Source organism: Chaetodon auriga, chromosome 7 (genome assembly GCF_051107435.1).
Source record: "Chaetodon auriga isolate fChaAug3 chromosome 7, fChaAug3.hap1, whole genome shotgun sequence".
Classification (NCBI taxonomy): Eukaryota; Metazoa; Chordata; class Actinopteri; order Chaetodontiformes; family Chaetodontidae; genus Chaetodon; species Chaetodon auriga.
Window position 1 is genome coordinate 18,660,652 of NC_135080.1, and position 143,469 is coordinate 18,804,120.

Below are 143,469 nucleotides of genomic sequence, written 5' to 3' on the forward strand. Positions count from 1 at the left end.
GACCTCACATGGGTTTTGGTTATTATTCCTGCTTTGTCTCTTGCTTATTTGTGTAATCTGGGTCTCAATAAAGCATTATGAAATACAATCTGTACAAATAGACATCTCAAAAGCTATTTTCATCCATATGGGTAACATTCAGCCACTGTAAACAATAACATTACATTCTAAGATGATATTCCACTTTGGCATTTCCCATAAGGCCAGTGTACAGCCAGTGTTCCCACTGTTGGGAGGAAACTGCTGCCGATCTGCTCAAACGTAACCAGTGAACCTTGCGTGTCTTCTGAGCAAACGGCACAAATATGGGTGGAATCACACACGAGTTACTTACTATGGACTGAATATTATTTTGCTCATAGACGAGTAACACACACAGCTGAAAATGAAATACAAAATGCCTGCCAGTATTAAGTACACAACCCATGTAATGCAAACCTCCGAGCAGTGCCAGCTTGCATCATTTCTCTCAGACCTCACAAGTGATCATCACCTGCAGGATCCACGTATTCCTTTCAGTCACCTTCATCTATCCCATACAACTTCCAATATGCTCTAATCAACAATTTTCTATTGCCTGTCCCTTTTTCCTCCACTGTACCTTCACTCCATGCTGCATCCGCTTCCTTATACCCAAAATGCACTGCCTAACAAAAGAAAGGAAATCTGACATTCTTAGGATTTTGTAAAATCACCCCCTCAACTATTTCACTTGTGATTTTATTGTATAGACATACAGACAGACGGACGGACGGACGGACAAGACTATTCAAACACTTCTAAAGCAACACGAACATGGACAGTGAACTGACAAATGATGCATCTAATCTGCACATTAAACAACTCTTTTTACCAAAGACTCCTGAATTTCCCCACATAAGATTGTCTACAGTTTGCTAATACTGGTGGTATATGCAAAAATGCATAAGTTTCAGTCACAATATGTGTCTCTAACAAGGTGGCAAACATGTACGTAAAGGTGAAAGCGTCAGTTTCAAAAGCAACGGCTACTTTCAGTTGTCTGTCTATCAGACACTCTTGGTATGAGTAATCTCACCAGGTCCTCACGCCGTCCGACGCACAGGGCCGGCGTCTATAGTGTTGTCTGATAACGAATCGGCAAATTTCAGTTAAAGGCTCCTGGAGAACAGTATGGTTCAACTTGGCAGCTAACGTTTGGTTCCACTATGATACCTTCATTGACGACGACATAAAAAAAAATAGTATTTCCAATATATGCCTGGTGGGTTTTACATCGGGTGTTCTGAACATCGACAATACGCATAATACTGGCACAAGCATACGCTTCTCAAAAAAAATCAGAAACAACACTTTTTGGTCCGAGCTGAAAACTCTCTCTTTGCCAAAGAGAAATAATGAGCGTGTATGTAAATATGACATTATACCTTCCTTAGTTCAGCTTCTACATTTTGGCAACCGTTTTTTTTTTTTTCTCAGTGGGAACTTTCCACCCGCTATCTGTTTACCCCATCAACGAAATGAATCAGTTATAGTTTGCTCCTTTTCTCGGTTCTCTCAGACTGTCTGTCTTGGTCCTCTTGTCTCCCCGCTGTGCTACTTAGGCAGAACGGAAGCTGAACTCTATAGCGCTCCATCTGCCTTGAGCTGCTAAGTAACGCTCTCTCTCTCTCTTACACACACACACACACACACACACACACACACACACACACACCTCAAATGCAACAGGGTAAGAATACAGGCTTTTGGCTTGTGCCTTCATTTTAAAACGTGTTCTGAGAGACAGGAGCTCGAAGTTGACAAAGACCATAATTAGTCATCAAAAACATTTTGGTCCCCAAAAAAAAACGGTTTACTGACTCTATCAAACAGTTAAGACCACTTTATGAGCCACAGTGCATGCGGCTCCTTAACTTTTGTCTTCACTTCCTTCTTCTTCTATGCTTTCACTCGTCTGTATCGGGCTTTACGTCCAACATGGCGTGGAGCTCCTCCGGAGTGTACCCCAGCAGGCTTTTTAAGTCACAGACAAAGCGGTAGACGTAGCGTTTCCCTGATGTCTTGTGGATGATATTCTTGTCATAGTAGTAGCGTAGGCCACGGCTCAACTTCTCATAGTTCATCTTCGGCTTGTTTTTCCTCTTGCCCCACCTCCGAGCCACCTAAAACAGCACAGGGAATGAGTCTGTCAAGATGATTCATAGACACTTAGAAATATGTCTTGGATGTTTCGACATGGGCTCAGGAACACTTTGTGAAACTGTTGTCGGTGAATGCAGATGTCTGCATTCTGTATTTATTAAACTTTACACTGCGTCCCAACTTCTTGGGGACTGGGGTTGTACATAACAAATGAACTCAATTTCAAATCAAAGCCACCTTTTTTTTTAATCTTGTCATATCATCTGAGAATGCAATCATGCACATTTTGAAATAAAACACTACTCATGCAAAACCAGCAAAGCTGACCCTTCCCACAAGATTGATGGAGTCAAACAAGGCATGCAAATGTTTTTAACAAAGTCAGAAGACATCTTGTTCATCTGGCTAACTACTTAGGACCTCCCAGCACGCGTCCCAGCGACCAGCGGGGTCAAGACCTCTCACCTCATCTGGGTCAGACAGCTTGAACTCCCAGCCGTCGCCTGTCCAGCTGATGAAGGACTGGCAAGACTTGTCGGTCAGCAGCTCCAGAAGAAACTGCCACAGCTGGATGGGGCCGCTGCCTGCAGAACAGATGGGAGAGAAGGTGTGCATTTAAAAAAAAAATATTTACACTGAGAAGACACATTGTTGTTGATGTAACACTGCGTGGATTTAATTTAATAAGGGTGAGCTCACAGACACAAATTCTGTGGTCCTGTTATTATTACTATTATTAGTTCAATGTTCCTAAGTGCTGTATGTATATAGTAATACATTTCATCTATGGTATGCTGATGCTAAATGAAACCCAACAGTGCTGAAACACATATTTGGGAAGAGGAAGATTTCCTGTGTATGAGTAACACATAGCATAAAACTAAACAAAATCAATATATTGTCAATGCACTGCAATGATAAGAGATTGAAAATCCTTGAAAAGTGAAGGAAATACAATCCAGGTCAAAAGGAGGAACATTCAGGGTCTCTAGAGTATAGACTTCTGCTATGTATGGAAGTGTTAAATATGCATGCCAATTATTCACTTATGTCTGAAAAGGGACAAAGTAAACCTTCTAATCTGGGTCAGACTGAAGTACAGCAGTGGAACCAAATGTCCTCATACGTACAACAGTCCCATTCATCATGTATTCCCTTGTCTGCCAGTTGCCCTGTGCAATATGTGAATCCAGAGCCTGTGTCTCCATGAGTTCCATACTGATGAAATCACTAGTTTAAAATAAGAGGGGCTGCCTTCAGGCTTCAGCAACACATCTTAGGGACTTCAGTCCAGACTGTGTGTGTGTGTGTGTGTGGGGCAGAGTGGTTGCTAAGTCATCTGTAATGTTATAATGGATTGCATTTTTTCACAAATGAAGAGTAACACAATAACCTGTTAAAACTTTTTATATCTCGTGGAAAAAAAGGAGGGAAAGCAGAACAAAGACAACCCAAAAAGAAAAGGCAGGCCTTGTCTCTGAACTAGATTCACTGCAGTACACTTTGATCTTGTGGTTTTTTCGGCTCATACACTAACCCACCCACTTTTGAGGTTCGCATGTAGAAATCACACCTGCCTATGCAGCACACCGCCTCAGCAAAACTGAAGCTGAGCAAAAGTCACCCCTCTCGAGTGCCTCAGAAAACCAAATGTGCCCTTATACAACACAAACAAAAGCGTTCAAGGAAACAGACATGTGGGCTGAACACTGAAAATGCTGCTTGCAAGCCCTCTTTGCTCCTGCGAGGATTGGAGAAGGTGCATGACAACAGCCGCCACGACTTTGGAAAATAGGCAGCAGCACGACACTGGGTCTCTTTCAGACAGAAAGCTTTGACTCGCATTCCAAAGGTCTGCTACTGTAACTGCAAGCCCACATAAGGGTGATACAGTGCCCGTTTACCAGCCCCCTGTGCTTTCACACCAGAATGTAGGCGTCCCTTTGACAAAAAAAAAAAGAAAAAAAAAAGAAGTTTCCAAAAATACGTTACAAGTCTGCATGCACAATGGGCCTCATTGAAAAAGCATACAGTGTGGCTAGAGGGAGGGTGAGGTGGGGGCTCACATTCACAGCAGCCTTAAGTATCTGACCCATGGCACGTCAAATGAGTCTTCAGCATATGCATCTATAGCAAGACAGCTGGGGGGTGTCTGTGGCTGCAGCTGAGGGTTCATTTCTAGATTTTTAAAAAAGGTATTTGAATCATGATTCTCACGTTTGAAAAGGTAGAACCAGACAATATAATAATGTTTTAACTTGATAAATGACCGAAGCAGCGAGACACAGGAGAGAGAAAGCAAAGCATTATAATACAGGTTAAGAGTTCAGCGTGTTATAAGCCTGCCTGATGTTACTGGAGACAGAGGTGTGAATGGCAAATTGTCACAGGAAACGAGAGAGATGACAACTGGAGCTTCACTTATCTCTCTGCAGCCTTATCAGGCTCCCTGTCCTCGCTGCAAGTGTCACCTGTCACCACGTGACTGGGACAGGAAAGCCAAGCAGAGCAAGCTGTCATAAACATCGATCTGGAGTTTAACAAAAACCTGTGTCTTTATTTTGAGGTTTGATTTTATTTTTTGGGTTGAGGTTTCTCTCTCTCTCTCTCTCACTCGCTCGCTCTCCCTTTTTTCCTCTATTTCTTCATCCACCCACGCACATATGCACATGGGCACGCACACACACGCACACTCAGAGAAAGCTTCCCTCTCTGAAGGACTGCACTCAACCTTTACGCTGTGCCTAATAACAGCTAGGACCAGAGCAGGCTGCTTGCCACTTTTGCCTTTCAGGAAAATTGGGGTACTTCAGCATGATTTCTTTCTCCATCTTGCTGTTTTCCCATTGTGTAAAAGCTCAGAGGAAGTACATTCTCCTCACTGAGAATACATTACTATGCATTAGGCAGTAAACACTCACCAGGCTTTCACACACGAGCTGTTTGGAGTCTGTAACAACTATCCTGCCATAACAACTGAGACATGTCAGGCGACAAGATTGAAAAGACTGAGGCAGAATGCTGTGAGGGTATTTCCACAAGCTTAGGGCAAAGCAAATTTCATAAAAAAAAAGGTAGATGTTGTCATAGCTTGTTTAGAAAATCCTGCATTAAACTCAAATTTACGTTAATCTCAGAAGATTTCATCCAGAAAGTTAATCCTACCTAAATCTGACTGTATCGGTTTATGCATCGTATTTATTTTTATCCATTTATTTTTAGTTTCTCAAATGGGGTGCGGGCAGCAATACAGCCTCTAATGGGTACTAGAGGGGCTTTCAGACTGCCTTGACTCCTCGTCATTTGATTATATGTACATTACGACATCTTTCCAGTGTCATTACGAATGAATGACTCATTGTTGTACAAGCGGCTTTTGAACTAATAATCATACATGAGGCCAATTAAGATGTGCATACCAACTGCGGGGCAGTCTGCTGATATCTGATGTATGCATTGTGAATGATGTTGCGAATTTGCTTGGATTTCCCCTTTTCCAATGCTGCCAAACTTGCAGCCTTGTGACTCTATTTAAACACTGATGAAAAAGTCCCAAACATTTAAGCGTTAAGAGGCGATTCAGTGTCCACACTAGAGCTGTTCATCGCTTCTTACAATGCAGATTTTAAACAGCACTGTGTGTCATACAGACTCAACAGGAACTAAAACCCTCTTCTCATGACTGCAAAGGTTTAATATGTATTTTCTTCGGCAGCACATGATTTGGAAAGTATCATTTTCAGTGTGTTAATACAACATGTAACATTAAGAGGCAGTTTGTAGAATACAAGAATAGTTTCATTTGTTGTCGCAAGGTTCACATAATTATAGCTGCTGCCTTTATGGCTTCATGTTAACATGCATATTCTGGTGAGCTCTTAAAAGTAGTAACAGTGGGAGTTTTTTCATGCACCTTTTCGAGACCAAAAACCATAACAGGTGATAAAACAGTGCGTTTGCTTTAGAAGAGTATTCAGATATCTCCACATCTTACTTAACCTGGAGAACATATATAAACCAGCTCTTTAAGCATGCACGAGTACGAAGATGCCTCGTGAGATGAAGAGATAATTCTACTCTTGTGTTATGTGCAGGGGCAGGCATAAAGTCTATATTTCACCAGCGTTGCTAGGACGACCTGGAAAAATAGGTTGAGATGCGGGCTGCAGATAACAAGAAGTGAAGAGAAGTGAAGACACAACAAAAGAGTGCAAGAGAGAGAGAGAGAGAGAGAGAGAGAGAGAGAGAGAGAGAGAGAGAGAGAAAGAAGAAGAAGGTACGAGTGAAATCTATTCTGTTTCCTGTAATGTGCATGACTCGGGCTGTTGGGGTAAAAGGTGTTGATTTTTTTTTTTGTTTTTTTTCTTTTGGTCTAAAAGCAGTACATTAAGGCACCCCCACATCTGGGGCTTTTGCAGAGCATCAACAAGTTTGTTTACAGCTGCACTGAATTTTATTCCCTGTAGAACTGGTGGCAGGAACTACATTCTGCAGCTTTTGAGAATATTTAATCCAAAATACAAAAAAAAAAAAAAAAGAGCATGCAAATGCTAGTTTGCTTCTGGTTTTATATGCACAGTTGCATTCTGTGAAAAGGACTTGTTAAACTTTCAACTGAGCTTTTTCTTTTTTTTTTTGCTTATTGGTAAATCAATTCTGTAGTCACAAAAGTTTTTTCGTGATGTACAACAGCGAATGCCAACAAACAGGATCTTAAAGACTGATAGCATGCAGGCGTGAAAATGGTGTTTATATCAGGAATATCATAAACACCATTATCATTATTATCATTAGTATTAACTGTGTCTCTTACCATGTTTGAGCTCACTTGCATATATGTGGTTATTTATAATAATAATAGAATATATAAATAAACCACATAGTTCCACAGCATTCTTTAACTATTAAAGTTAATAATGCATGGATCCCTTTAAGCTGTACCAGCATCAAGGCCCTGGGACTGTGCATGCCGGCTAGCTTGCTGACACACCTAAATGGAACAGAGCTATGACGCAGGCATTGGTTACCCTGTGCTTTGCCTGCCATGACATTTTAAAAATGTCTGCCGTGAAAAAGGTCTATAAACTACGACCTCTAGACATCTTACCTGTGTATCCAGCCAGTGCCGCTGCTGGGATGACGGGTTTATCCTTGCTGAGGTCTGAGCGCTCCCTCACATAGTCTTTGAAAGTGCCCTTGGGCTTGTGGCCATGCAAGGCAGTGGGGTAATCTTCCGAGTCGAAGCTGTCGTATGAAGGTACCCGCTGAAGGCTGCTGAATGAAGACTGGCTGCTCCATGACTGGGTCAATCGGTCACAGCTCTCGAAGCTCTCAATGCTCTCAAAGGAGTCCTGGCCACCTAGCTTACCTGTGAGGGACGATCCAAGGGAAATGGCAAGAGAGAGAGAAATAAAGTTGTTACAAAAGGAGCAAATTTTAGCATATGACATTTTAAAAACTCTTAAATAAAGCCTGGATTTATTATATATACACTTATATACACTCATATTATGCATGACTGTCTGACTGATGGATGTGTAGCTACTTTTCACTGTGACGCTTCAATGCATGAATGTTAATTGCTATTGTAAGTTCTCTGTAGCATTTGATGGAGGAGCAATATTTCTATGAGTGACATACACAACACCTCAGTGGTAATTTATGTTCCTTTTCAATGAGCTATATTGTTTTGTACGGTGCTACGTCTCACTCCATTTCACACCTCATTTCCCTTTTCACAACCACCATTTGGATTTGATTTTAAATGGAAGACAATCACACAAATTGCCTTGCTATTTTTGACCTTGGGAAAGATAAGAGGAGTCTTTCAATGGTGAGTCATTATCAAGTGACAGATAATGCGGCACCTCGATTGATGCAGAAATCTTCAAGCGCTGAAATTGAAGCCACATGTGGATCTCAGTGGTGCTAGAAAATTCTTTCCCACGTTGGGAGAGCACAACGCTCAGAAGCTTGGTATGTGTCATGCATGGGGATTGGACCTCATACCTTACAGGCAAATGCTTAAAGCACTGGGAGGGAGGCTTGTATAGTGTACATGGCACATGCTATTCATTTATACAGCTGGGGATTTGTGAGAAGAAAATCCTGGCTTTATAGCTATAAATGTAAACCATGCTGCTAATTCCTCTGTAAACTATCACCGGGAGAGAAAACACGCTGGTGCATTCAGAAAAGCAAACAGTTTCTTGAGAAAGCCCCACGCTTGATAACTGAGGATGACACCTCTATCTCCTTACCCAGAAAGTTGAGCAGAGGAAAGGAAAAAAAAAATTCTTGAAGGTTACACCACTAGAGCTATTTTACATAAAGGACAGGCGGCGAGAGAACACGTTGTGGCTTTGGTTCGTGTATCACTCTGACAAAAACAATAGAGTTTTCTTTTTTTCCCCAACCCAGTCTAGAGTGTACGAGACGGGTATGCTTGAACCACAAACCAACCAGCGGGGCCTGCTTTTCTTCTAATACATGCACGCTGATGTGGCATGACAAGATTTTAGTAGCTTCAGCACAAACACACGCACACAAGACACCCACACAAACACTTCACATTCACATGCACTCACACACGCATGCACACACGGACACATTTATCAAACAAACTGTTGATTACAATAGAAATGCAGCACATTGTTCGCTGCAGTAATAAAGCTAGGCTCTGCTTACATCTCTACTATATGCCTCATATCTAGCGTGTGACCCCTCACCTCTGCTGAGGCGTCCCACGCACATGTTGTCAGGGGATACCACCTCCTGCTTGACAGAGAAGTAGTCCCCCTGTAGCGGGTTGAGGGGCGTGTCCCGGAGGATGACAGCAGGGTATTCACTCTCATACTTAAGCGTCAGCAATTCCTCTGAGCTGATGGGATGAAGTGTCTGGTAGGACTCTGTGATGAAGCCGGGCTCTGAGTATTCAGAAGGAGGGACACACTGAGCATGCTCAACACCGTAGCCTGGAGACACAAAAGGGAACCGAGTGTAGATAGAAAGCAGGCAAGGAAAGCGAGGGGCAAAGCAGAAGAGGAAGATCAATCTTTGGAGAGTGGAGTCATTATCTGTCTTGTGCTGAACTGCTTCCCATAGTGTGGGAATAGTTCATAACAAAACAGACCCCTGAATGCATAAGATGAATCTTGTAGATTTGAAGCAGAAATATTGATTGGACCTATAGCTCCAGGTTTTTTGCTGGGATCTATATCAGGTTTTTCTTAATCTTGTACAATGGGGAAAGGTCACTTAATCTTTTATTCACAACACTAAACGACTCCTTTAGCATTTCCATTCATATTTTAGGCACGTATCTTGTGCTATTACACAGAGCAACTGGCAACGAGAGGGACGAGTACTTACTGACAAAGTAGTCTGAGGTATAACGTGATTCCTGGAAGTTGGAGGTCAGTCCATTGATGGGGTAATGCTTTGTATCCTCTTCATGAAAAATAGATAGGGAATGAGTGTCAGTGACCTCGTCATTGATTTCATGTATCATGTTACTGCATCCAGCATTATCAAAAATTAATGACCTGAGCTAAATTGTGTCTTCCTGTTTGGCTCCTGTTACTAAAGCAAATGCCGACATTGTCTTAAATTGGTGCAAGCAGAGATATTACCCTCTGCGGTACATGTTTTTCTCACATACACACAGGAGATAAAAAGTTTCTAAGTCTCTGTCTTATAACCATCTTATAACTCACAAAAACGCCATGAACAAACAGAAAATCAGTATAATAACTTGTCTCCAGAACAATGTGGCCTTACCTTTCTGAAGCATCTCTAGATGTTCCCAAAGGATGTCACCCACAAAGTCAGGCGCTAAGTCCAGGAAGCGATCCTTCCCCATCGCACACAGGGTGGCTCCGTTCATACAGAACTTGTCAAAGTCAACATTCTTCAGACTGAACTCATTCACAGTCCACGTTAGCCACTCAGCCACATGGTTTTCTGTCCACTGTCTGGGATCTGAAAAGGATCATGATTGTTATTTTCACTGATTTACAAGGAGTATTTATGCAGTTTGTTTAAGTAACTTGACATGTATTCAGACAGAGGTGCACATACGTCACATACATTCATCTCAACCTTTGACTGCTGTGACAATTCAGATTAAAGTTATAGCACTACAACACTGCACCACACTCTGCATTATGCAGCCTTATCACTGTGCGAAAACTAATATCTTTTGTTATGCCGCCAACTATCAAACCGCCTCTGTGGTAAATATATCTACCCATAACAAGTCAATCAACAACAAATGAGGAGGCAGCGGTGGATGTAAACAGCAGCGGTAATGACAAGCCAAAACCATGGTTTGCAGATATAGTATGATTACATAGACACACACTGAGAGTCCTGCTGTTTCCACACAGCATGAAGAGGCTCTGTGGTCGGCCTCCATTTAGGAGGCTAAGTCATTATTTTACTGTCTGTCTCTGCGTCTACATTCTCTGGATGCTGCAGTCAGTCAGTCTGCCTGGAGTGAAATGTACAGTATGTAATGTGAGGGCACTGCTGGAATAACTGGGTGTCTCCTGGTTTTCAGGGAATCCTTCAAAGAGATGCCTTCACTGAGTGATCTAAAGCCGGCTATGATGTGAAGTGATCTAACGACTGTGCGTGCCTGGCATGTGACAAATCCAGGTGGTTTTGAGGGCTCATGCTTTACTGATAAGATTTCGTTTCCCGAATGAAAATGTTTAAGGTGTTATAAGAAGAGAAGCAGCTTACCTTTGGGAATACCCAGCCGCTGCTGTTCCTTTGTGAAGCCACTGAATGTGGCCTTCAGAGCCTGGGACATCATCTCTTTACTTCCTGGAGTTAGCAGGGGGACATCTCCACACTCCGGATCTGCCAAACACAAAATGCAAAGACCATTGATTATGATATTATTTTGAGTAATGTCAATATCTAATCCGATTGGGATTGCAATTAGTAATAGGCTAATATTATATTTTGCTTTAATTATTATTAACAATCCAAGCCACGACAATGCATTGTGTATTGTATTTCATGCTGATAACGCTTACTGAAAGAAAAATTGAACTGAGACAGGGAGAGGGCAGGAAAGACAGACTTGTAAATGTGGTTCAGTTAGATACCCACACAGGCACACACACATACACCCACATACCCACACACACAAACAAAATCAACACAGTTGTATTTGACCGTGATCAACAGCATGGCTCAACAATTACATCTTGTCTAGACAGACACCGTCTCCGTATCAGAGCCAATCCATCTAAACAAGAGCTGTCACACTGTCTAATCTAAAGTGCTTAAAAACTGAACGTGTGGACTACTTTTGCACAAAGATACACATGTTTCAGTAGGCTGAATAACAGAAAGTGGAAATTATTTTATGTCGTTTATAAACAGAATTTAGCGCATGCTGAGTTCAGGAAATGTCCTACAACTACTTTTTAACAATTGCCTCCAGTTTCTGGTATTTCAGACATTGTCTTGAGGTAAATCCCACTCATCTGGCACTCTGTATGAAAATGAACACAAGTTTATTTGTAAATACTACAAACACTAACCTCTCTCCTACCCGCACATTCTGGGTGGAAGAGCTGCGCCTGGTGCCCATCAGTGACACCATGACCCCTGCTAGCCCTCCTACCATGTTGCCCCGACACAGTGGGTCTACTGTCACCAGACCAAGCAAGGGGTCAAACATTCTGAGAGGTCAAGGGTCGAGAGATGAGGTGATGATGTCACCGTGGCTGCTGGCGGGTGGCTTGCAGAGTTGGGGGTGGGCTGTCTTGAGGGTCTCAGTCACACACTAGGGTTACTGTTCTCTGCTCACAGCCAGTGGGCACCCTGCTTGGAACAGAGCTCCCTTTGATGGCTTTAAACAGTGCCTGATGACTCGCACTCATCTAATTAGATTGACCAAGCTGCAGAAGTATGGCATGAGGGGGGAAAGCAAGGGCGATGACAAGGGGAGAAAGGGAAAGACCCCCGGGCCACTAACATTAGAACAGACTGCTAAAGACTAATCTGGCCAAAACTGAACAAATGACTTGTAAATAGCCACAAAACAGCTCTGTAGAGTTCTGATTAACTGACATGCCTTTATCACCCAATCTACAAAGCACCCATACTCATTTACACAACAAAGACAGACATGATCTGTTAGCGACTGCAGTATGGTCGAACGGTCTTGTCTAATCAACCTGGGTGGGGTAAAGTGCAAAGCTTCAACAGACCACAACAGGGCATCTAGGGGCTTCAGCAGGTTACCAAGGGTTCAATCGGGCCCTTTTTTTGGCAGCGTTTCTCATCCCTGTTGTCCGTCTCCATTGTTAATCGTTAAAAAAACAGATCACCAAAGGCTTGAAGGCAAAGTGGTGATGAAGATAAGTTGTGTCACTCCTCTCGCAGCAGCAACATTCGTCGAACCCAGATGTCCTGGCATCTCCTCCCGCTGGTGGTTTCATCTGCCAGCAGTGCACTGGGGCAACATACAGTTCATGCTTGTTTTTGCCACTCGCTGACGTCTCGACCTCGTCTGGAATGCACAGCAGCTGTCCCTACTTCGCCCATGTAACCAATGTCTGTCTGGCTGTTTGTAAAATTAGGTCTCCCGCTTTCTTTTTTCTGTCTTTGGCTCTTTTTTTTCCCTCTCTTTTCTCCCTCTAAAGAAAGAAACCCCACAACGGGCCCAAGACAGAGGACAGACAAGAGCTCTTCACTTCTTCATGTGATTCAATTAGGCCTGTAATAATATATTGCTCTCTGTTACACTGTGAACAAACAGAAACTTATTCATTCAAGTCAAGACAGAAGAGCTGAGAATAAACACTGTTTTACAGTCTCACATAAGACCTCAGTTAAACTATTGTCAGGCACAGCTCACACACCAAAATAAACTGTGCAGTTTCACAGTGAAAATAAGACCTGAGCGAGCTGTCTTTGTGTACAAGTTAACCCTGACAGCAAGATTGTGTGAGCCTCTGCTGAGCTCATTTTTCTTTTAAGCACCGTTGGTAGTACAAAAACGTGCATGTTGCAAACGGCTGCAAACTGAGATGAGACTGGGGCTCAGACAGTCTGTGCTTTGATGTGAAGGCGAGGGGCGAACTGCGGCAGTTTATTTAAGCTGGATCGAGTGGAGTTTGTCTGCACTTTCGAACCGTTTACGCCCCTCCCTCTCCATCGCTTTTATCAACCCAGCCCCAGCCTGTATTTGCCTACACAGACTTGAACCCACTTAAGCACTAAATCCTCCATCAAAGACACTCAACACCATCGTGCATGAGAACTACCATTAGACTCTCTGAAGAGAGAAATATGCGCACCATGATTATAGAGCAAATTAAAATGTGAACTGCAATTTGTGTGATTTCTTTTGTTTTTATTTTCAATGACTTGTTCCCCCCCTTTAAAATGAGCTTGAAGTGGCATTTTTGTTTGTTGTGTTGCAGCAATTTTGGACTGTTCAGTGACAAAGACAAATTGCACTTTCAACAAAGCATTTTGCTTTTTTATGTGTATCTTACACAATTAAATGTACGCAAATTGCTTTGTGGCATTTTTGTGAACTGATTTGAAATCTGAAAAATGTGAAGCAGAAGACACAGCAACCCTAAAAGGCAAATAAAAGACCTAAAAGTGCAATGATAATAGAGCAGTCTCCATGGTGAATGATCCATACGAAAGTTATCTGCAGCAGAGCTAATGTACAGTGCGCATCCATTAGTGAGAGAGACGAGCTTGGATCTAGACAATCTCTAGTAAATGATGAAGTCCTGATAGGATTTCAATGCCTGCGAGTCCCATTAGATACAGAATGGTCAGTATGTACTGAGAGTTAGAGCATCCACAAGTCATCACTTTCCACATTAGACGGTGTGGGTCTGTCCGCAAAATGAGTCCCATCCACTTAGCTCACGAAATGTGGGAGTGGGTGTAAATCACAGGCAACATTATGGTATTCGCATTTCACTAACAAGACTGAGAGTAAAAAGAGCGTCTGGGGTGAAAAGTAAGAAATGAAACCAATTTCTTCTAATGATGTAGAATGAATCATAAGTCAATCTATTCTGAGAATGACTGATAAAATGAGACTGACTGTCTGGATGTACAGTAAAAAGGTATTGATTAGCCACTCCCCTCTTACCATGAGATGAGTAATGGACAGGCTGCTGAGTGTGACAATGGTATTTTCCTCCAGGGATTCTCACTGACTGACTGTACACCCTCACTACCCTGCCCTTGTGACCAAGCCCCAGCCCAACCTTAGACGGCGGGTCTGTTAAACTGACACACATACAAGCGCATATCTATACACACACATGAACTAAATTAGCAGTCCTCTCCGCCTGTGCGCCAGAGCGTGGGCGTGAAATTGGGATTTTTGTGACTGGGGCCAAAGTCCATGGGGCTGGAACAGGCAGGGCTGGGCAGGGCAGGACAGGGCTGGGGAAGATAGCAAGGGAGCATCTCGGGTGGGTGAGCGGGTGGGGGGATGAGTCACCAGCCTGTAATATGAACCCATCACAGGACAAGAGAAGCGGGGAGTGGGCACAGCGGAGAAAACAAGACAGAAAGACGGAAGAATGAATGGGAGGTCTCATAAAGCTCCCTCTCTTCTCATTGTCTCTGGAGTGACATCACAGTGGGATCAGTGCCATCTCCCAGCCTCTGGCGGAGACTCAGTTCATTCACAAAAGCCTGGACTGCTGCCTCCACACAGAATGATGCAACGATACAAGCAGAGCAGGCAACCAGACCCAACAAATAAGGGACAATATGCTTTCTATCATGTCACAGAGCTAAAAATAGCCCTATAGAGTTTATCCAATGAGTGGGTGTGCGTTGCTGTGAGGAAAAAAGAGTCGACTGTGGTATAAGAAATGAGAAGACCATCTAAAAGGCTATTCAAAGCTGAGCTTTTGAGTGGTGAAATACGTTACGGTCAGATAGTCATTTATTTATATCGGTGTCAGAGTATGTTTTAATTCATGTCTCCCTCTCTATGGTGTTCTGTAGCTGAGTGTATGGTGGGCTTTTTTTTTTTTTCATCAGCACAAGAGTCAATTTCCTGTGGTTAAGTTGCCATTTCCTGTGGGAAGTGAGGTGACCTGTGGGTTCAGGTGAGGGTCAAACATTTTAGAACCACCACTAAGGCTTTGCACCTTTCCTGAATATCCCTGCATGCATACAGGTACATGTCAGCGGGGTCACGACATCCTGCAGGGAAAAAGAGAAGCGGTCTTGGCTAATTGCCAAGGGCTGATAATCGTGTCTTTAAGGCAGACCGGTCTACCCACAGCAGCCCAGTGGTGACAGTGGTATCTGAGAGAGCCTTTGATGGAGATCCATATCTGGACCCTTGGTCTCACGCGGGGTCATAAACCAGACTAACATGAAGGGGGTCCATTCAGTGCTACAGGGTGATAAAGTGGTAGCTGAGGGCTGTAGTGGAGCAAGAGGAGGAGGACGGGGTGGCAGTCTGGTTTTGAGAGGGCTGCTTGTTCAGACAGCCACTACGCTGTTTAGATTTCCATCTCAATGCCAAGGACCAAGAATAGATGTGTAGGCCTGGCTCAAGCTGATGTGAAGAAGCCAGACCAGGCCTAAACCCAAGCCTGCTGCAACAAAGGACAGTGCAAACCTAAAGAGATCCAATTCACAGTCCAGGACTGTCCCACTATCATGTGCTGAAACACTAGTTTTATTCTTAGGTCTTCACCACTGGATTCTGGCTGCCCTCTGGAAGCACAAGCCTGTGGTGGTGAACAGCAGCTGTGCGGGACGAGGCCACTACTGCTGACATCTGTCTTTGGCCATGTAACTAGAGTTGTCCAGGATCATCACCACCACAGACATACCGGCTACTGAAGCAGACTGTAAGTGAGACTAATACCCCATAGTTGCCTTGCTGTCTTTCTTTCTTCCACTCCCCCATCTCTGAAATCATATTAGCTTCTGATGTGAAAGTGCATTAACTCTACTGTTTATGCCTAAGTCTCAGCGCTTGATATGACATTACCTCTGAGCTTGAAATGATATGCGCCATCGCCAACAGACGCTAAACATATTTTTGCTAAAAGCTTGATGGAAAGTCTTTCCTTTCCAAAAGAACGAGGGAAACTGAGACAAGGCACTTTCAGCAGGATTTGGCTCTGTGTTGCTTACTTAACTGCCTACGAGCTTTGTTGCCCTGTGATCTTTAACAGTGTGAAATGTTCTGTTTTTCAGGCATGCCTCAGCTATTAGGAGGTTGAGCAACAGTACTGTACTTCTCACAACAGTCCATGGCACAAGCTTTACTTTGAGAAGGCAGACAAATCATTTTGGAAAAAGCTAAAGCCTGATGCGCACTCACGCACACAACTTGAAGGTTTTCTGTGACCTCCATATATGTTAAATATTTAGAATGAAAGCACCAGTTAGTCCAAAAGGATTTGACTGTCATGTTTTATCCATCAGTGGGAGACATAGTGGCAAGAAAAGGGAACTGACAAGCGAGCACTGCACTGGAGAGTGCAGGTGGTGCTAGCCAAGCTGCATCCACGCTCGCTGCCCTCCCAGGCTCCATCCCTGTTGTAAACAGACAGGGGATGCTCTGGGGGAACTGTTTAGGCGTTAAACCAAACACACGACATATCTGACAAACAGTTTACTCTCTGTGTTGCATTTTTTCCACAAAACACGGTGCCTGCCCCATTTTTAGTCCAAACTGATACATTCCACAACCAGGTCCCTGATAAAAGTGTGAATTTTGTGGGACAGCACGCAGCCACACACTCGCACACAGAGATGGGATAGGTCGCAGCTTCTTTTGTGCAATGTATACGACTGTAAGTGTTGTAGTGGCTGGGTCTAATTATACATCACTCATATATAAGAGCTTGTTGCTTGTTTGAAGGCAAGCTATGGGCGACAGATGGATACTTGATAAATAAATTCCCTCCAGACCGCAGTGTTTTCATGTTGCGTGCCTCACATTCCACCTCTGTTTTACAATCACTAATGTGCTTCTCACAGCTTTCTTGTTTTCCTCTAATGTGACCAAAAATGACTTGTGGTCCAAGTGGCAAAATGGTTTCAGCTCAAGATGATGAATTACCCTTCTATTTTAAGCTCAGAGTAGGCTCCACGGCTAATAGGAGCATAAAACATCAAACATCTGGCCACATCTCTCTTCCTTTATCTTATTTAAGATATGCGCATTATTTTTCATGATGATATAAAAGCTTGAAGCTTTGGCTGACTCGGCTGATTAGAAGATGTAAACCGTGATTTGATAACTGGAAAGTTACAACTCGGCGTTTTGCAATAAGAGATGGAGGTGATTTCCTAAACATGCGCATATTATTGCAGATGTGTAAACTCATGCTCACCACTTCTATCTATCTCCCTCTCTCTGTTTCTATTTCTCTCTCTTAGACACACACACTCACACACACACACGCAGATAGGCTGTGACTCATTCCATCAAAGAATGACTGGACTTCAGGGGATATCGTGCTGCTTCAATTGACAGTGTGACTGGTTATGATGAAAGCAATGACCATATCTTGTAAAATTCCTGCTCAATGACTCAGACTTTGTCATGGTTAGTTGTAACTATGCATAAAACAAACACATTTCAGGCAGCAAACAGAGCATCTCTAATGAGGATTTATCTGAAAATCACTTCATCAAAAGGTCATTTTTCACCAACATGATGGCACTCCTGAAAGTCAAGTTCTCATCATGTTCTGGACGTGTGGACAGCAGACGAGGTCAGCAAAGGCAACTCATGTCTGAGAAAAATAGATACAAGGCAGGTCAGAATAGGCAGACAAAGGAACCCCGCTGCTTTTACTCGTCTAGCTAAACTCCAGCGGCGGCCTAAAAACTTCCACTGAGTCCCATTCCCCAACCTCCTCCATGGCTGCCAGAACACACATGTGCCTCCCATTTCACTGCGCCGCTGAGGCCAAACTCATCATGAGCGCCACAGAGTCGCACCTACACAGCACAGCCAGCCACCCACGCAAGCACACCCATCTTTATCATTCTTTGCCTTGGCAGGCCGGTCAATCAATACAATTGTAACTGCTGTAGGTCTGATACACATGAAGTCTGTGGCTGTGCCCCATTTGTTCACCTGATTACAAAAGCAGCATGCAATGCGTGTTGACTCCACAAACAGGTGGTGTGCAGCAAACGCAGACAAAAGAGAAAACAAGCGAAGAAAATCTGGAACATACAGTGAACAAAAGGAGTGACATGGCCCTTTTGAGGACAGAACATCTGTGGTGGAAAAGACCCGCTGCCTTTCAGGATAGTGGACTGATTCTCAGAGCAGGCACGTTTCTAAACTAGCCCAGTTTCCATTCCATTATAAGAAACTCAGCTACTAAATGTGGAACCATAAAACCGAAACAGCAATGGAGCAAGCTGACAAAAAAAGTTACAAAGCGCTCAGGACGATGTTGAGATGAGTGGGCGGCTGTGGAGCCATTTTGGGGCAGTGTCAGGCCGGTTAGGGTTCACGGTCAGACTGGTAATGCATGGAGGGGAGAGGCCTGTGGTAGCAGAAGCCAGTAAGTGAGCCAAACAGACGCACAGTCGGATAGCCAGTGGCGTGTGGTGCAGCAGGCGTCTAGTGCCATGACTCAGGGATTACAAGCAAGGAATGACTGGGGATGGGACAAAGTGCACTCACCAGGAACTCACTATACACCACATCAAGGCGTCATGAGAGAAACTCATGTGGCCAACAGAAAGACACTGGAAACAGAGGAAGAAAGGGAAAGGAGGGGGAGGAACACAAGAGGAGGAATTATGTGTGTGGGTGGTGAATGATTGAAAAGAGTTGTATGTTATAAAAAAAGCTTGTCAATGCTTTATTTCCACTGCCAAGAACATGTTTTAATTTGTTTTGGTTGTTGGCTTTTTGTGGAATTTGAGTAAAGCAAGGCGCTGTTGAGGACTGAATGTATTTTGATCTCTCATCAGTTTTTCTAGCATAGCGAAGACTATTCACTACCAACATATCGACCACACCTTGGAAGGCCCCCCCCTCTCCCCACCATATGCTTACTATTTAGCAGACTGCTGTATCTGGTGCTAACACGCCTTACTTCATGACTAATCTTTATAAGCAAAGATTAAGGCGTGTAGTCACCAGGGAAGTGCCGTGATAGGACCATGCAGTATAATGGTTTTATGTTTATATGGGCAGCACAGCAGTTGACTGGCTGACGGAGCAATGAATGAAATGCTGACTGAATGGGGGATAACCCATTTGATGTAACACAGTGGCATCACTGAGCAGCTCGGGGAAGAAAAAAAAAAAAAGACAAGGTCATTGTGGAAACTCACAGACAGCTACTTCAAGAGTATATACCCAGTCTGTTGACAAGTCTGACCAACACAGAGAGGCCCATTGAGGAGGCTGGTATCTGTTGCCCTCTAGGCACAGACATGGCCTGGTCAGACATCTACTCAATGACATATGGGTGATGCCCTGAACACTGGACTGACTAATCAAATTTTTGGCCCATATCATCCCCAGTTTGACACATCAGATGGAAAATGGACTGGTTTGCTCAGTTTGGCCCGATTCATTGACAGACCACATCAAGAGGAGCCTGGATCACCCAAACAGTGTTTGCACAGCTGCCAGGCAGCCACGCACACTCAAACATTGGCATATATTACACTGTGCTACTGAAGGAGTGCTGACACAAACACACCGAAGCAAAAACCTGAAGCTTATGTAACACCTTCTATTCTAACACAAGCTACCCCTCTCTACACCACACCAACATGGGAGGCACCTCGGAAAAGAAAGTCAGCGAAGCCGTTCTAAGAGTCATTTGTGTGGCATGGCCTGTGTGTGCTTGTGTGTGCATACTGTATGTGGTCGGGCGTGGAGCGGGATGCCTTATAAGGGTTCTCAGCAGAAGCATCAGGCATGCCAGTTATAACAAACAAGAGCGTTTTGATCAGATAAAAGTGGGCCTCCCACTCACGCTCCTTCTATGCCTCCATGCATGCCACCCAGCAGGGCATGCTCACAAGCATTCCTGTCAGTCACTGAACCCTGACCCTAACGAACGGAGAAGGAAAGTAAAAGAGGGACGACTCACTCGGGTCTACAACAGACAACTCCATGTGCTGGAAATGACTGGCAACTCTGTTTACTTGGATAACCACAGAACAATGTCACTGGAGTACACTTTAAGACTTCACAAGGAACTTCAGCAACATCAGGCGCTTGTGCTTTCATGTCTGTAATTTCACAATCCAACACCTTCACCCTGAAGTCATGCCCTCCCCATCTTTAAAACCTGCCTCTGCAGGGCTGACAGTTTTGTTATGGTTACATGATGCTTTCGATAATAAGCTAGCATGATCTGTGTTGCACTGAAGTAACTGTGCTCCGTCAAGAATTGACTGCTATAGCTGAGCAGAGGAATGAAAGCTTTGCGGAACTTTAGATGCCTTGTTTGGGTGCACCTCTGACCCTGGCAGTGTGTGAGCACTTTAAAAGGAATTACCTCCGCTGGAGACAGGGAGGATAGGCCTTGGGTAAACTGACACTAGCTGCACTTCTGTCACAAGGAAAAACAAACAATATAGTAAGGTGGGTCGGAAGCCACTTGAGCCTGCTAGTGGGGGGATATATGTATGTACAGTATGTGGTTGCAGGTGTTGGGAGAAGGAAAGAAAAAAAAAAAAGACAGTATCTGCAGTTCTCACAATGCCGTGGCTCTTGCTTGTGAAAAGGCAAGCAGCCTTCTCCAGTGGGACGGCTGCAAATCAACAAATGCATTCTGGCTTTGTGTGCAGCACTTATCTCTTTCAGCAAGTTGTAAGCAAAGAGCCTGCCATGCTCCTTGACATGCCTGCAACACAGAACATCACTGTTTTGTCTCTTTAGGATCAGGAACAGCCTTGGACTTTGCACTTATCTCGTAAGCATGGGAATACCACGGAGAGAACAGAACAGTGTGTGTCTGTGTGTGTGTGTGTGTGTGTGTGTGTGTGTGTGTGTGAGAGAGAGAGAGAGTCATGGAGAAAAGATGTGTTTGTGTGAAGTTGCGAACTGCTCCTTGGCAGCCTCAGCTTGACCCAAATGCACCCAAGTGAGTGTAAGCAGGGGCGAGCATTGCAAAACCGTTTTGCAAGATAGCGCTACTCTTTGGCAATTTAACTGCAGCTGTCAGCACTTTTTATGTGAGTTCGTGAGATGTGTATGTGTGAATGTATGCTCTGCAGGTAGTGAAGAGAAGGTGGTTAATGTGGTGAGTCACAGCCCCATATTGGGTCAACACGAGCAATTAGTATCAAATTTCCATGATGCATCAATGCTGCTTGCTGCTGTACTAACACCACCTGAGCTGCAAAAGCACAAGGGGGATTAGTTCATGTAAAAAGCTGCTTAATGCAAATTATCCAAACATGCTGCCATGTGTAACACCACTCTGTGTAAAAGTGAGAAGTGAAACCACACAAAAGTTTAAAGCCAAACACAAACACAGCTCACAGTCGTGGGCTTCCCTGTACGTGCCCTGGACAACCCCTGGAGCAAGCCAAGTCTTCCAGGCAGCAGGGTCAGAGAGGCAAGCCTCAGCACTGCAGATTCATCACCTCAGCCTGCCTCTCCTTCCCTCTGGAAAGTCAGTTTCAACCACTGCGGAGGAGGGGGGGGTAGAGGAGACAGTGGGGCTGGTGGGGAGGGGAGTGATTAGGCACTACTGCCTGTCTCCCATGCCGGCTGGGCAGAGTGCCCTGGCTCTCCCAGTGTAGCACTGGATATCGGGTCAGAGATGGGCGCTTAGATAGAAGAGACAGGAGATGGAGATAGATCCCCAGTGAGACCAAAGCAGGATGAAACAGAGGAGTATCACTTGTACATCAGAGCTACAAAGCATATATCAAGAGCCAATTTGAGCAGCACAAGTCAAAAACAAAAATGAACTTAAAGGAGGCTGCATGTAAAAAGCAAATCAGGGAAAAAAAAAAAATAACATGATTACTTTAAAACATGCAGTGTGTCTGAAAGTGTGTCAGCAGCTTGAAAGCATATCAAAACACTGGAAATGTCACAACAATGTCTGGATGAATTCAACCTTTTTTGTTCATGTGACCATTTATTTTGACTACAGCACGTCTACTTTTGTGATCAATGTCGACAATTGCAAGAACTTTTTCACTGTAGCCCTCGTTTCACAAACATCACAATGTGAATTATATATATATATATAAGGCACACCAGTCGGGGCCTGATTCATTCAGTCAAAATAAGTAACACACACTGGCTCTATAGGCTATTGCATGACTGTAGAGCCTCCGGCGTGACTGCATTTCTCTCAAGTATTGCGTGCTGTCCAATATTGAGCAACCGACAGCGTCTTCAAACTGAAACACGTTCAGAACGTTATGTCCCTCTCAGCGCATCTACTGTAATACCGAGAACGATCACGCAAATCCACGCAATGAGCCATCTGGTTACGTTACAAGGAAACATTACGGAGTACTGTTAGTCTCGTGTTAGCTGTCACAGAAGAGTTGTCTTACTCACCATCCGTTTTTTCAGTCTTTATGATTGTTAACGTCGGTTTCATATCGACAGCTGCCGTCATGACCATCAGATCAGTGGGACTTAACACCGCCGCGTCCCTCTTTTATTCTAACAGTTCCAAATAAAACTCAATGTAAGGGGAAAATCTTCTCCTCCTGTGGAGCCCCGGTTAATTCTAGTGGCCGGCTTGGTTTTAAGCTCTCCTCTCGTTCTACAAAAATTAAAAAAAAAACAAAAAGGAAAAAAAAAAGAAAAACACAATTTCAGTTTATTTTAGCCCTAACTTATCTTTCCCTCTCCGGTACATGTACACACTCCCTCTTTTCCTCGTTCTTTCTTACTCTCTCTCTCACACACTCACTCCTTCCTCTCTGTCTCTGGCTATGGGCGTTGCATTGCTCAGAGCCGGGGAGCGACGACAGCTGAAGGGGGCGGTGTTTGGGGCTGACTTGCCAGTTGATTCACAATTCAATTATAATGCCCCCCCCCCAGCAGACACACTCATATACACTCACAGTCACACACACGCTACTCCGACCCCCCCCCCCCCCCCCCATGTCTCTGAGAACCCACTTGTACCAAGACCCCTTCGCGTCATGAGACACAGTTAGGACTCTACACGTTTCCAGGGATGGGGAACACTCTGGAGATGTTCGAGCTGCTGAGGAGCCTGAGGGAGGACTGAAACCTCACCACTACCCAAACATGACAACAAACAATTTGTCCAACAACTCCCTCAATAAAATATTGAAAATCAAGTCTGAAAAATATTAATAAATTACAAATGGCAGCATGTGCTGGAATGCCGCAGGCACACTGAGGGGAACAAAAGCAGCATGTTGGGGTACAATGAACACTAGCTGCCATGCTTGGCACTGTGCTGCAGCTCTTATAGGATCATTTTTGAAGAGCATTGTGATCTTTGGAGATGGTTTTAGATCTTAACATAGCTGCGTGACAACAAGTTTAGGTGTCGTTCACGTGTGAGGAACCGTTAAAGAGAGTCTGGGACCGTCTGTGTCCTGGATTCTGCAGGTCCAGGCCTCCTCATAACGTGTAACTCACCCTCATAAACACCTCTGAGTATTTCCTGTTCACCTTGTGCTGATCAATAAAAACAACCATGTCTTTTTTGTTTTACTCAGCTGCATGAGGTATTAGTAACAAGGTACACCTTTGCAAATACCATAGGCACAATATTTTGTATCCAAATGAAAATGAGGTATACAGACACATGCACGTTTTTAAAAATCATATGGAGATTATAATCAGTCAGACTGGGTGGCCTGTAGCCCATCAATGAAAATTCAGTTTTAACAGGCCTATCTGCCCAAACTCATTCTCAGCTTGCATTGCTTTTTTGTTTTTTAGACTTTTTGTGCTTTCTTATCTTCGATAATCAGGAACAATGACCCTGCCTTACTGGAAATCAAATCAAGAATTTGTTCTGCCACTGCAAAAGAACAGACAAGAGAACGACTGAGCTTTCCAGCCACAGTATGGCTCCGCTCTGAACAAATCACTGCCGTTAGAGAACACATCCCATGGCAACCGAAATACTAATAGCAGATTGTAATAGTGACTCTAAGTTTCACTGGAAGCGACTGCTTTTAATAGAAGTGAGAAAATTGAGCACCAACACGAAATACTAAATGAACAATATGAGCCCTTTTATTCATTCATGAAACAATCGAAACAGTTTCCTCTGAGACATCAGCCCTCTTTTTCCATACATCCAACCTCATCACAAGCAACCTTGTTAGAGTGAGTCATATGGCGCAACCTACAATGCACGTCAATATTATACTTCTGCATGTACAGTATGCAAGTGCATATGGAGGCTGGGGAGCCAGGGATATTGATCACACATGGATTTTCAAACCGGTGGTACTTCACCGGCTCCATTAGCAGCCCTGGATCAGGTTTCATTGGCCTGATAGGAGCCTCGTCTGGGAAGAGCGCTGGTGGGTTCTGCGGTGAGAGGAGCTGGCTCACCAGGGGCAAAGTGGAGGGAGCGATGAAGGAGAAGAATGGGGGGGGGGGGGGGGGGGGGGCAGTACCTCTCACTTCATCACAGTCAGTCAGTCTCTCACTCTCTGTGACTGGACCTCTTTGTTTTCTGTTAATGAACTCCCTCGTATCTGTTCTTGAAAGGACAGCGCGGGTCCTTTCGTGCCTGAGGGCGGCCATTAGGAGTTTAATGGTGTTGCTGACTAATATCTGGGCTGGCGTCACTTTAGCTCATTTCAGTTTGGGTTTTCCTTTTCCTGTCTTCACTTCTTAACATCGGATTATTTAGTACCGTAAAAACAAAAAAAACCCTTTAAATTGTATTTTTATTGTTTACTTTTTTTCAAAATGTACACCAACACTGATTAACTATTCAAGTGAAACTGATAAAGTAAACAAGCAGTTTGCCGACAAACTGACTGCATAAAGCATTGTTGCTTTTAATTCCTGTTGCCAGGAAACATCTGAATACATTTCTGTTTCTTGTATCTGAGAACAGTGTGTTACTGATCTGTTCCTCGGAGCAGTGGCCATTTCTATTGCTTTTAGACAGCCCAGTGTTCAATGACCCTGAGGATAAACACATTTCAATGAACACCACACTGACGTGAGGAAAATGATTTCAGTAAAGAAAGCAAGGGTTAAATGCTGAACATTTGGTTTATCTTCACAGAGATCTCTTCATCCACTGCAGGAACGGTTTGTGTCAAAGTTTTGCACAATACGGACCCCCCAAAAAAACCCAGCTTTTGTTGAAACCAACTGTGTCATTTCCTATTTAGACAGAGGGATTGTTAATTGTCTTACACTCATGAAACAGCGTACCATAGGCACCAGTACACTTGAGGACACGTCCCAGATCAAACAAGTTTTGGTTTCAGTGTCTCTTTTCTTCACCTGGCAAATGCTGTTGCCATGGTTTTGACAGTTAGCTGGCTTCACTCATTTGCGTTGCAGTATAGCACCCCGAGCGGCTTTCTCTCTCCCGCTCGCTCTCTGTCTCTCACTGGCACATCTGCGCTGTCTGCCTGTCTATAATCCTTAGATGTAACCGTTGCACCTGCTACTTTTCACAGAGTTAACTGAAAGGTTATTCGATTTGGAGCAATCCATACAGCTGTCAAGTGATATTTGTCTTTGATGTTAGGGCCCTCGCAGCCAGTCACAAAAGTTTTGCTTGTATTTCAGTTTTAAACACTGGGCTTTCTCTCTCGTTTCCAAGGAGAAAATCTGAAATGATGATCTCAGGCGACGGATATGTTTGGTGTGTTGTGTCACTGGATAGCATTTGGCATGTAATCAGTCAGCCGCTCATTTACAGACTCTCAAGCACACACAGACAGAGAGAGAGAGAGAGAACAGACACTAAAACAGTAAAACAGTGGGGTCCTTGTGGCCTCTGTCTAGTAGTTCAGTCTCAGCTCTATCTGTGGTGGATGTTGTCTGAAGGTGCCACAGGCTGGATGCACTCCTGCTGAGATCAGAGGGTTGGCTGGTACAGGACTGGTGTGTGTGTGTGTGTGTGTGTGTGTGTGTGTCTGTCCATGCACATGCACTGTACGTGTGTACATCTTTCTTTTGTGCCTCACATTCCAAAATATCCTCTGAGAGCATGTGTGTGTGTGTGTGTGTGTGTGTGTGTGTGGGTGTGTGTGTGTGTGTGTGTGTGTGTGTGTGTGTGTGTGTGGGTGGGTGTGTGTGTGTGTGTGTGTATGCTCTGCTAAATTGTGTGGTGCATGTAAGTGCACTGGGAAAGTAGCAGGGCCTCCCTGAACAAAGGCTCAGCTCTTTTCTGAACAATTAGCTTCGCTAAAAAGGACATCTCTTCCTCCATTAGCGGCACCACGTGCCCCCCATCACTCCATTGTGCAGATAATTCAATTATCCCCACCCCCCTCCGAGTCTCTTCGCCTCCCAGACCTCCCTCTTCTCGTCTTGCCCTCCCTCCTCTGTTACCACTGCGCTCTCAGATGAAGCTCCGCTAGTCCCTGAAGCTAAAGGGGAAAATACATCGGTCTGCGGTTTTAATTTATTTCTCATTGAAGAAATGAAGGTTGTACATTATAGTAAGTAGCAACACTCAAAAGAACAGTACAAAGATCTGAAAAGATGATGGTGGCTGTGAAAATACAGTTACTGGTTGTCGTATTGTGGTAATGGTTGTATAAATGCACTTTATATTGAGTGATTATAGGGAGGAATTGAACTTTACCTACTATAGGATGGACTCAATTCAACTACGAACACACATTACGGGACACAGTAAGAGGTATTCACTCTTACAATTACCAGTGTACACTCATTGTAGTTAACAGTCTGTGAATATTGCTAAGCTCATGATACAAACATTAAAACAATGGGAGGTCTCTCTTAGGATTCATTAAAGCACCACCTTTCCTGATGAGCTGGCATCTGTTGCATCATCACCCATCAGTGATTGCATGCGTTTCAGAACTGCATGTTCTCCAACTGAAGTGGTTTGTAATTAGTCACCACACTATCAAGAGGAACTTACCACACTAACACTTCCGAGAAATAAAACTTGCAGAACTTTGGGAAAGAGAAGTTTAAAAAATCAGGCATCTGATGCTTTGAAGCAGAGTATCCCTTCAAACATGCTAACAGGAATGGAAGATGTCTTTCCTGAAGTAGCGTACACAGCCAGTAGCTTTTAGCGAGGGAAAATACTGAGGCATTTCTGAAGGTCAAGAGTATTTGTTTAGAAAAAACACACACATTAATGGCTTATCAGAAGAAAAAGTATATTCACCAGAAATTATTCTCTGACGTGGTTTCCTTTTACTTCATCAAAGCACTGCTTTGAGTTATGGGCTACAAATTCCACAGTGACTCACTATAAATGCCAAACTTCAATGCACAATGCAACCATTTCTCAGAAGTCTAATGTGGAAACTCAGATGCTTCAGATTTCTAAAAATACTTCAAAACTTACAAATGCAGAGTTTAGTAGTAACACATTTTCTCTTTCCTCTGTTTATTGACCAACACGTCTTGCCTCAGAACTACCATCACACTGTGCGGTTCAAATGTAGGACCACGGCAGCGGTGTAGCCCATTCCTCCACAGTTGTCTGTCGCTTTTCCGTGTTTCCACTCTTGTTTTGTTTTATTGTTGGAGGGGGAAGTGTGCGCTGGCCTGATTAGCATCACTGTTTCCTCCTTTCCCATAACCCCCCAGACCCCCGCAGGCTGCCTGTTTACTTTTAGAAATAAAAAATGGGCCTGCGCCCGTGAGGACGTGCCCCTCATCAGAGGCGAAAGCCCCCCCACCCGTCTCCCCCCTCAAGGCTCCACGTCTCAGATCCTCCTCCCCTCGTCTCCTCTCCTCCCACCAACGCCAGTCCCGGTCCTGTGACTTATCCCTCTCCTTATCCATCTTCTCTCCTCAAACTGTATTCCGCCCACTCTCCCTTGCCTTACACCCCGTTCCCCTCCTCTTCCAACTGTCCAGCTGTCAAATCACATCAAATAAAACAGGCCAATGGTCCCTGAGTGCCAGATCACAGCTGTGTCTGCGTGTACTAAATGGGAGGGCATGTTTAAATGTACAGTGAACTCATGAGTGCCTGGGAGTGGATGTGTGTGTGTGTGTGTGTGTGTGTGTGTGTGTGTGTGTGTGTGTGTGTGTGTGTGTATGTGTGTGTGTGTGTGCGTGCGTGCGTGTGTGTCTACTTTACTGAATGGGAGGATGCAGTAATACAATACACACCAGAGTGCAGGGTGTGAATTTAATGAATGAATATGTGGAGTGTGCATCACTGCAGGATGTTGGTGGAGTGTGTATGCGTGTGTGTGATATCTGTGCCTGGATTTCAATGAGATCACACAGAAATACACACAATCTGTTTTTCCCACGCACACACACACGTAGTGAATTTCCACAGTGGGAGTTTACAGCAGGCCCTGTGGTGTGAGTGCTGGATAGTGAAGAGTAGAGCTGGGTCAGTGTAAACATCACCATGGCATGGCTGTTGTCAGGAAGCAGTGTGTGTGACATTGGGCTCTGGGCCAAACATGCAATGGTCCTTTAACATCCAACATCCCCGCCTCACATCTGCTCTGTACTCTTTCTTTCTCACACTAGCACATTTCATTTTTACAACACCCAATCCATTCCTGGAGAAGTGACTTGAGCTTGTTCCCTTTCAAAGTTAAAAAAAAAAATAAAAAAGCGGTTGCTCATAGTGATGAACCTACGGAGAGTTATCACCTGAGTCTACAGCTGCCCTCGGCTTTATAGAGAGTTTCAGCTCATTGTTCAGCTCTTATGGCATCACAGCAGACAACTGTGGCAGAGACAGCCTTAAAAACCCATTGCACACTACCAACACCAAATGGCAGACAGACAAACAGTTAGCGACATAGAGGGATATTTAAGAGCTCGATATTTCTCTAAGGAGTTGGTTGAGACCAAAAACGCAGCTGAAAGAGCGCAAATCTTCACCAGGTGTCCAGACACACAACTCCAAATGAGTGCTAATGTTGCTCCATAACATCTGGATGTGTAAATAAACAAGAGATATGTTTTCCACTCTCTCCAAGTGGCCATTAATTCACTTATTGCAAGTTTAAAGAATATAATCCCAGGAGTTTGTATTAACACTGATTTGTTTTCATGAATGTGCTGTTGCCGATGACAGAGTAACAGAGTAAACTCATCATATATCAGAGAATCTTCATTTGATCACAAAGTAGGCTCAAAGTAAAAAACCTCTGAAGTACCAAATCACTTATGCAGCAGGAGGAAGCTGAAATCAACTGTGCCTCCATTTCTAATTATACACTAATTGAACATGAGAGTTCTGTAATAGCAAGGGCAAAATATTCAAGGGGTGACTGCATTTTCAGTTTGGGAGAAATGAGTCAAAGTAACGGCTATGGGGTGTGTGGACTGTGTCAGAGGTTACTTAGCTGCTCTTGAGGTTAGCGCAGACTCATAACACCATATGCTGGTAGCAGCTCTATATGACACCAACAAACAAAATGACTGTAACGACACCTCCAGGTGGCTCGAATGCTCTGAAACCTGTGCTCTGCGCAGTGCAGGATTGAGGATATGGATGAGAGGGAAAAAAAAGGTCATCACTCGGTCATTTTTTTCCACTCAGCAATGTTTATGTCAACGGTTTAGCGCTGGGAGCGATGAAGTGAGGGCTCCAAAGGAGTGTGTCTCTAGCAACAAACATCAGCAAATCCCATCAAATCCTGACTCCCTTTCATACAGACACACACACATATGCACACTCAGCCCGCCTCCACCTCTCCAGAGACCAAACAAGAGGCTTGGGAAAAAGATGGCCGCCCTTTGGCCCCCTGTCTTGCCCCCTGCATCCAGCTCAGGGAGGTGACGGAAGAAAGCTTGTGCCCCTCAGCACCCCTACCCTACTCCCGTGGCGTGCGTCCCGGTCCACCAGCATCAATCTCTTTTGAGGACGAGTAGAGGCCAGAGTCAAACACAGGCAAATGCACTAGAAGGAATGTTCCAGTTTAAAATAAAACTCATTTGAAAAATGAGGAAGAAAAAATAGAAGGGTTGTAAGCAAGAAAAACCAGGGCATTTGGTTGTCCCCAGAAGAAAAGAGGGAGACAGACAGAGAGTAAAAGAGCAGGGGGAGGGGATATCTGGTAAAGGCATTGCCCTCAGGGTCAACATCACCAGCATCAGCCAACAGGCCAAGCTGAAACTGTGTGTGTGTGTGTGTCTGTTCTAAATGACTAAATAAGGGAGTTTAAATGTGTGTGTCAAGATCACAGACATGAATGCCAGAGTGTGACCGATTGCTCATTTAGCATTCCAGCTAACAGAAAGTCTTTTGTTTGCTCTAAGTCATTTAATCACAATGAAATACTGACCATGTTTTGAACATTATGAAGCGTGTACCGTATGAGTGAAAGAGAATGTAAATGATTTTATTTTTATAGATCGATGCTAAAAATACTTTGGTTTCCCACTAGCTGCATCAAAGTGGCTAACAAGCAGCTATCTACGACTGATGTGGTTCATTAGTAAAAGACAAAATATTGTCAAGTTATGCATCTAACAAATACAGTATACTTCTACCAGTGCCTTGTACCATGTTTGATGTCAAGCTGTCCATTTCTTACCTGTAGGGCACATGTCGTGTCCATTGGGTACCTCCTGCAGGGGTATATCCTGCATATAAAGGGGCTGTGATGGATAGTACTGCTGCTGAGGGTGAACCACACCTGGGAACTGGGTGTGAGGGCCCACTGCCACCCCTCCACTCTGCCTCTGTAGACAAACAACATAATGTTTGATTGAGCCAAAAAGAACAGAACGACATGCAGTAGATGCATACTCTTCCAGAGTCAATGGGTGGTGTTAGGAGGTGTTGTTGAAGAGCAATTTTCCTCGCAGATGTGAAACTAATAAGTGAACTAAATTCAAATTAAAAACACTCTGCCTTTACAATGATTTGCAATGCCGAGACAATGAGCTATGGAAATATATCAACAGAGTATGGGGTTACGTTAGTGCATCTGTCAATAACTGATTGGTTCTTCTTAGTTGTGGTTACAAGGAGGAACCAGCTCAACTAGCATGAAACAAAAGATTTTGGTTTTGGATGAAATACCAGCTTTAAAATCAATGATTTCAACAGCTGGAACTAAGCACAATTTCATACTTGAACCATTAGAGGGGCAGTTTAGCCAGAGTTTTATTTGCTAAACAGTGAAAAACATTTATTTCTGTGCTTGAGGACGTAGCAAAAGATTAGGCTGCAAAAAACTGCTGAAACTATCCAGTGGCTTTGGCCGACAGTGTAACCTTGGATTTTGAAAACAACTTTTTTCATTGTTTTCCCGCACAGATAACCCTTGCAGCTAAATTTGACTCATTCAGTTTATCATTGCTGTGTTGTTGTATCCTGCTTATCACAGAAATGTCCACGTAAGAGGCTGCACTGAGGGGGAAGTCTGAAGTCAGCACTTGACAGGGGAGCCAGGAGAGATATGAAATTCTATGTGGATACAAGAGATAGTAGGGAAGAAGATAGCCACTAGGCCATTTTTAGCATATCAAAAGCCTCATTTGACAACAAACAGAAAACTCAATGGATATTGTTGGACGCTTCTGTTTGAAAGTGATGTGAACAGGGGATTGAGATCTTTCTCACAAGAGTGAGTCCAACCAGATGAAATGTGCTTTTTATAACTTACCATGTTAAATAAGTGTGTTCTAAAACGTGTTTTTATAAAAAAAAAAAAAAACTTTGTAATATATTTTCGTACAAACCATGTTCCCTGCTTTGTGTTTGTGAGGTATGTAAGATCTGTTTAAAGAGCAAGAATTGATCATTTCATATTTGTAACATGCAAAATGAGACTAAAAGCAGTGCTTCAGTTAGTCTTTCCAACCGAGCCTCCAATAAGAGAGACATTATATATCATGTATGTCATACGTTACACGTCATGTGTGACAGACTGGCTGACAGAGTGACTGTTGATCTGATAAGGAGTACCCTGTTTAAGCATAGCAGCAAATTTTATCAGTAGCCAACCAGTTTTATGGATGGCGAACATGACCGGAGGATCGGGGGGGCAGTTTACGAGGTCCCTTAGAGATTTGCGTGGGACGCTGCTTTCTCCTATCAGTCCCGTCAGCATGGGGAAAAGTTAGATGGGCATGGAGGGAGCTACATGTGTTTATGATTTAGGCATATAGACTTACATAGATAACTTTCAGGGCAGAGGTCTATAACTTGGAAAATGAACAGGCTAACAGCAACCATGAAGCAGCCCTGTATGCCTTCTCAGTTTGAACTAAATTACAGTGTAAATACTATGATGTACTATAATGTGTCTCCAGTCCAAAATGGACATTTTAATGTTCACAATATACCCTAAATCAGTTATATATTTTGAGTCATATTGACATTAAACTCAACCTTTATCAGCCCTGTCTTGACTAAACAGTGTCATTTATTTGATTTGATCTTCATAACTTGTTTTTCTTTTTCTTTCTCTCTTTTTTGTCCATTTCTACTCTTTAGTGCTGCAGCACAGACACCAGCATGGTCTGAAACATAACTACAATTAAGCAATATTATACATAAACACAATAATTAGAATGGGGGTGTGTTAGAGGCCAAACATTTCTGACAGGCCAAGTCAATAGTTTGAACAATAATAAAACCGTGCTGCAACATATTGATAGGGTTTTCACGCCCGACTGAACTGGCACCTTGACTTAATGCTTTTTCTCAGTGTGACAATCCTGTCCTGTTCAAGTGATCTGAGTATATGCATGAGGTTTGTGGCTCAAGTCGAAAACTTTTATAGCCTATGTTTTCAGTTGAGTGCCATAATAGAATTGCTAGTTTGTGCCTGGTTTCCTATTAACCTGTTTTCAGTCACGCGCCACTAAAGCCATGGAGTGACTAAACAAATATATTGACAGGGACATATTTTTTAAATCAGTTTTTCAATATAGGAACATAAAACCTATAGCACATTATGTAAACTCACAAATTCATTTATTCGTTCATTGTCATGTCTGGTTAGTTTATCTGCCCTCTAGTGGTTTTAAGGCTGAATTGCATCATCTACAAATAGCGGGCAGGTGTAACCTAAAGCACCTGCCTTTAAAGGAAAAGACAAGGCTTCCTTCGTACATGCTGGCTCACTAGAATGGTTCAAAATCTTTATAAAACTGAGTTGTTGTTAATGACATTAGTGACTTCTCGCAATGACAAATTTAAATATATGCCTTAAAACATCCTCTGCTGTGTCTGCCACTCCCATGTGACCTTAAAGTACACCACATTTACCCTCAGCCACTTTATTATGTCCAGAGTGTGACGTTTAGGCACTACACAGTACACTGAAAAATTCGCGCACACACACAAAAAAAATCATGCCTATTGCATGTATATTACTGTAAAATAACTTTTACATTACTTTTAAATGTCTCCTTCAATGTTCGTATTAATGCATCCATAGCTATGTTATTTTAGTGCTGCTGTGACTGAAATCTCAATTTACGACTCACTTGATTAAACTAGTGTCTGTACTGTAGGGGGTAATGAATGATTGAACAAGGCCTGATTTTGGTCACATGCCGCCTTTATACTTTATTATACACTGAGATCACCTGTGCTGTGAGGTGACTTCTGGCATTTTGAAATTCTGCTCAGAAGCCCTGATTTTTTCCACTACTCTCTGCATACAATCATTGTGAGGCATATAAGACACGGACAATCACTAAAGTGTAAACACATCAGGCCCTGCTGCTTTTTGCTGATAATTCTTGTAAATTCAGGAGAATATAGCCACCATGGTGACCCAGGTTCACCTTTTGACCAAGTCTGTCCTGGTATACAGTAGTCTCAATTTCAAAGGCAAGCCCCACCACCTGAGCCAATTAGGATCCAGGGAGCTGTATCCTTCTATGTTTTCTATCAGGCCAGGGTGGGGTTGCCATTTGCATATAACCTCAGTCTCTTATCCTAATGTGGCAGCGCTCTGCATACAAATGGAGGCATTTATTTTGCCGCTCCTTGGCCTTCACCCTTCAAATGCTCATCTGACAGGAATCCCAATGTCTCGGCTACCACTGTCTCTGACTCTGTATTCAGCTCCCTCATTTGGAAAGCGTTAAGAGCCTTGGTGTTCTTGCAAGCAGGCTGCTGCAAAGCACTGTGTGGGTGGCTTAACTGAGAAAAGTGTTATTCAGTAGGGATGGTCTGACTCCAATTTGACTGGTTAACGGCAAGGCTGGAGGCCTACAGGTCTCAATATTTACAATATTACTAGCTAAAGAGAAGTGCATCTTGGCGCAAGGTGGTTGTGCAACACAGAGGAGTTCATAAAGGTGATTTCACAGCCTGTAGAAAATCATCTTGTTCAACAGCTCTGTTTCCTAACAGAGGAACAGCATGTACAGATACAGCCACGGGTAGCGCAACTCCGGTGGACTAAACTCAACAGGAAAAATGTTCAGATAGAGTGTGTTCCTGTGAGGTGATGGGATCCAGAGTTGCTAACCCACATGCGAGCACACTGCTCATATGCACCTCCTGCACACATTCCTGCACTGCCATGTGGCTGAGCAGCTAACACACACACACATACACACAAACGCTCATTCCCTAAGACTGCTGGCTGGCTGCATGACAGGTAGCTGGGGCAGCCTTAACACTGAGGTAATTTACGAGGCAGGTCTTACCATTGCGCCCAGACGGTCACAGGGGTGAAGGGCCGGGTAGGAAGAAACTGGATCCATGTAGTAACTCATCATGGACACTGTGGACAGGAGAAGCAGGGCCTGCTGAAGGGATCAACACGCAAACAGACGAGGCAGGGTGGAGTGACCTATCTATCACACACTGTTTACACTTTGTGTGGAAGTGTGTGGTGTATACTCTGTGTGTGTGTGTGTGTGTGTGGGCGTGTGCATTAAAGTGTGTATGTGTAGGTGTGTGGGAGAGGAGAGAAGGAGGGAGAGGGAAGGGAATATAAAAAAAGAGAAAGAGGGGGAGAGGGGCAGAGTGAGAAATCTGAGCTGGTTTTCAATAACCTGCAACATCAGCTCCACAGTTTACAGGGTGAAAACTGTGGCTTGGATCTTTTTAAACACACAATATCATGTCATCGCATTCAGCCTTTGTTTGATTTAGGTTATAGGGCTTACAGGAGTGTTTCCTCTAAAGTAAACACTGCAGACTTTCATATAGGGAATGAGGAGGGTCTCAGCTGAAGCAAATCCATCCAGCGAGAGGCTTGTCAGCCTAACATTTCCATCACTTCTCTCTCTCTCTCTCCCCGAATCACTCCCTTCTCCTTATGCAAAAACTGCCTCCTCCTCTCATCTGCCTCACCTCTTCCTCCTCCTCTTTCTCCTCCTCCTCTTCTCCTTCCTCTTCCTCCCCTCCTACACACTTTGCTTATCACTTAACATTGTTTACTTGAAGCAGCATCAACAAAAGAGACTGCAAACTGAGCTGAAGGATTACATTAGAGGAGGAATGGTGTATATGGGCAGTGGCAGGTCCCATCCTCCTCACATTCATATGTTAAGTAATTTGGCATATCTAGTTTGTGGCAGCTGCTGACAGACTGAGGGAAGATGCGCCAGGGCTCAATGGTTGCAGATGTTCATCAGCTCAAAAAGATTCAGATGCTTTTGTTTCAGAAAAAAGTACCCATACTCAAAGTGAATAATGTGCAAATCAGATCTGTCATTCAAATGCATGCACTACCTTTAGGCTTTTACTTAAACCTCATTAATATGATGGGGGGGAAAAAAACAAGATATAAAAGAGAAAAGCATTCATATGGCTCTAATTGTGCATTTTCTTATATAAATAGATGCTACTCATATACTGTGTATTTTGAGAGCTCTGTTTGAAGGCGGATTCAAGCCTATCAAGTGAAGGAAAATGAAAAAAAAAAACAAAAAAACATAGAGATGAAGTTCATTTTAAAAAAAAGGCGTAGAAATGTGTACATAACTTTACTTTGCTTTATCTGACGCTTTGAGCGCTGCGGTAAGGTCGGAAAAAATACGCCGCGATGAAACGGGTGGAGAGCAGCGCATCTCAATTAAAAAAAAGCGCGCTGCACGCTTTGAGAATTCCTGACTGGAAAAACAGAAACTTTAAAGGCAACACTTTCACCCTGATGCATCAAAGCAGCGCCGAGCACCGAGAGTATCACACTTCCTCTCATCCTATCAGTTGATTTCTGGCTAATTTTTGGTACAATAAAACTTTGCACTTACCGACTGTGGCGTGAGAAGTTTCCTGTACGCTGGAAGCGCTGGGCAGCTGAGTGTGACAGCTGAGCGGTGGACTGCAGAGATGCTGTACCTGCTCGCAGCGAGTCCCACAGAGGAAGGAATATTATGCTCACTTTTAGTCCCTCCCTCAATCATACGGTGATCCCCTCCAAATTCTGCCTTCCTCTGTATGTGGTCTTTGGACTTCACATGCAGCCACAGCACAGGTGTAAACTTGCAGAGAACCTGTGGTGGCCAATATGTTGTGACCTAACTTTTCCAGTCTATTATCCCTCTAATACCCACTTTAGTGCAATATTCCAAAATCCTGTGGGTGAAGTATATTTATCCAAGTCAGCTAGGAAGTCTCTTTAGTGCTTTGCAGGGGGGGTTTAACAAAGAGGTTGACAGCGATGTGTCATTTTAGACTCATTCCATAAACCCACATCTGTATTCTCTCCTTGTTTTGGGGTAACGTTTCAATCAAATTGAAATTTGAAATGAAACTACATCTGAATGAAGCTGGTTTATTTATTTGTTTGTTTGCTTTTCTCTCACAGAAAGCCAAGAATCTTACGTGGGAAAACAGCAGGATGGAGGCAGGAAAATATCACATGGAGAGGAGGTGTGATGACAGTGACAATGGCTGATCTTCCTGTGATGCTGTCATCTGGGGAAAAAAAAGAGAAAGAAATAAACATTTGTACGTGTAGGCAGGCAGAGGTTTGCTTAGAAACACCAATTTGCCATTTTTGGACATTTGTGTTAATCCATATCCAAATACATTTGCTGGTAAACATCTTCTGCATACACTTGTATTGTCCTGCATGGTGAACCTCTAACATCTGGCATCAAACGAGACCAAAACCATTTAAGGGACCGTCACTGTCAAATCAATTTGTCTCTGGTTTTGCCAGAATGCACCTGAGAAGCATGTGCTTCTTGAATATTTATTGCCCGTACATCACTGACTATCATATCTTCTTCCACCTCGCACCTCCTAAGCCCGGCCAACAACAGTGGGATGCTGATTAAAGCTATGACAGGAACGTAGACCAGTCTTCTGCGAAATGAGAAGTTCCCCCAGTACAACACAAGATCTACATCCACCTGCTCTGATAGAGGTTAGTGATAACCACGTAAGAGTGAGAGGCGTTATCTATTTGCTCATTTATCGCTTTATTTATTTATTTATTTATTTCCATGCTGCAAGGTCACAAGCTTTCCCCTCCATTGCTACCTAACAGCATAGAGTGCAGTCTCTCTCTCTCTCTCTCTCTCTCTCTCTCTCTCTCTCTCTCTCTCTCTCTCTCTATCAGCTTAACACTCAACACTTGCGAGTCATCTGAAACACCTTGTGACTCCATGATAATTCCGTGACCCCCAGTGCAGCATTTGTTTGAATTAGAAAGTGCACGGTTCAAACTTCCTGACAGCCACTGCTCTTAACAGTAAATCTTAAAAGTCTTGGGAAGGAGGTGTGTGTGTGTGTGTGTGTGTGTGTGTGTGTGTGTGTGTGTGTGTTGTGGGGGGGTGAGGGCAGTTGATGTGTGTGTGTGTGTGTGTGTGTGTGTGTGTGTTGTGTGTATGTGTGTGTGTGTGTGTGTGTGTGTGTGTGTGTGTGTGTGTGTGTGTGAAGAGCTGAAGGGTGGGGTCAAGTCCAAGGTGAGAGGCGTGAAGAAGTACCATAAGGGGCTCAGTGGCAGGGAGCCTGCATTTTCTCAAGACCTCGTCTGAATCCCTCAGCTTTCTGTGGGCCTCAGCGCCTCAGGGCCCCCAGGGGACACAGATGGGCAACACGTCGAGGGCAAAAGGCGAGGGTATGACTTATTGCCATGTGGAGAGAAAAGCACAGGACTCGCCCCTGCGATGAGACCAAATTGAATAAAAGTGAGGATGAATGCAATCCAGATCTTCCACCGATGCCCCTGCAATGCTGTTTCAATTAGCTGACTCACCGGTTCAAAGGCGAGGCCCTCGATACACTTCTGCTCCGCATGAAGCCACTATCATCACGCTGCCCCCTTGCATTTCGCCTCACTATTACGGTGCCACCTTTTTCCGATCAGAGCCTCCATATATATGCTGGCTGTGCTCATGTTTTGTATTTAACGGACAGTGAACGCCTTGCCGTCACCGCCAGTAAAAGCCATCAGTCAAAAGACCTGCAGGGGTTTATGGCTTTCATCATCATTCGCTTACTAAAGTCTTACAGTGCTATCGCGCCTGCATCAGCTGTGAATTTAACCGATACAAGTCCATGTCTACCTCATATCTGGAATCTTTAAAATAATGCTCCTCCAGACTTTTTTCTTTTCAGATTTGACAGTGTTCAATGCCACATTCCTCACCTGAAACCACCTGGAGGTAAAAATCTTGACCGTATAACTTCAACTCTGAAGCACTGACAGAACGTTTTCGTGACAGGTTCATTCTCTACCTTGAAAGATGGAGGCACATAAGGGGTCACATTCTTATCCTTACCATCTGTTCAGAAGTGGCGATCCCACCATAGAGTGCATTGCTGAATTCAAGACCCATTGGGAATAACTGGAAGATCTTTAAGACCAAAAGATAAATAATTTCAGGGGATAGTGTGCTGTGAGTCTGACCGAAACGAGCATTCGAGCTTTGAGATATAGATTCCACAAACCTGATGTTCCGGCTAAGAAAGCCCAATGTTTTGCGGGTGAAACGTCACTGATAATAAACGGGACTGTCCAGCAGCCCCTGTGTTGTCTTTATCTTGGGACAATGATGGATTTCTGTCATCCAAATGCTTTATTTAAATCAGCACAGCAAATCACACTGCTGTCTGTCCTCCACTGGTTCCCCTTGGTAAGACGCTCCAGACTGCGAATCCTTTTGTCTCATTTTCTCATTTTGGATCTTCCAAAGATAGCTCTGACAGGTGATATTAATGGTCTTTTATTAGCATCGTCCTGATTGCTACAGATTTTTGGAAGCGAGAGATAGAGGGAAAGAGGAAAAAAAAAAAGAAAAAGAATATGGAAGTCCTCCGCCCACCACTTCTCACAGGAGATCGCCTCTCTCTTTGATAGCCTGCCCGAATCTGTTCCCCCCATAGAAACTGCCCTGCAGATGTTGTTGCTGTATGCCGACTACAAAGAAGGAGCCCTTTATAAGAAGAACATCTATTTTGGGCCTCAGTGTTTCCGAGCTGTGGTGCTCAGTGAGAGAATCACAGGCCTAATCTTTCTGCTGCTGAAAACTCTGTTTTATTCCCTGCCCATGGTATTTTTAGATTAAAGCCCAGTTCTAATGAATAAAGTGAGGATGTAATATTTTATGACAGTATCAATATGCCATCACCGCGGTGGGCTTGGGCCTGAAAAAGCCTGCGTGCTATTGGCATCAGCAGAGAGAAAGTAGGGGGATATGGGGCAGTAACCTCAGAGAAATAAAGAACATGGAGAAGCCTTTGTGTCAGGCCTGACTAGATTCATTCAGAAGTATTTGTGGTTAAGACTCTCACCCTCACCCACAGAACCGTGACTTTGTTGCACTGTTGACTGTGAGGCAAAGGTCTTGGGGGCAATATTAGCTCTTGATATTATCTTTAATTAAAGCACCAATCCCTCAGCCAAGTTGTCCAAACAGTCCTAAATAGGCCCTGTAAGTCAGACAAACATCCTCAATATTTGATGGGTCGAGAGTGTGCACTATAGCCTCCAGATGGTTTGTGTTTCTCAAGCGTTTCACAAGGGATGGTACGGGACAGCGATCTTCTGTCCGAGTGTGCCTCTTGACAGAACGAGTTCCTCCAAACCACATGCTGAGTTGCTGGATTTCTGCCTAGGTCGCCCTCGCTCCCTTGTCTTTTCGGTCTCCTCAGTGTGTGGGTTTATCTAAAGGCTATGTGTGTGCATATACTGTCGCTCTTGTCAGTCATTGTTGTGTTTATTAATGGCATGTCCATGACTGACTGATTCTGCCTCTGAAACAAACGCTGCACATTTTTAAAGCCAGCACAGCGAGCAGGACAGCGAACAGTGACGGATCATGGATTTACATACATTTTACATCATACGCACTTCAAAGACTGAGAGAATAAGTTTCCTTTCCAAACCTTTGACCATCTTTAATGAGCGTAAAGTTAACTTTGCTTGGCCAAATGATGCTTTATGCCAATCTTTTGTGAGAATAAGAAAGATGAGAGTGTAGTAAGATGAAAGGATAAAGCAAGACGAGGAGGGAGGGAGGGAGCGAGATGCTGAGTCCATCATGCCCCGGTTGATAAGCTGCTGGACTGGCGCCAGAATACTCCCCCTGAATGCACACGCATGCACTCGAACATACACACAAACACCCCACCCAGTGGCCAGCTTGACCCCCCCACCACCAATCACACACACACACATACACACCACCACTTCAGTGGCGTCTACCGCTCGGTATTCCTCTTCATTAGTGTCCCAGAACGAGATGCTTGTCATGTAATTAGCAGAGGAGGTTTTCTGAATGCCTGTGTAACACACACTCTCATTAGAGAAGTGAGAGAAGGCTGGAGGAAGAGGGGAGAGGTGGAGAAGCAGGCCTGGGAGGCATGTACAGGGAGAGCAATCAGTGAGACGGATGGGGAGAGAGTAAGACAGGGCGGCGGAGGGAACATGCCAGAAATAAGCGTCAATAGCAGTCAGAAAAATGGAAACTTACACGATGAGGGGTAAGATTTGTGACTCAAGGGCGCCAACTAGGGACGCGAGTGACAACTGCTTGGTGTGGACAAAGTAAAGATGAAGAAATCTTTTCAAGTCTTTTTCACTCTCCACAGCCGGTTAACTCACTGAAGAGTTAAATATGATGTCACTCCTTTTCTTCCTTTAGGTGGCTCCACAGTGTTAACCAATTCACACACAAGCTGAGATGGTTACAGTTCATTAAGTGGTTCACCTTATGTGCTCAGTCCTGGTTGAGCTCTGTTTCAATATTTTGGAAATACTGACCTGGTCAGTGTGAGAAGGAGGCATCATTAGCTGCACTACATCCCTGTTGTGTTCACACTGATAACGACATCAGTGCCGCTAGTAGACCTGTCGGCTTCGTTCAGTCCATCCAGCCTGTGATGAGGTGTGTGGTTCAGGCTGTAGAGGAGGGCTTATCAGGGTGATGAGAGGGAAGAAGGAGCTGCTTGTCAGTGACTAGTTTTCAACAGAGTCTGTCTTGTGTCCTGTGTCTGGTCTGCTTCCCTGTCTTACATATTGCAATTTCAACATGGTCTCCCTACCACCAGCCCCAGGTCAAGCAATATTTGAAAATACCTTTCATGCTTTGTCTTTTCAGCCAACACAGGTGACAGGTGGGTGGCAATAAGTTGGAATAAAACTGAATAAAATATATATTAACTGTTTTCTGTATTGGTTTACTTACCAACCAATTGGAGGCTACACCTCAAGAAGATTCTAAAATAATTCCTGCATGTGACCAACAAAATGCGTCTTTCTCCCCAGGAAGGATGACTTAACCTTTCTACAAGACTGTATTTGCACTATGACTGGAAGTTAGTGGACATTTATTGGTAGCTTCTTGTATAACTTCTATCTCCTGTATCTATTTAAACCATTGTCAAGCCATTGTATATTTACCATTTTTCCTTACAAAAAATTGCCTCTCATCTGTAGTATATCTAACGGCATGATTTCACTTGCTATAAATCAGTACTTAAATGCCATTGGCAGCTGTGTAACTTTGCCCGTTTATGGGAAATCTAGCCAACAAGTGGGTCTGATATAGACAGTGGGACAAAAGAGGTAGGATGGAGATGGATGACTTTCTTTAGCAGCTCTTTACTGTCTTCCAACGTTTATCAGCTTTACAACAACATTTCCTTGTTCCTAACTCCCATGTGCCTGAAATGACCAATCAAAATCAAGGTAGACTTCAACTGAGGTAAATGTGAGGAAAACCGCTAGGTAGATTCAGCAGATTTTTGTAATTTACTTTAACCAGTTATTGGAACTGTTTTAAAGGTGCAGATGAAAATATTTAACCATGAAAAGGTGGAAATAGTTCACTTTTTTTGTGAGAGCCAGGAGAGGTTTGTAGTCTGTGGCAATAACAAATGGCTGCTTGTAGAGACAGTGTGGAAAATGCTGTTCCACCCAGACAGTAACTCAGAATACTCTATTGGAGGTTGATCACTTTCTTTCTGCTTTTGGGAGAACATAGCTAGCATGTGCAGTTACTTTGTCCTGCCATCCCTGCTTCTGAGGAAGCACAGCACCAATAACAGAGCATGAAGCATCCATGTGGAGGGAGAATGGGAATGTGAAATCAGGGAAAGCAGCCACTGGAGGTCTTACACGTGTGCATGTTTCAGGTAAGTGAATGCATCCTGACAATGAGAAGTCCACTGGAAAGGCACACTCAAAGTCAATGAGTGCATTTAGTGGAAACACTGTTTTGTCCAATGTACTTGATGAACTTGCAGTGATATGAACAAAGTCCTGAGTATGCTCTGACTTCTGTTGCTGGGTTGAACAAGCCATTTTTGGATACAGCGTGGCCCAAAAATGGAACCTGATCTTAGATGAGACAGCATTTTGATGGATTTAGCTTGAGGCCGCTTGCCTGAAATCTGGATGGGAGTTCTTCCAGGTGCTGGAGATGTTAGCAGAGAGGGCAGCTGTAAATGTGGACATTATCCTAATAGACTAGGCAGGTTTTCCATGAGAGGCCATGGAGTACCATCTCCATTAAGCGTTGGCATCTGGCTGGAGTGCTGGTGAGTTCCACTGGCATGAGTTTATAGTAAAAAAGTCCCCACTATATTTTTCACGGTCTGTCTCATCCAGCTTAACTTGCCAATAACCACGTTGAAGGTCCATTGTGGAGAACCAGGCAGAGCATCCGGTGTGACTCTGGGAAGAGGGTGGAAATCTTTGATTGTCACAGCATTGAATTACTTGGTAGGAACGCCATATGGCATTTTTCTCGTGTGTCCAGTCTGTGTTTCTCTGTCTGACTACAAATATAATTCTTGATTGTGCTTGTATGGCCTCTGACCACTCACTTCATAGACTACACTTTGAAGGGTTTGTTTCACCTGTACAGTATGCAAAGGTGCATCTGATGGCGTTGCAAAACATGTCCCTTCAACTGGGTCTAGAACGTTGAACTGTGGTGCTGTCCATTGACTGATGGAGCCAGTCAGGAGGCATTATAGCTGATGCGTCAGATAAATGTAATGTAGTAAATGTACTTGCTACCTGCATCGAATTGCTTATAATTCCCAAGTCAGTCAGCAGGTGCACATCAAGCCTTTCCTCATTGATTCAGTGTTCAAGACAAGAGAATGACATTTACTAAAACTAAAGGTGTTTGTCAAGTGAAAGTACTGTGACAGTCATGTTTCTGGAGTTGAGGTTGGGGTTCCCTTTCCTCCACTTTCACAGTTTTACTCCCACTCTCTATCTCTCTCTCACGCAATCGCTGGCCCATCTCTCATCACCAGTGTCTGGCATGATGGTGTTTCTTTGTTTCTCTCCAACTTTTCACTCCCAGTCTCGTGCTCTGATTCCCATTTCCAACCGCCAGCCGCCCCCACTCACCCACACCTCTCTCACCCCTACTCCCACTCCCACCTCTTACTGTGCAGAAACTGGGTTATTTTTAGAGCGAGGTTGATGGTTTAAGGATGTTAAGTTCAGCTTGTGCCATGGACTTTCAGGGAGGAAACAGGCTATTTCTCTTTTTGCCCCGAACCTCTATTTCATTTCCTTTTCTGCATCCTCTTTTTCCTCCACTGAAGCCCTTACCAACACACTTTCTTTTTCCCCCATACCCTAGCCTCACCCTCTCACCCCATTGTCAACACAACAGCAGGCTCTCACCTCCCTCATCACACCTACACAGTTCTCTCGTTTTCTCATTCTCTTTCTCGTCTTTGTTCTCTCTCTTCCTAGCAGTGAGCTTTTATTTCTCCCTCTACATGCAGTCTGGGCCTGTCACCATTCAGCCTGCATACCGGAGGATGCTTTCAGTATGGCACCTCACAATGTGGTGTGTTACCAAGCCTTGCATTATGCAGAGGGAACATCCTAAAAACAACCTAAAGTGCACACACAATACTGTATATCATTAAATCCCGAGACAACGGTGGTAAAATATTGATTGTGAGTTGTAAATCCAGCTCTGGTTTTGTACACTTGTCACTTGTTGATGTTTGATATGTTGGAGAGAATACTGGCTAAAACTATATACCAGAAAAATCTCATATAAGAACCACTAAGGCCCAGAGAGATCAGCACACTTCATAGTTCATAGGAAACATATTATTTTGTTTAACTTGCCAAAGGGTTCAGGAATCTACACGGTAGCGATAACAACCCTGAATTCTTAACTTCTCAGCACAGGTCTACTCAAAGGTTTGTAACTGACTGAGATTACATTTGTTTCGTAGCTCAACTCTGCCCTCTATCTCTGGATATCTGCACTGCAGATACAGGACATCTTAAACTATCATTTTAGCAGCAGCAAGTCACAAACCAAAAACCAAAGGCCTGCTTGGCTTTGAATAAAAGTGGCTGACATGAAATTTCAATGTTTTTTGGTTATTTTATCAGCTGCTGTCACTTTGCCAAATGAATGCAAAAAACTCTAACCCTTATTTTCTCTAAAACACAACCTGACATGCTGTTTGAGCTTCTATCAAAAGACCGTCAGAGAGCTGGCATGGTCGCCTACCGGCTTCTTTGCGTTTCATCAGCCTTTTCAAATAGCCCTCACCATATGTTAACGCTTTGCTCCCCAAATACCCATGATGACAGCGTCGCTCTGTCTCTTTAAGACCCGTCGTGGAATGCTGTGGTTTGCCTAGGCGTTTGGGGTAGTGCCCTCACCCACACATAAACACAACCCAAAAAGTGACTGTGACTCACTCTCCTTCTCGCTGTCCCTGTCCTCTTTCATTCTGAGATGCCTGCCTAGCCTTGCGCGCTCGTGTGAGGATGTTTCTTGTTTTGCGGCCTGTACTTTCATTGTGCTTCACTTGACTGTTAAAAAGAAAAACAATGTCCTGCCCTCATGTGGCAGGCGCTGCGTCAGTGCACGGCAGCCTGTGTTTCCTGTTTCATATGTTTGTTTGTGCTGCAGGTGAAAAGGGTACGTGTGTGTTGTTGTCCTTGGCCTCAGTAACCTCACAAGGCCCTTTTTTAAAGCTTCAAACTGTGCAGAATTGGAAACAAACCTCTTTGGCTATCTTGCAGATGTCAGTCTCTTGAGGTTGTATTACTCTACAGTATGCTGTCTTACAGATAATACTTAATACAAATTTTATAAAGATGCATTTTAATTTTTAATGATGAATCTTTGCTTACACAAAAAGAAATAATAACAACAATCTTCACCGCATATTCATATTGTTTCCCACTCTGAACAAAAAGGTACCAACGTCTTCAATGAGCCTGCAGCTTCTAGCTTGAGCCAGAGAGCCCTCCAGTGGTGACAGTTGGCAGTGGCTCTCCCCATGAATAGGATCAATAGGCAAGCTCCCTTTATTAGATCCAGATTTGACCGTCTGAAGGCACAGATGAATGATTTTTGTAGTCTGGTGAGCAGCCCACATCGGGTTCAGCCTGTCAGACATGTCTGGGGGGATGTGGGGGAGGAAAGAGAGACGCGGGCCTCAAAGTAAAAGCCTTGAGAATGCGGGACAGGGGTAAACCCTAAACCTGAGAGCTCAGCTCAGGCCAGCAGCCTTCCAGGGAACAACACTTTTCTTATTGAGCCAGCGGGCCAGACCCAAATGAGAGGTGACAGCATATTCATTTCACTCTGTGTTTTTCTTTAAGGGCTTTTTAAAATGCTGCTGAATGATGAGCGGTCAGTGGATTTATAGTTCAGGGGATGATTTAGGCTTTCTAAATGGCACTGCTTTCCTCCTGCTCTCGCTCGCCCTGCTTTTTTCCACAGGAGCAGTCATTTTCAGGGGCTTTATTTCAGCCTCATGTTGTTCATGTAGGGATGACTCCCCCCTGGCAACCAAGATTGATTTAAACTGTAAAGTGAGCACCTTGTTTCCCATACCCAGTCTGGACTAGAGGCAGGGTGTGTCCACACTTAACAGCTGAATTCACATAAGATAAGTGGTCTGGGAAATCCATGTACCCTCAGACATTCACAGCATTTTGTGGTGTTGTGAAAAGTAATTATATGGACACACTGCAGTTGCATTTAATCATAGACGCACAGTAGACACTGACCCAACTGCAGCCTCCTTTCTTTTGATTAAGTACATACCAGAACATATTGTGTGTAATGATAACATGCATTTTGTCTCGACACCACATGTCCTTCCACTCTCCCAAGCTCTCATCTCTGCATAACCCCCGGAGGCAAGAATACCGACTCTGAGCGGATGAGGTCACATGGTGGATGTATCAGTGGTTTTGCTCTGGACCTGATGAGTGGCAACTCATCAGGAGGCATTGGGAGGTCGTTAATTTATAGGGATGCTATTACCTTCATAAATGCTTGCCTCATAAAAGGACTGCCTTGCTTTAATTTAATACTTCCCCTTGCTAATTATCACCACACACACGCACGCGCGCGCACACACACACACACACAGACAAGTGGGCTGCTGTCCACACTCCGTGTGAGCTATTTTCAATGGACAGGCAGAGGAGTTTTGATAGGTTGTTCTGTACTTGTTCTGTGTGTAAGTTGGGTTGTTTTAGTGTCTTGTGAAGGTGAACCAACGCAACTTTTAGCTATTTTCTAATCTTTTTCTTGCAACAAAAGAAGGTGCAGCTTAGACAACATTACAGTTTGCTAGTCAACTGCAAGAGGAGTCGCAGCTGTTTCAACTGGAGGACAATGAAATGCATCATCTGTTTGTTGATTAGGCCTCTAAAATCTTTCAACGTGTAATTCAGGACATAAAAGTTACCCAATTATAAAGGAGACAAAACTTCCACTTTTGTGAACATGAGCCCTGTGCTTACATGTTATTCCATGTCTGGCCCATGACTCCCTGTAACCCTGCATGAAAAGATGTGATATTCTGCCCTGCCCTCCCTGGTGCCACACTGCCATTTTCTCTCTCCCTGAGGAGTGAAAGAAAAAAAAGAGGCTGGAATGGAACCGATCGCCATCTCCAGATCATCTCTTGGTAGCCCCTTCAACTAAATAAATAACTCATTACAGTTCAGAGTAAGGAGCTTCATTTACTCTAGGCGATGTAATCGCAGATGTCTGTAGGTTGCCCACATCATCTTGAATACAAGTGGTTTTGGTGGAATCCCAAGAGAACGAGTTCTGAAATGTTAACATGCAAGTGAGGAAAGACTGGCTGTGGACTGCATATGGGAAACTGTTGATGGCAGATTGTTTGGCTTTGCTGCACAGAAAGATTAGGCTTGCTGTAAAAGTGCAGAGGGAGATTCTGTTTGCAACAATGTAAAAGCGTACATGCTAAATAATCCTGAATGATAACTGAGACAGTCTTGTGTGAGCCATCCACTAGAGGCATAATCACCCCACATTCCACATTTAATGTCCATGGCAAAAACAAGAAGTCCTGCATGGTGCAAGACTTGATGAAACAACCAGACAGACCTGAATCATTTGCTAATATGTTTTTTTTTTTTGTTTGTTTTAACTGCTTTAAAAAAAACACAAGAAAAAGTATTACCACATACGACCTAACAAACAGCATCAGAAGGTTTAGACTATCACAGCACAGCCTCTTGTAACTATCATGGAGCTATTTGAAATGTCATTAGGCCTTCTGCTGTCTGAGATTAAAGGAGTGCCAATAAGGAGGTCTAGTATAGACCTTGGACGTCATTTTGAAAGATATCCAGATGCTCCAATGCTGATAGCACGTTTTAGAGAGAGTTCTGTTAAGAGACGTTGGACATTAAGGTTCCTATCAAAAAGTTTTTGGTTAAATGTGCACACTTAGCTTTGCCCTGTGTCCCATTTAAACAGCTAATGCATCTACCTTTATTAATATTAATATCAGCTTAGTACACCATAGTCCCCACATAATGTATTCCTTTTTCTTTACTTTTTGGGGGGGGGGATTTAATAGTTGCTGTTCAAATGTGTTAGAAAACTTCTTCTACTGTATCCTCAGGAAGGGAACACAGCATGCGCATGAATGCCATTTTTCAGTAAAACGGATGTTGGGATTTCCGCCCATTGTTTCGTGCTGGGAACACTATTATCAATGTTGTTGTTTTTAATCATTGCATTAGGAAACGGTGCAACAAACAGAGGGTCTAGCCAATGATGAAAGACGACCTTTTTACCAGATGACCCCGACACTGTAAAAATAAAAACCATTGAAGTGAGTCGGTATAATATTGCGTCTTAGGACTGTTTTTAAAAGTGATTGTTTTACATAATGAAGTGTCGTTATTTTGCTTCTTCCAAACATTTACAGACTTTTTCCCTTATTTTTTTTTTTTTTTAAGAGAGTTGTCTCATGACTTCACTACATGGCAGAAATCACCACGTTTCACAGTAATTACGAGCGAGACAAATGCATATTCCTATGATGGATGCTTGTTGCAATGAGCACATGCAATAGGCCTAAATGACAGCAGCAGGTCCCACATCTCAGCCTCATCTCAGCTCTCCAATGCAAACAGTCACAGGCGACTGTTCCACTTCTGCCCTGCGTGAAATTGCGACCTTGATGAGGCTATAAAATGCTATGGTTGGGCGACTTTCCTCGCCGTGAATTGGCCCACATCCTTTGGGGGACTCTTGGTCGAAGTCGAGGGCAGCAATGTGAAAGGAAATGAAGTTAGTGAAGTGAGAGGGGTCAACTGAGCAGGAAAAGACAGACCCGCTGCAGAGGAACTCGTGCTGCTGGTGTATTCCTACGGGACCTGTCACCATGAGGACAGGCAGGAGCATGAATGAATATCTGCAGACTAGATGCGGCTTATTCATCTCATTTAAAGTCAGTTATATTCTGAATGTGTTCATAATAAGATGGCTTGCTTTTGCAGAGTTTGAGAATCAAGAAGTTTTCCTAAAATATCCCACATCAAGCTTGATCCTTGTGAATATTTTATTCAGCAAAATGTGTCAGATCAGAACAAATGTTCTGGAGTCATAATGCTGTCTAAAAATCATCTATGAACGCACTTTGCGCGCCACTTAATCTGCTGGGGGAAAGTTTGCAGGTGAGAGCAAACAATGACAGTTTCATTGATGGCTGTTGTTTCGCGGTGATGTGCGTGAATGACACAAAGTCAAAATGTAGATTTTACATTTTTCTCCTCTTTCCCTCACCGAAAGGCTTTATAAAGCAGATTTACTGCGCTCTTTCTCTCACTGCTTTTCCCTGATTTCATGGTTCAGTTGCCTCTCACGGCAGGCGAGGGGAGGCTGTCTCTCGCTGCTCATTGGTCGCGGATTTCCCATCTCAGCAACATTTCCATTCATACACCCGGCGCTCCTTTTCAGCCCCTTTCCAAATAACTCACTGTCATTATCAGTGGGAAACGGCTTTGCCTGCACGGGACTAATTATTTAAAATTGGCGGAGGAGTGATTCGATCGAGAGAGAGAAAAAAAAAAGATCAAGTGACCTACAGAGAAACGACAGGTGAGTGAGAAAAATAACAAAGTGATTCGTCGCTCGCGCAGGTTCTGCTCAGGCGAACTGTGCAGCGAAGGTGTGCATGCAGGAGGACAATCCTTTCCGCTTGTTGTATTGCTTTTATTGATGCCCACATTGTTAAAAAGCAGCAGATTGCACGTCAATCGATGAAAAAAAAAAAGATGGCTTTGTCTCAACCTTTCTGTTGATGTTTGTGTCTTACTCCATCCGACTTGTCGTTCAAAGCTTTACCTTATTCAAGCTCTGCGTTAAACAGGAGTTTCGCAATCGAAAAATACTGAACTTTTTGGTCAATTTCTTGCTAGCTCTCTGCTTCGAGGTCTCACTTTAGGCGAGTCTAAGAAAAAAAAAATGGAATGCATATTAGCTGAAAATCAGTTGGCTCACGTTTATGATGGATAACAGCAAGGTAAGATGCTTAAAATGTAACACTAGAGGGGTGCCGGCCCACGGGGCTGTCTCGGAGGGAGGTTCACGCCGTTATTCACCAGTCCTCCTCCGCCTAATTGGCTGCAGATGCGGTATCCTATGCTCTTTTTTACCGCGTAGAAATTGGATGCATTTGGGGAACTTTATGAGGCGAGCCCTGCGTTTGCCTGCAGGAGCCGAGAAGACACTCAGAAAAAAAAAAAAAAAAAAAAAAAAAACATTGGTCCCCTACAAGTATTCAAACCATGCCACGTTCATTTATATAAGCCCCCCTTCCTTGGCTAATTTATCATGGGACAGGAATTCTAACAAAAAAAAAAAAAAAAAAAAAAAAAAAAAAAACCTGCAGCAGAAACGTGAAATTGCGCTGTAAAAACAAAGGGAGAGAGAAATGTTTGTTTTTTGTGTTTCATTTTTCTTTCTTTCTTTTTTTTGTTTTTGTTTTTGTTGGAATTTCTCTGCCAGATCACCAAGGCCCGCGATCGATCTGCACCCACCACTAATTATGCTAAAGTGCAGAGTCGGTGGTTGTGTATTTGTAATCGTGACAGGTCAGAGCGCACATGCTACTGAACGCGAGAATGACGTCCCCCTGTATGGCCCTGTCTGTTCAACTTTAACGGTGCGTCCTGAATGCCAATATAGAGGTCCATATACGATCATTTGGTTTATCAGACAGTCTATATAACAGCCATTTGTGATGGGTTATGCCACTGCCTTCCTGATAATTGCGCAGGGAGGGAAGGGCTAAAGACACCGTCCTCTAAGTGCCCTTTCACCCTAGACTTTGTAAGCTGCACTTATTAAAGCGAAAAGTGTTTCAATATGTGGTGAGCTTTAGGGGAAAACGTGATGGGGGTTGGGATGGGGCCCTCTTCTTCTAGCTGCCCAGCTCCTATTGGGCGACTTGGAGTAATTCATCCATGTTACCAGTAGGTTAGTGGTGTAATTTACATCTGTTGGTGTTGTTAAATGTACGGACAGCGGTGATTAAAACCTACCCGTATCTAATACCTCTGACCGCTCCAGAGAAAAAAAAAAGGGGTCTCTATGAATGAATCAAAGGATTATGTTTGCAGTCAGACAGAGGCTGCAGGGGGGCCATTACGCAAATTTGACTTTCCCTTTATTTTGATGGAAGTGGTAACCCACCCTCTCGCCCTATGTGGACTTTCACAAGAACCCCCGGTACTTTGTGAATGTTTGCTGTGCAGCTCGTCGCTGTCATGTCGTGTAAGCGATGTCTGGATGACAGCAGGAAAATCTATTTGTGAAACTTGAAACTTGAGCTAAATTTCAGGTAATCGCGAAAACAATACATAAAGCATCAGGTTAAAAACTAAATAATAATAATAATAATAATTAATTTTCTTTTCTCAGGGCCCATTGGACAGTGAGAACCCTTGGGCCTGTCTGTCAAGTAGACATGTTTCAAACTGTTCCTGACACGTCGTCTTACGTCAAGGTAAGACATCACCGTCTCTTCGATCAGGTAGGCCTAATGTTGGAGGGCAAACTGGGCTCCTTTCTTTCTTTCTTTCTTTCTTTCTTTCTTTCTTTCTTTCTTTCTTTCTTTCTTTACTTCAGCTGTGATGTTCAACCATACCTCTCCTTATTTTAAATCTACAATGCAATAATTCAGTCTTACTCCGAAACAATCACTAAACCAGAAATATATAGCTCCAGTTATTTGCATGAATGAAGTAGAACTGAATGTTTACAGTGTGTTTTCTGCTGATTTCACATGAGATGAGTAAAAAAACGGACTTGTTGAAAATATTTTTGCAGCATTATACTTTCAACACCTGTAGCTGCTTGCTGTTATGGCTCATTATCATGTTTGACGTCATGAATCTCTCTCTCTCTCTCTCTCTCTCTCTCTCTCTCTCTCTCTCTCTCTCTCTCTCTCTCTCTCGACCACACCGTCCAGAGAATGTAAATAAAAGCAAACAGCGCACATCTGGTTTTCACATAAAAACTGCGTCGCGACTCACATGGCGCAGCGTGAATGCCTGCAACTGCTACATATCTGAGGCAGTGGAACCATTAAATATTTCTCTCTCTCTCTATCTCTCCCTCCCTCCCTCTCCCTCTCTCTTTTTAATTTTAATATACAATCATATATGACTGTGTAATGCCCACATAACGTCAAGTTCAACGCTTTTCTCACAGTTGTATCAGTTAGTTATTGAGGCTGCATGACGTTTGCTCACATCCATCATAATAATCTGCAGAGGGTGACTGGCCGGATTGTGCCTCATTAAAATGGGCCATTGTGCAGAGGCGAGCTACGGTAATATCTTCATAATCAAGGTATTTTTCCAAGGGCGACTTGTTAATGTTTTGAAGACTTATTTCCCCTTTGAATAAGGGCTCTTTTCATCCAGCCACAGCGTTTGTGCCACAGCAGAGAGACTCGTGGCTCAGAACTTGTTGTGAAAGAGTTGAATAGCGCGGAATGTTTCAGGGGAAAATGTGCTTTTAAATGATTCTGTTTGCTCCCGTACAGCAGGCCAGTGAGGGGGATACAGGTTTGTGTAGGAGTTGCGTCAGTTTCGCCGCTTCTTTGCTGTGGAACCAGTGCACCATAGATTATTTCTGTTTCTTCTGATTCCAATAATGTTTTTTTTTTTTTTTTTTTTCTTATTGTCCTGAAGGGTTCGCGTGTGTTTCTTGCGTGCAAGTGCTTCTCTCACAGAACTGCCCTGATACTGAGGTGGATATTGGTCAGAATGTGGCACGCCTCAATACAAATTTTAAAGAAATATTCCCCATTCAAGCGAATCCACGGCCCAGCATTTGGTTTTGTTTGGTTAAGGCCAGGCGAGACTGAAACTCTCCAATAAAAATAAATCTCAAATTAATTATGGCCTAGAGCGAGGGGCCAGACAGTTCGTGCTTATATGTGCTGCAGACTCCACTTTTTTGCCCTCAGTATTTTGACTCGGGCTGTCTTTTAGCACGACAGGAGGAATGATGTGAATACAAGTCTGCAGCCTGATAAACAGCAAACTTAGCAGGCTCATGTTGACTCGGACTATTTCTTCGTTGGAATAACACTCCGCCGAAAGGTTTCTCACAACGTTCAGTGCTGGATAGGAAATTTCCCACCTCTGGACTGATCAAACGAGGTACCTCGTGTGTTTCATAGACTGCACTATACAAATGTTGTTTTATAAGCAAAGCACCCGAGCAGAAAACGAGGGGACGCACTTTGACCTGTGGGCATGAAGCAAAAATCTACTCAACACGCTGTTAACAAAAATGTGCCTGATTAAAGAAACCTACTTAAGTTTATTCCCCCTCTTTATATTTCCCCTTTGTCAGATTGTTTTCACTTGTTAGGCCTGTGTGACAAATAAAAATCTTAATGCTCACTTTCTCTCATGTAAGACTGTAACCACATTCTCCATGCACTCACAACCTTAGATCTTCATATAAGCTAAGATAGAAAGGATGTGCCTAACAATTGAGAGGCTGCTGAACATAAAGTCTGCATAGTGTCCGCCCACCTCTGGCTTGTTGCCCCAGCGGAGAGACAGAGGAGCTACTGGCTCGTGGTGTAAGGAAGAAATGTCTGGCTGTCTAGTTCCAGCGTCAAGCCAGATGTTCTGTGGTTCACTGTGTAAACCAACTTGCATCTGTTTATTGGCCTTCCAAAATGTTTGTTACCACTGTATTCATTATGGTCTTGGTAGGTCTTGGACCCCCAGTCTTTCTAATAAGCTCTGAGACTGGGGTGGCAGGTATTTTAATGTGGTGATCATGTCTGAGGCAGGCTGCGGGCGAGATGTTGTTAGATTAGAAAATGAGTCCTGTCAAGAAAACATGAGGGTTTTGCCGTTTGACAAGCATCCTGTTAAGTTTCCTGTCACTGCATTTCAATTATTTACACAATGTAAACTAGTTCTGGGCTTGTCAGTGGAGTGCAGGGTAAGCTTACCTTTTTCTTAATGGAAACTGATTATATAAATCCAAAGAAGCACATCATAGTGTTACACTGAAAGAAAGGGCTGTTTAAAGAGATGTGTTTATCACTGGTCATAAAGCCCTGCATGTTGAATCATCAATTTCAGGTCGTGCCTATTTAATTTGTCATTTTATCAATAGTGCCTGCAAAAAAATGCGAATATCTGCGTAAAAAAAGAGAAAAACCAAACCAGTCACTGAAGAGTTAAACAAGGTGTCTCCCTTAATTACACGAGTCTGAACTGGCCTCAGGCAGGAGAAGCCTTGACCCTTAGCAGGATCCAGATGTGGTGGTCCCAAGGGTGGGGGGCCCTCAGCCCCACCAGACCCCCAAGTCGAGAGCAGACAGGCCGGCCCTGCTGTCAGTCGTTGCGGCGGCGCAGTCTCTGTTTGGCCAGTCTGAGGCCGCTCCCCGAGGCTGAAGCCTAACACTGCAAAAAATATTCATCAGCATCATTTCGACTAAAGCGCATTATGCTGTTAAAAATATAAAAACTGGCGGTATAATGAGTTACATTCACTTAGGTCTCCAGTAAAGTAATGTGATTTTCTTAATAGTACTGGTGGAGTAACTGGTATTTATCCAAAGTAGGCTTCTAAGGCATTTCTAAAAATCCATGAAACCATTAAAGTAGTTGATTCTGGGTTTTGGGTGGATTTCCTTCAAGTCTCCAGATCTAAATAGCCTACTTGTTAGTTGTATGTTATGTATTGTATTCGTCTTTAAATCAAAATAAGACTGAAATGCTGAGTGCGGCAATAAATTTGTGAAAATTGACGTTTCTTGCAGTGTTATTGGTCTGGTCACGTTCAGAGCTGGCTCCATGTCTAGCATCTGCACGAAAATTATGCTTGAATTGATGAGGGCAATTTCATAGGGCAGACGAAAAGCGAAAAAAAAAAGAAAAAAAAAAACTATGTGGGGGTGGGGATTAGGGGATTTCTTTTTTAAACTCAGCCGAGTCGGGATAAACCATTGAATAGCAATAGCAAACTCAATATGGTTAGGCCTATAATAATAATAATAATCGACAACTGTGTCCTTTTCTCAAGTGCGCTGTTGTCAAAGCAGGCTGCCTCTCAGCCATTCAGCCCTGTGCCGAACAGCAGACGCACACGTGTAGAGCAGACCCTCAGATTATAGTGCGGTTAGGAGCTGAATGCTTGGATTTTATTAATGGTGTCTCAGGAAAACTTCACAGAAGCATCACAGGGAACCGTAACCCCCCAGAAAGGACAAAAAAGACACAAGGTTGCAACAGCTCCTGTCATAGGTGTTCAGGTTTCAGATCAACTTTATTTTAACGTATCACTTTCACTATGAAATATATAACAGAGAATAGGCTGATTTACAGAGGGATGGAGGCATGGCCAGATGTAAGCCTGAAGTGTAGGCGTGAACCATACGCGCTCTAAAACATGGGATCACATAACTTAGACTGTCCTGCGACAGTAAAGCTCATTCCCGAAAACCTTATTTAAATGTGTGCAGAAATAATTCAGAAGTCGGATAAATAGCAACCCCTTCCACACCATCTGTGGCATTACTGGGAAAGCAAAAACACACAACCCTATTCTGCAGTAATCTACACAGCAATGGCTGTGCACAACGCAGGCAGTCATCCTGTAAATATTTCCGAGCAGAAAAACATAACAGCGGAGCGAACACTCAATTGTTTTCCCTGCTTATCTCTCTGGGACAGTATCCTGCTTTTTTGAAGGCAGGGCTTTCGGTGACACACAGCTTCCTTCTCAACCTTCTCAACAGTGGTGACTTCACTTCCCAAATTTAGAGGAAAGAAAAAACTCAATCCGGTAAAAGTGTCTCTTTCTCTCCGCCACATACCGGGGGCTGGAATTAATTCAGGAGCGTGTCATGTTTGGGATATTGTCGGGGTCCGCTGAAAATTGCGCAAAATGGACGGAACTATTAAGGTAAGGGTGGAGAACGGGGTGTATGAGTTTGTGGGAGACTGCTTTTGTCGGAGTTGCGCCTCCTTTTTTTAAGCAATGGGTTGAAATGCCCCTCTGTGTCGGTCTGTGAGCTGGGACCTCCAATCTGACGACGATGAGCGGCTTTTTTCACTCGGTTTGAAAGCGGTAACCAGATTTCCCTCTTTTTCTTCTTTCTTTGAAAGTATCCACTTTCCTTTTTCATTAAGCTGTCCGGTTGTGAGGATACGCTACGGTGTGGATTCAAGGCTAATTCAGAATCACGCTTTGGATTTTGGGGACCAAGCGCACAATTACGCACGTCTGGAAAGGCAGAAAGGAGTGGCTATTTGTTTCAGACAACACGCTGTAGACTGTACTTTCATATAGGTATAAGTAATCCAACAGCCCAGCGATTTGGTTTAGTCTGGGCAGCGGGGATTGAGCAATAGCCATGACTGGATGTACCGCTGGATACGATGTGTCGAGCTGCGCAACAGCGGTGTGGCACATCGCCCGGCTCGGTCCGAAGATCCTGTCGTGGGTCAAAAAAACTGTGATGGTTTGGTATTTACACAAGAAATAATCTTTCTGTCTTTGTTGCTTTTGATTTTTGTAACTTCTCTCCCTCCGCCGCACAGAGAGTTTTGTCAAAGGAAAGCTGTCATTTGGTAACTTCATGCGGTAACTGCTCAGTTTGCAACACTAAAAAACCACAAGGCTTCACAATGATACCTTGGCTTGCTCCTTATATAGTTACACAAGTATTTTGAAATGGTATGTTGCTAGTAAGAGCGCTGGTCTACATTAACATTGGCTACTGGCCCCCGACAGTCAAATTCCAGATGCATTATGACTGCAGCCACCAGATGTTGAATGGCAAGTCCCGATTAGTTCACCCCGCGTCGCGTTCAGTCTGTGTCCTCCGGTTAACAAGTGTAAACTCGGAAGAATGCAGCATTTGAGTTTACTCGTGTCGTTGCTGTAAAGTAGTGCGACTTGTTTTCTTTTGGAAATTTAAAGTAGCGGGTTTGTGGCGGCTGGGTGTGGTGTGAGTTTTGGGAGAGTGTAAACGTTGGCCAGACAAAAATGTCAGGCTGCATTAAATCCCGTCATTCACCGCTCACAGCCGCTCTGATTGTTTTATTATGTATCGGGGGTGAATGCCGTGCTGCAGGAGGACGTGAACGTCTCAGCCTGGACGTTTGTAACAAAGCAAGAAGTTTTGACAATTAATGTAATCATAATTGAATCCTTGGGTATAAATGACTGTCTGCTGGCTGCATTCATGCTCGCTAAAAGAAAGGAAGGGCTCTCTAGCCATGAGAGCTTCCTGTTCTACACAATCTTTTCCTGACAGGTTTCCTCTTCCTCCTTAAACAAAAGGCAGGAATGCCCCCCCTGGGTGGCTCCTGCTAGATGGCTATGTGTGTGGACGTCAAACAATCACACGTGCAGTCTGGATGTGGAGCTATTGCATATATCCAGTCTACTCCAGACGCGTCGTGACGCATTTGGAGAGATAGACTTGGCTGCATGTAAACAGAACAGAGGTGGCTCCCAGCAGGTGTCACACTCACACAATGCTTATAATGGGGCCTGCAGTTTAACAGCTGAGCCATGATTTATTTGATGTTTTTTCCCCTTTGGCTGTGGCACTGCAGAAAGATATATTGCAAAAATAGAATTCAGATGTTATTAATGTTTTTGGAAAAACGTTGCTGAGCACACAATTATTCATTTATTTATCTATTTAGATCCAGAGCCTGCACAGACTTTATTTTTTTTTTATTTTGTTCAGATATGATCCTTCGGAGAAATTAATCTGAAATGTTTAAGAGTGGCACACAGCCATTGAAGAATTATCTGTGGACATTGTGAGACAGACAGAAGTCTGAGTGTAACCGCCTGTGGCTCTTACCCGCAGTATGTGTGTGTTACCCACAGATACTGGAAAGAAAACATAGGCACTGGTCTGGCACCGGTCTGTCATCCTTTCAGCTTCTCTTCATGAGCATGGTGTGCTTCTATTTTTAAAAACTCTGCAGTCTCGATAGGAGCACTTGCCAATCATGGTTTCAATTGCACAGGCTGATATGTCACTGTTAATACAACATGCAACAGTCACAATAGTTGACCAAGTCCTTATCGAGCTGCAATGAGACATTCCCTCACTCTTCTACGCTTTATCATCCACAGGCGAGCTGGTGTGCTCTGCTCAGATAGTAAGACCTACTGCCAGGGTTCAGACTATGATGGATCCACTGATGAAATCACTGGAAAATCTAATTCTGGCAAGATGGTTAAATAAGATGGAGAGGTTCAGTTTTTTTTTTTTTTTTTTTATCTGCCCATTACCCTGAAGAGAAGTATTATATCAAAGTAGTCTCCAACAGTTTTATATTTGATATGTGGCATAGGCCCAGCTGTTTCTGACTGTGTGCAAAGAAAAATTAAATATAACACCTGAGATTTCTCTGTTGTTTGAGACAGAATTTGACTTGTTAATCCACTTGACCACTTTGTTAAAACAGAAAACAGGTGCCTTTTATTCCAGCGTATTTACAAAAGATGATTAAAACTTTATTTTTACTTCTGTAAAAAGAGCCAGCAGAGGGTCTGTGGCATTACAACAGAGGGCACTATAGTGCAATTACATGTTTGAACCCTTTTCAGTGCAAAGGTCGCCATGACTTGAGATAAAAAATTGTACAGAGTGAAAGCTTCACCTGACTTTTATCAGATCAGTTTTAATGCAAAATACCTGTGATGGTTTCAAATATTAATTTGAATTATTTCAACTTTAATAATTAGAAAAGCACTGATGGCTGCCAATCAGTATCAAAGTATATGGTCCAAATATTAGATCGATTGTAGTGGTGACGTATCAGACATAATCATTTACAAAAGAATTTAGTCTTGTTCATGTTTCTTGTTTGAGTACTCAGATTTACTGGAAATGTTCAGCATTACCTTTTTCTTCACATCAGTTCAAAGTAAAGTCACCATTTTGTTTGTGTTTAGAATGTATAACACAGCTATAACAAAAACTAAATTTTAGCATGCTGTATTTTACAGTTTTGGTGTATTTATACGTAACACACGCACGTTGTCATTCATACCTCTAGTTGTGCCGACGAAAACGTTTGCTACGAAAAGAAATATTTATCATCAAAACAGGGATAAGTGAAAACTTACTGCTTGCATGAAATGTCTTAGAATGGAATGATACTGCAGTTATATGAGATCATGAGGATTTTGTTTTAATAAAAGTAACATTTTAGAGAATGCAAACAGCTGCATGCTGGAAATATTGATCAATGAATATCAAGTAGCATTTTCCCCCTGAGGCAGATATGTGGCATTTTGGAATGAAATAATTCAGTCCTTGGGAATTAGACACGTCTCGGTCTAAGCTGTGCCATCAGATCCTATCAGATCCAGATGTGCATCAGACCCGAGCTTAATCCTTAGCAGAAGCATATGACTGTAACGATTTCACTTGATTTTCTGACTTATTGTTTTTTGCATTTGTTTGTTTGATTGTTTTTAACAATGATGAATGGAGCAATCATAACAAGACATCACTCATTAAGTTACTGTTAAGCAATATCCACATTCTGTGCCAGCCAAAAGCTGTCTGGCACAGGTCTGAGATGGTGACGCTGGCCGACTCTCTTCAAACACTAAGCAGTGATATCTGCATGTTATAATGTGAGCCATCATATGCATAATCTGTGCTGCAATTCCAACCAGGAACATGTTGGAAGCCACGTAATATCTTGGCCATCCCCGAGTTTCCACGTTTGTTTTCTTTAATAAACTCACATTGCTCCAGCTGAGCCACAGCAGAGGGGTCAGCGTATCTTGACCCCCCCTGCTTCTGTTGAGTCTTCAGCTGTGGAGGGAGGCCCAATGCTCAGACAAGACAGGCACATCAGGCCATGACAAGGGATTTTTTTGGGTCCAGCTAATGAGCAATAGGAAATGATTACAAAACCCAGAATTGTCAAATTGTCAGCTCATAAAGTCGGCTAAATGTGAGAATTTGAGAAGATTTTTTTTTTGGTTTGCTTTATTTGTGAAGCAACAGGTTCGTACTGGTAGAACAGCTGTATGTATTGATGGATAATGGCTGATGTCAGTAAACCAATATGATAGCAGCGCCCAAGCTTCCAACTCTGTTTTACTCCACTGTGGGCATGATTGTCATCCTAACATCAACAGGAAGCTACAGTTGCAACGTGCAGTGTAAACACAAACGACTTAGGATGCCAGACTGCGATATGACCAATAACTGCACATAATTGCTGTAAACAAAAATACACAAGAGATTGAAAATTTGACATCACAAGTTTCTGGGTAGCGTCAAATGAGTTGCGAGTTGCGAGCTGCGAGTGTAAGCTTATCATTCTTATGACAACACTACATCGTCCCACTTGAAACAGTGTGACATGTCGGGGAATGCGCCTCTTCTCTTTCTTGCAGAGAGTGAGATGAGAAGATTGATGCCACTCTCATATCTGTCTGTTAAACTTGAAACTACAGCCAGGAGATGGTTAGCTTAGCATAGCATAAAGAAGCAGGGCCAAACAGCTAGCCTGGCTCTGTCCGAAAGTAAAATAAAACACCTGCCAGCACCTCTAAACTCTTTCATTAACACATTATGTCTAATTTCTTGAATACGGACAAACAAGTGCAAAGTTATGTGCCAAGCAACCAGCAGAGACTCCAAGAAGTCACTGTGTGCATCCAAAAAACAGCACATAACCCCATGGAAAACCTTGTCGCTTACACCTTCAGTGTTTGAAAGGAAAAATAAGAGCTATAATGTGTAATGTGTGTTGGCTGTAGCATGGCTAGCAGTTTCCCCCTGTGTGCCGGCTTTCTGCTACGCTAAGCTAACCAGCTGCTGGCTGTAGTCTTATATTACAGTTGACAGACTTAAGAGTGGTGTCGATATTCTCGTCTAGATCTCTACAAGAAAGCGAGTAAGGGTATTTCCGAACATATCAAAGTATTGCTTAGGATGGTAACATATGGCGTGTTAACTTGTAACACTTGGAAAGTGAGTGAAGAAAGACATACCAAGCATTTGTTCCTTCCACCTACAGGAGGCGCTATCAGTGGTGAGTGAAGACCAATCCTTATTTGAGCCTCCGTACGCTGCTGCTGCCCCTCTCCCCAAGACAGACATGACTGCATCTGGCACACAGGACTACGGCCAGACCCACAAAATCAACCCCTTACCCCCACAGCAGGAGTGGATCAACCAGCCAGTGCGGGTCAACGTCAAGAGAGAATATGAGCACATGAATGGATCCAGGTATGACATGACAAACGCTTGCTGTGTCTTTCATTCTTTAGTGTTCAGTGAGAAACTAGTTTGTCGTTATCGGACATGTTGTGTTCATCACTGCAGCTGCTGCTGCTGCAAATGTTGACATTTGTCATTCAGCAGGCGGTTTCTAACCATGACTAACCTTCACGTTTTGCTTCCAGTCTTCTATACACTTGGTGTTGGGTTTAAATATCCCATGCTAAAGTCAATGATGGGAAAAGAAAAACCAACAACACCCAATTTGTCTGATGATAATATTTTTACAACTTTGCTCTATGTGTGTGTTTGTGTAGCAGGGAGTCTCCAGTGGACTGCAGTGTGGGTAAATGCAATAAGCTGGTAGGGGGTAACGACACATCCCAGATGAACTATGGAAACTACATGGATGAGAAGAACGCCCCTCCCCCTAACATGACCACCAATGAACGGAGAGTCATTGTACCTGCAGGTAAGAATCGCTCTTTGACCAACAGCCAACACGAGACGCATATGGTTGAATGTGTGTGTGTGTTCATAGAACGGTATATCTGTTTTTTCACTGCACATTTACACAGGTGCAAATTGTTGTAGGTGTTTTTCCTGTACTTCTGCTGTGATTGCAGACAGAATCACTCTTCTGTTTTGGTATAATTTTTGCCAATGCTGTAAATGTTTTATGAGCCCCATTTCTATTTAGCTGGTTCATGGGGTACAGCATTGTTCCAATGGTTTACATCACTCATGGGAGCACGGCTGAATGTGTGCAGGTAGAGATGTCTGTCTGCCAGACCTATATATTTCTTCACTGGTCTCACTAATTTAATCTTTCAGTGTATGAAATAACACCATTTGTGTAGTAACAAGTGCAGTTTCAGGGTTATGGACTTTAGAAAAGTCATTTTAACGCGTAAGTTGATTGCGTTGTTACGTTTAAATCAGAGAGCCAAACAGAATGACTGCATTTTCCTCCAAAAATGAGCTATGTGATTCATTTAATTAAAATCGAATGGAGCCTTGGTCATTTTTCCATTTTAAAGACTATTCAAGTGTTAGTGCGAAACTGATGCAAACGGCCACTCATCCATTAATCTAATAGGAGCCGCATTGAGGCCACTCCTTAACCATTAGTGGTAAGTTTGGGGTTTGGTTTTGAGATTGGATGTGTAGTATATCAGACATGGGTCATGCAGCACTTGCAATAACTCTGTTTGTTTTAGTTTATTTCATGCAAAATATACTACAAAGTTTGAACAATCACAAGAAGGGGTTTCAGAGTGAATACTACTCTGTTGAAAATCATTCACCTGAAACCTAATGTGAGTCATCCCACTCAGGCAAACTCTACCCATGTGGTTAAAATAAGACCAGGAATATTTACAAGTATCTGAACAAGGTCTGCTACTGATACAAAATTCTGTTTCCAATTTGTCCATTTCTCCCCCTCCCTTTACCTTAGTCAAATACGAGGCTCTCCCGCCTCTGTCTTCTCTGGTTCCTGTCCAGAAACAATTGTTATGAAGTCAATAAACTCTCTCTTGTTCTGCTGTGCTCCTGCAGACCCGTCGTTGTGGTCCCAGGACCATGTGCGCCAGTGGCTTGAGTGGGCCATCAAGGAGTACGGCCTGTTAGAGATCGACACAGCCATGTTTCAGAACACAGATGGCAAAGATCTCTGCAAGATGGGCAAGGATGACTTCCTCCGGCTCACCACCATGTACAACGCCGAAGTGCTTCTGTCTCATCTCAATTACCTCAGGGAAAGTAAGTACGCTTTGTGCAACTTCAGTGTGAGAATAGATAAAGATGATAATCAAAGATGAAATCCGGAGGAACAATGGATGATAAACAGTTAACAGGTTATTGAGGTTATTGGAACAAATATTGGACTCAAGTGAAAGTTGTTTGACAGTTCGACTGATAGAAAACAGACCAGGAAAATGTTCAGAATACTGAAGATATTCAGATTTTTTATTTTTTGGACAAAATAAGGAAAGTAAAAGGACAGTAAATTTGGTGAACTGTGCTCTTGGTATTCCTGCTGTACATTCGGCTGTTTGTGCTTAAGTTAAAGTCTGCACTGGCATCCATCTTTGCCAAAGAATGGAAGTCAAAATCAACTTTCAGTCAACACACAGGCCTCTTTTCATATATTTTTTTTCCTACTTTTGGATGAGACGTGAGAGTGAAAAAATGCCAAACCCGACCAAACAACATGACACTTTTTTTTTTTTTGTCACCGCACTTTACTCACATTACCATCAATAAACAATGAAACTGCTTTTACTGGAAACTCATTCCTCCATAATGCCTACCCAGTATTAAGCAGAGCTGGGGAAACCAAGAGGGTTTCTTTCCCTTCTCGAGATAACCATCGACTACATCCCCCACTTCACTTTGCAGCGCCTCATTCCACATGGTCCAAAGAGATGAAGCCCAGGTGCATTGCCTCAGGAATCATGCTCGGACTGTGTGTTCAGCACAGCAAAGAAAGTTGATCTGCAATTTGCAATGGGGGCAACTAAATTTGCCTCTTACCTTTGAAGAGCTCCTCGCTGCAATCCGGCTTCAAATGTTTCGGCAGGGAAACAAAGCCAGTCTTCTGAGGCAGTATGCAAATTACATTTAATTATAACATGTACATCTGGCATGGCTGTTTGAATACACAGTGATGTCTAGTTCAGACAGTAGGTATGTCCACTGTTTACTGTAAAAATAAGCACATCATGAGTAATGTGATTTTTGGACATACTGAGAACACTGTGTCCCGTTTTCTGAATTCTTTGCATTCTGTACGTTAAAATACAGAAAGCCTCCTCTGCTGTGGCTGCAGAATATCATGACACCATGTTGGGTGGAGCGACTGATGGCTCAACTAAATTTAACATTACTCCCGAGAAATTGCGATGGGCCTCGGCGTGATGTAATGGGAACTGTATTTTGTGGGTGTCAACAGTTTTCTCTGTGCACGGCGTCTGGGCAGAGAGAGATGCTTGTCATGAGTATAACAGCCTCATTGTGCAGCGCTGCAGCGGGTGGATCTGTCTGACCGCCACTGGGCACACTCCGCAGAGCAGTTTTCATTATGGCCACTGGCTGCGGGACTTAGCCACGGCTTAGGCGTGCTGCACCGCGACTCTGCCCATTGCTGCCCTTTTTTTGATTTAGACCTTGTGTGTTTTGGAGACAGAAGAGATGTCTCGGGAATCCTCTCCACTTGCCAGTTGAAATTGCTTTGGATCCATTCCCGACAATCAAAAAGATGAATGCTCCCGTCTCGTGCCTGGACTGACTGACCTGTTTTGCGGCAGCTCTGAGAAGCAAGCAGTGTGTATTATTGACACTGGGAGCCTAAGGGCAAGAGGAACCATGTTAGTAAATGAACGTCTAAGGACGAATGAGAAGGAGGAGGCGGAGGAAGAGGAGGAGGAGGGTTGAGGCTTTTTGTAGACCCTGCAGCGCTGATGATTTGGAAACGAAAGCCGTTCTCTCTTTTCCCCCCGCAGCACAAACAAACACAATCATAGACGAGGAGTAACCCTGTCCAGAAAATAGACCTCTGGCTTCACTCACGAGAGCTGGAGCTGGGCCGAGCTTCCAGAATACAGAAAAAGAGAAAGGGAGGGAAGGACTTAGCCAAGTCCTGGAAGTATTAGTGATTACAGGTCATGTGATGTCTTCCTCCAACCGATCTTTCCTACATTACCCCCCATCTTCCTCCAGAAAAATGGATGATCCAAGGGGGTACTGCAATCATTTCATACACATCTGTGTGCATTATGTGCGCCTTTGGTTCTGTTTATTGAACCTCTGATTAACATTCCTCAGAGTCATTAAGCCCTGTATGTAGACTCGGCACGGGGCAAGGACACACTTCCCCACCCTACAGCCATACCATAACAAAACATTCCTGCCACGTCATGCGCAGACATATTGCTCAGACACCCACACTGGTGCAACCGCGGGCACAATCTGAACATCTGTCTGGCTACCCAGCTGCTTGCAGTAACAAGAGTAGTTGCCCATGCATTATTTTGGCCTCATTGTTGGTCACTTATCCAGATTTTTATAAGTGATGGCCGCCCGCACCCCAATGTGCTTTCAATTTGGGGTGCAATTTGAGAATTTGTTCAAATTAGTCTGTCAGGGAGGGACCGCGGACTGTTTGCTTTATCGCACCCATGTAGGTCGGTTTGATACCACATGTGCTGGAAACGGAGCAGAGCAAAAAAAGAAAAAAAGAAAAACCTCAGACAACGAAAGACTGTATCCTCTGACACACAGATACAAGAAGATAGAGAGGAACAGAGAATGGAGAAATGAAATGGGATTGAGGATGGGAGGTAACAAGGCAGGGAACTGAGAGCAAATCCACTGTGGATTTAAACACACATAATAGTAGAAATTGGACGAAGAAATATCCTTGACAGATACATTGTACAGTAGTTATTTGAGGACAAGGGCAGGAGGGTGTGAGCAAGAGAAACAGTTACACAAAGCGAGTGTGAGATAGAAAAAAAGTTGCGGGGGTGAACTATTTTTTAGAAGTGTGTGGAAACGGTCCGAGGTGGTCGTGATTGAGTGCCGTTGGAGAATAGCAATAGTTCTGTTTCCCAGCTGTCGCCGCTGCTTGTGTGTCTGGATGGATTTACAGTGAGGGAGTCAAGACAGAGAGAGAGAGAGAGAGAGAGAGAGAGAGAGAGAGAGAGAGAGAGAGAGAGAGAGAGAGAGAGTGATAAGTCTGGGCTTCTGCACTGCTGCTGCTCGCTCCAGAGTGGGGGACATTCTCGAGCCCTCAATAGTTTATACAGACCATAAACATCTGGGCTCGAAGGCTGAGTAGGGAAAAAGGAGGTCTGGAGAGCTCTCTTTCTCCCTCTCTCTCTCCTCTTTCTCCCCTCACAACATTTTTATTGAGCTCCCCTTGCATTAGTTCTTTCTATTGGCAGATTATCACTGGTGCAGAGGGGCTCAACGGCCTGGCTCTGCGCCCTTCACTGTTAGCCGTCTGCTGTTAGCCACCATTACAGAGCAGTTTGCGGCTCCTCACTTGACTGCTGGGCTTCAGACACTTAGCACTACAGGAATTTATGTACATATCACATTAGCATAAGTGGAGGTGGATAATAAGCAGTTGCTATTCATGTAAACACTGAGATGAGCTCAGCTGTAATTTAAGATAGCTGCTTAGAGGTCCATTATTGTGCTTTCAACCCAATTGCCAGTTAAGAATGTTGATTTGGGGTAATTCTGCAAAACCTTGGATTTCAGTCAGTGATGTTTCTTAATGTTAATCCCAACATTGGAATTCTTTCTGTAATACCTGTGCAAGGCAAAGTGCAGTTATGGCAAACAAACTGTGGTTGCCAGTCTACTCCAACAGAAGTGCTCGCCAGGCGGTTGAACTGGGCATGTGTGGACTCACACACATCTTCCCGACACCGAAATTTCTCTAACTTTCCGAAACTGACATTCTGAAATTCACAGCCACATTATTCAATGATTGGTCAGGTCTGTAGAGGTGAGAAAGTTAGCAGGGTTTTAACTTTTTTTTTTTTCACGCACCTATTTTTGGCTTTAAGGTTAGGCAACTAAAATATTGGGCAGGAGATGGGATGTGAACAGTACACACACTAAAAGGTTTTGTGGACCTACAAGAACTCGTTCGACTCTTGCGTTTGTTCTACCGTTTCAGGAATTGAAACAAACAACCCATTATGCTGCTCTCTGGTGAGGACAGTTTTGAATACCCGCCCAGAATCCATCAGAATTACATTCATATTGGACAGTTGCACACCACGAGATTTATGTCCAATGCCAAAATTCAGTGCCAATGCAGGAAGTCGTGTGCCCTTTACGTAGCAAGGTGGAAAGTACGGCGGAGGTCATGGTGTGGGATGGGTGTGTAGTGCCTTTGAATTTCAAATGTGAGTTCATGCCCAGTCACAGACCAGGACTTAAAACCCAAACCATAGTCTTTCCTTAAGCATACCCAAGTTTTTGTGATGTCATCGGCAATGAGAAAGAGTTAGTAAAGAGTTTAAGTAATGATACTTTTTTCAGCAAGGAGTAGTGTAAGGGATTCCAATTTCAGTAATTACATTTGGACGTAAGTAATGTAATTACTGTCACCAATCTCAGTAACATTTCATTGCTTTGTTTGTTTGTATGCTGTTTTACAGGGAGTGTATTGAGGCATTGGTTTGGTGCCCTGTCAGTGGGAGACTGATCCCGTACATGTTAGCTCGATACAGGGACTGGAGGTGTGAGGAAGCAGGCTGTCTTCATAGCTGACCTGCTACTATTAGCTACTAGTAAATCCTTCAAGAATCAACCTGACTTTGTTCAGGATTGGAGGGAACACCATTTCTAACCTTGGCGCTCCATATATTACTCTGTGGCTTGGTCACATAGACTCCTCAGCATAAACCCTTTGGAGAAAATGACAGACTTTTTTTTTTCTTTTCCTGCAGCGAAAGCCAATATTTAAAAGCAGTATTTCTACCGACTGCGCCCGTGGACAAAGTTCACACCTCGTACAGTTTGTAGTGCTGCTGCTAAAACATTGTACACAGTTTGGAAATATTCTATTTAAAAGTTGTTTTTTCTCACACGAAGATGTTCTCGCTCGAGTAATAAGTAAACTAAATTCTCTTTTAATGAGTAATGTATAATAAGTAATGTTGAAAGGGCTGCATTTATAAGTGCTTTTCTGGTGTACTGACCAGTCAAAGCGCTTTACAGCACATGCCACATTCACATACATACTCACACACTGACAGCACAGCCATCAGGAGCAATTTGGGGGGCAGTTTCCTTCCCAAGGACAGTACGATATGCAGACTGGAGGAGCTGGGGATCGAACCACTTACCTTCTGATAAGTGGATGTCCCGCTCTGCCTCCTGAGCCGCCCAAACTGCTAACAAACAATGTCATTCTGACAGTCGGGTCTGTCAGCTGAGAAAATGCTCACGTGGGTTGCTTTGGAAAGCAATTACAAATAATCTCTTTTGGTTTGGAGAACTTGTTGGAAATTTCTCATGTGCACCGTGTAAGGCTGAAAACCAGCTACTACTCACTGCAGCTCTATCCTATAGAGCTAAATTGATGACATGCTGCTGGCTGGGGCCCATTTGGCACCCTTGAAGTGGCAAGGTGCCCAAAACTGGGTGACTGGGACCCTCAGTTTGTTGACAAAGCTCAGACCACATGTCTGAGGTAATGGTATCATATAACTCTATAGAATCAACAGCAGGGGCCTGATGGAGGTCAATCACAATGCTGAACAAGCCTGCAAAGATCTCTGTCAATATTATTGGCGTGCTAAACTGGAGGACAGGGCCTTTTGAAGGAGCCATCAGTCATAGGAAGGAAAGAAAAGAAAATTGTTTGTGGATGTTATGTAATCTAGCAGACTGTGAGCAGATGTTACTGGAGAGGGAAAGAGAGAGTGAGGGTCTTAAAGGCTGAACACTGGCCAGTCCTCCCACTGCGCTGTCAGATTACCGGGACATGTTTGTTTTCTGAGGGAGGAAGAAGCCGTCCAAATAAATAGGCAGCATGGCCAAGACTCCCTCCACCAAACTGTCAGCTGTGGTGTCTCTCTCTCTCCCTCTCTCACTCGCTCTCCTACAGCAGTCCTGAATTTCTCTGTGGGATGGTTTGAGGTTTTCTCAGCAATGCTGCCTGTTTGCCTGTCTGGGTCAGCCCACATATGTGGCACACAGTAGGAAAAGGGTTAACAGCCCCTTCCTCTTTGCTTCTCTCTCTCTCCCTCTTTTTCTGTCCGTCTGTACATCTTTCTCTTACACTTTCTTCCCCGTTCCAAAGATGGGGCTTTGGTAGCTTGCCCCTGTGCGCTTACACTCTGCGTGTGGAATTATTTTTGTACGGGGAGCTGCATTTGATTGCTGTGGAGGGACCCTGCCTCATACAATGGCTCCCCTGTTCTGAGGCCCCCAGGTTTCTAAACTAGACCCAGAGCCTTGGGGGTGCTGTGGAGTAGGTAGAAATGGGAGGGGTGGGGTGTTGGGAGGTTAGAATACATTTGTGGAGCACCCCACTCTTCCCCCGCAGCCACCCCCTAAAAAAAACAGACCCCTAGTTTGCCACCATGGGCCCCTTCACCCCTCAAGCCCAGCAGCAGCAGCAGCAGCAGCAGCAGCAGCAGCAGCAGCAGCAGCAGCAGCAGCAGCAGCAGCAGCAGAGCGAGTCAGCCAGGATCCTGCATCAAATCTCCACAAAAGCATTTCATTTTGCTGCAGGAGTTCTTTGTTCTTTTTCAGATTGCCCCATTCAGAAAGGTATCTTTCCTACTCAGCGGCTCTCCGTAGCCATCTCAGTGCTAAATCTTAACACTTCCCATGTAGTAGCTGCTCTTGTGTTTTCTCTGTGCATTTTTGGGTCTGTTTTTCCACTCTCTGATTTATGCCTGGGGGCAGCTAAAATTAAGAGAGCATTTTGGTGCCGCCCAGGGTGCCTGTGTAAGTAGAGGAATGCAGTGCAGAGTTCTGCTCCATAAGGTGAAATGAATAGGCAGCCATATGCAGAGTCTTGCCTCTCTGATTTTATTATTCAGGAGTAGGGATTGCAGTTAAAATGCTGACAGGCCATGAGCCTTTACCTAGATTTAAAGGACTGACCATGTGCTGGATTCCATTTTTTGGGGGGACTAGATTTATGTGTCTTGAATTACTTTCCTTCAGAGATCATTTTTTAAGACAAAACAGCAACACAATTCAAGAAATGAAAAGGGGCTCTATAGTGCTGCTTGACAGTAATTGAACCGAACCTTCTACTGCCACCTGCTGGCTCTGGTTATACCCTGTAAGGTTTTTATCACACAGGTTTCAGAGTGTGCACAAGGGTTCCTTACACAATTTTCCTTACAGAAGATTTATCATGATGAATGTGCAAAATTAGTATCTTCAAGTACTCAGCAAGATCTCTTATTCTAAACCAAGCATTAATAAGAATCCTATTGCTCAACCGTATGCAATCATGTATAAGGTGTACTGTTAATCACTGGATGCTCTTATGTAAGAATTTATGAACATTGACTTGTTTCTTATACAGGTTTTCATATCCTCGTTATGGGTGTCATTCATTTGGCTTCATGCATTACATTACTGGTGGAATAGACCTTGCATTGTCTTAATATGCCCTCTTTTGTCTCATTTTATTACAGGTAGCTCATCATTATCCTACAATACACCATCTCACACAGACCCATCCCCACGCCTGGCTGCCAAAGAGGGTAGGGACACATTTTTTTTTAAATCATTTAGGCTTTTTACTAATTTCTATCTGTGTGATTGTATATTTGGGTTAATGTAACAGATTGGATAAGGTGAGATTATCTGACTACCTAAGAGAAGAATGGGAGATAAAAACATGCCCGCTTCAGGCAAGCAGATGCAAACACATACACACAGAGCAGACACACACAGAGACACAAATCCAAAGCACATGCAGTCATTGATTGCCACTTACAAAGCTCTGTGCAGGTGCACGTTTTGTGTCATTAAAAATAATATGAGCTGCAAAAACAGTCTATGCTGTTCAGGACCGCTACCTGACAGCACGTACTAGCTCAGAGGGGCAATTTCAGCATAGAGAGATATTATCAAAAAGACAAAAAGCAGTGTGCTGATGAGCTCTGTCCACAGCAGCAGGAGTGAGAACAGATGGCAAATGTGATGATTAACGGAGAGAAGCAGGACATAAGACATGAATGAGGGTGTTTGCTGGAGAGACAGGCATCAGAGGCAGGTGCTGAAGCAACAATGTGTACAATAAACATGGAAGAAGAGCCTGATTAGCTGATTCCGACCAGACTGGAGTGGAAAGGAGTGTGTATGTGTGTGTCTCCACTGTGTGATTAAGTCTGTATAAGTGTATAAGTAATGACTGAGGGGATGACAGAAGGTGACAGGGAGAGTAACCGTACAACATAATGAATGAATGAATAAGCTTTTAGGGGTGAATGTACGCATAAAAGATTTATTAACATGTACTTTATTCTTTACTGTGTTAGCGGTTTGGTGTCTCAGCAGGCCAAAAATGACTGTATCCAATTTGCTCACTGAATCAGCACTGACAAATCTGCAGTAAAGTAGAAATGCAGCAGTCAAATGAGACCTGGTGTAATGTTGCACTAGTAAATTCTTGCAAAAGCCAAGCTGAGTTTCTAAGAACAACGCCCACAGCAGCTCAGGATGATTGTCTCTTTCCTTTGGATACCTTTCCACTCTACAAACATTATTTTGTGCTGACACACAATGAACCACAGCGTATCGTCCAAAAAAAAGCTACACATCCTTTACATCGGCTATATGGTGTCACTGCCAGAGACGGGAGAACGGACTGCAATAACAGTGATAGCCTCGCTCACAGGATGAGGGGCTCTATCAAGGCAGGAGGAGAGGAAACACTAGGTCTGATAAGTGTCCGAGAATGCCCTCTGCCGCTTTCTCTATCTGCCCCAGTGGTGAGCGTTAGCAGGCTGTGTACTTGTTCTCGCCCAGCTTCAATACCAATAGACCAATGGGCAGGCCAGATAAGATTCTGCTCAGTCACCCCCGACCCCGGTCTTCCTGGTTCTCAGTGCTAGGTATTTGGACTGGCAGGAATAGAGGGTCACTCCCTTCAACAGCATTTCCTTTTCCTAAGAGGTGACTTCTATTATGGGCTCCTGTAACACAGCCCCTGTCTCCAACAGGGTGGCTTTTCAGGAATTGGGAAATACAATCAACTTATCAGATTCATACCCATCCGATTTAAAATGAATCCCTTTGCTTTGAAATACTGGTATTCACCTTGTTAACCACATTCAGTATTAGAAAACGTTACTTTCATGCCCAATTAAGTGAAAAGGTGAAACAAGATGGAGAAGAAAAACACCCAAATTGGACTTGGGAGTCTGTGACTCAACAATAAAAGAAGTCTTGCTTCAGGAGAAGCCTTTATCAACATTTTCTCAGATCAACATTGCCAGATGTTCAAGTTCATATTGCTTTTAGAGAACAGTCAAATACCATTCAGGCTCTTTGGGGTAGAGTAAGCATGAGCATGCAGCAGGAGACAACCCTTAATCTGCTCCAGACTCTGTGGTGTAAAATGCAATGTTATGAATAAAAGAGAGCATATAAAACACGGAATGCAGCAGCTATGAAAGAGTGTGTGTATGTGTATGTGTGTGTGTGGATCTAAAGTCTACTATTTGCCTGTGGATAGGCATGTGTGTGTGTGGGTGGGTTCCTGTATGTCTTAGTGCAGAATGTGTTACTGTGTGCATTAGCATTGCTTTCATGCCTGTATGGTATGTTGTATGTAGCATTATCTTCATGCTAATGTGTGCAGATTATACAGCTTTTTTCTCTCTGGTGAGTTTTTGTACTTTTATCAATTTGTGTCCCTGCTCTGAAATTTCATAAATCGCTGCATAGTCTCCGCTGCTTCTCAGTGAATGAGGTGAAGATGATGAATCACCTCTGTGAATTTGTTTATTTTTCTGCTGCGTCAAAGTGGCAATACAACTTCAAGTGCGCCATTGTGCGTGCAAGCTGTTCTACACTTACGACTTTCAATTTCAGTTGCTCCCCTTTGAATAAAAATGAGAGATATAATTCTTTCTCTAGAATAAATCCAATGAAAAGGTAAACTAATAAAGTTGCATATAACATTTTCCCTTACATATACATGAATGTGTGTGTGTGTGTGTGTGTGTGTGTGTGTGTGTGTGTGTGTATGTGTGTGTGTGTGTGCAGCATTGTTGCAGTCCACTGTTTCTCTGAACTTTGTTTTCACTGGATGCTTCTCTGTTCTCGTGCACCCACTGTCTCATCGCTGTGTCTTAACTCCTGTACTTTGCCATCATTCTCCTCCTCTTATGGCTCCGTCCTCACACAGATGGCTTTTAAAGCACCTGTATTACGGGTATTAAAAAAAGTTTACCCTGTCTGGGTCTCTCTCCTTGGCTCAGACTCTGGGTTAAAAACAGTCCAGAGCTCCACTCTCTCCTTCTCCTCTCTTTCTGTCTATCTCACCCTCTCTGCTCAGTTGTCCTTTCTCTCCCACTCCATCTCCCTCTGCCTCTCTCCGTCACTCTCTATGTCTCTCTGCCTCTCTCTCCCTCTCTGTCTAGCACTCGGGCCTTGTTTTGACTAACTGGTCCTGCAGTCGAAGTCTCCCAGGAGCGTGCACCACACCCCAGACCAGAGTGGAAACTGGCTCAAGTCGCAGTCAGAGCGAGGCCTGGAAAAATGAAGGAGGGAGGGAGGGGTTAGGGAAGAGGCGGCTCTGTGTGTGCACATTCGGGTCTGTGTCTGTGTTTGTGTGGCTGGCTTGCCCTGAGTACCCCCGGCCACTTGGGCTTTGTACATTTTACCTCTGCTGCTTCTTCCTTCTTCTGCACTTTTACTTTCACTTCTCCACCTTTCACTCCGTCCAATTAACCCTAGAACAGAGTGATTACATGGGTGAAAACCTCAAACTGTGTCTATTATCACTCGCATGCTGGTAAAGCGAAAAAAAGGAGCTAAAAATAAAAAAGTTTAGGAGGTCAGTGAAATCTGCTGCCAACAAGTACACCAAAGGTATCTTAAAATGTGGATGAGCCCATATTACTGGGCATCTGCTCTAGCCCATACCAGACAGTAGCAGGGTTTGCTGCCATTGTTTTCTTTTCAAATTCCAAAGTTGTGTTTCGTCGGACTATTTTTTCACATGATTTTTTCTCCTCCTGTTCTGCTCTTAAGTTTCTTCCTCTCTTTCTCTTTCAAGGCCTTGTTATGCACTCACTCCATCTTCTTCTGTCTGCTTCTCAATAACCTCTCCCTTTCTGTGGCTCCTTCACCTTCTCATCTCTCGTCTCAGCTTCTCCCCCACCATCTCCTCTCCTGTGTGTAACCCCTTGCTGGACGTAGGGAGGTAGCCCCGTTGCTTTTTTTTTTTTTTTTTTTTTTTTTAAAGTGGTAGAGGGTGGATGAAGTGTGTGTGCGTGTGTGTGTGTGTGTGTGTGTGTGTGTATGTGTGTGTGTGTGATGGAGGGGGGGGGGGGGGGCTGGCGGTGAGAAGAGGGGAAAAAAGGGCCAGTAAAACAAAGAGAGGTTGTCTGCAGGCGAGGTAGGCAGGAAACACAAGTCTCCCAGGACTCTCCCCCAGTCACTGCTCCTTGGCTATCCTGCCGGCCCACACCAGATTGAACCTGACAGCCCCGCTGAGCCACGGCAGCCCGCTTGTTATTTGTCCCTCCTCTCCCTCTTTTTGTCTTTTTCTCTATTACACTCTCCCGTCTTTCATTCGTTTGATCATACCCTAATTTATTCACTTTTCTTATGCTTTGTTGTAAGCTCCTGTCCATCACTTTACTTCCCATATGTTTTTGCAGGGTCACTTGTACCTTAGTTCAATTCACTGCACTTTGAATATCTCAGTTTTCAGTCCCAGAGACCAAAATGCCTCTCGCCATCTTCAGACAGGAATGGGCCTTTTACTGGAAACGTCAAGTTAGAAATTAGTGGAGATCAAGAGGTCCCCTGAGCAGCAGGAAGTTTTTCCATTGCTGGATATTATGCTAGTCAGGGAAGCGAAAACAAGGCAACAAAACATCCTTTTAAAGTAGCACAAGACACATAATTGGATTTGAAGTGTTTTCACATTTTCGTTGGTGGATTATGAAACGAGTCAAACAATAAAACACTTGTGCAGCAGCCAGACTTTGTTTTCATGGTCGCAGAGAAAATTTAATCTAGAGTTCAGCTGTGCTGAAAGGAGAAATAAGGAGTTTTGTTTTGTGTATTTTATCATTTGTGGTTTATTTCAGGCAAACCAAGATGTCAATATGTTCTGATCCACAGGAGGGCAGTATTGTACAGTGTTTGGACATGGCCATACATGAAGAGAAAGCAGATCATGAATTCAATGTTACTGATGTCCCTCTGGTGTGACTGTATGTGGTTACATGGTTTAAAATGGCACATGAATCCCAAATGTGTTGATAGTTGTGAATGCAACTCCATTTGTTTCCGACACTGGAAAGAATGCTGCTATACAAGTCATCTTAAAAGTATTTTGCATAGCAAAATGATGAAGTTTCTCATGGCATGAATAAGATCTATAGAGTTTAGACAAATACAGGGAAAATGTGCTTTTTCTCTAATGAGTGGTAGCTCACAAGGATGGGAGTTGTCTGTTATGCACTGGTTTAAACACAATGGAGAATAATTTGCAAACACATAAATATTCATGTTTGGAAATCAAACATGTATGCACACAAACACACACACAGAATGCATTTATAGTCTGGGATCAACGCTCTCACTCTCTACTGAAATGTCAAAACAAATCATTCTGATCTATTAATATAATTAATCATGCATATTATGTAAAAACACAATGCTGTGTGCCACACTTTTCTGTTTGAGACGGAGACCTGCTGTTCTTCTTTAGCCATGCTTCACCTGTGGACTCCACTGGCCAGGTGTTGACCTGATTCATCAAACAATTTGGTGTCCATGTCTTTGTAGCAGGATTGAGTCTTACTCTCCAAATCTGGGGATTCAAACTGCCAACTTTGCTTGTCAATAAGCCTCCTCAAAACAAAAAAAAAAAAAAAAAAAAAAACGCCTTTGCTGATGGGAAATGGAATTGCCTCTTGACCTTCTAACAGCTTGCTTATCCCAGCAACAACCTCTGTCATCACCATTACACCGTGTCTATCCACTGCCCTCTGGGAGAAACACTGCTGACAATAAGATCTGCAGCTCATGATAACACTGTGAATAGCATGCTGCACACAACACAGGGTGAAAACATATCTGGCTACAATACGCATCGTATTTCCCTGTATTCTGGCAACTGTTTGAACTGTCTCAGCCCACAATGATCCAAACAATCAAGGGTGCTGGCCAGGTGCGCTGTGAGTGTACCAGGGTGTTTTTGAGACATTGCCAGGGGAAGGATACATCCACTGTTTTATCTGCTTGTGTCAGAGTGATTGATTGTTACTGGAAGTGGTCCAGCTTCACACTCAGTCAGGTTTGAACTGCAGACACACAGCAGGTAGAGCTCATGCAAACTGGGCCAGTTTGGCTATTTGTCAAGGTCTCATAAAAGCTGCTTGTGTAGGGAGAGGGATGAGGGTGAATGTCGTGTATTGTCTATGTGTGTGTCTCTGTTGTCCTGCTGCACGGTAATTTGCCCCAGCCCCTTTATTTGTGGTCAGAGCGTTGCAAGCTGTTCAACCAACTCCACTCTGCCAAAGATTGTGCCATCTACACTTAAATCATCCTGGTATGCCAATCAAAACCACATTACCATGTCCAGATATCCTGTGAAGAGCATCTTGAACCATGTTTTGATAGATTTATTGATGCTGTTTGGCACTGGTCTCCCTGTTTTTGCTGTGGCAGTTGCAGCGTTAGCACACAATGAGACACTCACTGTAGTCACATGCACATAGGCAGGCTTCCAGATTGGAATTTGGATAAAAATAAAGAATTTTGGTCAGATAACATTTAAGTGCATCCACTGATCTTTTATGACATACAAGGTTCTCGCCCGTTTTGTAAAGACTGGAAAACATTTTAAAGTATATTCACACTTTGTCTTCCCTTCTTTCCTCTCTCTTTGTCAGACCCTTCATATGATGCTGTACGGCGGACAGGATGGTCAAACAACATGCACAGTGGCAAAGGTGAGGACACAGAAATCATTAAAGGTCCTTCTGACTGGACACGATGCGTGGCTGTAAGAGACATCTAACGGACATGATTCTACATTTCACCTGATGTGGTGAATCTTATCATCTGGACCTCTGTGTAGACTGAAACACCCAGACTATTTGCAAATGCTATTTTACCTAAGTCTACATCACACGAGAGGCATTTCCAACATCCACACAGTCCAGACGTGTAGGACAGACTCTTAAAGATTACAGCCTCTGTAGTCAGAACATGAACAGACAGTCAAAAGAAGTCTGTCCCGCCACCAACTCATGCCTTATTTACTTTGGACCACCGCTGACATGCCTTCAAGTTGGGCCGCCTGGTTATCAGCAGCCACCCTACCGATGTTGTCTCTGAACCGTCTCATGTCTCTCTGTCTGTCTCTCTCTTGTCCTCCACTGATTGCCTCTCTCTCTGCAGGCTCACCGGTGGTTACTCAGAATGTAACCAAGTCCACTGAGCAGCCCAGAGCTCAGCCAGGTAACGGCTCAGCACAAAGCTAGTTTAAAGCTAATCAGTCAGCATGGGCATCAGTTGTTAAAAATGTTTTTCTCCTCTTAGTCAAGACATTGAGTATGGTTATATCAGTGAGCAAAATTAGTTTTTTGTATTTGCTTGCTATGTTCAACACAAATCAAGATGAGCAAAATTGTCACATGCATGTGAAAACAATTGTTTACAAGTGATTTACCAGCAATTAGTTAAATTATTAGTTAGACTGTTTGGAAGTCTACCAACAAGCTTTGAGTGTTAGTCGAGTTTGTAGTTTTTACTTTTTTCTTACCTCTCTGCCACACATCTATTAGCATGTGTAATTGGTTTTCCCAGTCAGCTCATTATTTAGAGGGTGCACAGAGCACAATAATCCAAACAAACTAATACTGATACCACTTACCACTTAATGTTCTCTCATTCTGTCACTGTTTTCCATATTTTACTTGCTTAACCGGAAACATGATATTATCAGCAAAGTAATAAAGAGGACATTTTAAATTATCATTAAATTACAACATCAGCTGTTGTTGAGCTACATGTTTTTATTGTCTTCAGTCTTTCATACTAATTAGCATGTGTAACGTACCATTATATCACCACACTAATCAGTATGTAGTCCAACAACGCTCTCCTTACGTCCACAGATCCTTACCAGATTCTGGGTCCCACCAGCAGTCGCCTCGCCAATCCAGGTGAGAATTTGAGCATGCTCATGTCTTTATAATGGATCTGCTGTCAATTGCCAGTTGTTGGGATTGTTTCTCAAAAATGTCCTGTTATGCAGGCCTCACTGGATGGATTATGAGTTGTCGAGCTGTGAACAGTGACTAATAAGCTCTTAGTTGGATGAGGTTGTGTATTTGATCGTTCGTGTATGTGTCCTCCATCAGGTTCAGGTCAGATTCAACTGTGGCAGTTCCTCCTGGAGCTCCTGTCCGACAGCGCCAACGCTGGCTGCATCACCTGGGAGGGCACCAACGGCGAGTTCAAGATGACGGACCCAGATGAGGTGGCGAGGCGCTGGGGCGAGCGTAAGAGCAAGCCCAACATGAACTATGACAAGCTGAGCCGCGCGCTGCGCTACTACTATGACAAAAATATTATGACCAAGGTGCATGGCAAACGCTACGCCTACAAGTTCGACTTCCACGGCATTGCTCAGGCGCTGCAGCCGCACCCCACCGAGTCCTCCATGTACAAGTACCCCTCGGACCTAGCCTATGTGCCTTCCTACCATGCCCACCAGCAGAAGGTCAACTTTGTGTCCCCACACCCGCCATCCATGCCTGTCACCTCCTCCAATTTCTTTGGACCCACGGCTCCATACTGGAGCTCGCCCACTGCAGGCATCTACCCCAACCCAAACGTTCCCCGCCACCCTAACACTCATGTGCCGTCCCACTTGGGTAGTTACTATTAGACACTCCACTCTCCACTCTGACCATCCATCACCCTCTAAAACCTTCCTTTTCCCACAATAAAGTCCACAATTGCTGACCTGCACTCCCAATGATGCCGAACCAATGAAGACTGAGTTCATTGAGGCGTTTGTCCTCTGAAGAAAATTTGTTCCTGAATGAAGGATGATAAAATTGAAGGAGATTTTTTTTTTTCTTTTTACTTGTAAGAATCTATAAACAACTGGATGCTATGGTCCAAAATGGAATACTACTTACCTTTACAAGACTAGCAACTGCTTGTTTATGTGTTTTGGACGTGCGTCTGAGTTTCCTGTGCCTTTACCTTTCCCATCATCTAGAAAGCTGCATCTACAAGTGTCCTTTCCAAAACCTTCCCAAACCAAAGGCTGAGGACAGGGAGAACAACTCAAGTCTGTCTGCCTCCTCGCCACGCTACAGTACCAGACATGGGCCTATTATTTATGGGTCTCAATCTACATCCTCCTCAGTACATTATGTACTTTATGCTTTGAAGCATCTGCCTTTTCCACTCGTCTACAGCCTTGTTGGGGTTTCTTATTCCCACCACATCTAGCCTTCTGTTTCCACTGTCTCCGTCTGCTTGTCTGTCCATCTGCACCTTTTTATGTGTGTGGAGAGTCTTCTGGAATTCGCTGGATAAGGAGGAGCTCTCAAAGAGATGGACTTTTCTCAGCACTGAATGAAATTTGGCAACTGGAATATGCCATTCACATTTTAATTTATCCTCCAAACTGGAAGGCTAGAGAAGAGTTAAATGCTGGAGAAGGAAGCGCTGTATGTTTTGCTGACCTGGGTCAACTCAGTTACTTAAAATGCTTTCTGTGTGTTGTGTGTGGAGTTCAAGATGGCTGATGCAGTTGACTTGACTGTGCTGGGGAAGCTGAGTCAACATGTAATTGAAGTAATTTGCAACAATAATTCAACCCAGGTCAGATGTTTTCAGGGGGCCACACACTAGGCTATTAAATGTTTGCCATGTTGTTGCCTTTCAGCCATGCCATTTCCAGATGTTTTGTTGCTCGACCATGTCAGTATTAATGTGAATGTCTTCTGGTTTGTGAAACGCGTAAAAAGGGATACCCTGCAGCAAAATCAAAATTTGTCAGATGTTTTCATGCTGTTGAATGAAAGAAAACATTCCTTGAATTTTAACACCTTGTTTGCTGCACCCATCTGAGTCTAAACATGAACAACAACACAAGTGGCTTTTTTTTTTTTTTTTGCAGAATAAGACTGTATATTCTTTGGATGGGTTTTTGTTTTGTTTTGTTTTTTTTTATCTAAAGTGCCTTACAGTGCCATTAATGCATCCAGTCTTACTATATGGCATAATGAGAAACCTAACCCTCACAGTGCCTTGACTGCTGTTTTATACCATGTAGTTTCTATTCATTGTAGACAAAGCAGCATTACATCTTAAAATGCATAGCATAGCAATATACATAATCAACATCACCAGAAATCTGACAATTTTTGATTTTGAAGTGCACAATAACGGCTGCCACGCTGTCTATATTTCTTTCTTTGTAGGTCAGCACAGAGAAGTGGCTTAGCAGTAAGTCAAGTTAATAGACAGTTAAGTTGCGTTTTACCAGGGCTGGATCCTAGTTTGAGAGCAGCATGTGTGTTTGATTGTTAGTTTCTCACTGATCTAAAGCCCAGCAAAATGCACATGAATCTCAAGTCAGGATTTCCTCATCATGTAACAGTATCGTGTCAAAACATATCCATCTTCAGGTGTTTAAAGCTGTTCATCGCAAAAGTATTCCTTTTGAAAATAAATTACTTGGGACTAAGTAGTTTATCAGAGAACAAAACCAATAAAGTATGACGAGATGAAACAAAGAAATCCTCAGATTCGCAAACGCTGTGCGTTTGTCAGACCTATTTTTTATTATTTTATAAGCAACAGACAACTAGGCATTAAAGCAACTTACTGTATAAATTATGCAGAGTTATTTTCATATGTGACACAGTATAAAAAGTCAAGAGAATTAATACGAGTTGACCTCGGTCAAAAATGCAAACCTTTAAAGTCCATGTCTGCTAAGTAGTTTGTTCAGCATTTTAAGCGTTTTTATATCTGTACATTTGGGCAATACATTTTAGCATTGTTGCTTTCTTTTAATTGTTATTATTTCTGAAATTTGGTTGTAACATCCTGAGTGCCTTTGAGCACACAAAGTATTTTCTTGTATTCCCAAAACCACAAATGCCTGCTTGAATCATAATCCAATAGCCAGGGACTCTTTTACTCTATATGCAACATGTGATAATGATGGATCTTTTCCATTGTGAATACCCTTTTATGTCAGACGGCCCTGGAATTGGCGGCTTTTCCTGTGCGTTAAAGGATTTCAGGTATTTTATGCAAAATAATACAACAGTATTAATATCCACAACCAGCTTCTCCTGAAAAAATATAGCTTTGAAAGAACAAATAAAAAGGGAACATGTAATTTGTAGCATAAAGAAATTATTCTAATGTACCCTTAACTTCCATGTTTCACAAGCATTATCAATGAAAAGGGATCTGTGCTACTTCGTATATGCAATGTATTTTGGATATTAAATATATATATATATGTGTATAATTTTACAATTAACCAATGTATTATTATTATTATTGTCATTCCTGCAATGTATGAAGTAATACCTTTTGAAAAAGGGATTTTGTATAGGAAAATGTGACAAAATAAATGTTTTTACCTCTCAAATCTTCCGTTGTTTGCTTTTGGCTCCACCAGAGTGTCGGGACAGATGAAAACACAGTTGCTGTAGCAGATCTGCAAAGCAGAGCTACAAAAGCAGTACAGTCTTGATAGCAGCTTGCACATTTTGCACAAAACATGTCTCAGCTGTGTCCAGCTTTGAAAATCTGTTTGCCACATTTTTGTGACTGCTCCAGACACTCATTACACAGTAATGTTTTTCATTTGTTTATTATGTATACTGCGGTGTATAGCACCTGCAGGTAGAAAACAGCTTTCTGCCCCTCCTCATTTAAGACAGCTTTGTCTGTATTTGTATCTGCATCAATACAATGCATTCAAGCAAAGCATGTGTTCTCCAAACAAAATCCTTCCTGTGTGTTTCACAGAAAAAAAAAATGGCTGATACAGTTTGTAGTTGGGCAGCTTAATCTTGATCATCATCATCATCAAGGCTTGCTATTTGATTGTCAAATAATCAAATTTATGCTCTAGCCATGACAAGGCACTGCGGCAATGTTGTCCTCTTAATGGAATGCTAAGCTGCATTTTGTCATTGCATAAACACAGACATGCTGTGTTTACACCTTTTGCAGTTGCATCAGGTTTTGAATCAGCAGAACACACAAAGGGAATTGCAGATGTAATGTCACTTCAGACCGGTGCACGACAATTTGAAAGTCTCCTCGCTGTTTGACTCTTTACGTCATTTAATTCTCTCCCTGAGCATAGCTTCAAATGATAGGTGCTGGCAATTTAACAACCGGTGTGTGTACTTGTGGTGTCTGCGTTAAATGACAGCTACAACCAAAGTATTCTGTTAATTTGCATGGACCATATAGACCGAAATATGTTCCACAGACACAGTGAACAACCATCAAGGGGCTGTTATGGGAAAGTTTTTTTTTTTTTTCATTGAAATATGCTTGTGAGGAATGTATCATCTTTATGTTGCTTAATAACTTCACAAACTTGTCAATAACACACCTAGCCCTGCTTATTATTCTGCCACTTGCTGAGTCAACATCCCTGGGTGCAGACACATGCGTAAGCATATGCAGTTCATTAGAGAGACTGTCGTGGCAGGTCCGCCTTAACAAAACCTGTTGAAACTTCATGCTAGCAGACAGTATGTGCTGTTATTTCTCCAAATGGAGAGTTCTGGTTTCATGTTCAGAACCTGCAGGCAAAATAAAGGGCAGTAAGCAACAGCTCTTATCTTCCAAACACTTCCACTCTGCTGTGTTTGGATTCCTGTTTGCTGTCACAACTTCACTTTGTTTACAGATGAAAAGCCGTGATACGGGTTGGCACCTGTCATTACGTTGCTTTGACCTTTTTGATCACAGCCCTTATGTGACGTTCCAGTTCAGTTAGAAAAAGAATAAGATGGTGACACAGACATTTTTTGAATGCAAAAATAGCCTTTATTTAAGTGTATTTTTCCCCTGAGATCAAATACAAAAAAGACTTAACAAACAGGATTGATTTTCATACTGTCGTCAGTGCAGTATGCAGCCATGTATTAAGTGTTTCCTGAGAGCTTTGTTCTCTCACAATGTCTCCACTCAAGAAGAAAACCACAACTATATAGCGCACTGTTTGAAAAGAGTGGCCCCTGAGTCTCACCTTCGCTAGTATTTCAGTGCCTGAATAGCAGGCTCTGATGGTTCAGTTCCAAGTGTTTCTTTGTGTACAGCAGCCTACAATAGAATGAATTATTGAACAACCAGTTTATCTTTTTCTCACCCATGACAATAGCATGCCCCCCCTAACACTGGTCCTCCAAGTAATTACAAGACACACAATATAAATACATTTGCTTTTTTTTCTCCCTCTCTGTACATGGTAAACCCAATGTGCAAGGCATAAGGTAAATTACAACCACTCATTTTTGTGAGTGTGAGAGCTTATTTGTATATATGACATATGAGCAATTGGGACATTTTTTCTGTTCTTGAACTGTCACCATCATGAATGACCTGGCCTTTTGAAAACAGGTTTTTGGTCAGCAGACAGTGACAGGTGTGGTTTTACATACAAATGGGTCACAGGAAGCGTCCTGACCTACAGACAGCTTTCTTATCTGAGTTCAATGCAATAGAATACAAATTCGCAGGTTTTCTTTATTTCATCTTTAAATGCTACTCAGTGTGCTGCTTAACACCACGTACCTCCAACACCTCTTTCTTCATTTGAGAAGTTCATCAATGAGAGGTACAAGCCTCTACCAGTCTCAGTTTCTAAAGTTCATGGCAATCCACCCATCCTCTCACATCTTGGTGACATTTGGGGGATCATTGATATCAATAACCTCAAAGCCCTGGTTGTCATGTCCATCTCTAGAGTGGTGATGATGACCCTTGAGGTTATGGAAACAGTATGCACAGTGTGCAGTGGCCACTGGCACCACCTTGGAGAAGTTGGAGAAATCTACTCTGTACTTGCCCTCCTTGCTTCTGGAAATGATGGGCAAGAAATTGTAGCCCCACATGACCTCCTGGGGAATAAAGGAGGTCCGGACTTGGCAGGTAGAGCTAGTGGACTCTGCGGTGCCATCTAGGAAGACGACCAGCTCAAACTCTTGTTTGTGGAGTGTGTCCACTGCCATCTCAAAGAAGGGGCTGCTCTTGTCGATGATGTGGTAGAGCGTGAGAGGACATACAAAGAAGAGGTTGTCCTTGCCAGCATCCACCATGAAGTCAATGTTCACTTGGTCCATGATGATTGTCTCCCCATCTGGTGTATTTGTTGTCCTCAACAGCTTGCCATAGATCTGGCTTCCAATCATCAGGGTCTTGCGCAGGTTGGCCACTCTAATTGACAAGCAAAGAGAACCATTTTTGGGACTGATGACAGCCATATCACTAAATGTGATGGTCTTAGCCCTCTTTTTGGGTAAAGAGATTTTGGATAAGATGACTCCACACATGAAGCAGTTGATAATGGCTCCAAGGAGGGACTGGATGATGACAAGGGCCACAGCACCTGGGCAGAGAGGGGTAAGCGCTCGGCCACCATACCCAATAGTTGTCTGGGTTTCAAGGGAATACAAAAATGCTGTGGTGAGTCCAACAACATTATCAACACATGGAGTGTGGCCTGATTCGGGGTTTTGCCATGTTAGGTCTCCATTACTGCGGGCAATCCAGTACCAAAGCAGGCCAAAAATGAACCAGCTGAGGGTGAAAGAGGCGATGAAGAGGAAAATTACAAAACGCCATCGGATCTCCACAAAGGTGGTCCAGAAGTCAGCCAGGAAGGCAAAGTGCTTGCTGTACTTGATGTTTCCAAATTCAATGTTGCAGCGACCATCTTTTGTCACTAGTCTGGTCCTGCGGCATTTCCGTGCCACCAGACAGTCCTGAATACGTTTGTTCACAAATCCAAACATTTTCTACAAGCCCGCAACCTGTAAGACAATAAAACAGCATTTCAGTAGACAGTACAAAACCAGTCATCAAACAGTTGTGTGTGTCGACAGATACCTATGAATTCTTCAAGTAAATTCATTATCATAAACAACAAAATGAATGCAAACTTTACTAACTAGCTAACTTGTCCTACCAGATGAGGCACCAGGGACCCGACAAAGCTTTTAGATTCTCAATCATGGCAGATATTGTCTTGATGTAAATGTGCAATAAAGTTCAGTTCATAAAAACTACACTTGAGAGGGCTTTTTATCACAGCTCCGTCATTTAACTAGTCAGCCAGCCACAGGCCCTCTCAAACTGTCATTCATACTCACATATTGTAATTCACTACAATCAAACAGCAAAATGTCAAGACGACACTGTCTGTCAGGTGCTGTGAGGGGGATGTAGAAAGGAGGATATGCAAGCACACATTGTGTCAAAGACGAATAATGTATGCAGTAAATGCTTTACTTGTCGTCCCACATAGCTGCTTCTCACAGTGGACTGCTTATGTTCAGTCTCACATGTTCCAAGCTGCTTGGCTCCACTGCAGTTTTAATCCTCACTGAACAGCTATAATCATAGGTGGATGCAGCACTGCAGTAAAGACCTGAAGTTAATGAGAAACAAAAGTTTCCACTGAAGTGTAACACATAAGTGCTCCAAATAAACCAAATAATTTGGGATCTTTGGTCCCGTGCAAGTGTCTCAACACAAGGATCAGCTTTGTTTGCTCGGTTTCAATGCTACAAAAATAAACGTGGCATTAAAATAATGTGTGCAAACCTGGCCAGAAGGCCAGCTGCTCACAGACATAACAATCTTTGACTTTATGCAAGCAAGTTCTCATAAGTCTGGGGCTTGATGGATGGTAACTGGCAGCACTGGCTATGCAGAGGTTTCCAAATAAGTATGGCCTCTGTTCCTGCCAAGTCATGCAAACTACCCATTTGGATCATGGAGTGCTTGTTAGGCAGTGTGAAGTAGTACAAAAAGATCAGTGCAATGAGTTTATGTTTCTGTTTTCAACCCTCAAAGCTTACATCCAGTCATGTTGCCAACAGAAATCTGATAATCACACTGCGTAGCTTGTTTGTAGGCTTTCATCCTTTTCGAAATAAAGCTGCTCTTTCCACACGTCATCATTAGGTCAGCATGTTTTCATACTCTAACAAGATATTGGCTGTAATAATTTCAGGTATTTATTATTTTAATTGTATGTATGACAAGTTTCTCTAAATTACTGTTTTGCATTAGAAAATAACTACCTTTATGAATGGAAATGGTCATGTGAGATGTGACTGCCTATATTGAGCCATTTTTGCTGTGATAAAGATGTTACAGACAAAACGCATTGGCCCTCACTAATTACAATAAATGTCCTTCAGGTTTAAAGGTTTGGGACTCTTCTGTCATTACTAGATTCAGGCTCACCTTGAGCACTTGCGAGTTCACTGTCTTCTTACTGCAGAATGATTTAGAAAATTAAAAAATCTATAACTCATTTACACTGACACATTCTAATACAAGCAATTCATTACAGTAGAACAACTAAAGATTTGGCCAGTATGTAGTATAGTTCTGCTCCTGTTGCACTAATTGCCATTATGATGAACTGCTTTTTTAGACTACCTACTTCTTTCTATTTAAATGTCTAATTTATTGAAATGCTGCAAACTATTTTAGGCTCATTTTAATATCAGTTAATGAAAATCTACCTTCAGTATTTGCACCATCAAGTGGCTTGTGACTGTTATGTCCTTTCAGCTAGAGCTGGGATTTAGCATTAGTGGAATCAGTGGAATAAGTCTTAATGCCTAATGTGTAGTAAATGCTTTCTTTTGTCAGTAAAGTACAAACCAGCTTTATGAGCAACTACATAAAGTAAACTGAAATTTGAACCGATAACTATATTGGCAGGACTTTATTTATTCATTTTTCAAACAGTCACAGTGACAGTTCCTGACACTTAGACACCAGGCTCACCGTTTTCTTGCAGTAATGTGGTCCAGCTGAAAATGCAACATGTTAACATGAACGTGAACTTTCTTCAGCTCAAACTCACCTCTATCAGTTGAAATGAAAGTAGTTTGATGCACATCCAGAAGTTAATGAATGACAAACTCCAGCTCAATTGTCTCCTCTCTGTCTGTGTCTTTCTTCTCCACAACGAGACAGTTTAGGTGTGTCCTCCTCTTATGCCTGTTCACCAACACCTGTGTGCATTTATACCGCCCTGTCTCGGTGTGCTGGAATCAGCCAGGTGATGTTTACGCCCACAGAGACATCAAGCACCCCTCCGCCCACAAACTTTCACACACGCACACACACGCATACCCTTTCCCCAGCTCTAATAAGTTGTTTACCCCACAGACGCCTGGCACCAAGTGCCAATCTGACCTCTATTCGCCACACTCCCAATGCACTGCCATCCAAAAGTTGCTTTGGATTTATCACTGGTTGTTTGGTCATATTTGAATGTAAACTTTTCCACAGTTGCACTCACTTTGGAAAAAAAAAGAAAGAACGTTTACAATGTAAAAGCAAAGCCTGCATGTGGTTCCGGTTGTCTGCGTCTCAATGACGAACAGACTGTGTGGTATTATTTACTGTAGACACACAGACACACTTTTATTGGCATGTTGTGGGGAATCTTTTTTTTTTTTTTCAGACTTGCCAGTCTTTGGTAAGTACAGCAGTAAATGTCTGAAGATATGAGCTGCAAGGATGATTATAATCAAGTGGGAGGAAGGTACAGCAGTTTCACAGCTTTTCATCACTTTCTATTTGCATGTTATGATAATCATGTCCTTGGATTACTGTGTGGTCATGAGAAAAGAGCACATTACTCATATTTATTTATGCATATATTCCAGTGTTGCGCAGCTCGACGCAGCACAGTCGTCTTCCTCCGAGCAACAGTTTTCCCCTCTCCGACACAACTACAGAGCTGCATTGTGGTGAAATATGGGCACCATAGAACATAAACAGGGGATGGAGTGAGACAACAGAAGCTGCAGACATGAAAAGGATGATGCTCAAGATCAAAACAGATAGCTCTCTCCTGGGTCAGCCAGGAATCAAATCAGTTCATGAGCCGAAGATGATCTGAATGCTGAGGGGAGCGAAGTCGTGAATTGTGATGGGAGTCGTTTTTCAGCTCCATTGTTCTGAGGAAAAGTGACGGAAAAGGCCGCAGTATTACCTTTCATGCTGCAGATACGTGTATCCCATTGACAGCCACAATACATCACTGTTGACGCACAACAAGATTAGGCCTGTCTGTTTTCTTCTAAATTCATGCTATTGTAAAAGAATGACAAGGTTTTTGCATGTAATCTTTTTTTATTCAAAAGGTGATTTTCTTGTTTGTTTAATCAACTCCCTTCTTTTTTATAAATCTCTTTCATATCTGACAAAAGGCTGGCGAATAGCCACCAGACCACATAGCTGTGCTGATTGTTGGGCTGGTTTAGCAACTTAAGAGCCGTGGAGTCTACATTTGAATGATAGCAATGCAATCTGAGACAATTACTGCCACTGAATAATAATGACACAACAACGGCAGATGAGTCCTTCCAGATAGGAAGATGCTGGTTTCATACTGGGAAAAAAAAATATCAACAGACCATAAACGTGCTCTTTTCATCAAATTACAGACATTGAAATTTAGTGCCCATTTTGACGAATGTGCAATTCATACAGAAAGTTTAAAACTAATACTGAAAAAGTTCTAAAACAACGTAATAAACATGTTAATAATTTGACATGGCAAGTATTTTCAAGACACTTTCAGATTTTTCTCTGTATGACAAAACAAGAAAATCACAATGATTTTAATTGCCAATCAAAATCTATTAAGTGACATTTCAAAAATCTAATAAGCCAAACTCTAAATTTAACAAACAGATAATGGCATTATTGTGGAGATTGTATACTGCATTAGTGTAGAACTACACAACATAATATTTCCAGAAAGATTTTAAGGGCCATACTGTTCATTGGTGAGAGACTCACAGCTGCAGCCTCTGGTGACGGGCTGACTGATAAGAAATACATGTCTGAAGGATCAACCCTTAAGTGCCCTTGATGATTAGATGTCTCACAGTGACAGTAAACAATTGCAGTTTCTGTCCACATCAATTGGAGTACCCAACTGAGTAATGCTGGTTTCTATATCAGTTTCTGTCAATCAGCTTTAGGACCAAGAGGTTGCCAACTGTTAGTCAGTAATACCTGGTGACCTTCACTACCTATGAAGTGATAAGTACAGCAACAAAAAGATAGAACAGATCAAATGGAGACATGTCACTACATTCTGTTGCTCATGCTGTGCAAGATTAGATACTGTGTTTGCACGTCTTCATCTGCAGAGGACCCTGAAACTGTGATCCCCTTTTACTGTTCAACAAATGAGGTAACAAACGTGACCAGTGGTAATCACAATCACCACCTCAGAATGGACGTTTTTTTATTTATCTCTATTTTATATATATAGATGGATGTAGTGTATCACAAACTTTATTTTATTTCTGTATTAAACATGGTTTTTCTTACCTTTTTGGCCACTTGGGGGCAGCAGAAACAACCTGCAAATGACACTGGCATATTATCACCTTTCAATTAACAAACTTGTTAGGCAGCAGTTGGTCATTTACACCTCCAGCTGATAACAGACCAGCATTGTCATTCATTTGGAGTCGAGTTTCTGGTCATCTGGCAAATGTAAGCCCACTTCTCTCTTTTAGCTCTGTTTTGGGTCTCTACCAACCCCTGAGGGAAATATCTGCCTGTTTAGCTGTTAAATGCTCCACTGTGCTCACCAGCTAGTTGCTAATTTTGTCTGTTATTTGTGACAAAATACACCAGAGCTCATTCACTGAAAACAGCTGCCTGCTGCTGCTCATGAGGGCTGATGAGAGCAGCGAGAGTGAACCAGAACACTGAAGTTGAAGATCGGAGAACCAAAACAATGAAACACAAGTCTGAAGATTATTCTCTGTGGGTTTATCACTCAGAGCAAACCCTTTTACATACACAAGTAGTCACGTCTGCTATTGTTGATAATGGAATATTGATCCTGCATTTTAAGTTAGCTGGAGCTCAGACACTTATTGTGCTGTAGGTTCCAGTCCCCTTAATCAGCAGTAACAGAAGTCAACAACAGAAGCCACTTTCACGTTTGTTTTCATTCGTTGTCAGTGGATGATTTGAATTGACAACACTTCTTAGGCAGTGAAATCAAGACCAGATATCTCTTTTTAAGGCCATTAACACCTTCCTGAGGTCTCCCTTTGAAGCTGTTAAACAGTCAACATGTTGTCATGACCCTTTAAGCCCCCCCCCAGCACACACACACACACACACACACACACACACACACACACCGACTTCAACACTTGCACACTACTCATTCTGTGACTACTTGATGAGGAGAGGTGTCACTTTTAAGGATTTGATTAGTTATTTCTTTTTCGAGTTTCAAATAAGCCACTGCACTCGCTGCTCCTTTCATTTACTTTTACTACATTTTCCAACAAGACCGTTCAGTGGCAAACCATATCTGGCTGTTTCACAACAGAAAAAAAAAATCTATTGCAGTCAGAATTAACAATGAAATGTAGCCTTGAGCACTGGGCTGAAAACTTTTAATTAATTCTGGTGTGAATAGAAATGATTTGTGATTCAGGCGTGCTTCACACCACATAGTTTTAACATTCACCACATGGCTCCTTATTCTATGATCTGCTTGGGTTGAACTGACTAGGTCTTTACTTTGGGGATAATGCTTGCATGTGTGGATGTGTGTGTGTGTGAGAGAGAGAGAGAGAGAGAGAGCAGAAAGGCGGGTGAGGGGGCCTTACACTGATATCAGCCATTTTGCTGGGTCATCATGTCACTGAGCATTCATATTCCATATCCATCATTCTGAGAGTAAAAATGGCAAAGTGCTAAATGCCAAACATTGCAATCCCAAGCTGTGCAATGTGCTTGCAAAGCATTTGCCTCTTGTGATAATACAAACATAAGCTGTGAAGCATTTCTCAGAAGATGTCTCTGCACTTTGCTGCCTCATTGTCAGCATTCATTTGTGCAAGATTATCTTTTCTGTAAATTTCAAAGATGTAGACATGCAGAAAAAAGCAAGCTGTTGTGATTATAATGATATTAGGATCTGTGCATCCAGTGTTGGTGCCTTTGGGTGCAATGTGCATATCAATAGAGACCCACAGACGAGGACCTTGGCTGTCAGGCGTGAATGAGGACAAAGATGAAAAACCTGGCCAACAGGGTTTGTGGGGATTTTCCACTACAGGACTTTGCTTGTTCACTAACTATTGGGCTTCATCAAAATTAACAGGATCATCTCTGTTCTTACTGCGCCATGCTTCATCCCTTCACAGTTGTTCTTTAAGACGCGGAAAACCTATTTCAGCTTTGTCAGCAGATGGTTGGGATGTGAGTGCAGTATGTACAATAAAGTAAGCACTGAAGTGTAAGATGTAAAGCATGCCATAAACATTTAAAGTACAGCTCAGTTAAATGTGGTATGCAGGGCTTCAGGGCTATGCATCTGAGTTATTTGTATCTTTTGTTGCTTTGAGGCTGGGTGTAATTCTATTTGCCCTGCAGGCATGTGTGGAGATAACGTGTGAGTGGAAAGTTTGCAATTCAACATAAGATAACCTTATTTCTATCTTTGAACAAATAAACAAATAACACACCTTTTTAGGTACATCTTGTCAGTTTGATTTCATTTTAATGTATGGCATTTGGAAGTTCTCAAGGTCGCAGAGGGAACACAAATGTATTTTGCCTTTTACTCAATATTCACTGGTCGCTTTATGATCTTCCTGTCTTACGCTCTCCACTCAAAGGATTTCAGCCTGATTAAGCAGCCACATAGCTTGAACGAGTAGCTCAATGAAAAGGAAAGGAAATACGACACCCTTCTTAAAAGCTTCAAATCACTTCTCCTACTCTCACCCAGCCACTGTGCTGCAACAAGGTCAACAGCATGTGTGGAATGAGAGCAAATTCAATTTTGAACAATGTGAAGTGACACCTAGTGACAAAATCCACAGTGACCCATTGTTCCACTTGAGGGATTATATCTTTTCTCAGTTGTGGATATCTACAGCCTTGATATCACCTCTCATGTTTCTTTTTTTACAGTTCTTCATTATTATTTATATATTTGTGTATTTGTATCACAAAGATCATCCAAATGAAAAAAAAAGGGATCCTTTTGTTACAAATCTCTGCTTTGTAGTGGCTTTAATGACGGCTCGACAGAGCTTCTCTGCGTACTGAAACAGAGCACTGAGTGTCTCTAAGCTTGCATATTAAACCCTTCACATGAATGTCTTTGAGCTGGAAGGTACCAGAGATCTCAAAAATCTTTCCGCCTGCAGGGATGCTCAGAATGCACAGGGCTTTGTCTCAGTAAGATGTCGGCCTGAGAGCAGTTCCCTGCAGACTATATTTTTAACACATAGTCATTAGAGGAGGAGGTTGCTGTAAAGCATGGATGCCAAAGCTTTTTGACATTGATGGTATTGGACTGAATCATTGCATAGACAAAAGGGAAGAATGGGCCAGTCGGCAACGGACTGAAAAAGTCAAGTAGACTATTTCATTTCATAAATGTGCATTCAAGGCTTTATATCATCATGGAATGTTTCCCCCAAATTATTTCTCAAGAATATCTGAATTAGATCAAATATTTATGTCTCCTTGAAGCTATTTAAAGAGTCACACATGCATTTTCTTCTCCTGCTTTGTACTCAAATATTATCCCACCATAAACATTCCGTAATGAAATAAACATTAATTTTATTCTTGTCACAGCAAACAAAGTGCGATTTATCAAGGTAGTATGGCTGATGTCAGTTTGCTCTTCACTGAGCAGGGCCCATCAACCCACCACGATGCACAAGATTTCCCACAAGACTTGGAATAAGCTGCACATTTAGCAAGTGACGACTAAGATAAACATTAAAGCAGAAGAAATTCAGTTTTGAGTTGTAAAGTATGAGCTCTTGATTTCAGGTAGTAGGAGCTCTTACAGGAGCAGACCAACAGAGAGAGATGCTGCTTCAGACTGTCAGTCACTGATGGATGGATAAAAAAACAGGAATCTGCTGTTTCATTGTTTTCCAAAATGTCTCACATCTGGAATATGTCACTGAACAAAGAGCAAATATTTAAGGATGGTCCCCAAGATGGTAAATTTCATCCATGCACAGAGCACTGGTTAGTGATTATGTTTAATCACTGACTGCTGTACCTCTTTCCTCCACATAGTGTCACTGTGTCGGAGCCCCTGCAGTGGTGTCCATAGGAGGATCAGTCACATTCATCCAGTCCAAAATCTGAACTAAAAATAGAGCATTTATGGCTGATGTGTAGCTTTTAGCATGAAATGACACAACTACATGTCAAAATATTCAGTTTTATAATATTTGATGAAATACTCCCATACTTCCACCTACAGTGCTGTCAAATATAACAATGTCTGTATCTCTGCAGAATCTCTCATGTATTGAGAAATTATTTACAATAATTAGGCCATAAATGAAAAAATCTTTTCTCATGAGCCAATGAGAAAAAGCCCAGGCTTTGTAGTTGATTTGTGTCCGTACATAACAATAATCACAATAAAACAAACAATCTGAATGTTATTTTTGAGAAAGTGTTTATCATTAGATACAATCTCATACAATGTCATTGCTTTAGGTGAAACAACAATCTCTGAGCTAGCAACCTACACACTGAAAATGGCAAGTTACCCAAATCCTAACCTGGTCACTAACGAACGTACGAACACAGTCAAGCTAGCAAGTGTTACCTTTTCTTTTGCAGGGCTTTAGCCCTTTTAATACCAGGGCTGGCCTCCTCACGTGCAGATGTTCTACCAGACAAGTTCCTCCTGACACTCTTTTGCAAGGGCACATGTGTTGCATCCTGGGTAGCATCAGAGCATTTTTCCTCCTATTGCAGAATGATAATGGATTCAGCCAAACCTGAAAACAAAGTGTGGAGATAGGTCTGGCTATGCGCGGCTACTTTCACTGAATATGCTTCAATGTTCTTTGGACAAGATAAAAACATGCTACAGTATTTCTAAATAATGTATTCACATATAACAAGCACAGTACTGAGCTGAAGATCTTCACACTCACATAATTCATAATTTAAATGTTAATAGATGCACTCATTTCCTAAAGTGAAGCTTCTCTTTAAATGATACTGAATGGATACAAAAAATAAGGAGAACATAATGGTTGCTGCTACGCTCCTAAATCCTCATTTTGTTCTCTGGATAATGATGTGTTGAAGCCATAGTTTGGCACTGTTGAATTTGTTTAAGATGAAGCTGTACCAGCTCGCTCAGATAGATTGTTTAATAATTTACACGTTTTCCATTGCAAACATACCTTGCCTCTTCATGCATTCACCAGTTGTCCATGCTATTAAATGCTGGCCTCCAGTTCTGCACTCTATGTAACACTAAACATTAACAGGCACTTGGTTGAGCAGTTAAATATTTCAGATATTGCCATACAGCAGTGCACCATATAGCATTTCTGCTAAACCATGAAGTACTGAGGATAACAGTGTGACACATTTATTTGGTTTTGTAAGGAATGCATGCATTTGAACACATACTCAGACACCCAACTTTCGCCATCATGCCCTTGTAGTGATATGTTTACTGTGGTTGTCCTCTGAATTCTGTTCCTGCTCCTTCATGTTCCAAGCTGCTAATAACAATGCAGTTCATCGCTGTGCCATAAGCTCTGACAAGAGGATCAATCAGAGCTAATGAAGCCTGGGAGGAGGTGAGAGAAAGCGAAGAGCGATGGGGCCAAAGGGGGAGTGCATGGGAGAGTATGGATGGGGGTGGGTGGGTGGTGGGGGAGTTTAGGGTTTCTGGAGGAAAAAGAATAGGAGAGTCAAGGGAGCTGAGAGGATTAAGAAAAATGACACTTCATCCACACCACCTCTCTCCATGCAAGGAAGAATTAATTCCTCTTCCTCAGCTCTGAAACGGTCATTTCTTCACCTGATGGCCCGACACACACTGTGGCCTGTGAGGGGTGATGCTGATTTGCATGAGAGTCTACACTGACCCACTGATACTGTTATCCCATCTGAACTGTTAAATAACTGCAAATCAGTATAGATGTCATGTTTTTCCCATTCACAATCTGCTGTTTACATGCCACAGGAAGAATACCAAGAATAGCACATATACCCACATTGAACATGGGAGACAGAGCTCTGTTTATTTCATATGGAAACCTCTGCATTGATGAATATTAAATCAGACTCAGAACATACATAACACTTCACTGTTTGTATAGGGTATCTTCATCCTGCAGGATAATCCACAGTTCCATAATTTCTTATGGATCATCTATTCAAGGACCAATGAAGAGCCAATTACGTTGTGTCACCCACACCCGTTAACATTATGCAAATGGATCCACGCGATACAAAAGTTTCCTCCGAGCACTTGTAATAATGAATGTGCCAAGAAGCTTTATTAATGTGTGATGTGTGATTAATGGGAGGTGGTACAGTCAACTGAATGGATTTCCCCACAGGATGAACAGGAGAGGCAATAAGGTGGAAGGGGCTTGCCTTTGATCAATAACAGTGTAACCTCAGGAGGGGAAATAATTACACATGCCCTGGATCTGAACAACTAGGGGCTGATCCACATCCAGGACCCATGTGGCGCTGCCGCGGTAGGATCTGAATTTTTACAATAAAGAGCACCAACACTTCATGATGACTGCCAAGACTAGCACCGCTACCTTGGGAGCGGGTGTGAGTGTGGCCTAGAACTCGCATCCCTGAGCCAAATCCCAAGCTTCTAATTATTGTAGCCTCAGCCCTTGATGTTCCATAATCCGCTGTCACTGGTTCCCCTGCTGGTCAAGGAGGCTGGGAAAAAAAAAAAAGTCTCTTAGCATTACACTATGCCCCTGTGACTGAAGGTGGGGGGGCAAACGCAGGAGCAGAGGGGGGCTGCAGAGTCATAAATCTCCTCCGAAACGCAATGCAGGAAGTAGATGAAGAGGCTTTCTGGTGATAGCTGCTTCTGTTGTGCCTCCCCCACTTATCATCATTTCCCTATCTCTCTCTCTCTTTGCTCTCACTCTCATTACTCCTCCTCAGATACGGCAAGTCTACATTCAGTTTTCTCTTTGCTTAATATCAATGTCAAGTGTCCATCCTTCTGTCTTCTCATGGAGGACACACATCCCTGTGGCAGGTACTGAACGCAGTTTAAAAGATGGGGAATAAATGAGTTTATGCACTGCATTCTGCTGCTAAGCTACATGCTTGTATTTCACATTTGAACCATGCCTTATGGGCACACTGCCCATCATCACGGTTGATGTGAAGCTAATGCAGCCAAGCGGAGGTCAACCCACTTTCTCTTCAATTCATTCAGGAGGCATCATTTACTGTGTGTTTGGAAGTGCAGTTGCAATTCATGTAGTGAAAGTGACACCAAACCCGATTTACAAGCCAGAAATTCTGGGTCAAAATGTCCCTTTCTCCCTGTTATCTCTACATAACTGCTGTTCTTTTGTACTTGCTCCAGTTTACCTCATCCTCTTCGCTCCTTTCTCATACTTTGTAGCTATCCTTCCTCTTCTACTCTTTCTTTGTCTTGCTCTTTTTCTCCCCCCCAAACTCTCTTGTCTCTGCTTCCACTTTATATCTCTCTCAAACCCTTAGGGCTTTTTCTTCAACTGCAGTTTTAGAGCAATTGATTATACCACACTCCTCCTCACCATCGCTCTTTCCCTGTCTGCACCCCAAACACACACACACATACACTCATCTCCCTTTCCTACCTCTCACGATACCGCTGTACTTGACTTTTTTTTTTTTTTTTTTTTTACATACATTTCTCTTTGCCTTTGCAGCAGAGAGAAGGGAGCCATGTGGCGGACACGCACACACACTGATGGCGAGGCTTTGTGCAAATAGGCATAAACACACACTCTTACAAAGGACAAATCCTGAGAGACAAGAGGTCCAATCTCTGTGTGGAAGTGAGAAGAGAGGAGCGTTCAAAAGAGAGAGCACACGCATATTTACATCCTTTCCATCTCTTCTCTCACCCACTCTGACTCTGCCTCTCTTTCCCTGTCTCTCTGCCTCTCTCTCTCCTCCTCTCCCTCACACATGCACAGGCAGACCCCCCTCTCACACAGGAGTAGATAGAGAGCGGTGAAGAGCAGAAGGAGCTGGGTGGCAGAAGAGAGGCAGGAGGGCTGTTGTTGATTGAACAAAGCCAGGAAAGGAGTGCGCAGTCCTGGAGAGAAGAGCAGCTGTGAAATGCCTCGAATGGAGCCTGCCAGCTACTCCTGCAGAGACCTGAAGGTAAGCCTCGTGCACCGCCGATGGAGAAAAAAAGCAGAGGAAGAGACGGAGAGAGGAAGGCAAAAGAGGAGGAGGTTTCAAAGCCGCTGATGCATGGTACGACCGTGGCTCCACGTACAAGCTGCCTCCTCTCAGTTTGTCTGTGGATGGCATCACACGCTGTGATTGCATTATGTGTTTCACTGCACAGCCACAAATCCCATCTGGAGTGGCTTGACAAATAAAAAGTGTGCGTTACTTGACTCTTTCAAGTAAGAAGATCAAAAACTATGAGAGTCAGATAGCTGGAAACAGAGACAAGGGCAGATAGCAAGAGAAGATGTGAGACAATACACTTCAGGAGCAGGAGAGCAGGAACAGGAAAGTGATGGTGGGGAAAGTGTCTGGATCACCCTCATCCATGAGTTACATCCTTTGTTATCATCACATCTTGCCTCCTTCATCTTATGTCACCGCTGAGATACATACGTAGCTCATCACCATGCATCTCCTTGCCCTCATGGCGGGGGCAGGGTAATCAAAAAGCCAATGGATTTCTCTGACGCAAGCAGAGAAAAGCCAACACTCCTGCTGTGCGTGCACACTCGTGTGCAGTGTTATAGTTCTCTCAGTGCAATGCAGGAGTTTCACAAGCGCAGCAGGAGCAAACCTGCCGTTCGTGTGCATCTATCTGTGTGTTACTGTAACTGCATGTGTGTGTGTGTGTATGTGTGTGAAGGAGGGGGTCTTGTGCCACCAATACACAGCGCAGCATGTTTCAGGTCTTTGAATACGTTGGATAAAAGCAGGAGATAAAGACGTGTCGTAGTGATAGCTGTTGGCGATGTTTTCATGAATATTGTAGGCTACATCAAAAGCATTGAGAGAAAATCATTTATATTGATTCCCCTGAAACGCTCTCTGGGCTGAGGATTAGGGCAGCTCGCTTTAATGTCTGATATACACCACTATTTTCTCGTTCACTGTAGCTGCAGTTCAGTGCACTCATCTCCAGAGTTGTTGCTGTAAAACTTTGATGACAATGCAGTGAGCTTCGCAGTCACATTATTCGAGCACAGTTTCTCCCGAAGCTCCTGTCCTTCCTGGCATTGTCTCATCAGGGACTGTCAAGACAGCATCAAGGCAGTGAGTGGACTCAATCATTATTTTTTAATATCTGTTCTCTGGAACACTGTGTGGGAAGGGCAGGCCATCTCTGCTCTCATCATTAACCACAGTTTTACATGTGGCACATTCTTAACTCAGACCAACTGGAGCGAAAGGAAAGGAAAAGCCCAGTCTGACGGAATGCTTTCTTAATACTGGCCTCTGCAACAACACCTGCTTATTTTCCACACTTCAGGCTACTTTTATCACTGTGATCTACCACGACCCTGCTCACAGCTGGCTGAAGCATTATTGGCTATTTAAAAAGTGCAGAGGGAAATGTGAACGGCTAAGATTTAATGGTTTATGATGGATGGCCTTTTGACCTTATTATCAGCGCTATCACTGTAGCTGCAACTCAGCACTGTGTTCCCCTCTCCACTCCTGCTGGGTTATTATCCATGTCCTGATCTCCCTAACAAGAGGACAAAAGAGGGTAAAGGCCAGATGTAATGCTCAGCAGGAGACCCTCAAAAGAGAAGACGCTGTGAATAATTAATTTGATCTGTTTATTTTGTCAAGACTGGGTGTCTCTCGGGGACGTAGGGAAAGCTCCGTTCTTCAAGCAGATCTACATTCTCTAATACCGCAGCGGCGCATTTGTGTCAAGAGCTTAGCAAGGCGTGAAGATTTTTTTTTTTTTTTTTTTTTTTTGTATTTAGTGCTCTGGAAAATGTGTGTGTGTGTCAGAGCACTGCATAAAAATACAGTATTTTTTTTTTTTTTTGTAAGGCTGTTGATAGACCTACATGAAGATGTTTTATTTATGCAGCACTGCTGAATGAATTGTCATGTATATATTCTCCATCAGTGCTTCTTCCCTCTTTGAGAAAATAACTTCGTGTATAACTCACAAGTCATAGCCTTGTTCTTTGTTAGCTCTTTATGAATACAATCTCTTATTATTTGCACGGAAGAGACAAGTAGCATAAAATTTCTTACACAATCTTATCATCCCCCAAAGAAAATCACTGGCTTATGTGCTCATAAATCTGCAACCAATGCAAATTCAAGCCCCTGTGTTTACGGTGTTTTAAAGTGTCACCTACGATGCTGTGTAGCAGATTTACGGTGGGACCCACTCACTGATTCAGCAACGACTACACGATGCATGCATTTCTCCCGCAGTCCTGTCACACATAAAGTTGATACAGTGCTGCTGCTCCAGCCTACACGCAGCACAAACAAACCCTCTGTTTGGCAACGAAATGGATGTTTCAGCGATCACCTCTTTGTTCTATGTTTGTCTGCTTGGCCAGCACACCTATGCCAACACAAATGGACATGAAAGTGTACATATGCATGCACACACATCAGTCCCCTGTTAAGAGATAAGGGCAGAAAATGCAGTTTGCTGCCTCTTTGATGATTATACCTTTCAGGTGTTTGGAAGGAATATCATTTATGTCGTTAATCCACCTGGTTACCAGGAAGACTGTTCAGTGTACTCTGTCACAGATTACACTTGACAACTGTGAAAATGCAGTTCTGTATACATCGCATGTCCACATTAACTGGCTCTGAAGAATCTTGATAATGGCTTGGAAGTTTTACAGTATCTCCTGGTAAACCAATAGGGCAACAGCAGCCTTTATCTGCAGTTATTTTAATAAAGGAGGATGCCTGGTACTATTCATGAGGATTCCTTTAGTTGACACAATGGGAGAGATGCATTAATGTCTCCTGTCCAGCTGATAAGTATTCAGGTCAGGAAAGTTTAAGTAAATCACACAAGGGTTTGTTTATTGTGTTCCAGGATTGCTGCATGTATCATACAAGCACTGCATGCACAATCCCTTTTATTGGCCAGTATACCAAATGTCCATGAATATGATTTACTTGCATCAATGTACAGACAGTGAGTGCTCTGCTAAATTCACAGTACAAACTGATTCATGAGGTGCAAGGCAATGGTGGTTATAGCAAGTTTTACCTGGGGTGGCAAGAGGCTGGCATGAGGTTTCACCTTTCAACTTTTATGCTGAACACGTTTTCTTTCCAAAAGAAGTTTAAGCAATGATCAGAGATAATATTTAGAGGTTTTATTTATTTTTATATTTTATCATACACGATGACAAGCTAAGCTAGCATGCTATGAGCTATAGCTAGGCTATGAGCTGGCTAGGAACAGTCAGCGACTGCTGCAAAGATTTGATGATATATAGACGCACTGTTGCAAATTCTCACTTATTGAGGGTGAGACATCTGCAATTAAGCGCAAAAAACAAATGACAACACCTGGCTGACACCTGGCACCAGCAGCAACAGTCGACAACAAGGAGTCAATGATTGAGATTAGATGAAGCAGATTGTGACATCGATTGGTGGATTTTCCTGGGTTGTGGGGGCAAAATTAATTTATAAATTTATAACTGGTGAGAAGAGAAGTTTACACCAATTAGGAGAAATATCCTGAGCTTTCAACACCATTTTTCAATATTAATTGTGTGCAAATATGGTAAAAACTGGGGTACCAAGACCTTTTTTGGAGACGGCAGGTGACACCCGCCATAGATACAAGCACAGTTTAACTTAAAAGAGGACATTCAGTACATGCACACTCTTCATTTTGAGTATTTGATTAAAAAAATGTCACTGCACTATCATTAAGATGTATAAAGCAAAAAGTGAAATCAAATAAGTCTGAAATATCTTAAATCAAGGCAACATATGCGTGTTTCTGGTCTGACAAGTTTTATCCTCTTACCAGGCAGTTTTTATTTCACTTGTTTCAAGCTTTTTTGTCCTTAACTTTAAATCAAATAAAAAATTGTCCAACTTCTTACTGAGATTTTATTACTAGTTCTGACTAACTTAATGCTTGAAGCTAAGCTTCCCAGAATTAACAAACTGTTTGATCGACACTGACAAATGAGACAGAATCTCATTGTACTCTGACATATGTACTTGTTTTTAGTCTGGATGCAGTACTTTTAAGGTAACTATGGCTTCTCTGACTAGATACTTTAACTTACTTTAAAAATCTTGCTGTGTGAAATTTTCCTGTTCCGTTTGCAGATGATTGAGCTTGTTTTAAGTAATATTTCCCACATTCTATGGCTTTTTTCCCCTTGTTTTTGAGAGCTGATTTTTTGCAGTGTAAGAAGCGTGAGCATCCATCACCCAGGGGAAGCACATCCCCGTAAATTTGCAGCTCATTAACACGGATACGAGAAATACTGTGCGAGAGTGACAGCATGGAATTTTCTATTTGACATGCTTCTTATTTTAAAGATTTTTTTTAAAGATTAAGCAATTGCTGAGCCCTTTTTTCAACACCATCTTGCTTCACATTCACACCATGTCATCTACTTTCGGCAGCGAAGGTTTAAGCTCATCACTCAGGGACACCTTGTCAGAAAATGCACAGAGGAAAGGGTGCTTTTCTCAGCTGCTTTGGATTTTCAACATGTAGCTGTGGCGTGGTAATCTCATTTTATTCTGACTTGGCATGTGATGACTATAGAGAAGGAGGCTCCTCATTGGGACAAGCACGGGGACACAGTGAAGCATGTCAGGAATTCCAATCAAGTCCATTTGACCTTTGGCTCCTCCAGCATTCACCACGCACTGCCTGGTTCTGCTACCCCACCCCGCCATGCTCATGGCCTCCCATCCTCCCGCGTCCCATCCTCCCCTGCTCCTCTGTCATCCGCAGTGAGGTGAATCAGAAGATTGCTGAACCACATGCAGTATAGTAGGATCAAGTTTGATGTAGAAGACTTGTGTAAGTGGATCTGATTTCTAAACAGTTAACAGATCAGTTTATTGTAATATATTGTGAAATCATAGAATATGTCATGCAGATTATTATGCTCACATTCACATACGTTGCTCTCATTCCAGTTTCTTTTCCTTAGCCAGCACTGCTTTCCAATACAAAGTGGGACCTAAAGCCATAAATCACAGCAAGAGCCTGACAGAAACCTCTGATAAGAAAACGAAACAGGGTGTTGAGGAGTATGCCCAGCCACCCAACATCACACATCTCACGTCGCTTCCCTCTGTCTTTTTCCATCATGTCTCTCACGCTTCAGGCCAGTGTGGTTGAAGAGGGTGTTATTTGGCTTCAGTAAGTGTAGGGTTTAATCCCATCCAAGCTCCACTCAGCAGCAAATATCAAATCTTGGCACATCACATTTTTTAAAAAACATACTCATCTTAGTAGAGGAGCAAGGCCGACCTGAAACGTGCAGCAATAACAATTTAATAGCTATGATGGTTATGTATGGCTTCAACAACTGTGCTTTTTTTCTAAGGGTGTGCACAAATGTACTGTAAGATGGAGATTCACTGAAGGACAGAGAGATGTGTGAGTGTGTGTGTGTGTGTGTGTGTGTGTGAGGGAGAGAGAAAGAGAGAGAGTTGGACATATCATTAGGGAAATTGTTTCTCCAGTGTGAGTCGAACGTCTCGGTGCAGCAGTGTCACTCCAGAGAAGGTCATCCATGAGAAGGACACTACTGGATACACTCAGCTCACTATCGGGCATAATGGGGAAACGGGAGGGAGGGACGGTATGAAGTTTGTGTGTATGTGTGTGCGCACATGCACGAGTGTGTGTGTGTGCGTGCGTGTGAGCTTGTTGGGCCTGCAGCCAAACTCGCTGGGGACGTTTTTAGTCATTTGACCCGCCCGACCTCAAAGTGTCATAAGTGAGCAGAGATAGGGATGAAGCCATGTTATTTTATGGACCAATCTTAGCCCGGGACATAATCATGACAGGCCTGGTGACCATGACTCCTTGCTTTCACTCAAGGGGAGGAGTGACGGAGTGTAGGGAATCAAGGAAATAGAAAGTTCTAGAGCTTCCATGGTCAGGGAATTGAGACAGCAGATAAGCTGGACGACTCTGCCAGTGTAGATATCCATCTGATGCAGTGACTCGGTAAATATAGCTGCTGATTCAATTCTCTTAAAAGATCAGCTCGGCTGCAACCTTTCTTTCTTTTTCCTTCCATTTTCTCTTTATTTCTGTTTTTTTCTCTGTCTCCTCTGTGTCAGCAGTGTATTTGATGAACTGACAGAAAACTGCAAGCCATGACCTCAGAATCTATGGATGAGTGCCCACTTATAGTCAAATTTGTATCATAACCTAAGGCATACTGCTGAGTTTGCAACATCTTACTGCCATTTGTAACCCTGTCATGCTAAGCAGCATAAGCACTATTGTCAGGTCAGAGCCCGGTCTGTGGACGTGTTCCCGAGATATATATATAAAAGAAAATACTGCTGATTTTTATCATTCCTGAAAAGTTAACAGTTTCGATAGAAAACTTGTACAGCAGCAAGCAGCATTCTCAGCATTTGCAAAACAAGCACGTCTTTGCAAATTTCAAGCAGGAAACTGTGTTTCTCCCCAGGCTGGAAAAACTAAATTGATTACCTCCATATAATGGGAAACAAAAAACCTAATTCACAGAATGAAACATTTGCAATTATGTTGATGAAGTGAGAATTATAATTCAAGTAATTAATCTGTTGCTGCGACTTTATTAGAGCAGTGATTAGTATTGATAAAAGCCTTTGTTGGCTCAGCTCCAAGCCAGCTTTTACCTTTCGGAACTGTACATCAAGCTGACAACACAAGTTTCCAAAGTTCTGAAAATGGAAAAAATTAAATCATGAAGTAAGTGCTATTCAGTACAATACCAGCCCCAGGGGAAAAATTATAGAGCTTGCCACAGGTTAGGAAAAAAGTCACATTTTGCTGTGCTCTGTGCAGATTATTGTTTACGGCGTGCAGCTTCAGCAAATAAGGAAAACGTATGTCCTGTAGATATCCCTTAGGAAGCAAGTTTGCTGGTTTACTAGTACCCCTTGGCTTTAAGCACAACAGATGAGTGCTCTTGTTATCAGGACACAAACACAATTCAGCCAAAGCATCCTGTCACTCTCCCGGTAACAAGATAAATGCCTGTTACCCTCTTAAAGCGGCGAGATAAAACACCCCAGCTGGTATCCATGTTCGAACACCTCTCATTTGGACTTGTTGAGTCTGCTGCTGCGAACAGACGCCACAATCACAGCCCTGCTGAAAATACACACAGGTCTGGAGTTCGCAAATCTCTAGGGATTCATGTTTAATTCATGAGAGAACCTAAAATGAGTCAGAAAGCGAGACCTTGCAACCCCTGTAATGTATTCAGCGAGGTTTGTCAGAAGCCTTGTGTGTGTCCCGCGCCTCTGCTGTCCGTCTGTCTGTCTTCTCCCTGCTCAGATGCCTGTCACGTCACTCTGCCCTTTGCTTTAGACCATCAATGTCAACACTACATTCCTGTGTGGATCTGATTTGTGACGTGGTCCTCTCACTTCTCCACACTCGACTTTGCATTCTCTGTCCTTGCTTGGCGGCGATCAAATAAAGTAACATCAAAGACAGATGACAAAGAAATGTCAGATGTTGTTAAGGTCAGGAACCAAGCAAAAGCAAAATCCAACACTTCCACAACACAGACTACACCATCAGTGTTGCTGGTTTTGGATGAGGCCTGGTAGGACCTCTAGTTGCAGATAGCCTACTGGTAATAGCCTTTTTTCAGGCTTCTGATTGGCCGGCATGGCTTTAGGGTCAGGGTTATATTGCTATTGGTTTCGCTTGATCTTGACAATGCTTCATTTGTGGGGAAAACTGATTTTCAATAATGTCAGTTTATATGTGGACGAGGCTTAGTAAATTACGAGTACTTGATTTTCAAGCAACACCCAGGGGTTCTATAGGTTAATTACCTCTTGTGGAGCTCTAAAGGTGTTGTAAGATTGTTGCTAAAATTAGGGATTTATCTGAGCACCCCCCCGTCACACAAACACTCAAACCCTCACTCCCCTCCGTAACTATAGCAGTGGCTGCTATTAAATCCCACATTGTTCAGGAGACATTGAAACTGCTCCTTTTGTACTTGTCCTGTCACTTTGTACCTCACAACAGATGTTTAAAAATACCTGCTTCGGCATACAAGTCAGGAGCAGAGAAATGCTCTTTAAAATGGCATCACACACGGCGTAGCCTGTCAGTACATCACCTAGCCACACCGGCGGAGCTAAAAACAACCACAAAGACAATATGTATATTTGTTTTATGTTAGATTACATTAAAAGAGACAAAGAGTAAAAGAGACAGCAATAACTGCCTCTGATTAGAAGGATGGTGTGGCCCTGCAGGAGAAGTGTGAGAGCAGTGTGTTTGTATATAGAGAACTGTGTGTCTGTATATGTCTGCATGTGGGCACATGTACTTGTAGCAACTGGCGATGTTGGCAATGACAAGCCTGCTCTTTGGGAAAATGATGCCGTTAAAAACACTGCAGCTGAGCCTGCTTCATTGTACAGGCAAATTAGCCAACAGTGGACACTGGGTCGTCTCCCATGCGACGTTAACAGCTAATCCTTTACTTGGGCCTTCCAGCTATGAAAATGCTGCATTTTTATCATCATATTTTCTTATATTGTACATACTAGTATTAGAGACATACAGAGGCACTCTTTTTATGGTTAATCACAGTTGTACTCTACGCTTGAGGGACAGGACTGCCAGATGGAACTAGCTTCCCTTGCTTTTAAAGTGGCATTTTATGTGTTTTCACCTAAATACAGAATGCTGTGGTCTTTTGAAATTCAAATATGTATTGATATTTTAACATCTATGTGTTACTTAATTCAGCATGGCTGTATATGTACAGGGTAAGCCGCAAATGCATCTACTGGTCATTAATGGTTGTTCAGGTGTTGTATTCATGAATATCTCAACCCTGTACCCCAAAAAAAAATTTTGAGGACAACATAATTCCAATGGCACAATGTTGACCATGTTTACCATCTTAGTTGCTAACATTTGCTAATTAGCGCTAATCATCTGTTTGTCTGTACCAAATGTCATGGCGATACACACAAGAGTTGCTGAGGTATAAATGAGAAATGGAAACCTCATTGTGGCGCTAGACAAAGACATGAGGACACATCACCTGGGAATCAGGAATTCCTGCCAAAGATTTGCTGCAAATCCATTAAGTAGATGTTTGGATATTTATGTGTAAGTGGAAACTCTGACCTATTGGTGGCACTCACGGAAAAGCCAGAGGATCATCAAAGAATGTGTGTGTGTGTGTGTGTGTGTGTGTGTGTGTGTGTGTGTGTGTGTGTGTGGAATAACAGACCGACTGACATTGTCAGCTATGTTGCTAACGTGGTTTAAAATGTGTAATTACAAAAAAATAAACAACATATTTCTGGAAGGCTGATTTATGTGGTGCTCTCGTGACACCACACTTACTAAGGTGGGGAATTTGAACTGAACTCAGTTCCATTAGTAATTAAAGTATGGGAGTTGGAGTGATGGCATTTGGCAATGGTTTCTTTTGACTGGCCTCCCCATTGTGGATGTGAGAGAGCTGTGTTGTAGCCCCAGCTACCATTCATCTTCAGATTTAATTGTCTTACATATCAATGTCCTCCATGAGGTCATGACTTCTTGCATTGTGTGCATTTTCATAATTTACAAAAATAAAAAAAACAGGATAATATCTAAGTGTAAAATCTATTTCTATTGATCTCAAACAGTACCACTTTTTCCTGAACAGAGGCTTGTAAATTTTGCATTTCTCTTATTTCCCAAAGTTAAATCTCTATTGATGTATAAGCTGATAAGCACAGATTCTACCAAATTCTGGCTTCTCAGAACCACAAATTAAATCTCAGTGAGAAGAGATCAAGCTTGAAAGAAATGAATTGTTCACACATAAAAACTGACTGGTGGGAACATGTATCTTGTCAGACAAAAAACAAACGGAAATTGCCTTGATTATGATGTTTCATCTTTATTAGAGTCACTTTTTGCAGTGAAAGTAGTTAAAAATTCTTCACATACACTACAGCGTTATATCTTGAATTTACCAGTGTAATGTCATAACAGTAAGTTCCCTGTAGAGTCTATACCTGTCTAACAAAACCCTTCACACTATTTGGACAAAATATTACAACCGATACAAATGCAAACATCTTACTCTGTTGAAGATTTGACCTTTTAAAGCGTATAGTTCAAACTGCCCTTGTGGATTTCTGCGGGTTCTAATTACAACAGTTGGCAAATATTGACACATTGACAAATTGAGGAAATATAAATGACAAGTAGAAAATAATGTGCCTGTGGGGTTGAACTATACATCAACACAACATTGTTAGCGTGGACATAATGTATGTACTTTTCAAAGAGGTTGTGTAATTTCGATAGCAGAGGGCTGAAAGGTTGAAAGGCCTGATGGAAAAACCTTGTACGTGCTTGGAGGGCACTGTAGCTTTGACCTGTATTCTCTGTTGTATTGGTTCATTTCAATATTGTTGATCAATCAACTGAAGCTCACTGTGCTGCTGCAAATACCAACAAATATGCACGCCTTAAAGCCGAAATCATGGACTATTTTACCTCCTTTTGTCTTCCAGGTGTTGAGCTTCAGCTGAGGATGGCAGGAGATTCTCGAGTCCTCATGGACCACAACATGGAGATAGGAGTCACACCTGCACAGGTAAACCGCACAGCCACCACTGGTCAAACGCTTTACTGATTAACACAGTCTTTCCACAGCTTGGAGAGAAAGTGTGAATCATCAGAGAGGTTGTGAAGGAAAGGCATGGGGATGGAGGCTCATTGAGAGAGCTGAAAAAGAAATGGAGAAGATGTACAGAGATGGGAATGATTAGTAGGGACAGAGCGATGTGTGTGAGAAAGAAATACCAGACGTCTCTCAAGAATGGTGGGAATCAGGGGGGTGAAAAGGTTGTTCGATATATAGTAGATATGCTGTAGGCGTGCCTTATAGATTAAATAAACAGTGCAGATTATGGATCAAGTGTAGCCAAACCTGTTTTTGTTTTTCTACCTCTGATAAATATATACTTCAGTTCCCAAAGCAGTGGAGATAAGGAAAAGGAACACCACACACTGCCATAACAGATGGTGGAGGTGCACTGGTTATCTGTCCTGATTCCCCAGCTGATTTAGATTTATACTTTCTACCCAGAAAGGCTCAATAAGGGAAAACACCCACCACTTACGACTGCCACACAAAGAGAACTAATTAATTTGTTTATTGACCATCAAGCCCATAGACTGTATTGACTACAAAGGCCAAAGATTGGACAGCACTGCTTTGACAGCTTCATCTATCACTCAATTAACCCTGTCTCAAAGTGTGGAAATGAAGAGGCCTATTCAGGCTCTTTCATTTAAAAGCTCTGTAGTAGCGATTAACAACAATTTAAAAAAAACAACTGTGTACATTAACTGATGTCGTGAGTGAAAAGTTTTCCTTGCTGAGACATGCTGGACTGACTGTGCTCTGAAGCTGTGTTTGATCCCAATATCCCTGAGTGCAGCTGGTAATAAGGGAGCCCATTGACATTTAGTGAGTGCATCGTCATCAAGCCCCTAATTGCGATGCCGGTCAATAAGCATTGTCTTTCAATTCTTCTTTGTCAAAACGTTTCTTAAACAGGCATCACTTCACATCAATATCTGAAAACTCAATACAGTACATGCAGGCCTGACCGAAAGTGCATGTACAGGGCAGCAGTGAAACAGCAGCTGACACCTCATGGAAACCATCCTGAATAAAGCTGTCTGACACACTTTATTACCCAGGCTCTGCGATCGAACCCACTGCAGTATTATAGTGACTTAGATTATGCCCTTCCCTGGCTGAACTGTGAGAGTCACTGTCTTTGTGAAAGAGCAAAAGAGTAGTCAGCGTACCCACAACAGGATATAACTTTGCTAGTGAGCCTCTATAGGGCAGCGGTTGTCAGACTAGGGAGATAATAAATTATGATTTATGTAGGGAAAAACATCAAACAAGAGGTTGTTGATGCTATGGTGCTGACCTTTATTTCACAACTGGATCTTTTTTTAAAGTTGCTTCCCCTATCAATGTCAGTGATTGGTTAAAAAAAAAAAAAAAAAAGACAGAAATTGCGAGGTAGAGTTGTGATCTTGTTTCACCTTCTGAAAGGGGGCCATGGCAGAAAAAGTTTGAGAACCGCAGCCATAGGAAGATGGATCACAGATGTCCGATTTGCAGAGAGAGATTCAGAGGACACAGAAGCTGTTTTTTTGCCTCAACACAATACATTTCAATTGTCAAGTCAGACTGTGAAGTGTCAGTGTGCCGTCATCATGTCCTTGTCTGTTTGAAAGGTGCCTTGCAACTCTGTCCTTCTGTATCTGTGTCTTTCTGTCTGTCTGTATGTATGAATGTGCACAAAATGTCCAAAAAGAGGGCCCATCTCTGGCAGCTGGATTCAATGCAGAAACACATTGTCGGGCTGCGTGGCAGTGATTGTTTTTCATAACCCTAAATGTGTTAATGCATGCGCTATTAGAATCCTGCGTGTACTCTATGAATGAATGGTTCTAGATAAGTGCAACGTGTGTCCCCAGGCATATGCCAAAGGATGCCATAAGGCTCTATTGGGGAAGGATGGAGGATCTGTTCCTATCCAGGCCTGCCAATGTCCCAGAGGGTGCGAGGGGAGGGAACACAGGGGACAGGGAGGGAGGCAGGGCACAGCTGTGGGGCCAGATCGCCTCGCTGGAGCTGAGCCAATATAGACAAAGACCTGGGCGTCCTTGTGTTCTTGTTTTGTCCTTACTCTCTCTTTCTCCCTGTATATCTGTGCATAGACCGACAGCCACAATGTCACTGTGGAGTAGCACAGAGCAGTGACTTTGTAATGCCTCTTAATTTTATTCGTCTCTTGGCCAGCAGCACAGAGCAGTGTATAAAGGCTGAAAGAAAACCTCATTAAAGAGGTTCACACCTACACCCACAAACTCAATATAACTGAAGAAAATATTAAAGGAAATAAATTGTTTTGGCTACTGTAAATTAGACCCCTGTGGAGAAAAACTTTAAATTGCCACTGTTGTCTCTCCCTCTGTCTTTCTGTCGTTGCTCCTTCCTCCTCCCTTCACTTTGCCTCTCTCTCCTCTCTTTATCTTTCCTCTTCCACGCAGGTGAAGAAGCTTCCTAAACATTTGCGGGAGGCTCAGATCTCGACAGAACGAACCCACTTGATTTCAGACCCGGCGAAGAAGCCACGTCAACGATACGTGCAGAAGGACGGCAAGTGCAACGTTCATCACGGAAACGTGCAAGAGACCTACCGTTACCTCAGTGACTTGTTCACTACGCTGGTGGACCTACGCTGGCGTCTTAGTCTCTTCATTTTCACCTTGGTCTATGTAGTCAACTGGCTTTTCTTTGGCTTCCTGTGGTGGCTCATAGCGCTCATCCGTGGGGATCTGGTGCATGCTGATGAGGAGGGCTGGACCCCTTGTGTGGAGAACCTCAACAGTTTTGTCTCAGCCTTCCTCTTCTCCATTGAAACAGAGACCACCATTGGGTACGGTTATCGTGTAATCACAGAAAAATGCCCTGAAGGTATCATACTGCTTTTGGTGCAGGCCATCTTGGGTTCCATTGTTAACGCCATGATGGTGGGCTGCATGTTTGTCAAGATCTCACAGCCAAAGAACCGTGCCGAGACCCTCATGTTCTCGCACAATGCTGTCATATCGGTGCGAGACAACAAGATGTGCCTGATGTTTCGGGTCGGGGACCTGAGGAACTCTCACATCGTGGAGGCATCGATCAGAGCGAAGCTGATCCGCTCGCAGCAGACCAAGGAGGGGGAGTTCATCCCGCTCAACCAGACTGACATCAACATCGGCTTTGACACGGGAGACGACCGGCTGTTCCTGGTGTCGCCGCTCATCATCTCCCACGAGATCAATGAGAAGAGCCCCTTCTGGGAGATGACACTGGCTCAAATGGAGAAGGAGGAGTTCGAGATCGTGGTTATCCTTGAGGGCATGGTGGAGGCTACAGGTATGAAGCGGGGTGATTAAGTGAAGGGGTAAAGAGAGGGGGAAAGGTGGAGTGGGAGGACATATGGATAATGGATAGATGGAAAGAGAGAGACAGAGATTGATGAAATGTAGGGTGTGCGAAGTGAACTGAGTGGGAAGGATGGATAAATGCATGGAGAGACAGAAGAGGATCACATGGAGAGATACATTGCTTCAAAGAGAGGAGGGGCAGGAGTGAGTATCTGAAAGTGCTGCAGTTTGCAAAAGATAATACAGAGAGACGAACATTAGTGAGCAACTAACAGACTCTCGACTCTCGAAGTGAGACAAAAATAATATGAAGCATTTCAGTCTGCATTTTGCACAGGTTTTAATGAAAACTTTATCATTTCAATGATTTCATAACAGAAGGCGAGGAAGGTGTTTCTTTCATTAATGCCACAACAACAAATCATCTCTACACATTTCCAAATATGTGTTACTTCAGCTGAGGCAGGTGATGGAAAGCTCATCGCGCCACCGCCGCCTTGAAAATGCTCTCTGCTCTCTCTGCGGCCCGCATTTCCACTGTTGCTACTTCAAGGTTATGTCTTTGATACTGTTTATTTCACAATGAATGAAGTGTAGCTACCCACACTGCTGGTCTGTGTTTTGGGTAAAGGCCAAGCAGTCCTGAAAAGTGCTCCGGGCAGGTTACATTTACGAGGCAGACATGAGCAGGTGTTTCTGTAAAGTTCCACAAAAGTCCTGTTTCCAGCATGAGGGGAAAATGTGGGAACTTCAACTTCAACAATTAAAGTGAGACAACAGCACATCACGATGTCCGTGCGTCACACAAGAGGTTTTCAAAAACACTCAGTTGATGATATTCAAAGATCGTATTTTGTCATTTTTGAAGAGAACATCAATCCCCTGCCATTCATAATTATAATGTGATGAAGACAGAAGCATTTTCAGCATGATGGCCAAAAGCAAGCTGTTAATTTGCTGTGCCAGTGTGTTTTCTGTGGGGTATTGGCTAAATCAAGCATTGTTTATATGCCTAAGCTGCATTGTTTACTGGCCTTTGTTCAAAGACTAATTATAATCCACTCATTTTAAATACAATGCATTATACATGTTACTAATTTACTTTATTGGTTATCATCATACTTTGCATCAGTAAATAAGACACAGTGGTTGATTAGTCTCGTGCACGTGTCTTTTTAAAAACTCAGCCCGAGCTCCCTAATGCGATCAGGCATGGCTTTGCATGCATCTGAACATTTCTGCTCTATTTATTTTTTTATTTTCTTATTTATTTAATTTTTTTTTCCCCTTCAAAGCACCAGCAGTCATCATGCTTCCTGCTCACGCTGCTGGATGTTTGACTCAGGCATTAAATCACCTCTCGCTTCACCGGAAGAGACCATGGCATCATGCGGGAGTTATGTCGTCACCGTCCTTGACCGCTGGGCACCAGACCAATCTGACCACCCAGTAACCCTACTGTACTTCCTTCCCCCGCTTACATCAATGAGACTTGTTAAACACGGTGTACGCCGACAAATTAAATGATAGCTTAAGTTCAAATGTGAAAACTGAAGACGCACCCTCACAAGCTATTTTAAAAGTGATGACTCTGCCGTCAGTGTAGCTATGTATCAATGAATGGATGCCCGCATGCTGTCGTCTGCAAAAAAAACATTCTATTTTTCTGATCCAACAGGAAAGCTTATTAGATACTTGACAAATTCCATGAGCGATGCCAGGGGAGAGATACAGTACAAACATTTACTTTTTTCACAGTTGGAAAAGAAACTTATGGCTCATATGAAGCAAGTAATGATCTCATATCACTCTATCAAATTGAGGAAGATTAAAATCAGCATGTGATGATGTCCACAAAGTGCGCAGGCTCTATGTACTGTAGAGTGAAAAGTCACTATTAAGCAAAATATGCACTACATCACAAATTGGATGCTGTCACAGAGAGTGGAAGTGACAGATAAGTGGGTGGTGAAATGGCTTCATTTTCCCTTTAATGGCCGGCCATTACTTGCTTTCTCCCTTGACATCCAGCCCGTGGTTTTAAGCATGATTGTGAGTAATCACTAACGGCATTTGTTTCTCGGGCACTCCTACAGCATTTGGGATAAAGAGTGAAACAAGACAATGACTTACTAAAGAACGTTCTGCCTTCCTACTTCATGACACAGCTTAATTGCACTAATGAAAATACATGCAATAGGAACAACACACACTCAGTTACAGCCTCTTAGTTAATGAATGCAGAGCAGTTACAAAATGTCACAATGAACTATGAAAGTATGCAATTAAAGCCCACATACATAATGAAGTGACATAAAACTGTGTATAAAATCATGTTTATATATCTGACGCTCAAAATCAAGCTAAACTCGCAAGCAATTTAAATGACATGCAATTCTCCCCAGTGCCATCATCTTTACTGTAGTTGGAGCTTTTTTTTTTTTTTTTACTTATCTAGCTGCTGCAGGGTAATAATGTGCAGAAAGCTATTTTAGCTCTTGTGGAAAGCAAGAAATAATTTTCTTTTTTTCTCACATTTAATTTCCAATCCATCTGAATGTTCATTTTATTACTAATTTCCTCAAATTTGCCCTTGATCACTTCCTCCTTTTATTCAAAGCCTTTATTAAAGTACCGTTTTCAAGTACAAATAGAGGAATTGGAAATTATGGATTTATTGAAGAGCACAGGTAGTGCTCAGTGGCTCAGTTTATGCCATCATGAAAAATGAAATTTTACCATTAGTAATCATCCCTTATTTAAACATTTCAAAGGTGGTAAGAGATTTATTAGACTGAAAAGTTATTCATAATCTAAGGACGCTTTAGCAGCACTCAGACTGAATTCTCACAGCTATCTACAAATAATCAAAGGGTCTCTGGACTCAAGATGTTTATGTACCCTGCCTGTATGTTTTGTTCTATTTGGTCAGCAAACTTACAGTTCTTTGCCTCTAAACAAAAAGTGATTAAGCTACAGTTTATAGTGGCGTTCCTGGTATTAGTTCTGCTGTGCCGAAGGCCCAGTCATGTGCGTCGGTGTTGCCGACAACAAACCCTGTTTTCATTATTGACGTGTCTGTGAAGATAGCAGGTTTAAGGCTGCTTTGTTCCCTTTACAGTAAATAGTTTGTATACATAAAATAAAGCCAGCTTTATTTCGTTTGTCAGACTCCAGAAAACATCTTGCATCAATAATGTTGCTGTGTCTGAGAGTGTCTGCAGCTGTGTTTTTCGTTCCACTTCCCAGGAAAATCTGGAAAAACAGACACCTATAGCAGGGCTTAAAAGGAAGTTTTAGAAATGGGTACTATTAGTGGTTTGTCCTCAGAGAAAAGTCCAGTTATATTGTCGGCTATCTGGGCCAACAGGACAGCTTAGTTAACAGTACGCATACAGAGCAAACAGTCTTTTCAAATAGAAATATTAACATGGAAATATTTAATTTCAACACCAATAATGTTGGGAATAAGATTTCAGAGAAGTGATGCACTGTAACTGTTTATCATGTGTTTTCAGAACAACAGGCCTTCAGAGCAGCCGGCTTTTGTTTTCGAGATAACAGGCCGTCGGACAAATGAGCTTTCAGTCCCATGGGGCATTTTTCAGACTATTCCAGCTTCAGAATAATGGGCCGTCAGAAAAATGAGAAGTTCCCTGCTTATGTGCAGGTCTGAGGACGCATGCTTTCAAAACCTGAGTGTCAAGTTTTATTCCTACAAAATTAAACCTGAAAATCACACAAGCACAAGGGGTCGAATAATGTGAATTCTGTAACCTCTTTTAGTATAACGTCTCATCTGTCAAATCTTGAAACCCATGAACACATCACAGCACAAGTGTCTCCTACGCACACAGCACCCTGCAGCAGACTTTTTCAGCCAATTGTATAAAACATAAAAACACAGGTGTTCTTACAAAAGATGCAAGAGGACAAAGCCAATTCACTGTTCTGGAGCCAAGAGTAGCAAGAAGAAGGCAGAGGAGAGAGGACACATTATCATACAATATCTGCTACTGTTAAAATCCAAAATTTGTCCTCCACTACAGATAGTCTGTAGTATCCAAAAACTGTGTGTGTGTGTGTGTGTGTGTGTGTGTGTGGCAGATGGGGGGTGGTAGTGTACTTATTTGTTCATATTTGTGAACTGATTCAGTCTCTTGAACAGGCTGTTCATTTTGATCTAATCCCTCAGGAAATAACTGCTATCAAAATGTATTTCCATAATCAAAACAATCTAAACAAACGCATGAGCACAATGCTGTGGCAGCGTCTGAGAAGAGTCTCAGTCACCCTGCTTGCACGACATCTAGAAGTCAAAAGCAACTGGACTCTTAAATTGTGAAAAAACCGTAAAAAAAAAAGACAAATCTGGATGCAACATCTTTCAAATGCTAATACGACAAGATACTAATAGATCTTCACAACACAACTGAATGGATTTGGACTCCAAAGTATTAGCTAAACTAAGAATTTAAACCAACACATCAAAGAACATGTCATCATCCTTAACAGACACTATAGAAAATCCTTCTCATTGGGACTGAAAGACGCTATATTGCCTTTGATTATCTCGTCACAGAAATAACAAACATTTCACAAGTTAAATGTGGAAACTAGGCCACTCGTATCCAGAGGGAGAGCAGGAAAAAAAAAGGTGCAAAAGCCCCTCCTCTCACCGTGACATCAGACACCATATCAATTTGGCATCTACATCTATTTTAGAGCACATGCTTGATGTTATTAGTGATAATGCATTTACAGAAAACCAGAACATTATGCAACTCCATAACTGCTTGAACAAGACATATGGTTTAAGTGATACTCCAACACAGACTGTAATAAAGAAGTGGATGTAGCCACCGTGACGTCACTACACTGATTTGAGGCCTTCAGCTTGGCATTTTGGTTGTCACCATCTTGGTTTTTTGGTGGACCATATGTAGACAAGAGAGTGGAGCTGGGGAGGATACGCCTCTATTCTGATTGACAGGTCAGCATGGTAACGAGTTGTCACTCACAAGGTGGCCATATCCTGTAACCTGCTATTGTACTCTAAAGGGGTCCATAATTTACAGAATGAACATGCTGGATTGTAGAGGGTTTGGAAATAGTGACTGAAAGCTTAAACTCATTAGGAAAATGTTTACTGAGGTCATAAATCAAGTGAGAGGTGGGGTCATTTTCTCATACGCTTACATACAATCCTACTTCTTTTTGCAACCAGTGGAGCTGCCCCCCTGCTGAGGCTGGAAAGGTAGCTGTACAAAGCTGTGGCTGTCTTTAGCTTGTGGCTAATTTAAGAGCTGAAGTCTCAGTAGACAAACACAGTACACCTGTGTGAGCTGGTAGCAGAAAGCAGTAAGGGTGAAATGGAAAATAGCAATGCTAATGCTAATGCTAATGTTGAATCCACAAGAGAGGTGATAGTGGCTAGCTTGCTAAACGCTAATTACACTAAAACCTAGGATTCATAATTTACAGTGACAACCTGTCTCATTTGTGATTAATTGTGTGATTTGTATCTGTAATTTATTCCTTACTTGTGTTTTTTTTTTCACAATGGGTGAATATATCGTGCATTTATTGTAATTATCTGCAGCTCAGCTTTATCTGCTGCCCCTTTATCATTGCAGCAAAAACTGTCACACCTGTGTATCACCTATAAACCAACACTTTTCCAAAAATAGATTTATATCTGACCCAGCAAGTGCACTTGTAAGACTTTTTTTACGACTTGCTTATTGTCAAAAATACACCTCAGAGTGACACTTTTTCAGCTGTGTGTAAATACAGCACACATTTTACGAGTCAAACAGCTCAAACCTTCTATTTAGATAAGCAGCGTTTCCATTACTGCTTTCGCAAACACGATGAAGGTTTAGAGGAAACACAGGTGCGGCTCTCGTCCTTTCTGTGTGAAATTCCTGTATAATTATGAATAATTTACTCATGCTGTCTCTCTTTCTCCTTACACCCTTTCCATCTCTGTGTGTGTATTTGTTCACCTGCTCTGATTGTGTGTGTGCTTGCGTCTTTCCATACCTTGTGCATGTGTGCTATATATTGTGTGCATGTTTGTGTGCATGTGGACACATTGGCCTCTCCATAACTGTGACAGGGATGACGTGTCAGGCACGGAGTTCCTACCTGGACACAGAGGTGCTTTGGGGCTATCGCTTCACACCGGTTCTCTCCCTGGAGAAGGGCTTCTACGAGGTAGACTACAACAACTTCCACGATGTCTATGAGACCAACACCCCCACCTGCAGCGCCAAGGAGCTAGCTGCTAAGCTTCGGGAGGGGCCACTATTGCCTCAGCTTTCGCTCCTCAGCCCTGAGCCCAAAATGCATACTTTTGACACCCTAAACCGCCTGTCCAAACCGGACCCACTCAGCCGGGATGAGGACATGGAGGAGAGGGATTCAGGGGGTGACAGAGGAGAGACCAATGGCTCAGCTGCTGCTTTGGAGGAGCCGCCGCTCGTTGATGGACTGCCTGACTGATGTGACTGAATTAAAAACCCAGGAGAGACTGGACAACAGGATGGGACAATGTAATGCTTCATTTAGTCAATGGCCAGCTTGTTCCATTGCAATGCTTGGAGATACAAGACATCTGTCTCCAGCCCCCGACTCATGCAATACTCCTCTACTAGAGTGTCAATCTATAGTATAGATTGGTTTTGTAGACTCGTAAGTACACATACACAGACACACACGTACGGTATCTATATCTACACTTAAAGGTTGGTGGCTCAGATTGTCTTTTTATAATATAATATAATGACCACTTACTGCTATAACAGCTCAAGTTGTATAATGTAAACTTGAGATGAAACTGGTAGCCATGACAAGAGTACCATGGGCTTATTATGGATACTCCAATATTCTCATTTTAGAGTGTGTTGATTCAGCTTCATTTGATTAGAGTACAAGTCTCAACACTCAGCTAATGTGTCTGACAGCAGCTTCTGCTTGGTAATGGAACCTTGTTATTGATTATTTTTTAAAAATGTGGGGGCTTTTTGTTTCATTTCTCTGTCAGTGTTGTTATTATTCTGTGTCAGAAACCCAGTTCACCTAGGAGGAAGTGTATAACGCTTCTAGTTAGCATAGACAAGAGCAGATGTAGGAAATAGTTCTATAAAAGGCGATGTCTACTGGCCACCACTATCCAGTTTTGTTTTCTTCGTACACACTTTCCTCATGGTTGTACTGTCGTGAATTATCTCATCGTGGTCGTCTCCCCAACATACTGGGAGAAAAGAAACCAGCTAGTATACCTCATTTTCTATTCATTTTCAGGGTTTGAAATTGAACAAACAAATGCTGGCAAAAGCTGTACAGTATATGCCACTGACTGACTATTTTGGTTAAAGATTTAATTCCCCTTGCCACTGCAGCAACTAAAACATTCATTCCAAGTCCTCTTCTTGGTACGTAAAGCACAATTTCCCATGAGGTGACCCCACGCTGACCTGACCTCCTACCTTGCCACCGCTACTGGCTGATGCATGTCAGTCCTACCTGAAGTGACATTCAAATGTAGATTCAAACATTTCTATGAAACATTGATGCTCAGCTGCTATCTGAAATGTCCTTGTTTTTTCTACACACACACATGAATATTTCAACAAGCAAAATGAAATACTCCATGTATCCTCTTATGTTTGTTTTGTTTTGGTTTTAAACATTCAAAAGATATTCAACCTTGCTATTTTTCAGCTACAAAAAAAAAAAAAAGTCTAGTGATGATAGGAGCAAGTTTTCTGTGTCATCTCATGAGTTCCAGTCTCTGGTGAGCCCATCACCTGCAGTATTTGCCTTCTTGTAATTATTTCCTCTGAACCTTCATCTTTCACCTTTTTGATTTGAGTCCATCTTTGTCCTCGCACACTTGTTTCACGCTGCACTTCGGCCCTGTTCCACAAGCCGCCCCGGGTCTCCTGCCTGATATGGTTTATGGCCCTTGTGACTACTATTTTGCCCGACACTTATCCTGTGAGGGCCATAGCCCACAGTTTATTGTATTCATTTTAACTTTTCGTCGAAAGGACACGACAGAGCTTGCATGCATGACTCAAACCCTATGCGTCCCATTGCTGAGTAAGTTTAATACAATAAGAACTACAGGGTATTTTCTAGGCATGCAAATTATGAGATTTCTACAATATATTACCAGATGATGTATTAATATCCAATTATCATTTATTAAAAGAAAATGAGATTCCTGATACTTTAAAATCTCCCACTCCCCAATTTAATGTTAATGATTTTTTTTTTTTTTTTTTACAGATGCTTGTCCAATCAATGTATTTATTTTCACTGTGACATTTTAGCATCTTACTATGTATTCCATTTGAGAGACGATACGTTTGTCATTAGAGAGAGAGAGAGAGAGATCATCTTTCATTGCTGGAATGTCATCTGTTTTCTGTGTGTTCTCATGGGAATAAACATAATATGGCCGAAAGAACAACATGTTCCTGTTAGATAATGTGTGCATGCATGAGCGAGTGTGTGAGAGCGTGAGAGTGTGCAGTTATTTTGCATGTAACTTTGCGGCTCAGGATTGGCAACTACCTTAATTTTAGTGTGTGTGATGCTGCACTGTATCACCTGCATTGGGACGAAATGACAGATTTAACTGATGGCAAAACTTCCACACGAGCTACCTGAAAACTGGATTAGTTCTGTATCCAATCATGAGAAGGAGACTGAAGCAACCTTTAATTATCAGCACAGAACAATCTTGTCTTGTACTGAAGCTTGAGGCAGAAATTGCTTCATGCATGCTAGGGGAATAAATATGAGGGATAACATCTAGAACTTTGTCGCTCCCCTCCCGTGTCTAAATTTGAATTCATTAATTCAAATTGTACAGCAGCAAAGTCCGGATACATGTCAGTATTAACCCAAACCCTGCCTGTGCAACGTCCTGAACAAATAGTAGTTGTCCAAGCCTATAAAGGCAAACAGCCCATGGTTTCTCATGGATTAACGTGCCTGCTGGAATCCTCAGACACCTAAACAGCATCCCTGCATCAGCTTCGTGTGTTAGGAGACTGCAAGTAGACAGACACAAGTACACACACATGGGAAGACACAATCACAGAAAACAGCTGGCAGACTGATTAAGGCCACCACAGCTATTAACTAGTCACAGAGAAAACAGTGCAGAAGTCACAGGGGTAATCGCATTTATCCAGCGTCTACACAGTACAAGCAGTCAGAAAATGAAACATGATGTTTCATTTGGTGGCCAGCATGTCATAGAAATTCACTGAATCACAGCAATGTGCTGTCAAGGCTATTCTTGTCCAAGCTATTAAATTTGGAAGCTGGATCGTCAGCAAGCTGACAGTCCCTGATTCAAATCTGAATAATGTACGATGATGAATATAATGCATCCATTGAATGGCGCTTTGAAATAGGTACTGAAGGCAGGTGCATGTGGGTGAACATGGGTGTGTGTGTGAGCGAGAAAGAGAGGGGGAGAGACATAATCAGTCGTCACAACCTCAAGCCCGCGGCGCACATGAACACACAGCAACACCCACAAGTGCACAACAAAACAGAAAATTATTCATTTAAACTTTGTCCAAGTTAGATGTACCCTTCATACGACGAGGACCTTATGAAACGACAAAGCAAGAACAAAGACAGATACAATTGCTAAAGCTGATGAATGGCACCACACCAGCAGAGTAACTAGCTATTGTTCTTCCTCTTTCCATGGCTAGCTAATATTCTTCCCTTGTGCTTTAAATAATGCATGCATGACGAAGAAGGAAGCACATAGGCCATTAACAACTGCGTAGTCAGAATAAAACATCCTGCACAAGAAAGAGAATTACAGTCGGAAAAAAGTCGGGGGATTTTACTCTGGTACAACACACAAGTGTAAGCTCTTTCCATATTCTTGCTCCATCCACAGACTCCCCTTATTTAGCTTTTTTGCAAACAAGCTGACCCTGTCAAACAACTCCCACACACACACACACACACACACACACACACACACACACACACGCACACACGCACAAACTCACGCACACACACACACAATCAAGCAGTTTTACAATGCTTTTTACACGTTTCTGTGGATTGCCTGGTGATGTATTTCTTTTTCTTTTTTTTCCACCATCCACAGCCACATCCAAAAGATGAATTGAGAAACTCTCAAACCCCATTGTCCCCTCTTTAGCAACTGTCACTCCCTGCTGCAATTCTGTCTTATTAAGCATTCAGATATCCTCTTACATGGTACTGTAATGTCTTCATTCTCTCACAGCTCCCACTGGCAAACGAAGGCTTTATGTATGCCATTTGTTTCTTCTCTCTTTTTTGAAGCTTGTAATTTAACTCTCCCCATGCACTTGTAAGGTACTGCTGCATAGGTTGGATCCCCTTCTGCACATGCATCTTCATGTGCAGCTCTATGCCAAAAGACCTGCTGGCTTTCCTGGGGATCTTCCCCTGCACTGTTAGTCTGAACAAAAGCTGTAAGCCTCCAGCATAAAGCAGTGAGTGTGCTGCAGAACCTTAGCATATGTAATACAACTTTGCAAAGGCCTGGTGAACCAATCACAAGAAGAGGTATTTCAGCCCACTGTTTGTTCATGTTTTGAGCAGGTCTGTTAAACAGTTTGAAGCAGTTCATTTAGGGAACAAAATGTCTTCAGATATGTCTGAAATTCAGATAAAACAACAAGCCACACAACATGATCTACTCATCCATCCACATTATTCTTAGTGCAGAAACATTGCACGCTACCATAAAGCCATACAGTCTCACCACACAACTGTCTTGTCATGTGTGAGAAAATCAAAAATAAATAGCCACACATGGAAAGAGCATCAGTATAGCCGGGCAATTCTGCCTGTATACAAGGAGCTTGATAAAGGATCTTTTTCTGGAGTTTTGAATGGAACAGGCAGACAGATGCAGAAACACAGAGGGAGAAACCTTTGCCTTTTCCCAGCCAGGAGACAGAGGTCTGCCCTTTGATGTGTTTGGATGATGGCAGCCTTTGATGAGGATTTCTATGGCCGCAGAGAGGCTGTCGCTCCAAATTGAGCTGGCTGAGCTTCACCTGCTGAGAAGTACAAGCATGGCAACACTGAGAACACAAGCATGCTTAAGGATGGAAGCCGTACAGTCAGTGCCCAAGTTAAAGCATTGGTTCAACATTTTGAGAAATACTCTTATTTTCTTACTTGTCGAGAGTTATATAAGATGTCTGTATGGTAAATATAAAGCTGCTGCCATTGGACGGCTATCTTATAAGCATGAAGACTAAAAACAGGGGGAACCAGCTAGCCTGTCTTTGTCCTAAGTCAACATAATCTGCCTACCAAAATATAGAACTATTGCTTTAACTGACTCCCTGGTATCGATGAACTGCAAGTGAAATGACATAATTTCCTTTACTTCATGTCAGAAACTTCTGGAGCTGTAATTCTTTTAATGCTCCATGAGCCAATTCTGTCACCCCTCGTTTAAAACTGTGCAAGCCAACAGGGCATAGATGGTCAGGCTAATTAACACCGACCTTTTAGCGTCATAGTTAGCCATTGCTTCTACATTAATGCTGCAGTGAAACATGGACTGAATTTAGAGCTTCTGCAAGAGGTGCAGAGAGGAGTTTGTAATCCATAACCACTTTAGAAGCTTACTGACTCATCATCGTGGCACAGCACAGAGCAATGCAGCAAACATTGGATGCTGTGATACTTGGGATTTTGAATTACCAGAGAGATTATGCCGTAGGTTTGTTTGCTTTTTAGTATTTTCTTTTTGGTTTATTAGACTCATAATGGGAGTCTAGGATTTGACAAGGAGCAGGGGGTAGTGGGAGAGTGGTGAGAAAAAAATCAAATGAAGGGCATAGCAGAATAGCTTTTTATACCTCCAATAGGTACTCATGTGTTTTCATTCTTCTCTGCGTGTCTTAGAGGAGTAAAGAGTTATAGATTTAAACAAGTGGGCCTTTGGTTACCAGCCAGCTTTAAAAAAAAAAATAAAAAATTATAACTGCACTATCTCCAAGCCATTGTTCAACTTTTTCCCACATTCTGGAATACTTTACAGCCAGTTATGACATGAAACATTTTCTCAGTCTCTTATCTAAATATTGCACTGGTGAGTGTAGAGAAAAGAAGAGGCTGGAAGTGAAGCTCGTTTTTAAACTCATGGTGGATTTAAGCCCACTTGAGAGCCTTTGAATGTGTAGGAGAAAGCGAGAGAAGTCTGTGAGATGTGAGAGATCCCACATCAATGATAGAGATAAATCAATAGTTCCACTCCAATGGCTCCAAATGAAGGCATCGGTTAGCTTTGTCTGGGAGCTCGGTTACCAGGAAGCACTTTGTTGTAACAGGATTTTTAAGCCTCCGCAAGACCTGCTTTGCGTGCTGGCAGAAAGGTTTATAGTCAGGAGAGATGCAGCCTTATCTGTATGTTTAGTGGAATGAAAAAAAAAAAAAGACATTAAGGAGAGATAAATACCTTTAGATGCTTTTAAGCATTATCGATTTAGTAACACCAGAAACAAATCAATACCCGTGCCAATGAAGAAGCCTCCTTTATCTGTGATAATCATGCTGATTAAATTATAGGAGGGTCACTCTATTTGTGTTTTCATTAGTCCCTCCAATGTGTATAATGTTGTTGTTGCAGAAACTGTGATTTTATTTGCAGAAATCATCAAATCACATGAGATACAGTACAAGCGGTTTTATGTTGATTTAACAGAGCACTCTAAACCAAGTGAAATGTCTGATTTCACTGCATGCTGTGCAGCTCACCAGTTTGTAAAAAGCAACTGTGGGGAAACCAAATTACCTCATGCAGAGATAAGTTTGTCCTCTCTATATTTATCTTTTCATTTCTCTCTCTCTCTCCCTCTCTTTCTCTTTCTAGCCATCTCTCTTGCTCATTGAGTAGGTAACCCTCATGACTCCTCTCCCTCCTACGCACCAAAACAATACTAGAACAGGAAAGAGTGCTGTCCGGTTCTCACCTACCTGTGGGTGAATAATCTGTTTCAGGGCAGATAATCACCACAGGACACACACACACACACATACACACACACACACACACACACACACACACACACACACAAGCATGGGCCCAATTGCAAGAGAACCAGTGTGCATCCATACCACTAAAATGTTAATGCCACTTTTGAGGGAATTTGAGAAACCCAAAGAGTATCTGTTGCAGAGTCTAAAGCGATGGATCACCAAAAGCTCTCTGCATTCTTTGCTCTGTCATTCAGATAAAATGTATGTAAAGAATTCCCCTGTGCCACTGACGATTGCAACAAAATTTTCATTTTCTCCACAAGCTCCAAAATAGCACATACTGTATGTAGTTAATGCTTTGCTTAAAGTCTGTGTTACAAAATACAGCACTCTACCAGCTGACAAAGTGAGTGTACTGCCAGCCAGATCCTTGCCTCTTAAAAGACATGCTCACTTATTACTCATACCACCAAATCACATCGCTTGTACAGTACGAACGCTGCCTCACTTCAACTCCTGTGGGCTGTTTGGGTTTGGAAAGAAATATCAAATATTTATAGATGTGACTAAACTACGCTGTGTTGAATTGTACTGAATTGAAGCATTTTCAACCAGGGCTATTGGCTCCTTTGGGTCCTGGCATTTACATGCATCTGTGAGCTGGTTTGTACTATAACTCGTCATGCATAAGACAGCCATTCTTTATGAGTCATACTATAATCACATCAAGCATATACAGCACTACACATACGTTGCTGCTGTTTCTTATGCATTCGCTTCTGCACACAGAAGCCGCCACTGAGGGAAACACTCCCTACGTCTTTCACATCCTTTATGCAAACTAAGCCGATGACTCTCAAAGACTCTTGAAGTCCCAGAAGCTTTATGCATCTTCAACACGTGCTTCCTTGTCACTGCATGTCCTCCCTCCAGCCAAGCTAGTTGTTTTGCCTGTGACCTTTTAGCAGATTCCCTTGGCATCACCGCAGCCTGCAGTCATTTGCAGTGTGCTCTGTCACAAGCAGCATAGTAAACGTTTCCAAAAGGGTCATAAACTGTATGTCAAGCATCAGAGGCAGGCGTTTGATGATTTTCATACAGATTGTGCATGTTGTTGTCATGATGAAATATTTCAAGGGTGAAGAATCAGTAATATGCTTCCCACTCATGCTGTGATTTGTTTGTTTGCCCTTCAGCATTGGATTAGGACTATATTTAGACGAATGAAGTATGCTAATGAGCACCTAGCTTCTGGAAGGCATATCTGACAGCCTCCACCACACGCTCTGCCAAGTCCATAATCTTTATCCGAAATCCCTTTTTTTTCTCAGCTTCTATTTTTTCTTCACTATTCTATTGTGATACTATTGTTAAAATGCTTATGGAGTAGCATTACATAAGGTTGGTTCACATGGATATGGGTGTGGAGTGCAAGGGGAGTTCTCATGCATCTTAATTTGACAGTCAGCAGGTCCCCAGAGAAAGAAAACTCTTGCATAACTGTGCTGTCTCAGATGGAGATAAGAAATTTGTCCCCAGTCAGGACAGCGCTGACTTTTCGGGTGAATCATACTCACGCTCACGTACCTTTGTATGCTAATACCACGATTCAGATCAGACCGCTAAGTCATGTCTCTTTTCTCTCACAGTGGGAAAAAGTGAAGTCTCACAGTGGGAGCTGCATCACAGCAGAGGATTTTTACGTTTCATCTAAAAATAATTAACTTTATTTTCAGAGCAGTTTTCCATCAGACTTGATGTCTAGGCTAAGAGATGAGTGCAAACAAGCAAGGACAGTCACCAATATCATTAAAATCATCCATGAAAACTTGAAATGATGAGGTGTTAGTTGAAGGAAGAAAGGAAGAGCTGTTCACTGTTTCTAATTAAGAGGAGCTCACAGTATGCCTAAAATCAATAGGAGTTATTTTCAGCAGTAATCTTTTAAACCCCTGACATCAATTCTCTGTAAGCACCAGGATGAGTCTGAAAAAACAAAACTTAGGAAGGACAAAGAATAAACCTGACGAGTGCACTCAGGAGAGTGCAGAGCTCCACCAGGTACGTCTGGGGGCATGTGGCTGATGAACAGGGAGTGCAGGGCCCAGAGTGTGTCCAATATGTACGCGTGAAATGAAGGGGAGACGATATGCAGCTTCCAAAACACCGGCCATGTAGAATGTCAATTTCAAAGCGAAAACACCAACAAAAGAATCTGCCAAGACCAGTGTGAGCACCATGTACGTGGTCCCGAGCAGAAACAAGATTCCAGACTGGAGCGGTCGTTGATCACTTGAGGCCCATGCTGACTGGTTAAGAGGAGTAAAGAGTCTACAGTCAACGACGATACAAAACAGAGCAGTCAAAAAAAATAGGCTTTTCAAAAATTGTGAATCACTGCAAACACTGAGAGGTCCTCCAGCATACAGTCATAAATGTGCACAAAAAATGTGAGGCTGATGGATCTCAGAGGTATGCACCAGAGTCTCAAGCAAGTCCCAAGTTACTGTGGTGAGAATCAAGCAAATCAAGTCACTGCTCAGATTCATTCCCCAGTTTCCACATTGAAATCAGTTAAATGACAGTGGTCATGACAGTTTGAGTTTTATTTTTAACATGAATGAGAACTGCTGCAGCGTGCTTGCACCTGATAAATCTTACTGGTATTTTGAAATGTTGTGACAGCCAGTAACAAGTCTCCAAACAAACAACAATGGAGAGTGGGATCGTGAGAGTCATCATTTTGACTTGAACTGCTGGTTACTTCTACAATAAGCAAACAAACAAAACAAACAGTATTACCAATGGTGTACTGTATTTAAGTACATATTCAAGGTACTTGTGCTTTATTTGAGCATCCAATTTATGCAACATTGCACTTTTTACTCCACTAAAATTGTCTGACAGCTTTTAGTTACCATAATTACTTTTCAGGTTTTCATACCCTTCCTGTCCAGTGACAACCATGTATCTCCATATTTGGTGATTTTCAATCAGTGACACTACAAACACATGATGTTAAAGAACATGATGCATTAATGCTGTAGATTAAACTACCCAGCATTACATATCATGGTTAAAATTAGCTCAACCTTAAGCACCTGCAGTAGTTAAATGGAACACGCAAATTAATGCAGCAGTAATATGAATCCATCATGAATAATACTGAAACACTGACAGGGATCATTGTTATGCATAATACTCATTTTGATACTTTAATTAAATTTTGCTGATAATACTTACATACTCTTACTAACGTTTTGAGGGCAAGACTTTTACTTGTAGTGGAGTGTTTTCACAGTTTGGCATTGCTACTTTTATTTAAGTAAATGATCTGAACACTTCTTCCATTGAGCCATGCACTCGTATCGGTTCAGTCGAAAATTGGATTACATCACCAACTCAGAAACCGTCATGGAACACTACCTGTGGTCCAATTGGCCAGCTTGTCACATTCCTCTCCGAAATAGCAATTTTGTATTGCTATATTACAATTGATGATTTGCATTAAAAGCACACACTAATGCTAGGTCTAGAGTGGATAGGTTTTTCTGCACAGCGGTAACAACAATGGCAGCACTGTGATTAACAGAACAGCCACACAGTTCAAATTAACAGTGTTTTAAAAAGACTCCTAAAACACAAGAGAAAGGGCCACAATGGCGCGTCATGACAAGACTAATGTTACACTTGTAACCGTTTAGTCACAAACATGCAGCTGTATTAGCTAGTATCATGCTTGTATAGTTAAACCGGTTATATGGCCCTGAATCCCCTGGTTGTCTTTTACATGAACAGTATGTCTTCTCAATAAAATGCATAATTGATTTGAAGCCAACTCTAACATAGCTTTAACTTAACGTTAGCTGACATTTGGCCAGCCAATAAGTGAGCTAAAAAGACATTCACGTAACTTTGTTGGTGATGGATGAAGTTTAATGGTGTGACGGTCATGTCACTGATTTGACCGCTGTTCTCTTCTAACTACTGTCATTGATGAAATAATCCTTGAATCCAAATTTCATTATTTTTGGACTCGCCCCCTCTATGATTGCTCCCTTGTGAACTGGCCTCTGATGGTCTGCTGTGTAGGTAGGTTGCCAGGTTGCGCTCATTGCGGTAGAATTCAACCAATCATGTTTCAAAAACAAATGTAATTTCTCCATATCTACAAAAATGTAAACATTTCATCAAAAAAGTCAAGTCCTGTCAAGTAATCTGTCTGAAGCGGTCTGAGGACCAAAACCTATGTGTTGACAAAGTGAGTTGAAGTGACAGACATTTTACAGGATTCTCTGGAGGGTTTTTAGACTTTGACGTGTAAAATCTCCTTTAGCTACCAAGTGGACAACGCTCATTTATTTCAGTAAAACTGTATAACTGGATCCATCGAGTTCATGATTTAAATCATCTAATAATAAAACCCATGACCTAGATCAAATAGCAATCAAAGATGTGAAATAGTCTGTTCCAAAAAGTTAGTATAACAGAATAATTGAATCAATAATGGGCCCATACACTGTATAGGTCACCTAAAATGGAATTAGTGTTAGAGGCATGTTGCGCATATTTCTTTAGCTGCAACCAGCAGCTTGTGTGATTCATTAGTTACTCAGAAAACTGTTGATGTGGATCTTGGTTTTAATCATATTAACTGAGTAATTTTACGGAAGCCAAGAATGGCCGTGCTCCAATTGATGTTTTTAATGTTGTTATCTCAAGATCACAAGTTCATCATTTTGTTATCTGAAAACAAGCTTTGTGATCTTGAGATAACGAGAAAATCAACCCATTATCAAGAGAAAACAAAAGGCAGTTTCCTCTTATTACTTGTAATGTTTATCAGAGATCAGGAGTGCCCGTCAGCGTGCGTAGACAGTGTCTTAACAACTCTGATGTTACTGTTAACTGTTTTCCTAAGTGGCAGCTATTTAGTTTGTCCATGTAGTGCCAAAAAGGGAGCAAACTGATGGGTCTGCGGTCTACACGGATTTTGATGACAGTTGTGGATGCTATACGATGAAATGCTTCGCTGTGTTTACACAGCTATGCATTATTCTGTGCAATACATTAACAGTGCTCAGTGCTATTTATTGATGCATTTCTACTGAGTGCTGCTTCACAGTGAGAGATCAGACTGTGGGAGTTCTGTTGTTTTTGAGATTGGTTTTGGCCTCACACAGTGATATCCATGGTATGGATTATCAGGGGTCACAACTGAATTACTTTCCATTGTTATCATATGTGGTGCAGTGAAATTTGCAATCCTAAACATCAAATGAGATGGATAAAATTTCTGTTAAAAAGTCCTTAGAAATCCTCAAGGATCATCAATTCATGCTGGTCCAAGTTCTCACATTTGCTGCATAATGACACCATGGCCCTCATATCTCCTGTGCCCACTCTACAACACCTAATCAAGCAAGAATCCCATGACAGCAATCCCATGATGGCTCTCAGAAGATGATGAATAATGTTTATTGAGTCCTTCAGTCCTCTAAAGTGCCATTTATTAGCATGCTGCTAAAATCTTGATGGGCTTTAAAATCAGCTTTTGCCTCTTAGGATACCATAATATGTTGCCAACTGGATTAACACTTTTACAGTTGATGAGGTAAAGAACTGTCTGAATGAAATAATGTTTTCCTATAGAATAACAATTATTACTTTCATTTCAACACACAGTGAAGCAAAACACTGGTGGAAGTCAATCAGCTAAAAAGACCTGAAGATGTATTTCTGAAATGCTTTGAGCGCAAACCAATGAGAGAATGAAAGATGTACTTCACCATCTTGGGGAACTGGGTTTATTTGCTTTTTTTTTTTTTTTTTGCAGAGAATTAGATAAAAGGTTGATATCATTTGTTTACTACAAATGATAGAACTCACCCAGAATCTGGTTAGCTTAGCTTAGCACAAAGATGAAAACAGCTAAAATGCATTAATTTTTTTACATTTTGGTTTCTGCAGGTTGGCAGATTCAGAAAGAAGTCCCCCCCACTCCAGAACCTATGCTAAGCTAGTTAACTGACTGCTGGTTGTAGCTTCATATTTAGAGTACATGCATGAGTGTGGTAACCTGACACACCAGATGGTTTGTTACATCGAACCATCTGGGAAGTCGCCCGTGGAAACTGTTTGGAAAAGGGCAGGCACTTTCAAAAAAGACCACGAACCATCTGTCTGTCACTGTCAGTCATGAGCTAACTTCAGCCAATCAGATCAACAAACCATACGACTTAAGAGTGAAACTTTTAACAAAGCCCGCTAGGAGAAGAGCAAAAATATCTTAGCAATCGAGAAAAGCCTTCGGTGCCATTGTTTGCGCTTCTTTCAATGAAGAAATGCCCTCCAGTCCTGATATAACTGATGCTATAGCCGCATACACTAATCTCTTTAGGAGCCATCATTGTTGTTTTTGAATGAACAGCAGCTTCTAAACTTAGCCCGCCCGTAGTCGCCAGTAGTTCCTCATGAGATGTTGATTGGTCTTAACCACTGTGGTTCAGCCACAAGCACATAACTAGAAGGCTTACAAAATGACGTCTCCACTTGCGTGATCTTGCAAATCCAGCTGCTAAGTAATGAGAGTGGTGTCATTCTTCTCATCTGACTATTTCCCAAAAAGCCAAACTATTCTCTTCAGCTAAGAAAGCACTTTGAAAACAAGGAAAGAAAATGGGACGGAAGCACAGTCGCTGTGACGATTTGTGTTTATGTGATGTTTTTAATGAGGCTGAAATGTTTTTAGTGTCTTCTCGCTGACTTGGAAAACAGCTCGCTGCGTTCACAGCAGTACTTAAAAACATGTTCATTTTGAGACAGAAAAGTGGTGTTTTCACATTTTTAGTCCGCGGAGATGTGTGCCACCATGGCAGTCAGCCCTGGCCTTGTCTGTGTTTGTGTGTGTGCATTTGTGCCAGTCTGTGCATGGCTGCCTGTGTATGTGTGTCTGCGCATGTATTTATATGAGGACTCAGCTGTAAAAGGTCTTTAATTAGGATTGGATGGCTCCTTGTATTCTGGGTATTCTCAGCTCTTACACAGGCAGACCTCCTGTGGGACAAGCTCTCCTAAATTAGAAATGGAGAACTACTTTTCACCAAGATTTATACAACCATTCAGTTTATTCATCAGTTCATCAGTTTAAGAGTAAAGGCCTCATATTTCCCTCTGTCATTGTCATGCATCTGGGACCATCTTTTTTGAATTAATCTCCAACAAAAGACAACGTCTTGTAGTGCTCCATCAAGGTGGCGTTCAGAGTGATGACAAAGCAACAATGGTGTCACATGATTGTGCAATTTGCAAAACACTAAGGCTCCATCTGACAAATGCCCCTTGATGGCTCTTGTTAATGTCATTCTTAATCTGCGCACATCCCCGCCGGGTAGGTGTTATGGGTGAAGGGGATGTCAGCCATCTGCGGTATGACAGAATCATCAGGAAAATGTCATGTGACGCGATGAGCTCAAGTGAGACCTCAGTGACAGTGTGTGACACTTTTCCTTTGGATTCCAAAGAGAAATTATAACGCTTACAGGAAATAAACAGATTTTATGTAGTACAGAAATAGTGCAGCACCACTGGGTCATACTGCACTCATTACTGTATGTTGGTGCTTTCTCTTAACAGCGAAACCTCAGAGGGGAAACATAATCCAGAGTTAAAGCTTTTAACTTGAAGATGATAAGTGATACAAACCTTGTTCATATAGCTTCATTTGTTTTTACTGTTTCATGCTATAAGAGCGTAAACCCAGTTCTGAGCAGATCAGAGACCAGACCAGACACCTTCCTGCTGGCACAGACAGAATCACCACATAACTGTCTCGACTCCTTCCAGTTGAAAAGGTAATACTCCTCATCGGCGCAGTCTGCTTCGCTCAGTGTGCCAGCTCTGAGTGGTTGAAATTCATGCCCACTTATAGCACTGCTGTGATCTGTGCTGTGAAGGCTTCATGGACCAAGAAATATAATTTCTCAACCAATTTATTCAGCTGTGTGTTGCGCTGAATACATAAATTGTGCCATATTTCAGAAATGTGACAGCTCCATGGACAAAATTATTTATGTAAGGGGGTAGCACCACTTAATATCATTGAAGATGCAATTTTTCTTAAAGGTGACATTTCTAGATTTTCACATTAATCTAACAGTAAATTAACATGATAAATTCTGAACTGCCTGAAACGGTGCATGCTTAAATATGTGTTTTTGACTGCAAAATGAAGCTTGGAGAAAGTGTAGACGGGAGGACTCTCTCCTTGCACATGCCTTCTAAGTCACATTCACACTTTCCCCACTATCTCTAAGCCAGATCAGCACACTCTTGTCTTCATCTAATCCCAACCTGTCACGTGTGTGACATTGGCTGTAGATATCAAAAGGGCTTTACTCTGATGTAATAGCAAAACCAATAACAGTAAGAAGCAAACATAAATGTGACAACATCAGAAAACATCTGCACTGTTTGTTCCTTTTTCCTGCACCTAGCATCTGATCCTTCGCTCCCTGCTTTGGTACATTATATACAGTAAGTTAAATGATTCAGCCTCAACCTAGATACCACTTGGGCATGGACAGCTCATGAAGCAAAACAGGCACTCCGCTGCCTGATGGTTAAACGCTTCATATTTTAGCTTTACAAACAAACCATTCATGTTTTGTGATGAGGATGCATTTAGTGTTTGTGTACTACATCAGTTAACTTCTTACTGTCAAATGCAGTGCAGAAATAAATCATGAATCCCTACGAGGGGAGGTGTACAGAGCCCCGGAGTGGCCATAGAGAGGAAAAGAATCAAGGCCACGTTTTACTACACCACAAGCTCAAAATGCTGTTGTGTGCCCACAAGATGTAATTCATACTCAACTTGTTCAGCAGCACCGTTAGCTATCACCTGAATAAAGAAGAGCTGTTGTTGTTGTTGTTGTTGTTGTTGAATGAGTTGTATGCGACTGGCTACACTGTTTTCAATTAAGACTTACCATAGTTGTGTGTTGCAAGCTTACCTATGCGTTCAATGTGATAAATACACTGGGAACAATTGTGGGAACGAATCGCATCTTGAGTGCACACATAAGCATTTGAGCACTCATTGTGGTAAGACATCGGCCTTGATATATTTTTGTGCTTGTGTGACATTTCAGCAGGGACTAGTACTGTGAAAAGTGTCTCCTGACAGTCACCGTCAGTCTTATGTAGTTCACTCCACACAACGCTGACACTCCACTCCTCTCTTTAGTTCAGAGTAACTGTCTGTCTCACTCTTTCCTCGGGTCGGCCTGACAGCTGTGTGTCAGCAAAAGCGTTGAAAATGTCTTAATAATGGAGAATAACTGTTTCTTAAGGGAGCAAACAAATGGCCAATATCTGGAAGCTGCTGTCTTTTTTGAAACAGATAATTGACTGCTTCATTCCCATCCAACCAACCTACTTCTGTTCGTGCTTGCTGAGTTGAGCAGCAGCACAGAAAAGTCTAACCCCTTATGACACTATCATTATCTGGACCAGTGCCCAAGAGCTCCAGCTCATTCACATTTTATATTCACTGATTCTTTTGACACCAGAATCCCTCTAACACAGTCAATTGGCCAAAGAAAATGACAGCCTATCTCTATTTTTCTAATAGTGTTCCTCCGGTTCTTCCTGTAATTAATGGATAAACCAGCTACAGCTGACAGCAGCCCTTTGATGTAGGGCTATCAGAATGTAATATGCCCCCGTGGCTGAGTTTTTATTAGCCAATGTTTTGATATAGTGAGCTGAGTTGGGGTTAAGGGGCTTCATTGGCCCTGCGTCACTGCAGGGAGCCTGTCTAATAACCCTGCACCGTCCACTCCATCCTAATCCACCACACCTCATATGCTGATGGTCAACATACAGCGTCTCCATTTTCATCTGCTTCTCAATTTTAGTTGTTCTAATTACGTCTACAGTCAGCCTCTCTCTGTTGTTCTGTCTCTCTCTCTCTCTCTCTCTCTGACAGCTGTCAGTCACATGCAGACAGATGGTATCTTATATTAGACCCAAACAAAAATAGGGAACATCTGAAATTGTGCACCAATGCAAATTCTTCCCATCAGTTCCAGCTGGCTACCTCTGAATGTATGCCATGCCTCTATAAGACAGAAAAGTAACTGCAGGCATCAGGTGAGTCAGTGAAAAGAAAATGTGTTTGATATCCTCGGAAAAAATGACAAAACTTAATGCTGAAATGTTTTGCAAATGTATTGAAGACAGATGGTTCAGGCTGAATAGTAACACTAAATTAATAATATCCCTCACAGTTATTTAATGCAAAAGCATAAGATGTCCAACCACGCTGTCTTGAGATAATGAATTTTACAAATCCTTCATAATCCAAAGATTCAAATGAACTTGTTTGGTTACTCATCTACAATATTTAGTTGCACCCAAGTGTAAAATTGAAATTCATGTGTAGTAGCCATTACTCTCAGTCAAAGCTTGGTCAGGTCTACCTGCCAGAGAAATATATATATATAAACTGTGCTTATTTAATACACATAGCATGTGCCATCATGGTTATTACTATGGGCAATACTCCATGCTCCTATATACTTAATATCCAGAGCTGGTGTTGAGAAGTTTCTGTGGAATCTATGTAATGCAGCCACATTACAGCAGTGTTATTTCACATTGGTATTATAAGAGTTTCCAGGCTTTCATGGGCTAACTTCAGCCAATCAACCAGCAATTTTGGCACTAGCTCTAACGTCAGATACCAGGGTGTGGCAATTTACATAAATGGGTTGCAACAAACGAATTAGCTCTTGCATACAGCTTTTATTTTCTAACATTTTTTGGGAAAAAAAATGTTTTCTAGCTTACTCTTTGGCGTCAGTGGCCAAGCTGATAGTTTCAGTTTAATTTGGAGTTCTGTGGTGCAGAATCTGCTGCTGTGTAGTGCTGGGAGAAAAATGATCAAACAATCTTTTGCATTGTGTCTTTTATATGTTTTTTCTGAATTTTTGGTAAGGGGAACTGCACTGGCAGGATAAGAAATAACAACCCACATAGCCTAATCTCATACTATAATGTATAACTGATGTAATTTCATTCATTTGGTTTCCTCTGTTGAGCTCCCTTGAGTGACAATCTAACGTGACCTCAGAGGTGTTGTCATGGTAATGTTCAGCTGTCATTTCTGTAATGTACATTTCATCTATGGTATCAAAACAAAACTTTTCACTGAGACAGATTTTCTGTCATTCATTCTGTATGGCTTGCTGGTTTCCTTCCAGCAAGCCATACTGTTACGAATGGCTCCACTGAAGTACACGGCACAGACTGTGGGCCTTATGTATTCTTCAGTTTTGGATTTGAACAGATAATTGGCATACTGAATATATCTTTTTTCCTGTGTTTGAATGATAGTTCAACCTTTCAATTTAATGTGATAGCCGTATGGTGACACAAGCTCTTGTACTCACTTGCTGCCCTTGCCACTCCCTGTACATATAGTACCAAACTGCAAACAATAATAACACACAATCACATGCACTAACATTAGACACACAGGAACACAGAGAGGGAGAGACAGATCTACTTGGAAAGACCAGTTTTTGACACCTGACAGCTATAGCTGTAGCTGTTTTTAATGACTTTCGCAAAGAATTTTGTTTGGATCTGTAGGTGCGCACTGACACAGCTGTATCTCTGACTCTTGTCTCAGTTCTCCCATATGTATCACATAATGACTAGATCCAAATACACAGAGGGTGACAAATTTCCCCCTTACAGCTTTGAGTGTAATCTGTCCCCCCTCCCACCCCCCACAGGAATTACACGCCTGGGTTAAATAGCTCGAGGCTGGGCCTAGTTTTGCCTTGAGGGTAATCAATTTTTAAAAAATTATTCTAAAATTAATCAGCAGCCAGTGAAAGGAGGCCAAGATAAGAGTGGTAAATATAATGTTTCCTTGAGTGGGTTAAGCCTTAAGGCTGCGTTTTGTACCAGTTGGGACAACTGTGGTTAAGGCAGGCATAAATGAGATGAAAGCATGGATAACTTTCTTAAAGGCAGCAGAGCAAGGCAGCATAAATTAAGAAAGCAAGCCTGTACAAGCCCTATAATTTAAGCAGCACAACAAAAGACTAACAAATAAGACAAAGAGATAGCTTTCCACTGACTGTCACTCAAACAACTGGAATTACGAGTCGTCCAAATGCACAAACCCCACTTAGCAGACAATGCAATGCAAAGGACTCACACTCTATATATACTATGTAGTCTATATACTGTGTGTGCATGTGTGTGCGTGTGTGTGTGTGTGTGTGTGTGTGTGTGTGTGTGTGTGTGTGTGCATATGTCTATGTCCATGCTAATTAATTAGGACAGTAACCAAGGGAGAGTGGATCTCCAGCTGCTCCTCCCCGCCTCTGTACCCCTGGGTTAACTCACTCCTCTGAGACCAATATGCAGAATATGCGCATGGCACTCACACATGCCCACACATACACACACATGAAATAGAGAGAGGAGCTGTCAGTGGGAAAGAAAGAGAACAAGAGGTTAAGACGGATCATTTAGAAGAGGCAAAATGGGGGCCAAAAGTGACATTTGCAGCTCTGCAACGCACTCAGCTCGTTGTCAGAATCTTATTGAGAAAACAGCCCCCAGGATACTACAACAGCTTGATACTGAATATAGAATATGCAACAGTGAATTTGGGCAGTTGTGGCCTAAAGGTTAGAGAAGCGAGCCTGTGAGCGGCCTGGGGTTCAATCCCCCAGACCTGCAGGAGAAATGTGTGTGTGGAAAGTGAAAGGCAGCATTTGCTCCAACCTAATTAACACTACTGATGTACCCTTGAGCAAGGCCCGTAAGACCAACTGCTTCAGTGGAGCTGCTTAGAGACCAGCAGATCAGACTGTGTACTGAGCAGCTTCCAGGTGTGAATGTGTATTGAATGTGTACTTGTGTGACTGTGATCAAGGTGTTCCTGGAAAAGAGAACATTGCTGTCACTGAAAGTCTCCCCTGAATAAATAAAGGTGGAAAATGATGCAGTGCACACTTTAGATATACAGTGATCAATGACTTCATTCCTTAGATTTTAACAAATTTAATGGTCCAGTTATAAGATTTGGGGGGCAGAATATGGCAGATGTATAGTGTAATATTCATAAGTTTGTCTTCATTAGTGTGTAATCACCTGAATATAAAAATGGCTGTGTTTTCATTACCGTGGAATGAGCTCTTTATATCTGCAGAGGGAGCGGCCCATCTTCCACAGAGCCCACCATGTTTGTACAGTAGCCCAGAAAGGACAAACCAAACAGTGGCTCTACACGTTTTTCACATGTTTAACGGCCACCATAGGGGAGGGTGAGGCAAGAAGTATTCAGTTAGCTGCAATCTGCAACCTCACCACTAGATGTCCCTTAATCCTACACACTGGGCCCTTGATTCCATTTTTTTTCCTTTCAGTTGAGATAAATGGTCACAGGAATGGACCCAATTTTGTTGCTTTCAGGTAAGCACTTTATCTGAGACCAGAGGGCATCCAGGGACACATTACCAATTTTATTTTTGTTATCACGTAGCAACAGAGCACAAACCTGTGGGCCTGTGTGTGTCATGTACAGTAGGGCAGTTAATGATAAAGCGTTGATGTCGGACAACTGACCCAGTTGTCATGCAGCAATGTGCCAGGTCCCTCTTGGAGAAACATGGATTGAACACAGGTTCCTGTTTTAAAATAGGTGTAATTCTGTCAACTCCAGCATGGTGATGACTTTACAATTAACTGTAACATTGACAAGTCTGATACTCCAGTGAGGAGGGCTTTAAACTACAGTGGTAGGTGACAACTGAGTGATAAGCATGTGGATGAAATTTGCTATGTGTAACACAGTAAGATACATAGATTAGAAAAACAATCGAGTTTTCTTTTTTGTTTTTTTCATGTGTCACTGACGGTAGATCTCATTTACTATGAAACTGTAATCACCTGACAATAAGAGAACCATCATTCTTAACACTATATTCTAGATCAGACTGAGAGATGTTTCCTGCCGACCTGATTAAAAATGTATCCCAAGTCTGTGTGGTGTCATAAAAGTATCTTCCTTTGGCTTTTCCTTCTCTTCTCCTGAGGCAAAGTGTTCTCTGGCTTCTACATAGATTTAATGTTGTATGAAACTCTTAAATCTTAACATTAACATCAACTTCATGACTTCGTAACAGCCCATTTCCAGCATAGAGACATGTTGGAAGTTGTGGGGAAACTTTAGAAAATACTGCTTTTATTACAGTAAAGTGTATAGTCAAACTTTCATGACTTTGCCTAACACCTGCCATAAAAGTAGCAACCCATGTCAGTGTGCACTTTCTCATTTTCTGCTTCATCTCTGGGAATATACGGCCTTGGTTTCTGCTCTAATCAAATGTTGCTTGGGTGGGTGACTCTTTGAGTATTTGGGTGTTTCAGGCTTTGCACTCTGACAGGTCACATGGCTGCTTGGTGTTCTCATGCACTCTCATGGTTCCCCCTACCACTGCTATGCTAATGATACCCAGTTGTTCTTGTAATTCCCCACCATCTGGCATGTATCAATCCTTGCTTGGCCCGTATCTCAGAGTGGACTCAAAGCGCCGCCAAACCTGGCCTCTACCTGGACAAGACTGAGCTTGTGTTCTTTCAAGGGAAAGGATGCTCACACCACAATCTGCCCATCATCATTGACAATACTGACGTGCTGCCAGCTGGAGATGTGAGGAACCTGAGTGTGACCCTGAATAATAAACTGTCATTATCAGCAAACATCAAAACAATTGCCTGCTCCTGTAAATTCCTCCTGTACAGCATCTGCTGAATTTGCCCATTCCTCACTAAGGATGCAGCCCAGATGCTCATCCAGGCGTGTAGAAATTCATAATGCAGTAGGCTAACTGCAGATAATGTAATGTCTGTGTGTGATGTCATAAAGATATGTAATAAGAAATTATATTGTAATTATCGGATTATAGTGCAATAGAAAGTTATTATATTTTATGCAAGGAGAGATGGACTTAACTGTAGTTTTTATTTGTAATTTCTTTAATAACCAAGCAACCAATGCTAACTTCAGACTATTCTGTGAGAATATGAAAATGTTTGCGAGTTGCAGAACTTTAATTTACAGGAATTCATACCCATCAGAACAGTTGTAGCAAAGAAGGAAACACTAAACAAAACCCATAAATTTACTCTGTTTTTAAACAAACACTGGTCCTCAGTATTCACTGGCACCTGACAAGAGAAAGTCATCTTTGCATCGTGACAAAGAATCACGCCATAAGCAAAAGATGTCTTGTAGACACCCAAAACATGATTTACTGCTCCTTGGCTTCTGGTCATGGCAACACAGGACACAACACATTGAATTGCATTTTAGGTCTCATTAATTGAGTAAGGCCCACAGGGTTTCTGTTTGAAGCCACTGAGATGTAAGGCAATGCTGTCTTAAGGTTTTATTCAACTTGAGATGAGAGGGTACATAGATTTCCCACCCTGCTGCTCTCTGTCTCTCATGTGGATAGCTTTACATAAAAACACAAAGTGGACATTCCCTCACCAAGGTCCTTTTCATTGCTGGAGGCCAGCTTTACGGATAGGGCCAGCCAATCAAGGCGCTGTCCCTAATCTGCTTACAGTAGCACTTTTTCTCTCCCTTGAACACGATGGAATAAATCCAGGCATGTCAGATATGGTCTCCTTTGGAAAAATCTGTAGGGAGGTAGAATAAGTCACTCACAGGAGAATGAATTACTAAGTATGTGTGGCCCTCTCTCTGCTGAGGGTATTGATGTTACCCCTTGGACCCGACTCTTATTTAATCATGTCTGGCTCAGACTAGTTTCCTACAGTTCCTCTGATTGCTGCCTAATCATATAGGAGAATGTGATCTACCTTAGATGATAGATTGTGGCTGCACTGACTTAGAGGGGGTGTAACCATTTCTTTACAACTGCCTGTGCCTTTTACGGAGCAGGCTAAAAAAAGGGGGTAAGTTCAAAGAAATCAGCAAATAGGGCCAGCAGATGAGCTCCAGTGCTTCTAATGACAGCAACATCTATCACTGTCATTTAAGGGCTCAGCGAGAAAAAGGCTTGAATCACTCTCAAGTTAGCCGCAGATGGCAGAACCTGAGCTTACAGTACAGTGGGAGCCTTGTTCTCTATGTGCACGTGGCAAAAATGAGACAGCAATATGGAAAATACATACGTGGAGACAGTGGCTCTATGGTAAGCATTAAAAAGGAAAATAGCCTACAGAAATCTTGCTTAACAGTGTAAAGCATGCAGCGTATTTTGGCTTTACTAATGTGAAATCTATGCTTTATAATGTTCTTTATTCACTTTCAATGCCATTTAGTCATTTTAAATACATTTAGAATAAGAAAGCAAAAGTGTTCTTGTGACACTTGCTCAATCAATCACCAAAACGGTATAAAACCTTCATACAGAGTAGACCCTCCCGTTACTGTGACAGTGCCGACGAGTGGATTTTGTAAAGGAGCTCTTTTGCCCCACTCAGTGTATTTGCTTATGAATATCATTTAGACAGAGGAAAAAAATTCAGGCATTATGAAACCATCCACTTCTGTCAGTATTTTTACATTGTTTTGTATGGTCATTACTCAAGCGTATGTAGTACAAGCAGACAGGGAGAGGGAGAAAGAGAGAATTGACCTCTTGATAACGTGGGTGGGCATTACCACATCGAGGGGTGGTTGACAGGTACAAAAGGCTTCAGCTTACTCCCAAAAAAGTCGATTGGATATTGAAAAAGTGACAACACATTATTATGTAAGTGCACATTACAAGCAAAAAACATTTTCCCATAAGAGTGCAATATGCCGTGCAATTATTCATAGCAGCTCTGTGTCTATTTCAGAGAGAAACATAGAGGCAGAAGCAGAAAATGATGCAACCTCCCCACCCTGCTCCCTAATGTTTGCCTCAAGCTTACAATATTAGCATGCACACAGACTTTTATTTATCTGTATATAACAATAACAGTAAGATCCCACGCAGCATGGCAGATCCCATCATCACTCCTCTCCAACCATTCGTCTGGATTTACAGTCAACACGACCTGATGAGTGAAGCGCTCTCATGTGTCAGCAAAAAAATGATTGAACAATAAAGGAAAAAGCAGGACAGGCATACAGTAGCTGACTGTTGTACTGCTGGTGCCACTATAACAGCCACGTGTAAATGTGACAGATATATTACACTAAACTACCAGTAGTAAAAGAATACATTAAGGAATGAGGTCAATAAGGAACAACGGGTCTCATTCACTAATTTGTGAGTCGGAATGTTACAAATAACATTGAGTTTTACAAACTCATTGCTTCAGCTTTATTAATTAGCTACGTTGGGCTTGGGCCAAGTTTTGACATAAAAAGCAGAATGCCTGTCAGGTTCAGGTTGGGCTTGGTTACTAGAGCCTCAGACTTGAGTCCCACTCTTGTGAATCAGCAATCATCATACTGCCACACCTCCATTTCTCTGTGGAAGGAATATGTTTACCTAGAGGTGCATCATGGAGAAAGGGGAAGTTGTTGTGAGACAGAAGCGTGGCAAGTCATTTCTCGAGTGTGGAAATTGAAACAATTGTGCGTCACCAGTGGCTTGAGCTGCAAAAAGCTGAGGCGGTGAATGCTACGTCCCCTGAGATACAGACTATGGCTCAGATTAAAAAGAAATGGTGTGACATATAGAACAGAATAGGAATAACAGACCAGGAGACAAAAGACGGAAACAGCTGGAGGACAAGGATCACCTCATCTGTTAACCTAACATGAGAGACTGTTAGTGGACAAACATCCATGAGTGGGGTATTTCCAAGAAATGAGGGTGACAGTGATGACATCCAGCAAGACCTTTGACCCAGAGGTACAGTCACAATAACATTTACATTTTATTCAAATGAAAATACCAATGCTAGCAAAACTTGTGTGCCCAGCTGATGCAGATGACATGCCGCTAAACTCTCAATCCCAGCTGCCAGACACAGAGCCCACTCTCCAAAGCACACGCCAGCAATTTCGCAAGCATGCCCGCATTCTGACCAAAGAAGTTGTCCACAACCATCTGGCTCTTCTGGATGCCATGAAGGGCATGGCAACAGGCATAGACACATTAAAGAAATATTGAAACAATTATTGGATGTACTCACTTATAAATAAGTGTATGTTTTGGGGTGATGTGTGCCTCAGAAAAATGTAGATATGCCTCAGATGCACTGCGGTTGTCTACATAGTTACATTTTTGGCTTCAATTTTGAGTCCAACATGAAAAGATTTCATAACAGTATTATGCAGTTTGCCATTTTAAAATGAGGAATTTTAACTTACTATCATTTGAGATGTCCTGCATTAGGTCATGGTGAGATTGAACTGCAGCCCTGTCTGGGGGTCCCACATTTTTTGTGCACCTTGTGGTTTGCAGAATAATTGGAACTCTGTTGTAGGTGGCAGGG

The 143,469-nt window shown here is 42.5% G+C and overlaps 4 protein-coding genes across 10 annotated transcripts in view; 2 read left to right on the forward strand and 2 right to left on the reverse strand.

Moving 5' to 3' along the window:
- ets1 (v-ets avian erythroblastosis virus E26 oncogene homolog 1) overlaps nucleotides 1–23,060 on the reverse strand; it is a 24,182-nt gene extending 1,122 nt beyond the window's left edge. Inside the window, exons 1-8 of one of the 2 annotated variants that reach the window (XM_076735609.1) lie at nucleotides 22,676–23,060; nucleotides 10,870–10,989; nucleotides 9,904–10,104; nucleotides 9,496–9,573; nucleotides 8,853–9,098; nucleotides 7,232–7,492; nucleotides 2,590–2,708; nucleotides 1–2,144 (exon numbers count right to left, since the gene is read on the reverse strand). The exon at nucleotides 1–2,144 is cut by the window's left edge and continues 1,122 nt beyond it. In XM_076735609.1, the coding sequence (XP_076591724.1) occupies nucleotides 1,929–2,144; nucleotides 2,590–2,708; nucleotides 7,232–7,492; nucleotides 8,853–9,098; nucleotides 9,496–9,573; nucleotides 9,904–10,104; nucleotides 10,870–10,989; nucleotides 22,676–22,742 (1,308 nt within the window). In that variant the 5' untranslated portion in view covers nucleotides 22,743–23,060 and the 3' untranslated portion in view covers nucleotides 1–1,928. The remainder of the gene's footprint in view (nucleotides 2,145–2,589; nucleotides 2,709–7,231; nucleotides 7,493–8,852; nucleotides 9,099–9,495; nucleotides 9,574–9,903; nucleotides 10,105–10,869; nucleotides 10,990–22,675) is intronic. The other variant, XM_076735610.1, reaches the window with a different exon arrangement.
- A 26,870-nt stretch (nucleotides 23,061–49,930) lies between these two features.
- fli1 (Fli-1 proto-oncogene, ETS transcription factor) lies at nucleotides 49,931–82,074 on the forward strand. 6 transcript variants are annotated; one of them, XM_076735636.1, is made up of 10 exons: nucleotides 49,931–50,032; nucleotides 51,857–51,968; nucleotides 61,492–61,703; nucleotides 62,012–62,166; nucleotides 63,255–63,458; nucleotides 70,883–70,951; nucleotides 77,333–77,392; nucleotides 77,844–77,903; nucleotides 78,563–78,610; nucleotides 78,809–82,074. In XM_076735636.1, exons 2-10 carry the CDS (start codon nucleotides 51,903–51,905, stop codon nucleotides 79,336–79,338), a joined length of 1,404 nt encoding a protein of 467 aa, XP_076591751.1. In that variant the 5' UTR covers nucleotides 49,931–50,032; nucleotides 51,857–51,902; the 3' UTR covers nucleotides 79,339–82,074. The 6 variants fall into 6 exon arrangements, with proteins under 6 accessions (XP_076591751.1, XP_076591752.1, XP_076591753.1 ...); XM_076735637.1 differs by having other exon boundaries at nucleotides 62,015–62,166; XM_076735638.1 differs by having other exon boundaries at nucleotides 51,857–51,941.
- A 1,451-nt stretch (nucleotides 82,075–83,525) lies between these two features.
- On the reverse strand, nucleotides 83,526–87,685 carry LOC143323562 (ATP-sensitive inward rectifier potassium channel 1-like). The gene is made up of 2 exons (XM_076735464.1): nucleotides 87,556–87,685; nucleotides 83,526–85,483 (listed from the first exon to the last, which is right to left on the reverse strand). Exon 2 carries the CDS (start codon nucleotides 85,463–85,465, stop codon nucleotides 84,344–84,346), a length of 1,122 nt encoding a protein of 373 aa, XP_076591579.1. The 5' UTR covers nucleotides 85,466–85,483; nucleotides 87,556–87,685; the 3' UTR covers nucleotides 83,526–84,343.
- Nucleotides 87,686–97,439: 9,754 nt separating this feature from the next.
- kcnj5 (potassium inwardly rectifying channel subfamily J member 5) lies at nucleotides 97,440–120,418 on the forward strand. Its single transcript, XM_076734809.1, has 4 exons — nucleotides 97,440–97,901; nucleotides 108,483–108,565; nucleotides 111,052–111,925; nucleotides 118,058–120,418. The coding sequence occupies exons 2-4, from the start codon at nucleotides 108,503–108,505 to the stop codon at nucleotides 118,441–118,443; spliced, it is 1,323 nt and encodes a 440-aa protein (XP_076590924.1). The 5' UTR covers nucleotides 97,440–97,901; nucleotides 108,483–108,502; the 3' UTR covers nucleotides 118,444–120,418.
- The last annotated feature ends 23,051 nt before the right edge of the window (nucleotides 120,419–143,469 follow it).

Bases quoted from the DNA above. Each gene is read 5' to 3' on its own strand.
- fli1 (XM_076735636.1), top strand. From the start codon at position 51,903: ATGTTTCAAACTGTTCCTGACACGTCGTCTTACGTCAAGGTAAGACAT. The intron at 63,459-70,882 runs GTAAGTACGCTT...ATTTTATTACAG, and splicing joins TCTCAATTACCTCAGGGAAA to GTAGCTCATCATTATCCTAC. The intron at 77,393-77,843 runs GTGAGGACACAG...CTCTCTCTGCAG, and splicing joins CAACATGCACAGTGGCAAAG to GCTCACCGGTGGTTACTCAG.
- LOC143323562 (XM_076735464.1), bottom strand. From the start codon at position 85,465: ATGTTTGGATTTGTGAACAAACGTATTCAGGACTGTCTGGTGGCACGG.
- kcnj5 (XM_076734809.1), top strand. From the start codon at position 108,503: ATGGCAGGAGATTCTCGAGTCCTCATGGACCACAACATGGAGATAGGA. The intron at 108,566-111,051 runs GTAAACCGCACA...TCTTCCACGCAG, and splicing joins TAGGAGTCACACCTGCACAG to GTGAAGAAGCTTCCTAAACA. The intron at 111,926-118,057 runs GTATGAAGCGGG...TAACTGTGACAG, and splicing joins GGGCATGGTGGAGGCTACAG to GGATGACGTGTCAGGCACGG.